The following is a 139,447-nucleotide window of genomic DNA, read 5'->3' as shown; positions in this document are numbered from 1 at the left end:
TAGCTCCCCACTCCCACCCCCACTTAACTTTTCCTCTCCCTATCTTTCTCAAAACTTGTCCTTTCTCAACCTCTTCTCGGCTCGTTTTGATTTTCCATTTCTTTTTTTTATTATTATTTTTATTTATTTATTCATGAGACACACACACACAGAGACAGAGACATAGGCAGAGGGAGAAGCAGGCTCCATGCAGGGAGCCCGACGTGGGACTCGATCCCGGGTCCCCAGGATCACTCCCTGAGCTGAAGGCAGGTGCTAGACCGCTGAGCCACCCAGGCTGCCTTTGATTTTACATCTCTTAATCTGTTTCCTAACATTCTGGGTTTTTAGCACCGACGTAGCACCTAACTGGCCGTAGAGTAAGCAAAACAAAAAGCCCGTGTTCCTTTTGGTTCCGAGATCGTTGCAGGTTACCCATGTGATTTCTAAAAATATATTTATTTATTTGAGAGATAGGGAGAGCACGAGCGGGGGTAGGGGGTGAGGGCAGAGGGAGAAGTAGACTCCCCGGCTGCTGCCACGAAGCTGAATGGGGCTTCATGCCAGGACCCTGAGATCGTGACCTGAGCCAAAAGCAGATGCTTAACCAGCTGAGCCACCCTGGAGCCCCCAGTGTGACCTTTAAAAAAAAAAAATCCACTGGGTGTTTTGCTATATGTTGGCAAATTGAACTCCAATAAAAAAATAATAGTAAAATTAAATAAATAAAAAATTTTTTAAATCACAAGCAAAAAGACTAAAAAGAATGAAGTTATAATTTGAGTGTAACAACAGGCTTTTGTTTTGTAAAATGAACCTTACTGGTTCCTTATGATGAACTGCAAACATCAATTTTAAGTCTTCCGTCTAGCGTCTAAGCTGTCAGGGAAGTGGGGACACACATATCTAGTTGAAATGCTAGAGGAATGGGAAGGAACTGTGCCTAAGTTTTCGTCCCCCTAAGGTTCCAGAGTGCTGAGTTAGATGTAGAGCATCCCCTCAGCTTACAGTCACTCTGTGATGACTGCTACATCCCACAGGCTGTGGAGCCAGTTTGCCTACTTGAAATCCTAACTTCAGCTCTGACTAGGGTGTCACCCCTAAAGCAAGCTAATTAACTGTGTAGTGAAGTGATAAAAATAGTGCCTGTTGTGCTTCTTAGGAGAGATCATCTATGTAAGAAGATTAGCGCAGTCCCTGGCATGCAGAAAGCGCTTAGTAACTCCAACCCGAATTAGAGTTAATAAAAATTAGGGGCACCTCGGTGGCTCAGTGATTGAGCATCTGCCTTCGGCTCAGGTCGTGACCGGGACGTCCTGGGATCGAGTCCCACCACCAGCTCCCTGCAGGAAGCCTGCTTCTCCCTCTGCCTGTGTCTCTGCCTCTCTCTGTGTGTCTCTCATAAATAAATAAATAAATAAATAAATAAATAAATAAATAAATAAATAAAATTGTTTTTAAAAAATTAATAAAAGTTAACAGTAGCCTCTGTGATTTTAGTGCTTGTGTTTTATTTTGAGACTACTAATACAATTTCCACAAGAATTTTGCTAAAATGAGTAACTACATGTCAAAGGTGATTTCTCCCATTTAGATCACACAGACATTACAAGAAAAATGTGAAGACTCCTCCCATGACCCAGTGACTCAAAAATATTATCTTTCAGCTTTCCCTTCCAATTTGTTTCACATTTACGCATGTGTTTATATTGTGAAATAATACCACCAGTTAAATTTTGTGTTCTGATTTCCTTCTCATGTAGCATTTTTGTATTTTTCTTATATAGTCTTCAAGTTATCTCTTATATATAAGAGATATATAACTCATATATATATAACTCATATATAAGAGTTATCATATATAACTCTTATATATGTGGTGTATGTACATATGTGCATATAAGTATAGTGTTTAATGACAGCTGTTATTTTACTTACTGTAAACCTCACTTTGGGTTTTGAATAATAAAGCTTTCTTTTTATATTAATTCTAGAATTGGACTACTGTTAGGTTTATATGCCTGTCATGATGTAAGAGTGGTTTAAAGGACTTGGTGATAAGTCATGTCATTAGAGGCAATGTATGTGTGAGGCTTTTCAAGCAGTGAAGCGACCTCTAAGCAAACAGCATGGTGGCAGTGCCATGCGTCTGTAGATAAAACCTGTAAGGAGAAAAAGAATCTAATTGGATTTAGATCACTTATCATACTTATAAGACAGTAAAAGCAAGACCAGCAGGATGTCAGTCCCCTGCATCCCTAGGCCCATAGGATAACATCCCTACTCCCAGAGATCAATAGCCATAGGTGTCATGAGTGATGGGTCACTCTGCATTGACAAACCAACTTTATACTTCAGCTGAGTAGTTTCATAGACTTACACAGAAGCCTGCAGCTGTAGCCTAAGGTGGCGAGGGATGGGGCAGGAAGGGGAGGAAAAGATGGAAATCATTAGTCCCACTAAAACTAGAGAAATGGGGGGATCCCTGGGTGGCTCAGCGGTTTGGCGCCTGCCTTTGGCCCAGGGCACAATCCTGGAGACCCGGGATCGAATCCCACGTCGGGCTCCCAGCATGGAGCCTGCTTCTCCCTCCTCCTGTGTCTCTGCCTCTCTCTCTCTCTCTCCCTCTCTCTCTCTCTCTTTCTCTCTGTCTACCATAAATAAATAAATAAATGAAATCTTAAAAAAAATAAAAATAAAACTAGAGAAATGGAAGAGAAACACCTTTGGGGGGGTGTCTTCCACAAGATAGGGACCTAGGGGCACCTAGGTGGCTCAGTTGGTTAAGTACCCAACTCTTGATTTCAGCTCAGGTCATGATCTCAGGATTGTGAGATTGAGCCTGGCTACTTAAGATTCTCAGATTCTCTCTCTCCCACCAAAAAAGAAATAGAGAGAGAGAGAGAGAGAAAAGAAAGAAAGAAAAAGAAAGAAAGAAAGAAAGAAAGAAAGAAAGAAAGAAAGAAAGAAAGAAAGAAAGAAAGAGAACAGAGAGAGGGAGGAAGGGAGGGAGGGAGGGAGGAAGGAAGGAAGGAAGGAAGGAAGGAAGGAAGGAAGGAAGGAAGGAAGGAGAAAAAAGAAAAGAAAAAATGATAGAGACCTTGCTCCAGGAAGAATCCCAGGCATTCCGCCAAGACTCAGACTGCAGTCAAGCCTTGCCTACATGGCTAGGTAGAGACAAGCAAGGCTGTCAGGGGCCTTGACAGAGAGCTGTCCTTCTATTAAAAAAGATTTGAAACTCCTGACATCAAATGCTCTCAAAGCTGTCTGAGATGTTTTCTTTTTTTTAAGTGGACTATTAGAGTTTTGTTTTATTTTTACAAGCAGAAGCCTAGTGTGATGCTAGGCTTTAGATTTTCCATAGGTCCTAAAGAGCAACAGTAATTTTGGAAATGAAGTGTCTATAGGATATAAAATCAGCTGCAGGTAACTATTCAAAACATGCCATAGATAAACATAAACCTACAATTTTAGAATTATTTCAAGTACAGAAATTTACATCAACTAAATTATCACAGAATTCTTTCTGAAGCAATATGAGAACAAGTGATTGAGAAGCACTTGTAGAAAGTGCTTCTACACTTGTAGATAGTGTAGAAATGTGTACATATGTCTAAGTATGTATTAGGTGAAAAATATAAATAGTGTTTTACTTTGTTTACCAGTTTGTTTACTTTGTTTACTAGTTCTTATTGAGCATCTTGTATGTGTCAAGCAATATGCCAGATGCTAAATACATAAGAATGTTTCCTTCCTTCCTTTTTTCAACAAATAACAGTATTTATTGAATTCTAAGTGTTAGGGATAAAGCAATGAACCGAAGTTCTAATAGAGGAGACAGACAATAAAAGAAAGTAAAATATATATTAGTTGATAAAAAGCATTGTGGAAAAAAAAAAAGATTCAGTGCAATCCCTATCAAAATCTCAATGGGTGTTTTTGTTGAATTAGAAAAACCTATCCTAAAATTCATATTGGATTTCAAGGAACCCCTGAATAGCTAAAGCAATCTGGGAAATGAACAAAATTGGAGGACTCACACATTTTTTTTTTGGACTCCTACTTTCTGATATTCAAAACATACTACAAAGCTACAGTAATCAAAACAGTGTGATATTGGCATAAAGACAGACCATGGAATAGACAGTCCAGAATTAAACTCTCAAATATATAACAGTCAATTAATTTTTGACAAGGGGGCCAAGACAATTTAATGGTGAAGGAGCTGTTTTCTCAACAAATGGTGCAGGGAAAACTGGATATCCACATGCATGTGAGTGAAGTTGGATGCTTACCTATGCCCCATACAAAAATTAACACAAAGTAGGGCACCCGGGTGGCAGTCAGTGAAGCGTCCAACTCTTAGTTTCAGCTCAAGTCATGATCTCAGGGTTGTGAGATTGAGCCCCACATTGGGCTCCATGCTCAGTGCAGAATCTGCTTGAGAGTCTCTCTCCCTCTCCCTCTGCCCCTCCCATTTATGTTCTCTCTCTCCAAAATAAATAAATCTTTACAAAATTAACTCAAAGTGGATCAAAGATCTAAACTTAAGAGGTAAAACTATGAAACTCTTAAAACAGGGGAAAATCTTCATCACATTGTATTTGGCAATGATAACCTGAATATGACAACAAAAGCATAGGTAGCAAAAGAAAAAATAGATAAATAGGATCTTCATCAAAATTAAAACTTTTAGGGGTGACTGTATGGCTCAGTTAAGCATCTGGCTCTTGATCTCAGCCCAAATCTTGATCGATTTCAGGGTGGTGAGTTCAAGCCTCATGTTGGGGCTCCATGTTGGGCATGGAGCCTACTTTAAAAAATTAATAAAATAAAATTATTTGTCCATTGAAGGACACTATCAAGAGGGTGAAAAGAAAACCCACTGAATGGGAGAAGATTGCAAATCATCTGATAAGAGATTCAGAATGTGTAAAAACTACAACTCAACAACAAAAAGCAAAAACTGAAAAATACAAAAACAAAAAAAAACAACCATGGGGCGCCTAGCTGGATCAGTCCATAGAGCATGCAACTCTTGATCTCAGGATTGTGAGTTTGTGTCCTCCAAAAAACCAATTCAAAAATGGGCAAAGGACTCAAAAAGACATTTCTCCAAGGAAGATACACAAATGTCCAATAAGCACATGAAAAGATGCTCCACATCCTTAATCATTAGGGAAACGCAAATCAAAACCATGATGAGATACCACTTCACCTCCATGAGGATTGTTGTTTTGAAAGCAACAGATGGTTCAGTTGATTGAGTGTCCGACTCTTGATTCTGGCTCATGTGGTGATCCAAGGTGGTGTGAGATTGAGCCCCAGGTCAGGCTGTGTGCTCAGCAGGGAGTTTGCTTCTCTCCCACTTCCTCTCCCACAGCCCCCATGCTCGTGGGCATGCTTGCTCTCTCTCTCTCTCAAAATTTTTAAATCTTTTAAAAAAATAAAACAATAACAAGTATCAGTGAGAGATACTGAGAAATCAGAACCCTCCTACATTGATGGTTAGAATGTGGAATGGTGCAGCTGCTGTGGAAAACAGGTTTTCAATTCTTCTAAAAGTTAAAACAGAATTATGTTTGCTATAACCCAGCAATTCCCCTCCTACCCAAAAGAATTGAATGCAAGGACTCAACAGATACTCATTCGCTAATATTCTTAGCTGCATTATCCACAACAGCCAAAAAGTAGAAACAATTTAGGTGTCCATCAATGAATAAGTAGATGTCATATTTACGTACAATGGAATATTATTCAGCCATATAAAGGAATAAAGTACTGACATCTGCTACAACATAGGTGAACTTGAAAACCATTATGCTAAGTGAAACAAGCCAATCACAAAAGTACAAATATTATGCAATTACATTTTATTAAGTACATAGACTAGGTAAATTCATAGAGGCAGAAGGTAGAAGAGAGGTTACCAAGGCTGAAGGGAGAAGAGAAGATCTTTAATGGGTACCAGGTTTCTATTTAGGAGGATAAAAAAATTTTGGAAATAGTGGTGATGGTTACACAGCATTATGAATGTACTTAATGCCACTCAAAATACTATTTTTCACTCATTTTTCATTACTATTCCTTTTTTTCTTCTCATTTTCATTTTTTTCTCATTTTCCTTTCAAAACTTCTCACTTTTTAAATTTAGTTTCTTAGTCTTTGCTTTTATAAGTATGCCGGTCTGGCCTTGTGTTTTGAAAAAAAAATTTAAAAATAAGTTCATAGGTGAACTCTGGAATTGATTTTTCTCTTGAGGTGATGTGAGCCAACCTTCTCATCAGCTTCTCCCAATTTTAAGTTGATCTTGGGTTACCTTGACTCTAAGGTCAGCAGTAAGTCCAACATACTGCTGGGCCTCTCAGCCATCTCTGCTAAGGAGATCTGTATGGGAAGCCACCAGCTCTCAAGACTGTCACCAAGGGTAAGTTGACCAAGCTTAGTAGATAGAACTCCTCCAAACTCCAGAGACTGTCCTATGAAGTAAGAATCAGGAAGGCCTCAATCATCCCAAAACAATCACTTGAAGTGATCCATACTGAGCAAACACTCTGCCTTTTCATGGAGTACTCTAGTGAAAGAGAGGTGTTTGCATTGCTAGTGGCTCATGGAGCTCTGCAAGAAAAAAAAGGCCGCAGACAAATTCTGTCACAGAAAATCTGTGGGTACAGTTCCTAGAAGTGCATTGTTCATAGAGTTAAAGGCAGGACACCTGCTCTCAGATACTGACATGATAATCAAGTTTAAGACTTTGGCTTCAGTAAAATTCACCTTTGGCAACAGCTGGGTACCTCCTTTGGCAGCTCCCCCCCTTCCCTCAACTTATGCTGCCCTGAAACTCCTCCAAGGCCAAGATGGACCCAAAGTGGAGATGTGGAATCTGAGGGTCATCCTGCAGTCACTGGTCAGTGGACCCCTGCCTTCAAGGAGCTGCAGGGGTGGGTACTCCATGAAATACACCAAGTCCTCTCTTACATGTCCAGGGAATGTGAAAAACTGCTCAAGACATTTCTCTTTCTCAGTCCCTACAAGAGAGCACTTCAGAGCTCACCCATGGGTGCATACAGGTCATGGAGAAGAACTAACGCCTTAAGTGGAACCACTCCTTGACTACAAGGAAGGCTGGCTGAGTTGACGGTGTCTGTGTGTCACACGGGGAAGAGATCCAGGACTCGCCGATGGGGCATAGGTGCAGAGTGGTAGCCACCTACCTGCTCCTGAGTTACAAGAGAGCTGGGCTGGGGGATCCCTGGGTGGCGCAGCGGTTTGGCGCCCGCCTTTGGCCCAGGGCGCGATCCTGGAGACCCGGGATCGAGTCCCACATCGGGCTCCCGGTGCATGGAGCCTGCTTCTCCCTCTGCCTGTGTCTCTGCCTCTCTCTCTCTCTCTCTCTCTGTATGACTATCGTAAATAAATAAAAAATAAAAAAAAAGGTCAGGTTGAGCTTAATAAGAAATGCAAGGTTGGCTTAACAATTGAAAATCAATAAATGTAAGCCATTTCTTTAAAAGATTACCAGAGAGGGGCCCCTGGGTGGCTCAGTTGGTTAAGTATCTGGCTTTGGCTCAAGTTATGATCCCAGCGTCCTGAGATCAAGTCCCACCTCAGGCTCCCTGCTCAGTGGGGAGTCTGCTTCTTCCACTCCTCCCTGCTTATGTTCTCTCTCACTATCTCTGTCTCTCTCTCAAATGTATAAAACCTTTTTAAAAAAATGATCAAAGGAGAAACATACAATCATCCCAATAAATATGTTTTAAAAAAAGCTTTTTTAAAAGAAGATTTTATTTGTTCTTGAGAGACAGACAGAGAGAGAGAGAATAGAGAGAGAGAGAGAGAGAGGCAGAGACACAGGCAGAGGGAGAAGCAGGCTCCATGCAGGGATCCTGGGACGCCAGGATCATGCCCTGGGCCGACAGCAGGCGCTAAAACACTGAGCCACCCAGGCATCCCTAAAAAAAAGTTTTTGGTGAAATTCCACATCCATTCATGAAAACAGATTTTGCCACGCTATAAATAGGAAGAAACCTCCTTAACATACTAAATATCATATATATCCACTGAAATAAGCCAGCTGCAGTGAACATGTCACATTTTATGGGGAAACTCTGAAAGTAAATACTTTTAAGGAATCATATGTTACTACTCCTATTCATCATTATACTCAGGTCCCTGATAGTGCAGAAAGGCAAGAAAAAGAAAGATCTGAGGGTTGGAAAGGACAAAATGAAACTATCATTATTCACAGACTATTGTTTGCTAAATAGGAAACCCAAAATAATCTGTTGAAAAATAATTAAAGCTTAAAAAGGTTTATCAAAGCTGCTGGATAAAGAGTCAATGTACAAAAATCAATTCCCTTTCTCTGTACCAGTTACAAAAGGATCAACAATGAAATTTTTAAAAACATTTCAACTATAACATAATCAAAACTTATAAATTTACTTAGAAATAAATCCACATAGGTGGTTCATAGGTGGCTCAGCCAGTTAAGCATCCAACTCTTGATTTCAGCTCAGGTCATGATCTCAAGGTCATGAGATGGAGCCCCATGTTGGCTCCATGCTCAGCGGGGTGTCTGCTCAAGATTCTCTCTCTCCTGAACCCCCACCACAGGCACACACTCTCTCAGATAAGTAAATCTTAAAAAAAAAAAAAAAAAAAAGGAAAGAAGAAATCCACATAAGATGCACAAGATCTTCAATGGAGAAAATTAGAAAACTATCTGAAAACACTAAATAAGGAAACTAATTGGAAAAGAATGAGTTATGAATAGTGACTGTGTTACAAAGATATCACCCTCAAAAAAAGAAAAAAGAAAAACAAAGATATCACCCTCTCCACCCTCACTTGACTGATAGAGCTTTTCAATGCAATTCCAAGAAAAATTCAAGAATTTTCTTTTCTGTGGAACTTGACTCATGGATGTTAAAATTTATAGGGAAGAGCATAGTGCCAAAACAACCCTTAATGAGGATGAACAAAATAGATGGGATTTAATGATTAAGACAATGTGACATAGGTGCAAGGATAAACAAAGGGAGATCCCAAAAAAACTTGTATAATTGCACCTCGTGTTTTTTGAAACCCATTCTAATCAGCACCCCCCCCCCAACACACCCATTGCACATAAACTTCTCCCAAGGTCATTGGTGATCTTGACGATGACCAAGATCCAATCAGTAATTCTTAGCCTTCATTTAACCTGACTTGTTTTCTCACTTGGTATGCTTTTTGGACCCCACATTCTCTTGGTTTTTCTCTTTCTCAATGACTTCTTTCTTCGCTGTCTTCACTCATTCTTCCTCTTCTTTCCAAGCTCTTTAACGTTGCAATTTCCCATGGCTTAGTCTTCATCCCTCTTCTCTTTCTTCTTCTTTATACATTAAGTTTCTAGGGTTCTGTGTGTCTTTCATGAATAAATAAAACCTTTAAAAAAAGATTTATTTATTTGAGAGATAGCAAGCAAACAAGTGAGCGAGCATATGGCAGAGCAAGACAAGGAGAAAGTTTTAAACAGACTCTACACTGAGCACAGGTGTGGGCTCAATCCCACGACCTGAGCTGAAGCTAAGAGTTGGACACTTAACTGAATATGCCACCCAGGGCCCCCAAGAGTGATCTTTTTAAAAAGTAAGCCCTATCAAGTCAGATCTCGCTCAAAACTCTTCAATGGTTCTTTTTCACTCCCACTTAACCCCAAATGTCTTTGTGTAAGACCCTATACAATCTGATATCCACCTTCTATTCTCTGACCTCTTCTTCCTATTCTGCTTTGGTCACGCTGGCTCCTTGATGTTCCTCACTTCTGCTGGGGAAGTTCATTCCTTAGGGCCTTTGTAGAGGATGCTGCCTGTGGAAGGGAATCTCTTAAGGGTCTTCCTCATTAGCTCTTTCACAATCCTTCAAGCTTTTACTCAAATGTCATCTTCTCAGAGACCTACCCTGATTACCACTGCAAGTCACCTCTTCCATCTCACATACCCAAGACTTCCCATCTCTTTTGCTTTGCTCCTTTCTAAAAATAGTACTTATTACCTAACACCTTTATAAAAAGATTTTATTTATTTATTCATGAGAGACACGGAGAGAGGTAAAGACATAGGCAGAGGGAGACGCAGCCTCCCTTTGGGGAGCCAGATGCGGGACTTGATCCCAGGACCCCGGGATCATGCCCAGAGCCACCCAGGTGCCCCTATGTAACACTTTTTTAAAGACTACATAATTTGCTTATTATATGTGTTATTGTCCATAATCTTCTACCAGAATGTAATGCAAGGATGGGAATCTTGTTTGTTCTGTTGAATAATGTTTTTCAAGAACCTAGAACAGTGCCTTGCTCATATTAGGCACTCAATAACTGTTTGAATGAATGAAAGAATGAATGAGGAAGATAGGATGGAATGGAATCAGGAGTGTCATAAAGGCAAAGGTAATTTTCTGTTCCTTAAACTGGTGGTAAGTTAATAAATGTGCCCTTTATTTTTAAATCTTTACATAAAAATGGATATATGTATGTTGTTTTGCAGTCAGTATTTAATAAAATAGTAAAAGGAAAACAAAGGAACTTGATTGTCCAAATTTTCTCACTCCCTAAGCACTCCAGAAAGCTGAGTTTTCACTATACCTCGTATATTATTATCACTGGACAGAAGACATCAGTATTTCCATTGTCTTTTCTTTCTTTTTGTTCCGTGGAACAAGACACCATGGCTCTAGCCTCTGTTCAGGGGAGGGCAACTCAAGAGGAGAACGTGCTTTGAAAAGAATTCTTAGAAGAACATTCTAGACTTTGAGAATACGACAGAGCACAGTGAATCTTCCTTCTCCCCATTTCCTGATTTCTTACAATGACCATAATGCCCAAATGTCCCAGCTCCAGATACACACCGATCCTGGAGCTCATCCCCAGTGTTCCCTGACTGAAGCACTGTTAGGGCTTCCTCAGCGGAGAAAGCACTCACTATTCTGAAGCTGCGATTTGCCTTGACAACCAACAATGTATTTGCTGTCGCCTGCAAACTTAAAAACTAAAAACCAAAAAAAAAAAAATTCTGGCCAATACGTTTTGCTAACGTTTACTTTTTATCTTTTACTTGGAAATTCATTGATTGCACCATGAAAATATTTGCGAGGAGAAAACTTAAAAACTTGAAAAGGTAAAGCAAAAATATTTTTAAATGTAATTTTATGCCAAAACAAGCCAAAAAAAGTTTGAGGCCTTTCTTCTCCATCAGTTGCATTGTTATAGGCTATTGAATTGTTAGACGTTTCGGAGGAGTAACTTTCTAAACCCTAATTTGTCCCTTCTTGCCAGTCACTTCACTCCACCAACGTTTCTTCTTAAGAGTCAGACATGAACTCCTCATATGACCAGGAACTGCTGTTCTAGTTCTTTGGAAACTTAATTAAATCTGAATCAGAACCCCATTGTGTGTGTCTGCAGACTTGCAGTGACATTGGGTTGGTTTCCCCTGGAGAATGGGGTCAACTGGAATAGGCGCCGGCGTCTGTGCCTTTACAATAACAACCGGTTAGGGTGGTTGCAGCACGTGTTCAGAATGTTTTTGCTTTTTAAAGAGAAGACGCCTGTCTCATTGCTAGTGAACTGTCTGTCCTAGAGATGGGAGAGGCGACGTGAGGGGTCTCGAAAAACTGCCATCCAGGCAGGTTTCTAGGAATTAGGAGAGGGCAGAGGGATGTATTTATACAAAAAGGAATCCCCATTGACGTCCGTGCCCTAAGGAGACCTCTCAGGATTTCCTGCAAACAACCTCCTGAGAAAGAATTTGGGGAGCGAGCCAAGAGCGGAGAGGAACTCATTTAAATTCTCTGCTCCTCGCCTTTCCGGTTGCAGCGGCGCGGGTTGCTAACCTGGCGCGCTGCTGGGGACGCGGGCGGGCGCGGGGGGTCAGGGCAGGTGCCACTCACCGCTGGCCACGCCCCCTAGTGCCTGCGGCCAATGGGAGCCGGCCGGGCCCACAGCGCGGCCAATGGGAGCCGGCGGGCCACAGCGCGGCCAATGGGAGCCGGCGGGCGGAGGCGCGCCGCCTTTTAAGAAGCCCCGGGGCGCGGGCGCCGGAGGAGGGCGCGTCCGGGGAGCGGCGGCCGATGCTCTCGTCGCCATGTCCCTGCAGGTGAGTCGAGGCCGCGGAGGCCGCGCGGGAGCCGGGCGTGCGGCCTGCGCGAGGCCCCCGGGGGCGGGCGACTCGGACCTAGAGCTTGGGACGGCTGCTGCCCGCAGTCCTCGCGCCCCAGGCCCCCCGCGAGTTCCCCGGGGGACCCCGCCGATGCTCCCGCCGCCCCCGGTCGCGAGCGCCCGCGCCGCCGTGGGGACCGCCGGGGGCCGCCTGCCGGCCGCGAGCCCGGGGATCGCTTGCACGCGGAGCAGGCGCCGGCCCCCGAGGGCGCACACCCGGCAGCCCCCGGAGGACCAGGCAGGTGGGAAACGACCAGAAAAGATAAGGGCGTCCTTGAATATGTAGCGGTTTTTCCCTTGGGTATGACTCCTAATTCATATCAGGCTTCCCTCAAAGTAATCACATCTTTCAATCTCAAAACTCGAGGTTTTGAGGATGCTCATCAAAATGATGCTCGAGGGCAGACTGCTTCTTCAAGAAGATGCACCTTTTTGAGTCTTGGGGATTCGTGATTTTTCCAATGGAGAAGTAACTAACCCCTTTCCCTCCATACATGTTTGTAGGAACCACGCGGTGTGAGAATTTATGATCTTCCTAATTCAGTCCCTCAGTGGGAGATGATTGCTCAAAAAGGCTTTGTTGGGGCGCCTGGGTGGCCCTGTCGGTTGAATGTCTGACTCTTGGTTTGGCTCCAGCCATGATCTCATGCTCACCACGGAATCTGCTTGAGATAGATTCCCTCTCTCCTCCACCCCACTCATGTTCTCTGTCTCAAATGAATAAATCTAAAAAAAAAAAAAAAAAAGGAAGAGACTTTGTCAACCTTGTGTCGTGGGATTACCGTGTCCTTGGGCTTCAGAAACTAAAGCTAGATTAGGTGAGAGTCACCCAAGAGGCTATTTCCAGCTGTGGTGATTGGAAGGGAAGTTTACACAGAGGCTGGGGTGGTCAGTACTGCTAGGTGGTAAGAGGGTTCCAGCCCCAGGAAAGCAGGATGCACCCCCCAACCCCCTCCATCCCCCCTTCTCAGTGAGTCTTCGTAGTGACACTGGGGTCATTGCTGCACCACCGGGGTGTGGTCAGAGGGCCGTGTGAAAACATGAACAGGAGAGGAGTCTGGGAAGAGGCCTCCAGGCAGGTTGTGTTGAAGACTCAAGCACAGTTAGAGGGGAGTGATGGACACATGCATTCAAGCAGGACACCGAGGACCCGGCGCTAGAATGATGAGCTCAACAGACGCTGAAACTCTTCACCAAAAGCAGTGAGCCCTTTGGCCCAGAATGCTTTGGAATTAAATGTAAACAACTGTACATTTAAAGCCATTTCTCATCTGTGATAGTTTTCAGACCCTCCTTCATTTATTCCCCAAGGGCTCAGAGGGGCTGGGACTGTCGACCCGTGCGCTCTGCAAGGCGCACCTCTTGCTGCCACCACGAATCCTTCTGCCTGGCCTCTGTTAGGCACATGTGGGGAACAAATCCAGTCGCAGGCGGCTTTCCTGCTGAGCCCTGATACATGCTGTCCAGGCCACCTGGAACAGCCTGTGTGCCCCTGTTCATCCAGCAGGTGCCAGCGGATCCCTCAGGCTTAGCCAAGCACCATCCCCTCCCATCTCCTCCCCAGGGCTTCCTCCACACCTGCTGACACTCCCTCCTCTGCATCCCCAGAGCACCCACAGCTCCTCCACTGGAGTGAGTGTCACATGATCATTGTTGACCTGCTCAGCTCCCACTGGAGCCTGAGCTCCCTGAGCACCAGCTGCGCTGTACCTCCCTGTTGGCCTAGCAAAGGGCTGGTGCATCGTGGGGGTTCAGTACATGTGTTCGGTAGTATGATGCAAGCGATGAGCTCTGGGTGGGCAGAGTCAACAGAATGAAGTAGAGAATATACCCATTCTTACTGGTATTTCGTCTTTTTTTTTTTTAAGATTTTATTTTTTATTTATTCATGAGAGAGACAGAGAGAGGGGCAGAGACGTAAGCAGAAGAAGAAGAAGCAGGCTCCCTGTGGGGAACCTGATGCGGGACTCGATCCTAGGACCCCGGGATCATGACCTGAGCCAAAGGCAAACACTCAACCACTGGGCCACCCAGGTGCCCTGGTGTTTAATCTTAACACCTTCCCACTGAGATTGATAGTATCTTTTTTTTTTTTTTTGGCTGAAACTGAGTCTCAGAGGAGCTTTGTTGTTTGCGTAAAATCCCATGGCATTTTTGTCTCAAGGCTAGAATTATTATTATTTTTTTAAGATTTTATTTATTTATCCATGAGAGAGAGGTAGAGACACAGGCAGAGGGAGAAGTAGGCTCCATGCAGGGAGCCCGAAGTGGGACTTGATCTCAGGTCTCCAGGATCACGCCCTGGACTGAAGGCGGCGCTAAACCGCGGAGCCCCCCGGGCTGCCCTCAAAACTAGAATTAAAATCCAAGATCCTGGGGATCCCTGGGTGGCTCCATGGTTTAGCGCTGCCTTCAGCCCAGGATGTGATCCTGGAGTCCTGGGATCGGGTCCCACATCGGGCTCCCAGCATGGAGCCTGCTTCTCCCTCTGCCTATGTCTCTGCCTCTCTCTCTCTCTCTCTCTCTCTCTCTCATGAATAAATACATAAAATCTTAAAAAAAAAATCCAAGATCCTGATGTGAGGCCTATGTTCTTTTACCTAAAGCTCATCGTGCTTGAACTGGGAGAAACCGCAAAGAGGAGGGTGTGTTGGAACCACATCGTGAAGGCCTGACCTCTTGGGGAGAGGGTACACGACTTCCCTTAGGTTGTCATTTGGTTCGATGTTCCCCTGTATATGAGGATCAATTTGCCAGAAGTTCGTTCTGGAAGGCAAGGACCTGGTATGGTTGTTGAGAAGCCTTACAATTCTCCTCAAGGCATGGCTTGCCAAGAGGATTGGAGTTGCTGTCACTGGAAAAGGCCCCAAGACCTCACAGCAAGTGGAACACCTGAGACGCTAGTAAATCTGAAGGGGGAGATCCCTACGCCTCTGAACAGCCCTGCCCTGAGCAAGCCCTGGGCACTTACCAAGCATTTTCGTTTTGTCCTTATCATTAGGAGTACTTTTTTTTTCCCAGTTTTTTCTAGAATTAGTTTTGTTTTTTTTTTCCCCAAAGAGACTTAAAATAATAATGGTAACCTTATTAAACACTGTGTCCCAGGCACTATTTTAAATATTTTACATGTGTTTACCTATTTAACCTTCCTAACAACCTTGCAGATAGGTGGTATTCTTGTCCCATATTCTGGCCCAGAAAACAGTACAAGTTAAATAACTTGCCCGAGGATACACAGTTCTTAAGTGATGCAGTCTGGCTCGAGAGCCTGTGTACTTACATACTTATTTAGAAAGAATGTGCGTAGAGATCCCTGGGTGGCGCAGCGGTTTAGCGCCTGCCTTTGGCCCAGGGCGCGATCCTGGAGACCCAGGATCGAGTCCCACATCGGGCTCCCTGCATGGAGCCTGCTTCTCCCTCTGCCTGTGTCTCTGCCTCTCTCTCTCTCTCTCACTATCATAAATTAAAAAAAAAAAAATTTAGAAAGAATGTGCGTGCAGAGGGAGGAGAGAGAGAGAATCTCAAGCTGACTTGGAGCCCCGTGCAGGCCTTGATCTCATGGCCCCGGGATCATGACCTGAGCCAAAATTAATAATGGGATGCTTAGCTGACTGAGCACCTCCCCCCCCCCCCCCAGAGTCTATGTTCTTAACCCTGACATTGTTTAAAGCAGTTGACAACTTCCTAGAAAGACACTCAGAAAGATGAGGCACACCTGGATGGCTCAGTAGTTGATACCCTCGTCTCAGGTATGATCCTGGGGTCCTAGGTCAAGGGAGCCTGCTTCTCCCTCTGCCTATGTCTCTGCCTCTCTGTGTGTGTGTCTCTTGTGAATAAATAATAAAATCTTTAAAAAAAAACTCAGAAAAAAGTCTCCTATTTAAAAAAAAAAAAAAAAGATGAGGCAAAGTGACCCTTGTCACATGTACCCGTGCTTCTAAGACCCCTGCAGGGATTGATGAGGAGGCTGGGCCATTTTCAAGATTATTTACATTGCAGAACCCAGTCTCTGATTTACAAGTGCTTTTTGTTCCTCACAAAACAACTGCTCTTGTTGTGCTGTCGTCTAGCCTTCGTCTTGCCTTCGGCGCTGGATGGAAACTTGATCCAGCGACTCTGCTGGGGTCACCGGGGTTCTGACATTACAGTGGGGCTATCCACTTTCTCTACTAGGACTTGGGATCTTTGGATCAAAGGGAGCTATGCACTGGAGAGAGAAAATGGGGCTGAGGGTGGAATGCCTCCTTGAGCCTCTCTTACTTGATACCCAGGCTGGTGACATTGCCTGCTTATCCTTGATTTAAATAACACAAGGTAAAATACAGTGGATTTTTTTTTTTAAAAAAAGAAAAATCCTATTAAGGAAAATAATCACCAAAACCCTTTTTAGATGAACAAAGAGGTTAAAAGGAGACAGAGAAAGCTGGGAGAACATAGGGGGCACCTGGCTGGCTCAGTCAGTGGAGCATACAACTCTTGATCTCAGGGTCCTGAGTTCAAACCCCACATTGGAGGGAGAGATAATGAAAGAAATAAAAAATAAAACAAAATAAAATACTAATTTGTGGAATTTATATGCTTTTAACTTATACAAAGAAATGTGTAGAGGTGCTGAGGGGGCTCAGTCATTTGAGTGTCTGACTCTTAGTTTCTGTTCAGGTCATGATCTCTGGGTATTTTCAAGACACGGGAACTTATTTACAGTAGTTCTGTGGTTCTGGGACCATATAAAGAATTCTGTCCAAAGCCTTTCTCTGTTTATTGCCTTGAATCTCTCAGATTTTGAGCTTCTAGCCTTGGAGCCAAGTGGCTTCTATTCTGGCCCATAGACTGTACTTTCTGTACTTCTTTTTCAGCTTTCTTGGAATCACTTCCTTTTTCACATTCTTCAGTTTTTTTCTGCAAATCAGTTTCAACTTTTCTGATGATGTCTTTATGTTATAGTCTGTCCAGCTGTAGTTAACTTCTCCAGAATGTAATCTGGAAGGAGTTTTCTTTTTTTGGATAAACAGTTCATCTTCTTCAGTAGCACTTTATCCCCAACCTACTGTTACCCTTTGTGCTTCTCCTTGGGTGCTGGCCAGTCAGCTGCTTCCTGCCAGACATTGCTGGGCTGCTTGACCATCGGGTGGTGTTCCAGCTTCTCCATACAAACCTCTGCCCCCACAACCCCACATGCCCCCCACCAGGCAAGGCCTCCTCCCTACCCCACCCCCCTACTCCACTCCCCTCTTCCTCCCCTGGCTTCCTCCTCCTCCTGCCACCACAGGTGGTGCACCTCCTCCCTTCCCTAGGCCAAGCTCTGCATCCTCCTCCTCCTCCTCCCCTCCACCCCCACAGGCATGCTGGCCCTCTTCCACCATCACTGATGCAGGCGTATGGGAGGTACAAGGCTGGAGCTGCACATAGCCCATGCAGCATCAGACCCATCTCCATTTGTATGTCGTTGGAAAATGACGTTCCTTTGCCCATTTTTTAATTGTTTTTTTTTTGCTATTGAGTGGTATAAGTTCTTTATATATTTTGGATATTATTCATTTTTTAAAGATACATGATTTGCAAATATTTTCTCCCATTCCATAGGTTGCCTTTTCATTTTGTTGTTGGTTTTCTTTACAGTGCAGAAGCTTTCTGGTTTCATGGAGTCTCACATTTTTATTTTTGTTTTTGTTGCCTTTATTCTTTTGCAAGATTTTATTTATTTATTTGAGAGAAAGAGAGAGAGCAAGGACGAGCAGAGGAAGAGAGAAAGGGAGAAGCAGACTCTCCGTCTGAGCAAGGAGCTTGTGGGGCTCAGTCCTCGGACCCCCGGATCATGGCCTGAGCTGAAGGCAGAGGCTTAAGGGACTGAGCCACTCAGGCGCCCCATTGTTGCCTTTGCTCTTGGTGTCAGATCCAAACAATCATTGCCAAGACCAGTGTCCAAGGAGCTTACCCCCTCTGTTTTCTATCGAGGAGCTTTGTGGTCTTAGGTCTTACATTCATGTAAGATCTAAAAAAAATATTACTTGACCTTACATTAAATCCATTTTGAGTTAATTTTTGTGCATGGTGTAAGATAGGGCCCAGTTTCAGCCTTTTGTATATGGCTCTCAGCACCATTTGTTGAAGAGACTCACCTTTCCCCATTCTACGTTCTCGGCTCCTTTGTAATAAGGAAATAAACAGCATGCATATATGTAAAATACTAATTTGTGGAATTTATATGCTTTTAACTTATACATGCAAGACCAGTGTCCAAGGAGTTTACCCCCTCTGTTTATATGCATGCTTTTATTTCTGGGCTCTCTATTCTGTTTCATTAATGCGTTTGTTTTTAGGCCAGTACCATACTGTTTTGATTACTATAGCTTTATTTGTAATACAGTTGGAAATCAGGCTGTGTGATGATTCCAACTTTGTTATTCTTTCCCAAGATCACTTTGGCTATAGGGTCTTTTGTGGTTCTACACAAACTTTAAGGTTGTTTCTTCTATTTTTGTAAAATATGCCATTGGAATGTTGTTAGGGATTGATTGCAATGAATCTGTAGATTGCTTTAGGTAGTATGAACATTTAAACAATATTACTTCTTTCAATTAGCATAGACTACCTTTCCATTTATTTGTGTCTTCAGTTTTTAAAATTTTTCAGTATTAAGAATCTTCAGTATTGGGGCACCTGGGTGGCTCAGTTGTTTAATTGCCCAACTCTTGATCTTCAACTTCAGGTCTTGATCTTAGAGTTGTAGGTTCAACCCCTATACCGGGTTCCATGCTGGGCATGGAGCCTACTTAAAAAAAAGGAATTGTCACTAATAACAATTGTATGTGGTTCTCCATATCTTGTCTGAATATCAGGTAAGTACCAGGACAAGTATCCATAAATTAAATAAATTAGGATAATTATGGTGGAACCAGACCAATAATAGTTCTGTGTGAAACATTATTATTATTATTATTATTATTATTATTATTATTATTATTATTTTTGAGTTCCCACTGTTTGGTGGTAAATACCCTCAAAATAGATGGGCCTGCTGAAAGTTAGTGAATGCACTATGTGCCTTTTTACCTTTTTGTTGTAGGCTGATTTTAACAAAATTGCAGAAGATGTGAGGAAGCTGAAAGCAAGACCAGATGATGAAGAACTGAAAGAACTCTATGGGCTCTACAAACAATCCGTGGTTGGAGACATTAATATTGGTATTTTATATAATATATGTTAATAATATTTTTAAAATCATATATTTAAAAAATAATACATTTCATCTGAACATTTATAGAAGCGTTGAGTAAAAGGTAAACTTGAAAATATATCTATCCTTCTTTTGGCAGAGTGTCCAGGAATGTTAGATTTAAAAGGCAAAGCTAAATGGGAAGCGTGGAACCTCCAAAAAGGTTGTTAATTCTTAAATAAGTGAAATAAACTTTCTTAATTTCCCAGTACATCAGTCAGTGAGATCATCTGTTTGTGTCTTTCTAGGGCTGTCGAAGGAAGATGCCATGAGTGCCTATATTTCTAAAGCAAAAGAGCTGATAGAAAAATATGGAATTTAAAATTCAGCTATGAGAAAGTTTTCCTTTTGAAGTCTTCATAATGGTATCATGACCTACCTAGGGAAGAAATGCACCGTTAACTCTTTACACATCATGAATATGTTTGCTGTTAACATGAATTGTAGTCCTTAATTAGAGGTATGCTGAAACTATAAATTTAATGGAATTTTACTTGCTAAAATCAGGTAATTTTAAAAGTTCTTTTAAAAAAAAAACATTGATAGAGCACGTGGGTGGCTCAGTCAGTTAAGTGTCTGCCTTTGGCTCAGGTCGTGAACCCAGGGTCCTGGGATTATGTCCTGCATGGGGCACCCTGCTCAGCGGGAAGTCTGCTTCTCCCTTTCCATCTGCTCCTCACCCTTGCTCATATTCTCAATCTCTCTCTCTCTCTCTCAAAAAATAAATAAAATATTTTTTAAAAATTAAAAATAAAACAATTTAAAAAGTATTCTTCTGGTAGAATGCCACAAAAACATTAACAATTTTGGGGGGCTTATCTGTTTTTCTACAGTGAGTTAGTATTATTGGTATGTAATCAAAACAGTTTATTAAAAACCAATAACAAGGCTCTTCCTTTGTTGCATGGTGTAGCTTTGGGATTCTCACTGATGTGGGGCCTTGGTAATCATCATCATACTGGTTCCAGTCCATACTCTGTAATTCTTTACTAGGTGACCTCAGACAAATTATTTAACCTTGCTAAGCCCCATCTAGAGTTGGGGGAAAAAATCAGTCTCACAGGGTTGTAAGAATTGAATGATTCTTGAGATAATTGAGAATTGATCATTGAGGTAACTCTAATTATCCTACCTTCAATTTAAAGCACACATTATATAAAACCTAACAACGAATAAGCTTCATTTAAAAAAAATAAACTTACAAGTCAGTGACTATTCAGAGAGAGAAAAAAGCCATCTATCAATTATTTTTCTTTGGATTTTTCCATTTAAGACTTCAAAATTAAATATAGTGTCCAGTGATAATAAAATGTACAACTACTGGGCCTCTTAATATTGAGTTTTATCAGAGTAAAAATGCAGAGTCTGGAATACACATTGGCCTCTTTCTTGCTACACACAGGTTCCCTGAAAGAAGATAGTACTGTTTTAGTGCTTCTAAAATCTGTCTGAGGGATCCCTGGGTGGCGCAGTTGTTTGGCGCCTGCCTTTGGCCCAGGGCACGATCCTGGAGACCCGGGATCGAGTCCCACGTCAGGCTGCCGGTGCATGGAGCCTGCTTCTCCCTCTGCCTGTGTCTCTGCCTCTCTCTCTCTCTCTCTGTGTGTGTGTGTGTGACTATCATAAATAAATAAAAATTAAAAAAAAATAAAATAAAATCTGTCTGAGATTACATAGGATAAATATCCCCCCAAAAAATACTTCTATTCCCTGGATAAAGGTTTGGGTTTGGTACACTATGACCAATGAGGGATAAGTTGATTTCATGTGACTTTATTTTTTTTAAAGATTATATTTATTTGTTACAGAGAGAGAGAGAGAGAGCACAAGGAGGGGGAGCATCGGAGGGAGTGGGAGAAGCAAGCTCCACCCTGAGCAAGGAGCTTGATGCAAGGCTCGATCCCAGGACTCTGGGATCATGACCTGAGCCAAAAGCAGATGCTTAACTGCCTAAGCCACCCAGGTGTCCCTTCATGTGACTTAAAAAAAAGTCTAGACTGACTAGATGCATTTCCAGGGAATTATGCTGAGTGAAAAAAGCCAGTCCAAAATGTTACACAGTGTGTGTTTCCATTTATGTAACTTTCTTGAAATGGCAAAATTACAGACATAGAGAACAGAATAATGATTACTATAGAGGACAGAGTAGGGAGGTAGGTGTGGCTTTAAAAAGCAGCAGGAGGGACCCCGTTGGATGGAATGTTCTGTTCCTTGACTATCACTGTGAACATCTGGCTGTAACATTATACTGGGGTTTTGCACGTTTCCATTTGGGGAAACTGGGTAGCTCTGTATTATTCTCACAATAAAATGTGCATCTACTGTTATCTCAAAATAAAAAGTTTAATGAGAAATGAATCTAGCTTGATTCCTATTCTGGAAATTTTTGGAAAGTAAAGATGGTTCGCATCTCTACTAAGTCTTCCTGAAGATTGTCAGGGGTCTACCGTCATGAAGTCAACGTCCAAATGAAAGAAGAGGAAGCCATCGGCAATGATGGGGCTACTCCTTCCAGTCAAAGCTTGGAAACTCTCATAGCTATTCCCATGTGGGCTTCACAGCTGCCAGGTGGGGCGGCAGGTGAGAAGGCCCGTCCCCAAAGCCTGGGGTTGGCTACATCATGAGATTCCCATTATGGACCATAGTAACTAAAAACTTATTGAAACAAATAATCACAAATCAAATTACTTTTGTGCCACTTCTTACATAAGGGAGCCTTGGAAAAAATGTCACACCAAAGGGTAAAGCACAACAGGTACCAAACATGTGTCATCATTTGCTTCAGCCTATTTTTAACCCAAGTTGGTTGCATGAATTCTAACTCCTCCCACAATGAATTTTTTTCATATGATCTGCCCTTTGTTAGGAATGAAAACCTCTGAAAAACATGTAGCATTTTGCTCAATCTTCTTAAAATGTATGTAATTAAAAAAAATTTTTTTAAGATTTTATTTATTTATGACAGAGACAGAGGCAGATGGAGAAACAGGCTCCCTGTGGGGAACCCCATTTGGGACTCAATCCCAGAACCCTGGGATCACGACCTGATCACCACTGAGCCACACAGGCACCCCGTGATTATGTGATCATAAACAAATGAATGCTTTAAAATTTAACATTAATATATATTGCTTTGTTAAGTACATTAAGCCTTAAGATAGAGACATCAGTGACACCAAGGAGTGGAGTTTATTGGGAAGATCCACAGGACAGGAAATCAGCGTATCCAACTGAACAGCCAGGATTCCAAGAAACAAACACACTCTAGGACTTGCCAGAGATTGCAGGGCCCGTTCAGCTCCAAGGGTACCATGCCCCTTCCTTCCTGCCAGCCGGCAATTATGAGCCCCGTTTGTAGTGCTTTGCATCATACAAACTTACCTTATTTTCCTTATTTCTGCTTTTTTTCCCCCTTAGCTCCTGTTTTCTCTAACTATTCTGCTTTCTCCTTACATCAACCTCAAACTGTCACCAAGCAAGGCTGAGGCATCCTGTCAGGCGTGGCATTTGTGCTTGGCCACTCTAACACACCAGGGGCCAGATACCAGACTGGTTGTCCATGGAGGACCCACGTCGGCCCGAGGCAGTCACTGCCAGGCGCCAGCAGGACCCACAGAGCCAGCAGCCGCTCGGAGGGGGCCTGGGCTTGCTACTCAGTAGAGACAGCAATGATGGCTCAGAAGTGTCTTATTTTAATAAAGCAATTAGGTTACATTTTCTTATTAAATGGATGACCCTACATTTCAAAAAGATTGGATCAAGCTTTAAACCAGTGTGTTGATGGAGAAATTTATTTCCTAGCACTTTCCCTATCATTTCCACTGTTAAAATAATGGAAGGGGAAGAAATGGATAATTAACTGAGCAGAAGTGTTGCTGACAAGCTTCCAACAGAGAAGACTGCAATGAGATTCTGATAGGAAGATACTCCCTGCAGAAGGAATCCGTACCCCTTTGCCTTCTGTCTCCAGATCATAAGCACTCTGTGAAGAAATACATTTATGGGTAACACATCTCCCCAGTAGTACTTGGATTGGGTAAGTTCCCAACCTCTGAATAAAACTAATGACCTACTTGAGGAAAATTAAGAAGAGTATCATATAATCACTTCAGACTCTCTTCAGACGGAAAGGAAAAATATCTAAAAATAGGCAAGTATCAATAGTTCTAGACACTTGGTTACGTAGTTCTTGATGAAAGTCTCACTGGGCCTTTCCATAAGATAAAAGTAATTTCCTGAAAGTGCGCGAATAACCAAACTTCCACCAGTTACACCTTTCCAGGCTAAAAATAAACAAAATTGTATTTAACAACGAACAATGCTTACCAATAACAGCAAGATTTACTTCCAGACACAGCTTTTCTAAAAGCTGACACCGGTGGTAGGGTTACTTGTAAGGTCTCATGTTCTGGACGCCCTGTATTTTTAATTTCTCTGAGACCCATCAGTGCATGGTGCTATTAGCTGCACTCTCACTTCACACACCACGGGCACACATCTCACACACATCTCTCTCCATTTACGCTGAAGAAAAACCCAGGCCAATTTTCCGCTTGCTGCAGTCAGTGTTAGTAAGTGCTAGTCGATGTTAGCTGAAAATCACCGGACAAATCTCTCTCTACCCCAAGCCATCCAAACAATTTCACCTTCCATATCCTCCGCTATGTTTTCGGATCCAACAAAATGTGTTAACTCGAACAGCAGTCCCAGGTGGTGTTACCAAAGCAGTAAACCTCAAAGAGCCTGGGGTGACTCCCCATGCCCCCCGTCTCCGAGCCTCTCCCTGCTAAGCACTTGGCTTACATGAAATGTGGTGCGTCCTCGCTGCCTTCCCTTTTGCTATTTCCAGCAATGCAAACATTTTGTACCTGTGGCACTTCCACCTGTCAGCACCTGAGACTCATTGGGGGCCAGGCCCTTTGCTGAGCAATGCAGGTGGCAGCACAGTGGGCTGCAGGGCAGCTCCAGGGCCAGGTCCTGCCAGTGTCAGGGGGGTCAGTAAGTCTGACAGGTGGAGGGTGGGGGGCACCAAACACCGTCTCCCTGGGGACCTGGAGCTGGAGATCTGAAGGCTGAGGCAGCAGGGGAGGAGGGAACAGAGTCAGCACAGGCGCTGCCACTCCGAGGGCAAAGGGGGAGCAGAGGGGGAGCAAAGGGGGAGTGGGGACAAACTGCAGTGGAGGGGAAGGCAGGGCCCAAGCCTCGGCATCCTAAGGGATACTGGCCCTGGCCATCCCAAGAGCAACAGGAAGCCACCAACGGGTTACATGATGACAAGCTGTGTCCTGAGCAGACTTGACCTGTGGCCCCTGGGTGGTGAGGGGATTGGGTGGAGGAGGCCAGAACGTCTCCCAGGGAATCCCTGGGTGGAGGAATGCTGCTCTGTCCCCGAACAGGGAGGGTAAAAGCCCGACAAACCCAACAGCTGGCTCCAGTGGGGAGCCTGGGGCCTGCTCTCCTAGGCACTAGAAAGACTGAGAAATTGAGAGAATTCTCTAGCAGCCTGAACTCCGTGCGAGGCGCACAGCAACACCAGGGGGCTTGGAAGCTGGTGTGGCCCCAAAGGACTCTTAGTAGCAGCCACACCCAGTCTAGAGGGACCCAGCTCCCCACAGGGCCCTCAGGAGAGATGCATGCAAATCCAGATGTAGGGATCCCTGGGTGGTGCAGCAGTTTGGCGCCTGCCTTTGGCCCAGGGCGCGATCCTGGAGACCCGGGATCGAGTCCCACTTCGGCCTCCCGGTGCATGGAGCCTGCTTCTCCCTCTGCCTGTGTCTCTGCCTCTCTCTCTCTCTCTCTCTCTCTCTCTCTCTCTGTGACTATCATAAATAAATAAAAAATTAAAAAAAAATCCAGATGTAAAACTATTTGCTTCAATCTCTGGCTTATACAGGATACCTGCCTTTCAGATTTAAAAATTACCAGACCTACAAGAAAGCAGGAAGTAACTCCATGGTCGAGAGGCAAGGCAGTAAGCAGCATCAGACTCAGATGAGAGCCAAGTGCTGGAACTATCAGAGAGCAACTTTAAAATATCTCCGATTGGGGCACCTGGGTGGCTCAGCGGGTTAAGCTCTGCCCTCAGCTCAGGTCATGATTTTAGGGTCCTGGGATCTAGCCCCGCATTGGGCTCCCTGCTCAGCAGAGTCTGCTTCTCCCTCTCCCTCTGCTACTCCCCCTGCTTGTGCACCTGTCAAATAAATAAAATCTTTACATACAATATCTCTGATTGAGGTGTCAAAGGGCTTAATGGAAACATGAGTGAATAAGCAGGGCAGATTTCTAGAGAGGGAAGACACTAAGGGCCAGATGGAAATTCTAGAAATAAGCGGCACTAACAATGAGGAATCCCCTGAAGAGCAGTAGACCCAGGACAGCTGAGGACATATTCCATGAACCTGAAGATGCTCAATAGAAATGATCCAAACTGAAACCCAAAGAAGAAAAAAAAAGAATTAAAAAAAAAAAACCAAAATATCCAAGAGCCAGGGGATACTGTCACAGGGCCTGAAGTATGTGTAGGGAGGGTCCGGGAGAGGTGGGCCGGGCACCAGGACCAGCGGGCGGGAGAGGGGGCAGCTGTGGGGGGGTGGGGGTGGGCAGGCGGTGGCCTTTCCCAGCTGTAACCCATTTCTTTTTTTTTTTGTGACCTATTTCCATTCCTAGGTGGCCGGAGGGGAGGCTGGGAGGGGCTTTATCACCCTGATTGCATGCACCCTGAGACACACAGCTGAGAGCCTGCAGGGAGCCCGGAGGGGGAAGGAGCGGGAGTGGAGTGGAGGGAAGATCAGAACCCGAGGGGTTGGTGATTCTTGGTGATTCACAGAGAGGTGAGCTAGAGTGACCTGATTCCCTGCGGAGACTGTTAAGAAGGTTGTTTATACTCTGTGGGTGGAACATCCCGAGACTGATTTATCTTTTGTTTTTGGCTTCCAGGAGGTTTCTTTTGAGAACTGTGGAGAGGTCAGCAAGCCTTGGCTTCCACCCTGTGGGGTCCGTGGCCTGCAGGCCCTGAGCACCCGCCCTGGACAAACAGGTGAAGGGAAGTCCCCCAAGACTCCCCCCAGCGGCCCTCGAGGCTCTCCGGCAGCCCAGAGCCTTCCCCTTGGGCACCCCTCATGTGACCCCCACCCCACCCCACCCCGTGAAACTTACCAAAATCCCGCATTTTTGTTTGGATTGACCAACCAGGCCTTAGCCTGGGGCCACCAAAGGCACCCCGCACCCCTGAACATGGGCAAGTGCTATGGGTCCGGCCACTCATGGGAGGGTGGCCACCTGGCCTGGCCCCCCCCGCCGCGTCCTACCCCCCACCCCGGGCATGCTGTGGGCCTCCTCCTCCAGGACCCTAATAACCCTCTCCGGTGGGTCATCTGTTGTGGAACCGAGGCTCACCGCCCCCAGCTGGGGCTCTGCTTGAGAAAGGTTCATTTAGCAAACTCACAAGAGCCTTTGGTTAGATATTTTTTTTAATTTGGTTGTGTGTGTGTTTTTTCTTAAACTTGCTTGTGGTTTTGTGCCAAACTGTCAACTAAGCGTGACCTCATTTACTCCTCCCCATGACACCTGGGGTTACTCTTCTCCCTTCCCGGGTAGGTGAGACCCAGCTCCCAGCCTCACAGCTTGGAAAGCCCTGGGCAGAGGGTCTCTATCCTGCGAGGTGGAGTCTGCAGGTGGCGCGATCCAGGCTTAAGTATCACAGTCCTGCTCTGCATACAGTATTGCATGACTGTGCACAGTAGTTTGGTTTATTTTTCCATTTTTAGTGGGCGAGGTCAGACTGGGGTTTCCTTTGTTCTGACTCTGTGCTAAGCCAGCCACGTACACCGCCTACCGTGTGAGGATCACACTTGGGAGGAGGAGGCAGTGGGGTGGAAATGGAGGGAGAAGGGTGCTCCCAGGAGCACCCAGGAAGTGGCTGGTGGGCTCTTCGGCAGATCGGAGGTGGGCAGTGAATGGAGGGACGTGAGGATGGGCGAGATTGGCTCTGTTCTCAAGGTGCGGCAAGTCTGGGCCACTTTCTGTAGCTACTTGCTTAAACCTCTAGTCCCTAGCACTGGCCACGGTGGCCCTACACCCAGTTCCAGGCTTTGTGGAGAAAATAAAAGGAGCATCTGCCAAGCATCTGCCTTCTAGAAACTTACATGGAAGGAACGAAATGCAGGCAAAATAGGAGAAAAGCATGACAGCGTCCAGTGGTGACAACAGTCCAGATGCTGGTCCCTCAGTCAGTGCCCTGGACAAGTTAGAACAGGAAAGGCATTGGTAGGGTTGGAATTGGGGGAGGCTTTGCAGAATGTTTGGACTCCGTCCTCTTGGAGGAATGAAGTGTCCCTATACTCACGTCCTGAGGCAAAGGCATAGACCCGGCTGTGGTGCTAAATGAGCTCTGGAACAAAATTCACAAGAAGCCAAACCACTTTTCTCTGTCTCCTGGTTCACCTCCACACTTAGTAAGTAGGGAGCTGCTTCTGCTGACCCCTCCAAGAAGCTGAGAATGCTTGGCATGAATTTATTGAACAGATATTTGTTGAATGATGAAAAATGTATGTTGAACCACACAGATATATATTTTCCTGGCTTACAGTGGATCCTGGGCACAGACACTATCTATAAAGCTTGAATAGAGCATATTTTTATTTAAATATTTTGTAGATACAATTTTTGTGCCCAGGCTCCAATGCAAGCCAATAAAAATATCACAGATGGCCCCAAAGGAGGTGAAATCAAACTCTTCGAATGTCGTCTTCCTGTAGCAGCAGCCTCAGAGAACTGCCAATCTACATTTTTTTCTATACATAACTATATTTTAAAAAACCCCACTTGTCTCACATGTAATTACTAACAGTGGGTATATGTGCCATCAATTTGGGACTATGTTGTTGCGAAAGTTGTCTTTGTCAGCAAAACCCTTTAGCAAAAACCTAAGGAGCCAGTCCTTTTGTTCTTGTCCAGAAATTGAAAATCTGGGGCACCCGGGTGGCTCAGTGGTTGAGCATTGGCCTTCGGCTCAGGTCGTAATCCTGGGGTCCTCGGATCAAGTCCAGCAGCATGTTCAGCAGAAGCATCAGCCTGCTTCTCCCTCTGCCTGTGTCTCTGCCTCTCTCTCTGTATCTCTCATGAATAAATAAGTAAAATCTTTAAAAAAAAAAAAAACCTGAAAACCTGTCTATGGGAGGGAAAGAAAGTCTTTAAATCAAGGTTTGGCAGTGAATTTCTTTATGTACAAGTTTCATGGAGACTACCTCATTGTAAAAGTGGGGAGGAAAAAGCTGACTAGTAACTCTAGTGTCATCAAGCCACCAAAGTGACACTCTGGGCTTGGATCTCCAGGCAGAGAGAGCCTCCGTCCTGGCCAGAAGAAAGGAAGAGCAGAGGGCCAGGAACCGAAGAGGCTGCACTTCTGAAGTGTTGATGTCATCGTCTCCTGCGGAGCCAGGATTCTTCTCTGGCCCTGATCCAGTTACTTTGCTGAAAGTTGATGGAGTTCCCAGCTGCCTCAGAATGAAAGTAAAAAGTGCTCATGGGCCATATGAGCTCGGAGGCACCGGGGACATGGCAGGCACTGGCCAAAAGATGGTTGGAGCATATTTCAGAGTAAAGGAGAGATTTGAAGGCCTTTTCATTGGCCAGTCCTCTCCCTGCTGTTGTCCTCACACTTGGCCAAAATTCACTGGGTAGGAAAGTAAGGACCTGATTCTTCCTTCCCTGGCTCGCCTCACCACTGTCCTCCCTGCAAAGGAAACAAAATTACTCCCACAAGGAGTTGTCCCTGAGTTGAAGGAACACATTGGTTCTAGCTTACATTTTTCTCTTAGGGATCGTGCCATCAAAGAAGCAAGATGGGCTCCATGCCACATTTGGGGAAGAAAAACATGATTGCAACTGTTCAACAAAACTCGTGATAATCCTTTGAAAGTGGATAGAACAAATATCACATAGCAGTGACCGTGAAATAGTCAAAAGAGGGGCGCCTGGGTAGCTCAGTTGGTTAAGCATCTGCCTTTGGCTTAGGTCATGATCTGGGGTCCTGGGATGGAGCCCCACGTTGGGCTCCCTGCTCAGCAAACAGCCTGCTTCTCTACCCCCCTCCCTTTCTGCTGCTCCCCCTGCTTGTGCTCACTCTCTGTCAAATAAATAAAATCTTAAAAAAAAATAGTCAAAAGACATTATCAGTTGAATAATAACTAATTTATTTGTAAAGGTGTCTTTTTAATGACTTATATCACCATTAAAACGTGTTTTTAAAACCTAAATAATTCTGATGAAGATTTGATACTGACTTCCATAATATCTCAAAACTAATTCTTGTTTCTCCCTTAAAGATATAACATCTTTGATAGTATACTTATTAACAGTTCCCAAAGTATGGTCTGGGGAACCCCCAGGAATTCCTGTGACCTTTTCAGGTGGTTGAAGCTATTTTCAGGAAAAGACTAAAATGTTTGCCTTTTTAACTCTCATTCACCCACATGGGCACAGTTGAGCTTGCCTTGAGGCTCTGTGGCCTGGATCATTGTGACAGTTTGAATGCAGAAGCAGGAATGAGAACCGAGCTGCCTTCTGTTAAGACAGGCATTAGGCAGATTTGTAAAACTGTAAAACAATGCCATTCTTCTCACCACTTATTTTTTGGGAGGGAAATATAGTCTTTTTTTAAAAAAAAAAGATTTTATTTATTCATCAGAGACAGAGAGAAAAAATATAGTCTTTTATATATAACAATTTACCGTGAGTTAAGTATCTTTATTTTTTTAATAGTTTTTTTTTTTTTTTTTTTTTTTTTTTTTTTTTTTTTTTTTTTTTTTTTTTTTTTATGATAGTCACAGAGAGAGAGAGAGAGAGGCAGAGACACAGGCAGAGGGTGAAGCAGGTTCCATGCACCGGGAGCCCGACATGGGATTCGATCCCGGGTCTCCAGGATCGCGCCCTGGGCCAAAGGCAGGCGCCAAACCACTGCGCCACCCAGGGATCCCTCTTTATTTTTTTAAAAAGAGTTTATTTATTTATTCATGAGAGACAGAGACAGAGAGAGAAAGAGGCAGAAACACAGGCAGGGGGAGAAGGAGGCTCCATGCAGGGAGCCCGACGTGGGCCTCGATCCCAGGTCTCCAGGACCACGCCCTGACTGTGAAGGCAGATACTCAACTGCTGAGCCACCCAGGCGTCCACAGTTAAGTATCTTTAAAATGTCTTAGTTTTAATATCTGTATTGGCAATATATCACATACGAACAGAAGCTCTTGGGCAGCCCGGGTGGCTCAGTGGTTTAGCGCCGCCTTCAGCCCAGGGCCTAACCCTGGGGACCCAGGATCGAGTCCCACGTACGGCTCCCTGCATGGAGCCTGGTTCTCTCTCTGCCTGTGTCTCTCTGCCTCTCTCTGTGTCTCATGAATAAATAAAAAGGATTTTTAAAAAAAAGCTCTTGAGGTACTCAGTGCTTTTCAAAAGTATTAAACACTTCTGTGGCCACAAAGTTTGTGACCTGCAGAAGGCATTATATAGATGTATTTTATAGGTAATAGGTTATATTTTATAAATATCTCAGGGGGAGGAAAGGGAAACTCCGTGCCATGTGCATTGCTAATGAGGTATAAATTGCAGCCAATTTGGAAATATATATCAAGAATTTTAACAATGTGTTAAACCTAAATTCTGGAAATTTATCCTGAGAACCTTGGAGAGAGTATACTAAATTTTCTACAAAATGTTCATTAAGGGGTTTTTATAGCAAAAAAATATAGGGGCAACTTTTAAGTCCACAAAAGGAAGTTGCTAAGTCGTGAAGCAACATATTCTTAGAGCCATAAAAAAAAAAAATAGTAAATGACAAAAAAAAAAAAAAAAACAGGAAAACATATAAAACAGCACCCCATTATGTAAAAAATAATGTGGAATCAAAATTTTAAGATATTGTCTAGGATAATGGACACTTTCTATTTTTAATTTTTTACTTGACCATATCTATAAATATTATATAACATAGTAGCCAAAATTTACTGAGTCCTTACTGTATATCAAGCAATTTATGAATCATTATCCATTTAATTCTCACCAGTAGAAACTATTACTAGTCTGACTTTACAGAGGAGAAAATGAACTCAGAAACCTAAGAAATTTGTCCAAGGTGAAAATGAGTAAGAGGCTGTCAAAAGTCTAGGGTTCATGACCTAACCTCAAAATTATACCACATAGCTTAAGAAACATAGACTATTGGGGCACCTGGTGGCTCAGTCTGTGAAGCATCTGCCTTCAGCTCAGGTCATGATCCCGGGGTCCTTGGATGGAGCCCTGCATCCGGCTCCCTGCTCAGTGGGGAGCCTGCTTCTCCCTCTCTCACTGCCGCTTCCTATCTTGTGCTTGCTCTCTCTCTCTCAATAAATAAATAAATAAATAAATAAATAAATAAATAAAGTTTAAAAAAAGAAAAATATACTATTTATGTAATTTTTAATTTAAAAAATAGAATACAAATTGCTGTTAAGAGTCTTGGTTTCACAAGTCTTGATTTTTTTTTTTTTTTAGCCTAAAAGGAAAAAAGTTATAATTGCTGTACAATTGAAACAGTTGAAAGAGTTGTGAGGGTCATAGTTGCCCAACACGCTGGGACTGTTTTCTAAAAGAAAATGCCCAGAGGAGGCCTGGATTGATACACTCCTTAAAGAAAGAATCCCGTTAACCCCACCACCTGGCATTTCCGTCGTTATGGTCCCTCTCTGCACCATTTCTTGAGTCTGACTTGCTTGTCTGAGGACATGGTCACTCACCCCCTCCTGCAAGCACTGAGAAGTGGTGTAAGCAATAAAAAACGGTAAGCACTCGACAGGACATGAAGAACAGCATTCTGCTTGGACTTGTGATTGAAGTCACTTCCCCAAATGTCTTTTCCAAGAGATTTTAAATACCTGTGGCCAAAAATAGAAATAGTTCATCCTGGAGCACCTGCAGCAGAGCATGAGCTATTTCTCCAACCAGGTGGTGGAAGGCAGGTGCAGGGGCTCGTGGAGTGGACCTCCTGTCTCAGCAAGCCCTTACGGAGTGCTGGGGGTGCGGAGAAACCCGGTTAAATCCTGCAGGCAGTGCGTGAGACCCGGTGATGCTGGGGAAGGGCTTATACTGACACGATGTGGATGATCTCAAAGAAATGAGTAAGAATGGTGAAATCCAGTCAGATAAGATACTTAGAATTTGCTGATTAAAAAAAGCAATGGCCTAGGGGCACCCGGGTGGCTCAGTGGGTTAAGCATCTGCTTTCAGCTCAGGTCATGATCTCAGGGTCCTGGGATCGAGTCCTGCATGGGGCTCCTTGCTTAGCAGGGAGCTTGCTTCTCCCTCTGCCTCTCTCTCCCGCCCCCACTCATGCTTTTTCTCTCTCTCTCAAATAAATAAAATCTTTTTTTAAAAAAAGCGGTAGCATAAAATATAGCAGACTGAATATCTGAGGATGATAGAGGCATTGCTTCTTGCTGCTGGTCACAAAAAGCCAATACACTTCATCATAAACAGAAATAAACATAAGAAGGGGAACACAAAGAGTATAAATCTAACTTTTTCAGCTGGCAAAAATGCTTTTTAAAAAACACCAAGCATGATTGGGTGTTGTACTTTGTCAAATGCTTTTTCTGTATCTACTGAAAGGATCATATGGTTCTTAACCTTTCTTTTATTAATGTAGTGTAGTGTCATGTTAATCGGTTTGTAAATACTGAACCACGCTTTCAGCCCAGGAATAAGTCCCACTTGATTGTGGTGAATGATTATTTTAATATACTGTTGGATTCGGTTTGCTAGTATTTTATTTTATTTTATTTTATTTTATTATTTTTTAAAAATATTTTATTTATTTATTCATGAGAGACACAGAGAAAGGCAGAGACACAGGCAGAGGGGGAAGCAGGCTCCATGCAGGGAGCCCAATGCAGGACTCCATCCTGGGACTCCAGGATCACACCCTGGGCTGAAAGCGGCGCTAAACTGCTGAGCCACCCAGGCGTCCCTATTTTATTTTATTTTATTTTATTTTATTTTATTTTATTTTATTTTATTTATATTTATTTTATTTTATTTTAAAGATTTTATTTATTTATTCATGAGAGACACACAGAGAGAGAGAGAGGCAGAGACACAGGCAGAGGGGGAAGCAGGCTCCATGCAGGGAGTCCGATGTGGGACTCTATCCTGGGTCTCCAGGATCACACCCTGAGCTGAAGGCAGGAGCTAAACTGCTGAGCCACCCAAGGATCCCCGCTAGTATTTAATGAGAATTTTTCCATTCAGTTTCATCAGAGATACTGGCCTGAAGTTCTCTTTTTCAGTGGAGACTTTGGGTTAAAGGGAACATATCTCAACATAATAAAGGCCATATATGAAAAACCCACAGCTAATATCATCCTTAATGGGGAAGAACTGAGAGCTTTTCCCCTAAGGTCAGGAACAAGACAGGAATGTCCGCTCTCACCACTTTTATTCAACACAGCACTGGCAGTCCTAGCCTCAGCAGAAGACAACAAGAAGAAAATGCATCCAAATCTGCAAGGAAGAAGTCAAACTTTCACTATTTGCAGATGACACTCTATATAGAAAACCGAAAAGACTCCACCCAAAAACTGCTAGAACTGATAAACGAATTCAGTAGGGTCACAGGGTACAAAACCAACGTACAGAAATCTTTTGCTTTTCTACACCAATAATGAAGTAGCAGAAAGAGAATTAAGAAAACATTCCTTTTTACAATTACAAAAATAAAATACCTAGGAATGAACTTAACCAAGGAGGTGAAAGTTTTGTGGTCAGAAAACTATAGAACACTTAAGAAAGAAATTCAAGATGACACTTAAGAAAGAAATTCAAGATGACACTTAAGAAATGGAAAAATATCCCATACTCAAGGAATGGAAGAACAAGTGTTATTAAAGTGTCTAAACTACCCAAGGCAATCTACACATTTAGTGTAATCCCTATCAAAATAGCACCAGCATTTTTCACAGAGCTAGAACAAAAAGTCCTAAAATTTGTATGGAATCACGAAAGACTCTCAATAGCCAAAGCAATCTCGAAAAGAGAAAAACAAAGCTGGAAACATCAGGATTCCAGACCTTAAGCTATATTACAAAGCTGTAGTCATCAAGACAGTATGGTATTGGCACCAAAACAGACATATAGATCAATAGAATAGAATAGAAAACTCAGAAATGAACCCACAGCTATATAGTCAATCTTCAACAAAGAAGCTAAGAATATCTAATGGAAAAAAGACAGTCTCTTCAATAAATGGTGTTGGGAAGACTGGACCACTTTCTTATACCATACCCCAAAATAAATTCAAAATTTATTATTAAAGACCTAAATGTGAGACCTGAAACCATTAAAATCCTAGAGGCAGTAACTTCTGACATCAGCCATAACAACTTCTCACTAGGTATGTCTCCTGAGGCAAGGGAAGGAAAAGCAAAAATAAACTTTTGGGACTTCATCAAAATAAAAAAACTTCTGCACAGCCAAGGGAACAATCAACAAAACTAAAAGGCAGCCTATGGAATGCGAAAAGATATTTGCAAATGACATATCAGATAAAGGATTAGTATCCATAATCTAGAAAGAACTTATAAAATTCAACACCCAAAAAACAATCCATTTAAAAAAAAATGGCTAGAAGGGGTGCCTGGGTGAAGGCAGACACACTTAAGTGTTTGCCTTCAGTCGAGGTCACGATCCTGGAGCCCGAGGGGTAAAAAATAAAATGTAAAACAAAATCCCACAAAGCAGAGGAAACTTAATACAACACTCAAACATGAATTAAGTTTAATCAAATCATAGAAATGCAAGAACACTGTAACTCACAAAATAAAAATTCTGAATAAAAATAGATTAAGTGGTTAGTTGAAAAAAGAAAAGCCAAGAGAATTCTGGAAAGAGATTGAATAAAAAGGGTCCCCTTTTCTCCACATCCTCACCAACACTTGTTATTTCTTGTCTTTTAGTAATAACCATTCTGACCGATGTGAGGTGATATCTTATTGTGGTTCTGATTTGCATTTCCTTGATGAGTGATGCTGAGCATCTTTTCATGTGTCTTTGGGAAAATGTCAGTTTAGGTCCTCCACCCATGTTTAAATTGGATTTGTTTGCTTTTGCTTTTGCCTATTTTTTGAGATTTTTAAAATGTTCTTTGTTTTGCTTTTTTGCTACTTAGTTGGGAGTTCCTTATACAGTTTAGATATTAACCTCCATTGGATGTGTGGTTTGCAAATATTTTATCCCATTTGATAGGTTGCCTTTTCATTTTGTTGATTGTTTCCTTTGCTGGGCAGAAGCTTTTTTCTTTGAAGTTCCATGTCTTTATTTTGCTTCTGTTGTTTGTGCTTTAGGTGTCATATAAAAAAAGTCATCACCAATAACAATGTCAAAGAGCTTTTTCTCTTTTCTTTTTTTTATTTTTCCTCTTCTAGGATATTTATGGTTGCAAGTCTTATATTTAAGTCCTTATTTTGAGTTAATTTTTGTGAGTGGTATAAAATAGGAGATCTATTTTGATTCTTTTGAATATGGATATCCAATTTTCCCAGCACCATTTTTTTAAACTGTTAAGTTTAAAAAAAAATTTAATTTATTTAAATTCAATTTGCCAACATATAGTATAACATCCAGGGCTCGTCTCATCACGTGCTCTCCTTAATGCCTCAATGCCTTATGTTCTCTTGTGTAATATGTCTATTTTTATGCCAATACCATACTGTTTTGATTACTATAAATAATGTCTAGGGATGTAAGGTACAGCAAGGTGAAAAGAGTTAAGAATACTTTATGTATATTTGAAAGTTGTTAAGAGAATAGGTCTTAAAAATTGTCACAGAAAAAATTATAACTATGTGAGGTGATGGATAACTAAACTCATGTGGTAATCATTTTGCAACATATACATAAACCATTATGTTGTTCACTTTAAACTTACAATGTTACATGTCAATTACATCTCAGTAAAACTAGAAAATAATAAAATCAGAATAACTTCATGCACAGATTGGCAAAAAACCCATAAAAATTTGATAATATTGTCAAAAATATAGAGCAGTAAGAATTTTCATATATTGCTTTGGCAGTATAAATCTTTCCATTCCTTTGGAGAACAACTGGCAATATTCTATATAGTTGAAGACATTCACACCCTACCACCCAGAAGTTTCACTCCTAGATATAGACTTTCTTGCACACATATATAAGAAGACATATATATGTCTGCTCATAGACGTATTAATTATAACAAAACAACAAAAGAGACCTAAATGCCTATAAAAAGACAAATGGACACAAAAATTGTATGATAGTCGCACAATGGAATACTCTATCATAGTTAAAAATCAATGAAGTAGAGACGTGTATATCCACATGATGAATCTCAGAAAAGTAAATTGAGAAAAACAAGTTTTAGAGAAATGTTTACAATATGATACACATTTATAAATTTAGAAATATGTGAAATGATACTGCATCTTGCTTAGGTCAGTATTTGAGGAGGTCAAAAGAGTAGATACTGTTGAAGAAGGAGTGCCTGCAGACCTCACTTATAATGTCTTATTCCTCAAGGGAAGCAGTGGGCATGGTTAAGTTTGTGGTATTATTCTTTACACATTTGTATATATTAAATATTTAAAAATGTGTTTCAAAGGAGCAGCTTTTAATTATCTATACTGGGGATCCCTGGGTGGCGCAGCGGTTTGGCGCCTGCCTTTGGCCCAGGGCGCGATCCTGGAGACCCGGGATCGAATCCCACGTCGGGCTCCCGGTGCATGGAGCCTGCTGCTCCCTCTGCCTGTGTCTCTGCCTCTCTCTCTCTCTCTCTCTGTGGCTATCATAAAAAAAAAAAAATTATCTATACTGAACCATCAGCTGTTGATGAAAAACCCCATATGAGAGTACTTCCAATAATTAAAAAATATTTACACATTAATGACAGGGCTCTCTTCCAATAAATGGATTTTGTTGTTGTTGTTCTGGTGTCAGAGTCATAGCTGGTGAATAGAAAGAAGTGGTCTCAGAAAACGTGAGGGAGCAGAGTGGTGTAGTGCTGGGAGGCAGCGTTTCCGGGGGAGGGAAAGGCCTCTTAGAAAGGGAACGTGTCTCTTGGAAGTCTGATGGCAAAAATAAAGAAGGAAGGGGCTGCAGATAAGCAACACGGTAAGAGCAAAGAGGCAGAAGAATACAGACTCCCCAACCATTCAAACAAGATGCCAGTTAATTATTAAAACTGCCCAGAAGAGGGCATTCTTGAACCAAGAAACAGAGGAAGCAACTACGCATTAGTTGTGATAGGACAATCTGTCATCGCTGGTCAGGAAAAGTCAACACACTGTCTCATAAACAGGAATAAACATAACAAACAGAACAAAGAAAGCATAAATCAAACTTTTCAGCAAATGTTATTTAAACTAGCAAAGCAGGGGCGCTCGGGCGGCTCAAATCATGATCCCAGGGTCCAGGGATGGAATCCATCATTGGGCTCAACTGGGAGTACTCCCTCTGCCATTCCTACTTGTGCTCATACTCTCTCTCTCTCTTTCTCTGTCAAAGAAATGAATAAAATCTTTTAAAGAAATAGATAAGCTCACAGAGCAGAACTCACAAAACTCACAATAGTCCAACATGAATTAAGTTTAATCCAACAGATTATAGAAATGCAAGAACACAGTACCCCACCAATGTAAAATTCTGAATAGGAATAGACAGTTGCAAAAAGAGCTGGAGGAATACTGGAAAGAAATTGGATCAAAAGGCAAAATTATTTCAAAAACGACTAAAAGAAATGTGTCTATGAGGGACCCTGGATGGCTCAGCGGTTGAGCCTCTGCCTTCAGCTTGGGGCCTGATCCGGGATCTGGGATCGATTCCTGCATCAGGCTCCCTGCAGGGAGCCTGCTTCTCCCCCTGCCTGTGTCTCTGCCTCTCTCTGTGTGTGTCTCATGAATAAATAAATAAAATCTTTAAAAAAAATAAAGTTGTCTATGAGATAATAAATGCAAAGTAGTTAATGGGTACAAAGGATAGAAATGCAAGAGCTAAGAAAAAGAAAAGATTCCTAAAGAAAAATCCCTTTCAAGAAAGCTAAACAAAATAAAACACTCCAAAAGAACTACTATTTGAAATTATTATCTTTGTAAATTTCATTGAGATAAAATAAGAAACTATTGAAAGAATCTATCATATGGCACATAATATTAGAATTTGAAGATTGAAACAATTTAAAACCCTCTGGATCTGCAGACAAATTAACAAGTCATGTATATGGGAAAGTAAATCAGGATGATATTAGACTTACTGATAGCAAAATACAAAGCAAGAAAACAGTGAAGTAAAATTTTCAAGCAACTGGAATATAGATACAATAATTTATTTCCTGTATCAAAACAGTCATACAGAAGCAAGAAGTGACAAAATACTGTGATCATGAGCCTTGCCTAAGGAATATATTAATCAGGAGCAACAAACTATAGCCCACTGGTCAAACAGCTGCCACCTGTTTTTATAAATAAAGTTTTATTGGAACACAGCCACCCTCAGCTTGCATGTATTGTCTGCCACTGCTTGTGTGCAACTGCAGCAAAGTTGACTTGTTACAGCAAGGACTGTATGGCCCACAAAGCTGCAGGTGACCCTTCCAGAAGTTTGCCAGTTCCTGTACTAGAAGCTGAATTTCGTCCAATCAAGAGACAATTGGGGAACACTTGGCAAAAAGCCTGATAGGGAGCTTAGAATGCTTGCAATTGGGGTGCCTGGGTGGCTCAGTGGTGGAGTGTCTGCTTTTGGCCCAGGGTATGATCCCAGGGTCCTGGCATGGAGTCCCACATTGGGCTCCCCACAGGGAGCCTGCTTCTCCCTCTGCCTATGTCTCTGCCTCTCTCAGTGTGTCTCTCATGAATAAATAAAATATTTTTTAAAAAAAGAATATTTGTAATTGTAGTTCTAAGACTATAAAAAGGCAGGGAGGGGATGAGGGTGGAAGATCAATATCTAAATGAATGTTCTGATAAAGTAGAAATAATACAATTTATTTTTAAATGGGAGAAGGAAGAAAAGGGAAAATAGAATAAGTTTACTGATTTTATACATATAATAGAGGTGTGCCTAAGGATATTAAACCTGACAAAGCAAAGAGTAGAAGCCTAATTAAAGAATACAAAGGCCAAGGAAATATATAAAGTATGAAGGTAACTGCAAAGTTATAAATATTATTACAAAATAAAATTACAAATATTCTTTAAAAATATAAAAAAGTTAAAGATAAAACAATTCTATCACATAGTGAAAGACACAAGATAAATATGACAGAATGATGTGAATAATATGAACAATGAGCAGAGATAAAACATATTGTCTTAACAGTAAATGTAAATGGGCTTAATTCACCCATTCAAAGAAAAAGATTTTTAGATTGCCATGCAAAGTGAAATGAAACTCCATAGGCTATATACAAGAGACAATAGCAAAAATTGGAAGGAAGAAATGGCAGTATGCATTCAGAGAATGTTTTTATCTAAACAGTTTATGAGAGGACCTGGTTGGCTCAATCAGTTGAGTGACTGACTCTTGATTTTGGCTTGGGTTATGATCTCAGGGTTGTGGGATCAAGCCCCATGTTGGGCTCTGTGCTCAGTGCAGTCTGCTTGTCCCTCTCCCTCTGCTCTTCCCCCCAACTCATGCGTGCTCTCTTTCCCTCTCTTAAACAAAAAACAAACAAACAAATAAAATCTTAAAGAAATAGTTAAAATAGTTTATGGGCAGCTTCCATCTCAGTGTCTTTATGATCACTAGAGCCACTCAGTATTCATGTCATCTGCAAGTTTTCTAGAGCACAGTTTTCACTCATTCTGACTGTTAGATAAATACAACTTTTCATCTGTACATGTTGTTGTCATTGGAAAATTTCCCCCAACATCCAAGTATCCATTGTAGGAGTGCAGACGATACTGGCTCCAACTTTGGCCCTCCATCTTGCTCATGTTTGCCCAGTGACCTCTCTTAGGGCTATGTATTTCAGGCCCCTTAGAGATGAATACATACTTTAGAAATGCTCACCAAGGCTGGGGCCGGGGGAGGCTTGTTTTGGCTTTCCATGAGTCTTTCTCCTTCCTGATGCACAGGTGATGTCCAAGATCTAATTAAAGTTTACTGGCAATTAGGGGCAGGCAAGTCCTTGGAGGTGTGTGTGAACCCTTTGATCTCATGACAGTGCTCTTCTGCATGTCTCCTTGCTCTATAAAAATCTCTGGACTAAGGTCTGGATTTTGCAAAAAATAGCTGTGCAGTTGCCATAGATTGTTACTCACTGGATTCCCTGTCAGTAAATTGCCCTGAATAAAATTCTGTGCAACCTGTATGGAGAGGGTCTACTTCATTCTTTGGTCCTAAAGTGCCTTCTCAGTTTGGGACATACTTTATGGTCCCTCCTCCACTTTATCCATTCGCCTAGTATTAGGATCCTTTCTTTTTTAAAAAACTCAACCTATATATTTAGATTTGTATTCTCCACAATTTAAACACTTCCTAGGAGGTTTTCAAATTGATCATGAAGCTGTTTATAAAGATCTACAGTCTTCGCAAATGTGAGGCCATCAACCCAAGAGTAATGACTGTTTTTGCCTCTTTTTTTGCTTTCTTCTGTATTAGTTTTGTCGATTGCTCTTTATAAACAACCCAAACTATCACTAATTGAGAGCATTTTAGGGTAATATGTGTTCTCTAGAGAAGATTTTGTTTATTGTGATAAAATAATTGAGAGGACACTAATAAGATGCAAGACTTGAAATGAATGTAAGCACAAGTTAAAATCTTTTTCAGGGAAAGATAATTTTTGAAGAAAAGCTCCTTGCCTTATATTTGGGTACTATGTCAATAATTGGTCATTTAAAGAGTAAAAACAAAACGACTAATTTTGTCTGTTGAAGAATGTTGGTACTGAGGCTTATTCCCACTAAGGAACCTCATTGTCAACAAATTCATTGACAATGGATCAGCCTTCCATGAGAGTTTCATGAGGATCAACCTTTTTCTTGGTAGAAAAACACTACTGTCATCTTTTAAGGAGTGCAAGAAACTTCAGTAGAGTGTGCCACAGCTATGTATATATGCATAATAGAACTCTGGGGGATCCCTGGGTGACGCAGCGGTTTGGCGCCTGCCTTTGGCCCAGGGCGCGATCCTGGAGACCCGGGGTCGAGTCCCACGTCGGGCTCCCGGTGCATGGAGCCTGCTTCTCCCTCTGCCTGTGTCTCTGCCTCTCTCTCTCTCTCTCTCTCTCTCACTGTATGACTATCATAAATAAATTAAAAAAAATTAAAATCTTAAAAAAAAAAGAACTCTGAAACTTTAGAGTTGAGATTGATCAGAGAAATTATTTAATGCTCTCTAACAACCTAGTGGCTAAGGCTATAGTAACAAAGAGACCTGGGGTCAACTCCTGGTGACACCCCTGTTGATGTGACATTACATAAACAAATGCTTTAAAGTCTCCATGTCTTCTTCTGTAAAATGGAGGTAATAAGGGTGTCTTCTCTATACTTGGATTAAATGTATCAAACATACTAAGAATGGTTTTAGGCACACACTAAACAAAATGAATGTTACTTATTATTATTTGACCGTTGAAGAAACTGAAACTCATAGACATTAAGTCTTGAAGAACTGAAACTCATAGACATTAAGTCACTTGCTCAAGGTCATCCTGCTGGATCCTGTTAACGACAAATCAGGAATCCTGTGAATCCTAAAGCTACTTCTCCACTTACCCCTTTTTCCATATTCTCAGCATCAACAAACAAGTGAAACATGAAGCAGCAGGAAGTGGGAAACACATCTGGGAAGACTTGGGGCAGAGAACAGAGGACAGAACCTCTTCTCCATTTGGGTGCGTAACTTGAACCTTACTCTCATCTCTTCTAATCCACATGAGTGCTTTAGCAAGTCATGGATTTACAATTTTATTTATTTAAAAAGATTTTAATTTATTAGAGCAGGAGCAGGGGGAGGGGCAGAGGGAGAGGGAGAAGCAGACTCCCCACAGCTCTGGTACCTGGGAGGATTAAACATTTGTCCAATGTTCAGATTTATTCAACAGACATTTGCTGAGGGCCAGTGATCCAGGTCGTGGGTCACTTTTCAACCTTATCCTTGTAAGAATGGTAGTGACTCTGGCCTCAAGAGAAAACCACTAGAAAACATCGCATTGATTAGAGTCCCAGGGGAGAAAAGACAGGGAAGCTGGTAGTAGAGGAAGTATTAAAGTATTCAAAAGGTAACGAGTTGGAGTTTCTCAGAACTGATGCATGACGCTGGTGCAAATTCCAAGCAGAATAAATTAAAGAGAAACCACATATAGATGCATTTTAATGAAATTGGAAAGCAGTTAAAACAAAGGACAAATATTAAGAGCAGCCAGGAAGGTGAAGAAGTGGGTGTGTACTATTGTCTTGGAAGGAACAGCACTCAGACCTAAGAAAGCTAGACCTCCTCAAGTGCCAGAAAAAAACCTGCCAGGTTAGAAACCTCAAGGCAGATTTTTTTTTTTTTAGTTTTGTGTTGTTTTTTAGATTTTTTAATATGTATTTAATTTTTTATTTTTTAAGTAAGTTCTCGATCCAGCATGGGGGCTTGAGCTCACGAACCCAAGATGACCAAGAGGGGGTCCTGCAGGACCTGCCAAGAGGGTCTTGGCTCCCTGCAGGATGGAAATCAAACATGAACCGAGAAGAGAAGTGAGAGCAGAGGTTATTGAGGATACAGACAGAGCGTCTAGGAGATGCCGAAAGGAAAGGAGAGAGAAACCGATCTTTGCGTGGGGTCTGGGGTTTTTATTGACGGTTGCTGTGTGGTGCATGTGTCCCCTCAGGCATCCAGCAACTGGTCAGAATAAAGACAGGGGCCTGGTGTCCATCATAAGTCACTTACTCCTTGGCACCTGGGGTCTTGGCATCAAGACCTCTAGCGCCAGTGTTCTGGAACATGCCTGTGATGACTTCACTTGGACATTCCTTAGCTGTTGTCTGTTGTGCTGGAAGAGTCCACAGAAATCATTAACTCCTTGTCCCTTACAAGGAGGACATGCATTGCATGCGGAAGATGGGGGCACAGGTCCCAGCAAGAATAAAAGCAGGAAAAAGAGAACAAAAAAAACCAACAGCAACAACAACAAAAAAAAACCAAGCAACTTTTTCCCCACAGGGTCCCTTCAACTCCCCTGTCTCAGCCAGGGGCAGGCCAAGCAAAGAAGATCATGAGAATGCAGTGGCCGGAGGACAGGCAGAGAGGACAGCAGGCCCAGCGGTGGTCAAGGAGAAGAGGACGGTTATAGCTAGAGGGCAGAGCATGGCCAGCAGGTGTAGAGGGAAGAAGCAAGGATGTAAGTTGGAGGCAGGTCATGAGTGGCTTGTCAGCCAGCATTTTTGGACTTGATCTTAAGAATGACGAGAGTTGGGGCACCTGGGTGACTCAGTGGTTGAACATCTGCCTTCGGCCCAGGGCATGATCCCGGGGTCCTGGGATCGAGTCCCACGTCAGGCTCCCTGCATGGAACCTGCTTCTCCCTCTGCCTGTGTCTCTGCCTCTCTCTGTGTGCCTCTCTTTTATTTATAAATAATTATATTATTATATAATATGATTTTATATATTATATATATATATAAATATAATATATGTATATATTATATATAATATTATATAATATATATAATTATTATTATTATATTATATTATTTAAATAAAATCTTAAAAAAAAAAAAGAATGACGAGAGTCCACTGAGAGATGTGATGACCAGAACTGCCTTTCGGAATGAGGGCCCAGCCTACAGGGTTGGGGCAGAGGAAGCTAGGAGGCTGATCTAGGAGATAAAGGATGGGGACCCGGCTTAATCGTCACATTAGCAAACACAGAGCCCCAGCTGCTCTGAGCAGTAATGTATCTGCTCTGAGCAGATTGCTCAGTATTGTTCTGAGCTTGTAATGTATCAAGTCTTCAAATTTTCAGTTATGTGGGCACAATTCACAAAAATGAGGAGAATATTACTATTACCTGCATTTTGGAGATGGAAAACATAAGGCACAGGGAAGTTAAATGTGTCTGCCAAGAAGACACATGTAGGTAGGGAGCAGACACACACAGTGTGGCTCCAGAAGCTGAGCTCTCAAGCCTTCTACTGGATCTAGAAAGGGGGGTCAGGGAGGAGGAAGCAGGATGACTCCCAGCTTTCTGGCTTGGGCAGCTGGGGTGGTGTCTTTACTGAAATAGAAAACACAAGAGGAGGAGTGGATTTGGTGAATGGTGATGTGTTGAGTTTTGGATTGTTAAGTTTAGGGGTACCTGCGAGGCCTCCCAGGGGAGATTTCCAGCAAGTCTTTGGCCATCAGGATCTGGGTTTCAGGCGGGTGTCTGGGAGTAGTTGCGGGTGGTCTGAGTGGTGGGGTGGATGAAGCCAAGGGTGGAGTGAGGAGGGATTGCAGAGCAGAGAGCAGTGTTCTTCCCTGGGATGGAGGCAGAGTACGGGCCCAGAGGCTCCACCAGAATCATATGTTTATTGCGGCCCTTCTTTCTAGAAGGAATGCCCAGACCTATTTGTTATATTGGCACTCAATGCTGTTTTATTTTTTTTTAATTTTTATTTATTTATTTGAGAGAGAGAGAGTGAGAGCACAAGCCAGGCAGAGGGGCAGAGGGAGGGGAAGAAGCAGACTCCCTGCTGAGCAGAGAGCCCGTGGGGCTCAATCCCAGGACCCCGAGATCATGACCAGAGCCAACGACAGATGCTTCACCAACTGAGCCACCCAGGTGCCCCCACCCCCTGTGCTGTTTTAATAGGGTTATGGACCATCTACCCTAAGCCTACCCAGGGACTCACTGAGAGTCAGTGGATCTCAGGTTCAAGGGCAGAAGGAAGTGGGCTAGGACCCAGCCCCGAGATCACTAGTATTTAAAGGGCAGGCAAGCAAAGAGCAGCTGCAGAGGGGACTTGGATGTGGAGGTCAGGAAAGTAGGAAGGCGAGCAAGTGGGCCTCGAAGGAGGCGGTCCCCTCGCAGCAGCATGCACCCCACATCAAGAATTCCTGTCCCCTCAAAGGTCCTTCCAGCCTGGCTAAGAATCAAATTGACATGAAACAGATTAACAGGAGAAGATGGAAGTTAATAGGGGTACGTATGGGGAGTCCACACAGCCACGGGAGTTCCAGGCAGTCAGGCAAAACGAGGTCTACATGTCATTCCGAATAAGAAGGGGCACGGGGTCTGGCCTTCAGACGGAGGGAATGCACTACCCAGGGAGGAAGGAGGAGCCGGTGTTTGGTAGATGTTTGCTCTACCGTGCAGATGGGGCACTCAGGCATAATTTCTGTTGCTAATCCTTATTCTGGGAAAGACTCCCAGTTTCGATTGTTCTGTGTAATTAAGGGAGGAACAAAGTTTCTTGTGGGCCCACAGGGTCTCAAGTGCCTTTGGCTCAAAGACTCCATATATCAAAGCAGCACATGCTGTCCCAAAAGCCTTCACTGGATCCCAAATGTAAGCATAAGCACGGTAGGTAGGAGGGTGTTGAATGGGTGTCTCACAAGCACCTCCAAATGCAGGGAGATTTTATAAACTCCAGCTTTTCGGAGATTCCTTAATCAAGGTGCTGACTATGTTTGCCAGAGCTGAGTGGTGATGCCACGGACGCCTGGGATGATGGGCCAATGCTCTCAGCACCCACACCGCCTCACTCCCTCTGCCCACCCTCCCCGAGACTTCTCTCACCGCCCCCTTCTCCTGGCATCTCCCTAACACTGCTCAAATTGCCATGACTCCCATGTGCCTGCCACTGGCCCTGAGGGCTGGGGCGCAGCCTCTCCTGATCATCCTGGCTGCACTCCAGGCTCCTGGCTTGTTGCTTGGGGGTACAGAAGGCAGCCCTCGGAAGTCTTGCTCTTGGCCAAAGTTGCTGCCAAGCACACAGAGCAGAGAACAGTGCTTATAACGACGAGGCCACCTACGCTGAATGCCCCTCAGAGGCAGAGCATCTGGGCCAAGGGGTAAGTAGGATGTAGGATTCCCCATATGGTCCCTTTGCCGTGCTCAGGCACACCGTGGCCTGTGGACGGCTCAGAGGGGGTGGGTTGTGTGTTGTCTAAGGGGCTCTCAGGCTATCAGTTCGGGCCCAAACGGTTACACTGACAGCTAGTAATGTGTAGCTCTCACTGTCAGATATTCCTATGGGGGCTTTGACAGAAAGTAGCAATAGCCATAATTAAGCATGAGGACAGGAACATGACTTGAGTGTACAGTTCCCAGCCTCTGGACCAAGGCCTCTTGAGAGGTTCCTCTGCCCCTGTTCCTCAGTGGGCTTGTTACAGGTAGACAGCATGGTGGTGTGCAGAAGGAGTCTGGGCTAAGCCTAGGATCTCAGCCACGGTGAAGCCTCCAGCACCCCTCACACCTTTGTGGGCCTGGATTTCTGAAAACGGTTGGGCCACAGGTCCTCTGAGGCTTGTTTTAGTTCTAACACCCTTTGATTTTGTGACTTTCCAAGTTGGAAAATGGTATACTCTGTGCCTTTCTCCCCATTCCCACCACAGGGTCAGTTCTACTCTGCACTTTCTCCTGGGGTCCCCATGCAGTATGGCAAAAAGAAAGTATGAAGTGCTTTTGATGGGAAGATGAGGTGGGACAAGGAAGGTGGTGGCGTTCTCATCATTCCCAGGATTTGGAATGTCACCATGCCAGCAGGTCATCCTCTCCCTGGTCTGTGGCTTCCTTTTCTGGTTTTGCTTCTCCGTGTTTCTGGAAGAATCCTCCCCCACTGAATTCTCTCCTAGCTCCCACTCGACTCTAGAGGTTCAGTGAATGACCCCAGACTGTCAACTCTCAGTGCTTCACTTTGGAAAACTGACCACACAAACTGAGACACCCTATGATTTCAGCAACGGCCACAGTGGTGCCCAGCATGGGTTCCCAAGATGGTAGCACATTAGTCCTTCATAGAGCACACCTGCAGGACCAAGATGGCGGGGCCACAGTCTCCTTCCTGCCCCTGCACACTCCACCATGGCTAATCTTGCTTCGCCACTATTCAACAGACTCCTCCTTCCCTCATCACTGTATTTCCTTTTGAGGTTTCTTGGTGTCCTTTCTAGCCCATCAGAGAAGTTCTAATAGTGTTGAACTTCAGAAAGGTTGGAGTCTTCCGTTTCCTCCTAGCAGGTTCCTTGGATCCTATCGAACTTTCTCTACCTCTTTCTCTACTAGTAGTTTTACATGCTAAGATTATCGGGAGAGGCAGCCTTCCTTGGATTATGAAAGGTCTATATTCTCCTTAAGGCCAAGGGTGTCTATCTGCCTCTGATCGACTTACCTGAGCAGGAGAGGCCATTATTCATGTGTTTCTTCAACAGCCATAGACTCTTATCCCCAGCAGCTTTTCCTAGAGCCCCATCACCCCTGTGCCTCTGTCTTTCCTTTCCTATCTATCCCTTACCCATCCTTTTCCCCCCATCCTTCTCTCCCCCACTTTTCTCTTTTCTTGCTCCTCCTCCTCTTCTTTCCCCTCCCTCCCTCTTTCTTTCCTTTTCTTTTAAATATTTCTTTTTTTAATATTTTATTTATTTATTCATGAGAGACACACAGAGAGGCAGAGTCACAGGCAGAGGGAGAAGCAGGCTCCATGCAGGGATCCTGATTCAGGACTCGATTCTGGGACTCTGGGATCACACCCTGAGCCAAAGGTGGACGCTCAACCGCTGAGCCACCCAGGGTCCCTTTATTCCTTTATTTTAGAGAGAGAGCACACAGGGGAGTAGGGGCAGAGGGAGAGGGAGAGAGAGAATCTCAAGCAGACTCCCTGCTGAGAATAGAGCCTGATTAGGGCTCGATCTCGACCTGAGCATGACTGAGCTGAAGTAAAGAGTCATATGCTTAGCTGACAGAAGCACCCAGACCTCCCCCTCTTTCTTACTATACACACCCTAATAATGGTAAAGAAAGGAGCAGCCATGCTAAGATGCCTAGATTTTAAATCATAAAAGGTTTTAATCTTCTCTGTCACCCATTATCTTAATGACATATGTTCAGAAATCTGAAATTGTGGACCAGAAAAGTTAGAGAACCAGTGATTTTTAGACATGATTCCTGATAAATATAAAATCCACAGTCAGTGAAATTGCTAAATGAGTTCAGTATGTTCCTGCCTTGATAAGCATCAGAATGAAGGAAGCTGTTTCTCATGAGAGAGAAGAATGTAGGGCTAGATTTGGTTCCCACTTCCCTGAATTTAAGAACATGTTGACTTTGATATCTTCTGAAAAGAATTTCAGAAATCACTTCCTGTGCCAGAAATAACAAGAGTGAGAAGTCCAATACTTTGGGCAGGTTAAAAAATTCTCTGTGGGATAGTTTTCGATTTGCATAGTTCTGGTCAAGAGGTCTCACATGAAGACACTCGCAAACTGCCCATTACCTGCAGGTCAATAAGGCCGTAGCTCAGACAAGCTAGGCAGTAGCCGGAAATGGGTAGCCAGATGGCCCTGTTGGTGTCTTTCATTAGCGTAAACAGTTTTCATCATTATTTTATAGATCACATGCAAAAGTGAGAGGCACTTAGGTCAACCACTGAAAATCATTCTGTAAAAGACCTACAATAGCAAAATAAATTGAGCATAACTAAAGTACCTTTTCTTTCAAAGCAGTGAGTCTAGGTAGCTATAGTTTAGGGTGAACAAGAAAGGTGTGAGTGAGGGCTTTGAACCAAGATGCCTGGATCCAGATCCTGGCTCTCCTGTTTAACCAGCTCTGTGACCTGGAGCCTGTTCCTGAATCTCTGTGCCATCCTGGGCTACTGTGAGGATTTGTGAGTCTGAGATATTAGCTATAGTCCTTTTGATCGAAAGAACACACCAAGATTGAAGTATATTTTGTGTGTAAACATGGATCCATAGGTGACTTTTGATTTTCCTACAGAAGGTTATTTCCTCAATGTTCTTTAATGAACATGCATTGCTTCCAAATGCAAAAAAGAAATGTGTCCAGTGTTTCCCAGTTCATTCTGGTAACAAACGACTCCTTCCTTTATATCACAGGGCTCTCCTGAAGATTTAATAGTTGAATTCTATTTTGTTAGTCGTTAGTAGAACGTATTATTCATTCATTTGTCCCTCCACCCATCCCTTCTAGAACTACAGTGCTAAGAAATGCTGAGAGAGAGAGAGAGAGAGAGAGACATTGTAGGTTTCTTCCTCTGTGAGTTCACAGTCTTGCCCCAGAAGGGGTTGGGCAGGCAGGATCAGAAAACAGATTCTATAACAGAGTGAGGGAAGTGCCTACACCAGAGTGCAGTGAGAACATGCCAGGGAAGGACACCTAACCCGGATTTGAGGGAGTTCCAGAAGTGAGGAAGAGCTTCTTCTGAAGAGAGGCCATGGGCAGCAGAGCAAGGAGAGAGCGAGCGAGCTAACCAGGACCAGCTTTGGGGTGGTTTGTGGGGGAAGTGGCAGCCAGCCGAGGAGAAAGCTGGGTGGCGAGAGGAAGGCTGGCTGCTGTAAGAATCCGAAAGAAAAGGTTAGTCGGGTGCAGAGGTTGGCGCTTCTCAGAGAAGAGGCCCAAGGAATAAACAGTGACAAGGTCATGAAGGGCCCTGCGGGACATCGGGTGGCATTGAAACTTCATCTTTAGAATGATAGGGAACGTCAGAAGAGTTTTGTAAGCGAGTCAGAGTCCAGTCTGGCACTTTAGGAGGCTCTCTGGGGCTGCTGAGGAGTGGGGGCTGCAGTGGTGTGAGGACCGTAGTGTCTGGAAGGGAGGAGAAGCAGCCTGGCCCGGGGTAGCAGCAGGGGGTGGAGACTGTGGAAGGTGGGGAAGATGGCTGAGTCCAGATGGACCCTCAGACCCTCAGCTGAACGCTCCCCACAGGAAAGAGGAAACACACTCGAGGTAACACTCAAGTGATGTATCCACTGGTCTCTGAGGAGCCACTCAGCCTAGAGCCAAAGAACGCAGCCTTGCTTTTGGTTCCTTGGCAAGTAAGGCAACACGAGGAGGCTTTTCTGCGACTAAACTATAGGAAGACTCTCTGGGCTGCCCAAAGATCCTTCCAGTTTGTTTTTAAGATTGTTCTTGTGCCCTTGAGAGAGCTATGAGGTGATTTCATACCAGTGGCCCTGAGGGCTCCTTAGCAGGACATGGAAAGAGGCCGTAGGAGGAAGGGAGTGTGGTCTCCACACTGTGTTCAGCAGTGGCCTTGGGCGGGGCTGAGCTGCGTGGAAGTGCAAGACTCGGGGATGACACATGTACAGGTGGCCCAGGTGAGATGGTTGCCAGCACCATCTAAAAGCTATGGACAGGGATCCCCGGGTGGCTCAGCAGTTCAGCGCCTGCCTTTGGCCCAGGGCGTGATCCCGGAGTCCCGGGATCGAGTTCCGCCTCGGGCTCCCGGCATGGAGCCTGCTTCTCCCTCCTCCTGTGTCTCTGCCTCTCTCTCTCTCTCTCTCTCTCTCTATGTCTATCATGAATAAATAAATAAATCTTTTTAAAAAATTAAAAAAAATAAAAGCTATGGACAGAGCTCCCGAACACTCAGGCTGGGGACAGAAGGAGGCAATAACACTTTCAGAAATTCGGTGGTGATCCTCTGCTCTCAAGTGTTGCTACCGCAGCTGGGAGCCCACTGGAGCTGCCTTTGACCCAGAGAGCTGTCTCTCCATCAGTCTTAGATAATATCTCTGACACCAAGATGGCAGGGAAAGTACCATCTTTGAATTACCTACACAGTCCTTTGTCACTCTAAATTTATCCGTGGCATTTCTCAATATGGCAACTGTGTCAATATCTTCATCCCTTAATTCATTCAACACACATTTCTTTTTTTTTAAGATTTTAAAAATTTATTTATTTATGAGAAACAGAGAGAGAGAGAGAGAGAGAGAGAGAGAAAGAGAGGGGCAGAGACACAGGCAGGCTCCATGCAGGGAGCCCCACATGGGACTCAATCCCGGATCTCCAGGATCACACCCCAGGCTGAAGATGGCACTAAACTGCTTAGCCACCGGGGCTGCCCTCAACATACATTTTCTGAGCCATGTCAGGCACTGTCCTAGGCACTGGACGCAAACATGAATTAGATGTTATTGTTGCTCTGCAAGGGGCCACCCAACCCAATTTGAGATTTACTTGGTGAGACCCAGGAAATTCAATGCCTGTGACTAGTTTCTGTTCTGCTCAGATTTGTCATTTACCCAAACTTTCCAAAAGCCATTTGAAATGGTAGATTGAGTAAAACAGATTGCTCTCCCTAATGTGGGTGGTCCTAATTTCTCCAGTCTATAGAATTCATGTTTCTTCGATCCATGTTTTGACATCAAAGAACGGGCTGCTGGGCTATTATTACTCACTTCCTTGTGAGTTTGTCACCTTCTTAACTGCATTGTGGGTTCTGGGTGGGAAGGTTGTATTAGGCAGCATTCCCAGAGAAACAATCAGTGGGAGATAGGAGGAATTTGCCGTAAGGCATTGGCTCAGGTGTTTACGGAGGTTGACAGATCCCAAGATCTGCGGTCGGCAAGCTATGTACCCAAGAGAACCGACCATGTAGTTCCAGCTCAAAGATAAGAAGAGGCCCAGGTGCCCGATGGAGCAGTCAAGCAGGAGGACTTTCCCCTTACTCACAGGGCAAAGGGAGGCAGTGTCTTTTTGTCCTTTTCAGACCTTCAACTGATTGGATGAGGACACCCACATTAGGGAGAGCAATCTGCTTTACTCAATCTACCATTTCAAATGTTTGGGTTTTTAAAAATTTTTTAAACATCTATTTTTGTTAAGAAATGAGTTCAAGCCCAACATGGGGCTTGAACTCATGACCCCAGGATAAAGAGTTGTGTGCTCTCCTGACTGAGCCAGCCAGGCACCATACCATTTCATCCAAAAACATCGTCACAGACACACCCAAAACAATGTTTGACCAACTAACAAAATGTTGACTTGGGCACCTCATGGCCCAGGCAAGTTGACACATGAAATTAGCCATCACAAGGGTCTACCAGTGTTTCCTGTTGCTTTGCAGCATCACCACCTCACATGCCAGTATCCAGTGTTGCTCTCATAAGCAGGCCTGTGCTCTGTCGTGGTGTCCTGGCAGCTGGAAATGTTCAGGAATTGGGCCAACCCCAGTCCTCAGAATGCAGTGCACGGAGCTGTGGGGCAATTAGAGAAGCAGTATCTTGGGAGGAAAGGATGCTTCAAATTAAAGAACCAGACACACAGTCCAAAAAAGTCATCAGTGCAGAGAAGAAGAATCTGTGTTCAATCCAGTACCACAAAACCCAGACAAGAGGGAGGCAATTCAAAGCAAATAGTGGGAGCTGGGGGATCCCTGGGTTGGGCAGTGGTTTAGTGCCGCCTTCAGCCCAGGGTGTGATCCTGGAGACCTGGAATTGAGTCCCACATTAGCCTCTCAGTGTGGAGCCTGCTTCTCCCTCTGCCTGTGTCTCTGCCTGTCTCTCTCTCTCTCTCTCTCTCTCGTTCTCTCTCTCTCTGTCTCTCATAAATAAATAAGTAAAATCTTAAAAAAAAAAAAAAAAGGGGGGAGCTGGAATCAGGAGAAGCTCTTTGACCTGGGGAGTGTAGGAGACGTTTCACCACCTGGCCTGAGTCAGGGTGGGAGGCCCTGAGAATGAGAAGCCTGAACCCAAGGCCTTCCTCCTCCCCTGGCTTCAAAATCTTCCCTGTGACAAAGGGGCCTGAGGATCCCCAGGGCCTGTGGGGAGGTGGCACCAATAGTGTCTGACACACTTTGGGAGGAAGGAGGAAGCTTCTCACAACTGCTCTTCTTGCTGAGAGTGTTTTGTGGGGACCGGGTCATGAAGAGGCCACAGCCCCCTTTCTGCCCTGTAGTCAGGCACTCCAGTGCAGGCTGATGGGGCTGTCTGGGGGTGCCAGACAGGGCAGTGGGGGGCCTGAAGCAGTGAGGAGGACGTGTGTGGAGTGGGCCGTCAGTCCCCTCACTCGAGAAAAGTCTGTCGGGAGCCTGACCATGTTCATCTACCTAATTTTTTGATTCCAGCAGTGTGCAAAACAAAGGCCTTCACTCAGAGGCCTTACATTCCGGTGGGCGGTGGGATGAGATGGTAAGCCAAAAGTTAGGGTGAGGGAGCGAGAAGACGCGGCTCGTACCGTGGTCAGAGAAGGTGTCTCAGGAAAGCTGGCATTCACACAGCCGAGGCATGTGAGCATCTGGAGGGGATGCTGTAAGCCAGGAGGGAAGGCCTGGCAGGTCAGGAGGAGACCAGCCGGAGGAGGCCCGTGTGTCTGGAGCAGAGGGAGCTGGGAAGGACAGGGCCGCCATGTGGTTCTCTTTCTGGAGAGCCCATTGCTTCGTCCTTGAATCTTTTCTCCTCTCTACTGGCCTGCGAGCTCTCTGCAGCCAGCTGCTCAGGGCACTGGGGACTTGTCAGGGATGGGGAGGGAGGGGAGGAGAAGGGCAGGGGGGAGAGGGTCTGGAGGTGGTTGGTGGTGTTGACGGGGCCCAGCATTCCCTCCGATTGGCCTGGGGTGGGATGTATGAGACTCTGGGCAGAAAGAGGCAGCAACACCCTGCTCCCAGGCCCCAAATGAAAGCAGAGTGCAGACGGATGCCCTCAAGCAATGGCTTTCAACATTTTTTTACTTAACACGTAGGTCAGGAAAACATTTCACATCATGACTCGGTCCATGCACGCATTCTTTAATACCTAAATAGTTTTTTTTTTTCCTAAATAGTTTTTTAAAGCTTTTTATTTATTTAAGAGAGAGAGCACAGAGGGAGAGGGAAAAGCAGACTCTCCACTGAGCAGAGAACCTGACATGAGACTCGATCCCAGGACCGTGGAATCATGACCTGAGCCAAAGGCAGATGCTTAACCAGTTGACCATTCAGGAACCCATCTACCTAATTTTTTGAAAAAATGACAGTTGTGACTCAGCACATGAGCCACCGCCTATGAGCCACCGGCCGATGAACCATATGCCCTGGACGCTGGTAAGAAGCACCTGCCGTGCCCTGCAGAATGTGGTGCCAGCATCACACCTGTAGGGGTTCTCAGCTGGAAAGTCTGGAGCAAGGCCTAGCATCCACATTTTAAAAAGCTGCCAGATGATTCTCACGTGAAGCCAGGGATGAGACCCCTGGTGCTGATGGATGGTGACCCATGCTGTGAAAAACACTGCTGTGATGTGTCGAGATAATCTGCAACCATGAGGTGGGGAGGTTTTCCTATTCTCTGGCCCAGCATCCTACCCAGTGTGCAAGACATGGGGTGGGAAGAAAAGTCAGGCAGTTGTCCCAGCATCTGCTGGGGTCATTGGACAGAGAAATGCTGCCAAGTCTTGTATAAACAGTTTCGGTGAGGTAAACCACTCTTATCAGGAGTGGTGGGCACTCCAACTGCCCTTTTGCAGGCAGGCTTTTCTAAGAATTGTAGGCCCAGCCCCATGACACTAAGTCTTCTCTGCATACTCTTCCTTATCTTTGTCCTGTCACCTTTGACCACCTACATCTGCTTCTGCCCCTTAGAGAGAAATACAACTTGGAGCCATATGACATCAAAATATATTCAAGATTCCTTAGAACAGGCTTCCTGGGTAAACTCCCCAGAGAAGATGGTAGGGGGCCTCGTTCATAAAGCCTTGTACCCCCGCCCCTGTATGTCCAGGTATTGCTGGAAGTAGTAGAGGTTTCCAATAATAAATTTGTTGATCCTTTGGTGATCTTCATAAAAGAAGAGCTTGCCATTTTGCTTTGCAGAGACTGGCCAGAGAGCCGAATGAGTCCTGTCTGCCTTAGCCAGAGGCACTAGAAGCACACAACTGGGGCAGTGTGATATTCTTCAAGATGAATTACACAACCACACAGGTGAGCAAAGCTTCTCCACAGCCATGCCTGAAAATATCTCTGTGTATGATAACAAGTATTGACTGGGATCCAGGCTCTATGATGGCAGTCAGGAGATGCTTGGACTTAGGGTCTGAATCTTAAAGCAAGAGCCAAGGGCAATGGTTTTTAACCTTGACTGCACAATAAAATCACTAGTGCAGTTTTTGATTTTGCTTTTTTAAAAAGAACAAAACAAAACAAAACAACAACAACAAAAAAACAATGCCTGTGTCCTATCCCTAGAGACACAGTTTAACTAGAAGAGGGTGGGGCTCAGGCATCAGTATTATTTAAAAAGTGCCTCATGATATTATAAAATGCAAGCTGGTTGGATAGTCACTGTCCAGGACAAGTACACAGCTTGTGAAAATTTGCCACCTTCTTGACAAGTGTCACCATGTGCAGGCAATTCAATGGGAGCAATCTTATGGGTTTCAGAAACCCAGGAATAGGGGTCCTTCTGCAGTGTGCACTGATAGTAGGATGTTGTGACAAAGCTTGACAGCCTGGCCATATTGCTGCTTTGGTCTGTAGTCTGACTGGCCACTGTGTGCTCCTGTTAGAACACCTTTTCCTGAAGCTGAGCATCAGCGTTAAGCATGGAAGAGGATGGGCAGTTCTCTTGAAGGGGAGGCTGTTGCTATCATGGACAGAGGTCTGTTAGCCAAATCTCACCAGAAAAGCATACACCATACAAAGAGCAGCTGTAAATGGCTGCAGACGCCTCTTAGTGGTGTCACAGTGGTCAGCAGACACAAGCATCTTACACAAGTGGCAAAAAGAGGAGCCATCAAGAAAGTGGCTGATCCATTTTCTAAGAAAGATTGGCACAGTGGGAAAGCACAAGCTATTCTCACTGTAAGAGCCATTGTGGAAACCCTAGTCACATGGACTCAAGGAACCAAATTTGCATCTGATTGTTGGTTCCAAGGGCCATATGTCTGAAGAGAGTCTTGCTGCAGAAAGATGAAGCGACATTTAGAACATTTGAACTAATTAATGAGAACGTTCCAAGCAAAGTGTGCCTGGCCAACTTCCTTGGAATGGATATTATCTGTAACAAAATGTGTTCTCCGGTAAAAAATGGCAGACCATGATTGAAGTTCAGGTTGGCTCCAAGGCTATGGATGGGTATTTGCTTCATCTCTTCTATGTAGGGCTGTGTTTCCTCTTGCTGATGTAAAAATTATCACAAACCAAGGGGTATAAAACAATACTAGTTTATTTTCTTATAGTTCTGGAGGCCAGAAGTCTGCAATAGGTCCTATTTGGTAAAACCAAGACATTGGTTGTATTCCTTCTGGAGACTCTAGAGAAGAAAATCAATTTCCTGTTTTTTTCCAGCTGCTAGAGACTTTATGCATTCATTGGCTTTTGACTCCTTTCTTGCATCCCTTAGACCTTCCATCACACCTCTTTAACTCTGACCAGGCTGCTGCCTTCTCTAAGGACCCTAGAGATTACATTGGGCCCACCCAGATATTCCAGGATAATTCCTGTCTCAAGATCTTTAATCACATCTGCAAAGTATCTTTTGCCATGTAAGGTACGGTATGTACAGTTTTTAGGGATAGGGGTGTATTTAGAGGCAATGTGGATGTCAGTGGATGTCTTTTATCAGAGTAGGTAAAAAAAAAAAGATTTTGAAAACCTCGTATGCTCAGCACTGAGGGATTGGCCAAATCTGGAAGAAAATTATAAAAAGCATGAGCAGAGAGGTACAGATAAATGGCTTCAAGGCAGTAAGATGACCCCAAGCAATGTCAGGAAAGACATAAAAGAGGTTTGCCAACCTACTTATCCTTCCCATGATGTGTTTGCTCAAAAAGAAAAAGAGCCGAAGAAGCACAACATTGATTTGGGGAAACTAATGGGGCTTCACAGTGCAGATAGTTCTGGAAAACGGGAGCTAGCTGAAGTTCAATGAATTGATGGCTATGAGCCTCACATCCAAAAATCTATTAAAGGTCAGGGCTTACAAATGGTGACAAATAAAATAACCTTAGTGAAACCACAGTTAAAATAGAAAGGGTGTCTTTCATTTATTTAATCTCAAAGCAACCAACTCAGGAATTTGAGAGGTTTTCTACATCTCACAGGTTATTATTTTTTAAGATTTTATTTATTCATGAGAGACAGAAAGAGAGAGAGGCCAAGTCATAGACAGAGGGAGAAGCAGGCTCCATGCAGGAAGCCCTATGTGGGACTCGATCCCAGGACTCCAGGATCACGCACTGAGCCAACGGCAGATGCTCAACCACTGAGCCACCCAGGCGCCCTGTCTTACAGGTTAATTATTGCCTTGCTCTTTAGCACTCGGGCTGTTTCTGCAGTGATTTCAGTCAGCACTGGATCAGGAGTTGTGTAGATTGGGAACCCAGAAACCAACCCTGGGACAAGGCTCCATGTACAAAGAGCTGAGTCAGGAGGAAAGGAACCCCTGGAGAGAGTGAGGGGAGTGGCCAGGAAGGGAGACAGCCAACAGACTATGGGATCCAGTCAGACATGGCTGCAGGTGACCGAAGCTTCATCCTGCTGGGAAACTGGGCGCCAGTGTAAAGCACACACCTCAGATGGATCTCTCAGAACCAGGCAGCTGGGTCTTTTATACACCCCCCTCCCCATCAGTCACTGGGTCAGGGCTGCTCCCAGGGGCCAGCATTCCTTGGCATTTCCAGTCCACTCAGTAAAAGACAAGGGACTCCAGGGGCAAGAGGCAGCCCTCAGGCCATAAGAGACAGATCCAACAGTTCAAAACAATGGTCCTGGAAAGTGGTAAAGGCTGGGGGCTGGGGTGGGGGCTGTGGGTGCTAACCTAACATACCTAGCCTAACCACCGGTGTGTTTCAAATGGGGCTGTCTCATTCTGTGCATAATGGTCACTCTACCCCAATTAAAATAGTCAGAAGAACAGGACCAAGATGGGTACGATTTTAATGCTTCTGCAATTATTTTTTTCGAACAGAACAGGATGATTGATACCAGGTTTCAAGGCTTTCATGTTTCATAACACTCAACTGAGGTCTGCATTTTGAATTAGTTTGTAAAATGACATTTACATGATGTAGAATGAAGCAATTGAATTCTTAAAAAGTAATGATAAGTAACACAAAGAACAAAGGCTAGTAAGCATAAATTTTTACTTTGTGGACTTCCTTGTCGTCACACTCTCTCTGTTTGTTGTAGTAATAGAAAGTATTGTCCCTTCTCTGGAGTTTCTTCACGTATCCTGTCTCTGGCCAACAATCTACCTGCATATCAGAAATCAGAATACAAAATTCAATCTAGCAATGCTTGAGCTCTCAAGAGATTATTATACACCCCTCGAATGCATCCTAAGTTGTATCCTTATACTGCAAAACAGCTCATTTGGTGCTTCTCTCTAGATCCCAATTTCTAGATTTAAATTTTTACTCAGTTGCCAAGATAGAGGACACATTCAAAACACTCTAAACTTTATTTTTTCTCGCATTTACAAACTATTTCAAACATTACTACTTCCTAACTTCTGAAAGTAATGCCTTAGATGGAAGTTAGGCTCAGGCCTCACTCTGAAAGCACTTGGGTGGTAGTAACAAATGGAAGCACCTAGATTCAAGATACCTAAAGGTGCATATGCATTCCTCAAGTCCATATCATAAGTTCATTTTGAAACAAAATTTTACAAAAGATTTTTATTTTTTAATAAATTGCTACACCCAACATGGGGGTCAAACTTATCAAGATCAAGAGTTGCATGATCCACCAATTGAACCAGCCAGGCACCCCTTGAAATTGATTTTTTAATAGAAATTAGAGGTCGTGAATTTTTTTTTAAAGATTTTATTTATTCATTCATTCATGACAGAGAGAGGGAGAGAGGCAGAGACACAGGCAGAGGGAGAAGCAGGCTCCATGCAGGGAGCCCGACATGGGACTAGATCCCGGGTCCCCAGGATCACGCCCTGGACCGAAGGCAGCGCTAAACCGCTGAGCCACCTGGCTGCCCTGCTATTCTTTCTCATACGTTGTATTGCTTACTTTAAATTTGGCTTGACCTAGTTTGAACATTTTTCTTTCCTTCCTCTCCAAATTCATGTTCTATTTTCTTGATCAGGTCAATATGTTTCTTCTGGATTCTGTGAGATCTACTCTATCATTGTCAAAACCTGATTATTCAGGTTTCATGGTCTAGATAATTGAATGCTCTTCACCACTATCTCTATGGGCAGCTTGTCATTTCTCATATGCACCACCCATAAATCACAACTTTCTACTGGAATAGGAATACATCATGAATACAAAGCAATGCATGTTTTTTTTTTTCTTACAGCACATTTTCATTTTCTTATGTTCTCTTGTTTATTTAAGAATTAGTGAATGGGCAGCCCAGGTGGCTCAGTGGTTTAGCGCCGCCTTCAACCCAGGGTGTGATCCTGGAGACCTCGGATAGAGTCCCACGTTGGGCTCCCTGCATGGAGCCTGCTTCTCCCTCTGCCAGTGTCTCTGCCTCTCTCTCTCTCTCTCTCTCTGTGTGTGTGTGTCTCATGAATAAATAAAATCTTAAAAAATAAAGAATTAGTGAAAATAGGTAGCAGCATATCTGATAAACCTTGGAGGGCTGACATACACAGTATAGAAAACAATCAATGCTTCCTATCATATAGGTCAAGCTTGCCTTTCATAGCTTCCATTGCCCGCAGTAGAGAAAGAAGGGTAAGATACCATTATAACTCTCTTCCTCTTGGGGCCAGGAGCAGGCTCTCATTTAGTAGAGTCCTAAAAAAGCATCTCATTCAGTGAAGCAATAGATACTGTATATGGGATGAATCTCCAAGCATCTGTATTGGTTCTGTGCTCATCAACCCCTATTCATTTTATTTTATTTTTTAAAGATTTTATTTATGTATTCATGAGAGACACACACAGAGAGAGGCAGAGACATAGGCAGAGGGAGAAGCAGGCTCCATGAAGGGAACCCAATGTGGAACTCGATCTCAGGACTCCAGGATCATGCCCTGAGCCAAAAGCAGACGCTCAACCACTGAGCCACCCAGGCATCCCAACCCCTACACACTTTAAATAACCTTTGTATTTTATACTTTTTCTTCTTGTCCTCTCACTTGATGACTCCCATTCAAATGAGGAAAGCTCCATTCCTTTAAGTAGAACAGAGTGGAGTGGTAAAGTCCTCAAGACCAGTTAGGGAGGTCAGCAAGCTTACATGTCCCAAAAGGAAAGAGAACTTAGCTCAAACCCTTCATATCTCTGTACACTGGTAGACACACTGATCAAGGTAAGCCTTCAGTTACTATCCTGGCCAATCTTTAAGGACCTCTGCAAATGTCTCTGGGGGCATGAAGCCACTCTGGAGGATTGTCCCTCAAAGAAAGCAATTTTGTCTTCTTCTAAATTCCTGGGCTTCCTTTTTAAAGGCACACATATTTTGAGCTTGTATAAGGTTTTACTGTTTGTGTCATTATTAATCTTCTACTTCAAGATATTAAGAATAATAAAAGCTATCATTCATTAAACACATCCTTCATTCACTCAATAAATTATTAAGCACTGCAATGTCAGGCACTTGAAATACATGATTTCGTTTAATTCCTGTAACTGTTTTCTAAAACAGATATTGCCATCACCATTCTACTGTTGAGCTCAGCCACGTTAAGAACCTTATCGAAGATTGCTCAACTAATGCAGATCCTGGCTAGATTCCAAATCTGGTTCTCTTCTTGCTGGCCCACTCAATTTCTTGAGGCCAGGTCCTCACTTATATTTTTATCTCCTAATGCACTTGGCACAGAAATTTGCATATGGTAGTGATGGAGTTGAGGGCACGCTGCCCCAGAATATGCCACTTTGGCATACTGATGGTTTAAAGTTACTTGAGAAACCAGTGCATGAAGGACTCTGATCCTTCCTCTGAAAGCAGAAAATAAATCTCCCATGTGAAAGGCACCTCTTCACATCTGTAGGTAGACAGACATCCGTATCACCAGGAACAGAGAATTCAGGACCAAGAGGGGTGTGTAAATAAATTCTACTTATCTCCCTACTAATTAATACTCAAGCCTAAATTACTTTGTTAGTTCTTCACACATTTATCATTTCTTTTCTAAAAGGTATATAAATGGCTTTGGTCACTTCTTGGGTCTTATATCTTTGGGGGCCCCATATTCATGAAATTAGGTGAAAATTGTTATCTGTCTTGGGTCAATTTAATTATTAGACTGGCCAAAAGAACAGAGAGAATCCAGGGGGAAATTTTCTCCTTCCTGACAGTTTATACCCAATTAGTATAAACTGAAGTGAAATGCAAGACCTTTTCAAAATTGCCAAGTCATACAGTGAATAGGCTTGCTCTTCCCTACATCACACACTCCTCTCACTTTGTGAGGCTTCCCCTTCAAGGACGTTCTTTGTGTTCTCTTAAATCTAATTTTATCTCAATCACATTATTGGGCCTGGGGTGTAATGCATAACCAAAGTCAGGAGTTGCTAATAGTTTTCTGTCACTTACAATCTCCATAATAAACATAATATAACCCCTTTATAATTTGTGACTTTTTAAAAAAGAAGAAACTGGAAAGACATAATAGTTATACAACAAACTGAATATCTGTTAATAGAATTACCTAAGGGGAAAAGACTCTGCTTTTGTGGTTATCATCAAAGATTTATCTGGCAGAGCATGGTTGTTCAATAAAATCTAGAAAGTTCTTAATGTTTCCATGCTGAAGGACCCCCTCTCCCTCCATTCTACCTGAAAACCATTCTGTGGGCCTGTCTTCTCATCAATAAAGAGAGAGAATTGGAGTAGAGCTTCCTTTTAGTTATTTTCTGGCTCTTTGTTTGAGTTTGGTACTTTTGACTGAATATTTTGAGTTCAGGTTTTTAGAGACATCTTACCATAGAAACTTGTTTCACTTGTTTATATTCAATTTCATCCCGATATCCTGCTTGCTGAAATCTGTACAGATTTTCTATCTCTTCTGACCATTTTTTGGCACGACTTATTGATTTTGGTTTCACGTCAGAATTAGCCATGGCTACAGAAGTCTTATTGCCAATTATTTCTGAAAGATGTTAAAACAACATTAAAAATAGCATAGTAGTGACAATTTTGAAAGTCCCTTTAAAAATGAACACAAGTGGATTTTTTTTAAAATGAGAGTTGAGAATCCCATTAGGTATATTAAAATTTATACATTCAATTCCAAGATTGAGAAGGATTCAAGCTCTATGTTGAAAATAAAATAAACCCTGAAAGATGAATAGGGAACTGTTTATTTCTTAATCAATAAAATTGCATTCAGAGCGTGATCTCCTAATTTTGGTGTTCTAGGTTTACACATTTCTGAAGTCACACTCTTATTTTTAACTACTCAGTAGATTGTCAAAATATCTCACCACCATTCCATTTGATTATATTCAAAACTGCATCCCCCACTTATTTTTTTTTTCCTAAAAAGGGAATGTAAGATCAGTCTTCTCATTGTCTTCTTATTCTTCTCGCTGAGGAGCAATGGTTTCCTCTTTTTCCATATCTGAACTACTTGGAGGTATCCAATCACTGTGGTCCATTCACTCAGGTGGTCACTGTGACCCTGCTCCTGTGACAGCCCAATGTGAAAAGATAGATGAACACAAAGTCCATGAAAGCCGTATGACTGTCTGATACTGGGATCATTTTATTTATTTATTTATTTATTTATTTATTTATTTATTTATTTATTTTTAAGATTTTATTTATTTATTAATGATAGGCAGAGAGAGAGAGAGAGAGAGAGAGAGAGGCAGAGACACAGGTAGAGGGAGAAGCAGGCTCCATGCAGGGAGCCTGATGTGGGACTTGATCCCAGGACCCCGGGATCACAACCTGAGCCAAAGGCAGGCACTAAACTGCTGAGCCACCCAGGGATCCCCAGGATCACTGATTTTAAAACAATGTAAGCAGTCACCAGTAGCTTTTGAAGTTCAAAGATTCAACTCTTTGTACATGTACATGTAATTGTCTATTCACCAAACTTCTAGAGTCAGTTTTTCAAAGACCTATCTTGCAGTTGTTTTCTCAGTCATCTTATCTTGTTACTGAAATAGTTAACTGAAATAAAGGGCCCAGAATTTTCACCATGATTCCTTGAATCTATTCTTCTCTTAAAATATGTTTCTATTGGCTGAAATACATTAGACTTCATAAAGTAGGTCCTATAAATGAATTCTTATTTATTGAATTTTTTTTATCACAACCACAAATTCTCATTATAGTAGTCTCTCCTTACTTGTGGTCTCACTTTCTGTGGTCAACCACAGTCTGGAAGCAGATGGATCCTCATTCTGACCTAGTGTCAGAAAGTCAGTGGTGGCCTAACGCTACATCCTAATGCCTATGTCATTCACCTCACTTCATCTCATCAGACAAGCATTTTATCTTACATTATCACAGAAAGGTGAGTACAGGAATACATATTTTGACAGGCCACATTCACATAACTTTTTCAAACATGTTGTTATAATTGTTCTATTTTATTATTGTTTACCTCTTACTGTGCCTAATTTATAAGTTAAACTTTATCATAGACATGTATGTATAGGAAAAAAACATAGGATATATAGGGTTTGTTACTATCCGCAGTTTCAGGCATCCACTGGGGAGTCTTGGAATGTATCTTCCATGGATAAGGGGAGGACTAGTATGTGTTGAAAAGACCAGGAAATACATTAAAGTACAAAAAAAGGAAAAGTCAAAATAATCCTCACATCAATTAGAAGTATCTGTCCTTACATTGGGTGAACATCATCTTGAACATAAGATGAGTTAGAAGGACAGACTTTAAAAGTTTTATAAAATGGAGTCTTATAATAAATGCTTTCACAAGTATAACAAATTTAGCTCAGCCTGGATTTAATAGGGTAGGGAGTGGAGGGGGAGAGTAGGAAATGGAAATAAAATCGATGGAATTGCTGAATTCCAGATAAATATTTCTTCAATGTGAAAGATGTGGCCTAAAATTTCCCTCATAGTTAATAAAAATAGATTGATGGAGACTGTTAGGAGGTTAAGAGCCATTTGTTTGAACTTTATGTATCTATCAATCACACACAAGTACCAACTGGCTCTTCTATGAAAAATAAGGGAACTGGTCCTGTGCTTCCTCCTACCTCCTGTAGATTTTTGTCACATTCTGACTTAACACTCAATATTGCATTTACATTCCCTTCTAAAACCAAAATTCTCACAGTTGTTTGGGCTTAGCTCCAGATTTAAATGAAATAAAATGAAGTCATTTGAGTTACACAGTTCACTCTGATAAAAGTAGCAACTATCCAAATGGATGTATCATTAGTATTGTTTGCATTTTTTCCATCGTGCATGCCAATATATATATTGACTATACCAAAGAAAATTAAGTTATTGTTAATAGTTGACTTTTAAAAACTTTTGGTCCTTATTAATTTAGGTTTAGGCTCATGTTGTATTTTACTTTGTTACTTTTTAAGATTTTATTTATTTGAGAGAGACACACAGAGATAGTGAGAGAGCATGAGCAGGGAGGAGAAAGAGAAGCAGGCGCCCCGCGGAACAGGGAGCCCAACTCAGGGATGGATTCTAGAACCCTGGGATCACAACCTGAGCTGAAGGCATATGCTCAACTGACAGAGCCACCCAGGCAGGCACTCCCCTCATGTTGTAGTTTAAGGCAATATGTTGTCATGTTATTGTGTGCATGTGTGTAAATTTTGGAATACCCGGCAAAACAATGAGTGAGTCATAATTCACCAAAACCTTTACCCTTCATTTCCATTCATTTTAATGCTTTGTTGCTGCACACTAAATAGAACCACCAGGGAGTTGGACACACCTAGTACAGCCTGACAGGCCATTAACATCCAAAACTATATATAAAACCTATTTTTTTTTGTAGAAAAATGACACCAAGAAACATGAAAGGAAAAAAAGGTGGGAATTCACTGTATAAAGGTACTTTCAGAATTCTTTTTCATGAAAGGAAAAAAGGTAGGAATTCACTGTATAAAGGTACTTTCAGAATCATAGCCATGTTTGCTATGAGAATTTAGTGGCTGTATTATATTGCTTTTACCGATGCCTGCCTTTGGCCCAGGGCGCGATCCTGGAGTCCCAGGATCGAGTCCCATGTCGGGCTCCCAGCATGGAGCCTGCTTCTCCCTCCTCTTGTGTCTCTGCCTTTCTCTCTCTGTCTATCATAAATAAATAAATAAATCTTTAAAAAATTTTTTTTCTAAATGCTTTCAACAGAAAAGTTCTACAGAAGATTAGAACTACTGGAGGAAAAAAAAACATTTTTTTCTTAGTAGAAATACACATTTTCTATACATATTAGTCATTTCAAAACTTTGTTGTTCCACAATAGCTTAAGGGAACATAAATGCATTTTCACCATAATAGGAGCCCCTGTGGTTACTGTAACTATTCTATGTAGTGGTGATGCAAATCCCACCACCCTTTATGTCTCTCTTACTGATTTACTTTCTACTTCTTGAAAATAAAATGAAACTAAAATTGAGAAAGATCAACTTAATTTCTTGATTAAATATTTCAGTAATTCTGGGAAATTCAGGGCCAATATTAATTGCGCTGGTAACATTCAGCACTTTGAAATTTAGTGCTTTACTTAGAGTAGCGGCAAAAGATAATTACTCTAAAAATATGTCTTTGTGATCCATGGTTGAGGTGTGCAAATCCGCATCTGTGCAGTGTAAAGCCACTCCATGCTCTCTCCAGTCCCTCAAACCTTTCTTCGCCAGAAATCCCCGATTTTGCACGTGAGGTAAAAGCTGCCATAGAAGGCTGAGAGAAGCAAAATGCTGGAGGAAGCATTTTGAAAACTGGGGGTCATAGGACTGGTCTCCAGGAGAACTCTGAAAGGAGACCCTCGGAATACCTCAGGCCGCAGGGCGCACGGCTCGGCCTGGGAGCTACCAGAAAATCGGAGTCTGAAACTCAAGGAGTAGCAAACACAGGCCACGGCTAAGCCACACACACACAAAAAAACATACGCAAGTAACACCAATCTCAGAAATCATAAAGGCTCACCGGAGCGGAAGGGGCGGAGCCGAGGCTTCCGGGGCGGGGCCCGGGCGGGCGCAGGGGAGGGGGGCAGGCCGCTCGCGCCCCTCGGGGCATGTCCACCCCCCCTCCCCCGCTCTCCCTGGGTCCTGCTCTCCGTTGTTACCCTCGTTGGTCGACCTGGGGAGGCCGAGGCACCCCGCCCGGGAGCTCGCAGAAGAGCGCGGCGGTGCTCGGGCAGCGAGAGGCCAACTGCCGCGCCGCGGCGACCCTCGCGTCTCCTAGCAACGCGTGACGCCCGGCCCCGGCCCCGCCCCCTGCGAGCGGGCCCTTGTGCGCAGGTGCGAGGGTGGGCGGGGCGGCGAGCCCAGAGAGGAGCGTCGGAGTCGACGCGGCGGTGGAGCCTCGCGGGGCGCTGAGCTCTAGGCAGGGGTAGCGAGCAGCATGTGTGATTTGCTTCCCCGGGACCAAGCGGAATTCCGTTGGTGACTTTGGTTCCTGATAGATACCTCCTGTCTGACCCACCTCACTTCTCATTTTGTTGAAATGAAGTGGACCAAACCATGGGGTGGAGTTTAGAGCCTGACAATTAGTAAACCTACAGTAAACAACATCCCTAGCTTACAGGAGTTTTCTCTATCATTACGTTTACGCCTGTATTTAAAATACTTACATTTAGGGGATCCCTGGGTGGCTCAGCGGCTTAGCGTTGCCTTCAGCCCAGGGCGTGATCCTGGAGACCCCGGGTCGAGTCCCACATCGGGCTCCCTGCATGGGGCCTGCTTCTCCCTCTGCCTGTGTCTCTGCCTCTCTCTCATGAATAAATAAATAAAGTCTTTATATAATTCAGATTGTGTCACTTCTCTGCTCACAGTCTTGCAAGGGCTCCCAGTCTTACAGAATAAAAACTAACAAAACCTTCCCTTGCTCTGGAGCCCTGGATCACGCCACTCCTGGCTATTCCTGGCCCAGCTTCCACATTGAGGCCTGGGTTAGAGATTCTTCCCTCTGCCTGCCACGGTCTTGCTCCCTCCATTCCCATGACCCCCGGGGCTGACTTCCTCATCTTGGTCTTTGTTAATGTCTCAATTGTCCCGCTCCATCCCACTAGCTCACTCCTCCCACCATGATCTCTATCCCCCTTCCTACCTTCTAGTGTTTCTTTTGTCCCACAGCACTTATCACCACCTATTATACTGTTTAAATCGCTTATTTCTTGATTTTATTATTTATCTTCTGCGAGAATGTAATTTCCGTAAAGACAGTGATCTTGTTAACCAGATTTCTAGAATAGTACCTTGCGCACAGTAGGCATGAAAGCAATATGTTTCGATGACTACCTTTCGCCACCAAGGCCACTACGATGCTGGGGCCATCATGTCTAAAGCATGACCTTGGATTTGGATCTGTTTTCTATCTAGTTGTCACATGACTTTGTACAAGCCACTGAACCTCAGTTTCCTTAACTGTAAAGTGAAGACAAAAAGTGTACCTATCTGATGGGGGTAGTTGTGAGGATGAAATAACAAATATAAAGCATTTAGGGCAGTACCTGGCACTATATTAATGAGACATGATTTCCACTAGAATGTACACTCCATTGCCACATAGGTTTTTCTCTGCTTACTTGTTGCTGTATCATTAATGTCTAGAATTGTGTGCGGCACATAGTAGATGGTCAGGGACTGTTTGTTGAGTGAATAAATGAACACGCATTATCACATTTTGGGGAATATTGGGGCAGCTTCCTATCTAGATGTCCTGCCCCAGGCTACCTGAGTGCTCTTTCAAACTTAAATCCAGTGGCTTGCAAACTTAAGCATCAATCAGAGTGCCCTGGAGAGTGTGTTAAAACAGGGGACTGCTGGACATTTCTGATTCAGTAGGTCTGGGCTGCGGTAGGGATTTTGCATTTCTGACAGGGTCCCAAATACTGTTGGTGATGCTTTTCCAGGGCCCACACTTTGAGAAACACTGTTCTGATCTCACCTGTCACTGTCTTATTTCAAACCACCCAGCTTCTTGCTGTCACTCTGGTTAAAGTGTAAGCTATTTGGGTTGGTGAATAAGCCATCATGGTCTGGTCCCTTAGCTGGGTTAGCCTTGACTTCCCCTATTAAGTCCCTATTATTTCATCCCTTTTGACTTTGGCTAAAAGGAGCTCTTTGCCAGGTGCAGACAGAAAAAAGAGCTCATTCCAGGGACTTCAGCCGTTCCTGGGCCTGGAAGTTGAACTCAAATTCACCTTCTCTGCTATGTTTTGCCAATGGCCCCTTTCTCCTTGCAGAAGTGAGCTCTTCTGTTCGGTCTCTGCAATGCATTCTGAGCCCTGTGAAACTTCCTGCATTTATTTATTTCCCTGAGCTCCTACTTCTGCCAGATTGTAAGGTCTTGTGCCAGGGCTGATTCCTTTATGTACCTCATGGTTCTAGCACGATGCCTGGCACTTAGTGGATGCCCAGGAAATAATAATAAAAGCTAATATTTATTGAACACTTGCCATTTTCCAGGACTTTGGGTTGACTTTAGTTTTCTTAGTTGTATAATACCATTTTTTCATCAGTCAGAGGGTTAAGGGTAGGAGGTATGAAGAAGAGATATTGGTTTTGGAGAGGTGTATGAAACTAATGGCAAAATAAACACTATGATTTTTCAAAGCCACCTTCTGTTATGGGAGTTAGCCATACAGTGTCTTCTTCACTCTTCCAGAGAAGGGATATCCTTGCCAATCTTGTTCACTTTGTCCACACTCTCCCATACACTCTCCAAACATTTTGAAAACAAACCCATTGAGCTATAATTGAAATGTAATAACTAGCACATATTTAACAGCCTATAATTTGATAAGTTTTGACATGTGCATACACCTGTGAAATCATCACCACAATCAAGATAATGAACTTGTTTCCTGGGTCCCCAACCAACTACTGATTTGCTTTTGTCACCTTAGACCAGTTCACACTTTCCATAATTTTATATAAGTGGAATCATACAATATGATCTCAGACTTCCAGCTTCCAGAACTATGAGACAACTAAATTTCTGTTGTATAAGTCACCCAATCTTGTTACAGCAGCCCTAGCACACAGATACATACTTCAGAAAACATATATTCTCTCATCATATACTTTCTGGTAGACACTTTATGTCCTTTATTCTAAAGGAATATAATACAGTAAATTTGTAACAAATGTTTACTTAGATTGACAACAGTTTATAAGTGAAGAAAAAAATATATAATTATTTCCCAACAGACTTATACCTACCTCAATAACGAATTTTTTTTGGTATTTAGCATACACTTGGTAGTGGTTTTCAGTCCTGTGAGACAGAATATATCAGGGACTTAGAAGTCTGAAGAGCTTGGGGTTGCGGAAAGATTCCCAAATGCAGGATGAGGAAGCAGCATAGTTGCTGTTGTTGGCTATATTTCAGTTTTCTTTACTAGCAGCCACAGGAGGAATTCTCTTGGGATTCAGTATCCAGAAAATTTGACTTCTGAAAAACCTGTTTTATTTGTGTCTTGAGGATGCATAAGGCTAGTAAGTCAATGTGGCTTCCTCTAGAAGAGCCAAATGATTGGCTCATGTGTTCCAACAGTGCATGTCTATCTGTGGGCTATGCCTACCCAGCTTCACTATTTCCTGACCTATCTTTCCCCCTTTATCTTATTTCCCTTTACTCTTTCATACTGTATCCATTGTGGAAGGAAGAGAGGATAAATAAGTGGGTAGATAAGCCTATGAATATTATCTTTACCTGCCTTGCCAGGAGTTCAAAATCCTGTCAGAGGTTGACACACCAGATTCTCCAGATCCCAGGAGATATGCAGAATTTGTTGTTGATATAGACAGCTTAGCCCTCCTTTATTCTAAGACAAACCATCTTATACCAAATCAAAGGTGTTGGCAATCTGTTGTCTTCAAACGGATTGAAAATATACCTGAAGGTACATGTTGGTCATGTATGTAACCACTGCAGGGTTTATTACAGTGTTATGCACAATGCAAGACCTCAAGAGTGTTTGAGTTATTTCTGATTATTAATATTGTGGTGTTTAAGGAGACTTATTGGGAAGAGGTCCAATAAATACCACTTGGTGAATCTTAATACTTTAACAAACCTTTTCATAAAGTTACTTTGGTGGTTAAAAAAACCCAGCCCTTGGGCCAGGTGGCTGTCAGTGGAGCATGTGATTCTTGATCTCTGGGTTGTGAGTTCAATACCAATGCTGGGCGTGGAGTCTGCTTAAGAAAAAAAAAAATCCTCCACCTTTCCCCTAAAACGCTTTTTGCTTTTCACCTACCACTTTCTTTTTCTTTTATACATCCTTCCAAACTTCCACAAATATAGTTCAAAAGGGCGGTGCTGGGGGATGGGGGCAAGGTGAGCAGCTAAGCCGTCCTTGGGATCTTTACTTATCGACCCTAAGTTCATGCATCTGAATTGGGATCATTAGGGATCGTTTATTTACTCAGCTTGTAGATCATAAATGGAAGCGGGGCCTGGCAGTTCCTTAACCTACCATGAGTCACGTACATTTTTTTCCCCTCATACAATCCTCTTGGTTACCCCCTAAGGTAGAAACCGGGAAGAGGAGGGGAGAAGGGAAACTGAGCTCGGCTTTCAGGCTCTCAGTTGACAAGCAGGAGGTGCAAGCGAAGGTTTGCATCGCCCTTCCTGGCGTCCTGGGGTGGAGCACCTGCTGCAGGTGTTCCGTGTCCCTTCGCCACGCGGCTCCTGCACAGAAGCGGGCACTGCGCACCGGACGCCCCCCCGCGGTTTCCAGGCGAGGCGTCGGGCAGGAGTCACGCCCGCCGCGCCCAAGGCCCCGCAGCCCCGCAGCCCGCCGCTCGCACCGCCGAGCCACACGGGTCTCCAGCCGCGGAGCAGCCCGCCCGCTCCTCGGCCCCGCCCCTCGGCCCCGCCCCTCCGCTGCACGGCTCTTCTGATTGGACGTGGCTGCGCCCGGCCGGCCAATGGCGCGGCGGCGGCAGGTTCCCGGAAGTGGCGGCGCGGCGCGGCGCGGGGCCGACCCGAGCTTCCGCAGGCGGCGTGCGGAGCGAGCCGCGGCGGTCGGCCGGCGCTATGAGTTCCTTCAAGGGGCAGATGGCCGAGTACCCGACCATCTCCATAGACCGCTTCGACAGGGAGAACCTGAAGGCCCGCGCCTACTTCCTGTCCCACTGCCACAAGGGTGAGTGGCCGCGGGGAAGCTGCGGGGGGCGGGGGGGCCGGGGCCCACACTAGCAGGTGCGCGTGTCCCGGCCTGGCTCTGCGGCCTCCTCGCCTGCGCGACGGCGCAGAACTGAACACTTAGGTTCTTGTGGTCGCTCTCCTAGCAGCGCAGGGTCGGGGGGCAGCGGGGAGCGCTCCCTTCCGCCTCCACGTCTTCGCCTCCCTGTTTCGGGGGCACCTGGGTGGCCCAGTGGTTGGCTCAGGCCGTGATCCCGGGGTCCTGGGGGCCTGCTTCTCCCTCTACCTACGTCTCTGCCCCTCTCTCAGTGCCTCTCATGAATAATAAAATGCCTTTAAAAAAGGAGAAGAGGGCAGCCCAGGTGGCTCAGTGGTTTAACGCCGCCGTCGGCCGAGGGCGTGACCCCAGGGTCCCGGGATCGAGTCCCGCGTCCGCCTCCCTGCGTGGAGCCTGCTTCTCCCTCTGCCTGTGTCTCTGCCTCTGTCTCCGTCTCTGTCTCTCTCTCTCTCTCTCTGTGTCTCATGAATAAATAAATAAAATTTTTAAAAAAGAAGAAAAAGACAAGTTTCAGATGCAGTTACGCCCTTACCTACCCCCCCCCCCAATATTTATTATCAAGCAAGTGCATGGACACCCATTCAAGCATCCTCTCTGAAAGTTCTATGAAGTGCAAGCTCCCCCTCCTTGTTGATGTTCTGCCCACATCCAGTGTAAAAGTTTTGTTTAAGGCGAGGCAACCAGAAGACTAAGATTTAGCAGCTGCACACAGTTAGGGCTTAAGTCTGAGTGCCCCCCCCCGCCCCCCCCCCCATGATAAGGGCTGGAGGGTCTCTAAGACGTTATAGTCTGGGCAGCCCGGGTGGCTCAGCGGTTTAGCGCCACCTTCAGCCCAGGGAGTGATCCTGGGGACCCAGGCCTGCTTCTCCCTCTGCCTGCGTCTCTGCCTCTCTCTCTCTCTCTGTGTCTCTCATGAATAAAATCTTTAAAACAAAAAAACATTGGGGATCCCTGGTGGCTCAGCGGTTTAGCACCTGCCTTTGGCCCAGTGTGTGATCCTGGAGACCCGGGATCTAGTCCCGCACCAGGCTCCCTGCGTGGAGCCTGCTTCTCCCTCTGCCTGTGTCCCTGCCTCTCTCTGTCTCTCTCATGAATAAATAAATAAATAAAATCTTTAAAAAAAAATTCTAGCCCATCTCCAGAGCCAGAGGAGCCTCATGTTGCAACCGTTGTCCGTGTTTAACCTCTAGGATGCTGAAATTACTGCTTTTAGGAAGTGCCTCTGCCTTCTTGCTCTGAGCTACAAATTCTCTCTCATTAATGAGCAAAGTCTGTACTTCCTCTGGATTTGCTAACTAGCACCGTGAGCCTCTTTGAGAGTCCGTTTTATTCTTCAGAATATGGTTTTTGTTTTTGTTTTGTTTTTCATTGTGAGTCTCCTGCTGGGCAAGGATACCTGTTTGACTTTTTGTCTTGAGCTTCAACTCGAAATGTGCTAGCCATGACTGAAGTGTGGCTTAGGGGCTTGCCCTTCGTGTTTAGGAGTAGCGAGTTTGGAGAAAGAATCCGCCTGCAGGAATCTGAAATCATGATCATGAATTTATGCTTAAGCAAGAAACTGACTCCCTATCATTGAGCAATTTGTAACTGTTCATCTTCTTTCATTACATGTGTGTTCACTCAAGGAAGATGTAAACTTATCAAGGCAAGAACTCAATTGCTTTCAGAAATTTCCCACATTGCTTACTGGGAGTGTTTGACCCTTTTGAGAAACAGATTTCTTTGGATGTGCTGTGGGCTGAATTGTGACCCCCCCCACCCCCAATCACACTGAAGCTCTAAACTCCCTATGTGACTCTATTTGGTGATGGGGCTCTTAGGAAGTAATTACACAAGCTTATAAGGGCAAGGTCCTAATTTGTTAGGATTGGTGGCCTTGTAAAAAGAGGAATAGAGATTCCTCTCTCTCCACACACACAACCTGAAGAAGGACTGTGTGAGCATGCAGCAGGTGGCTGTCTGCAGGCCAGGAGGAGTCCCACCAAAAGCCAACCCTGGCACTTTGATCTTGGAAGTTAGCCTCCAGAACTGTGAGAAATTTCTGTGGTTTAAGCCGCTCTGTCTATGATATTTTGTTATGTCAGGCTGAACAGACTAATACAGAATATCTGACAAAATCTGTGGACTCTTGGTAGAAAAAAAAATTACATAAATGAGATAGAACATCTCATCCCATGGCCCACTCAGTCCTGTTTAGGAACCATCTGGAACCCAGTGCTATGCTCAGGGCAGGCTTTGCTAAGCATCACAGCAAGGCCTGGAAGACAAGAGGGGACCTATGGCTTGAGGTATCAGCCCAGGGGTGGAGAAGACCCCCTTAGAGGACAATTTACAGTGACTTAATCTGGTCTAGGAAAAGGAAAAAGCCCCTATAAAGGAGATGCTGGGTACAGTCCTCGCAGCACCAGGTAAATTGGCCCAAGTTCTCTTGGCTGGCAGTCAGGGGAGGGGGCTGGGGTGGTCCTGGGCCATCTTGATTACAGCAGCTACAGAGTGCTATCTGCTGATTTAGTTTGGGACTTGAAGCCAAGTCCTGATTGAGCCTCTTTTTGCCATGGCACAAATTCTTTGGAAAGTCCTGCCCTGGGATGTCTCCCATGGGCCCTGAAAGCCTGGACCAGGGGTGATCTGAGGAGATTGACCCTCTGAGGGGACAGGTGCAGGTCTGGTCAAGGTCTGTGGTGGGGGGTGTGCCTTGTTTTTTCTGGAGTTAAGGATCACCAGAGGGAAGTTGAGGCTGTGTGTGTCCATGTGTGTCTGTGTGTGTGCGCGTGCACATGTGTGGTGGTGGTACTAATTAGAATAATTAGGATTGGTTTAATTCAACTCAACTGAGGAGGTGTGGCCATTGCTGTCTAGTCCTTCCCATGCTGGAGATTCAGAATGTATTAGAATTTACTGTGTTTTTAAAGGCCATCTCTGTACCTGTTCATTTGGAGGGCTGTGAAGTGGGCCTGTGTGGATGGAAATATCATACCTTCTCATGCTGGCCTAGGCCTGAACAAATTCTTAGATTCTGTGGAAGCTAGCTCAAGTCTCCAGATGGACTGACTGAAGTGACTGGAACTGAATGGGTCACATGGAGCGGGGCATGACAGAGGGTTGGATAGAAATGAAAGAAGAACATAAAGGAAAGTGCTGGAAGTAGTTCTGAAATGAGGGTCTAGTCACTCATTCTTCTGTGGCTCCTCAGAGTGATTTAGACTCTCCTAAGGTGGAGGGGATCATTGTCCTTCTATTTTATTTTATTTTATTTTATTTTATTTTATTTTATTTTATTTTATTTTATTTTATTTTATTTTATTTTATTTTATTTTATTTTATTTATTTTATTTTTTATTTTATTTATTTTATTGATTTAATTTAATTTAATTTAATTTTTTTATTATTTTTTTGATCATTGTCCTTTTAAGTGATGGCGAGAGATGGCCAGCTTTCAGTGGTTCCTGACCTGTTTTCAGATGCATTGTCACCTGCAGAAGAAAGAGCCAATAGTCCATAAGAATCTGTTCTCTTGGGGATCCCTGGGTGGCTCAGCGGTTTAGCGCCTGCCTTTGGCCCAGGGCGCGATCCTGGAGACCCGGGATCGAATCCCACGTCGGGCTCCCGGTGTGTGGAGCCTGCTTCTCCCTCTGCCTGTGTCTCTGCCTCTCTCTGTGTGACTATCATAAATAAATAAAAATTAAAAAAAAAAAAGAGAACCTCTTGGGGCACCTGGGGGGGCTCAGTTGGTTCAGTGTCCAACTCTTGGTTTCAGCTCAGATTTTGATTTCAGGGTCATGGGATCGAGCCCCGTGTTGGGCTCCCTGCTCAGTGGGGAGTCTGCTTCTCTCCTCCTCACCATCCTTGCACATGTGTGCACACACTCTCCTTCTCTCTAAAATAAATGAATTTTTTAAAAAGATTTTATTTATTTATTCATGAGAGACACACAGAGAGGCAGAGACACAGGCAGAGGGAGAAGCAGGCTCCATGCAGGGAGCTGGATGTGGGACTTGATCCTGGGACTTTAGGACCACGCCATGGGCCGAAGTCAGGCTCCCAACCACTGAGCCACCCAGGTGTCCCTAAAATAAATAAATCTTTAAAAAAATGAACCTCTCATCTGTTTTCTCGTAAAAGAACAGACAATTGTTTGCTTGGCCTAAGGAATCCTCTCAAAAAAAAAAGTGCTTATGCATTTTTATTCTTTTGTTTTTAGATCACATGAAAGGATTAAGAGCTCCTGCCTTGAAAAGAAGGCTGGAATGCAGGTAATTTATTTTGCTACTTATTTGTGTGTGTGTTGTTTTTTTTTTTGTTTTTTTTTTTAATTTTTAATTTTTATTTATTTATGATAGTCACAGAGAGAGAGAGAGAGAGGCAGAGACACAGGCAGAGGGAGAAGCAGGCTCCATGCACCAGGAGCCTGATGTGGGATTCGATCCTGGGTCTCCAGGATCGGGCCCTGGGCCAAAGGCAGGCGCCAAACTGCTGCACCACCCAGGGATCCCCTGTGTGTGTGTTTTTAAGTAAACATTTCTATTGGGGTATAACTTCTACGCAGGAAAGTACATACAATGAATAAGGGTACAGTTGGATGAACTTTTACAGGTGAGCACATCTATAGAGCTTCCACGCAGATCAAGAAATAGAATAGGACCAATGTCCCAGAGCAGAGCCCCGTCCCTCCCCCCAGTCAGTCCTCTCCCAGAGGCAACCTGTACTTTAACTTGTTGTTGTTGTGGTTTAGCTTTGGCTGTTTGTGAACTTTGTGTACGTAGAATCATACAGTCTATTCAGTATGATTCTACTTCTCTTTCACTTAACATTATAATTGTGGGATTCCTCATGCTGTTGGGTGTAGCAATAGTGTGTTCATTTTCACGTGTATGTGTGGTTCTGTTGTGAAGAAAATCATGTTTTTGGATCTTAAAGCTAAACTACAGTATTCTTTTCCTACAGCTGTCCTTTGCCTCAGTGTCAATTCCAAATTCTCAAGATATATGTTGGATAGGGCCCTGTTGACTTCCTTTCCTTTCCTTTTCTTTTTTCTCTTTTAAGATTTTATTTATTTGAGAGAGAAAAAGAGAATGAGCAGGGGGAGGGGCAGAGGGAGAGGGAGAAGCAGGCTCCCCACTGAGCAGGGAGCCTGATATGCGGCTCGATCCCAGGACCCTGTGATCATGACTTGAGCTGAAGACAGATGCTTAACCGACTGTGCCACCTAGGCGCCCCAACTTTTTTTTCTTTTTAAAGATTTTATTTATTTGAGAGAGAGAGAGTTCACAGGTGGGGGTTGACTTTTTAACTTCTGAACCAATGGATGTCAGTCTTCTCTGCAAAGTGGTATCAGTAGTCCGTGTATCCTGGTAATGCTAGCTGCGGTTAATCGATTACTTATAAATATGCCAGGCACTATGTATTTATCAGTTCTGCAGTTTTTCTGAGTGCCTGTGATGAGTCAGGCACTGTCTTGGATGTTGAGGATATAATAGTAACAACAAAGATGAAAATCCCTGTCTTCTTGGAGCCAACATCCTCATCAGAGCCTCTTGATAATTTTTTGAAAAGATACCATTATTATTTCTATTTTGCAGATGAGGAAACTGAGGAACCAGAGAGATTAAATTAGTTGCCCAAGGTCATGCAGCCAGTAAGTGGCAGGACCAGGATTTCAACCAGGTCTGTCTGATTTTCGAGCTGGGTATTAGTTATCTGTTGCGTAACAAATTACGCCAAAACTTAGTGACTTAAATCAACTAATCTTATGTTCTCTTTCTCAGTTTCTGTGGGTCAGGAACTCTGACAGGGCGCAGTGGGAGTGGCTGGTTTCTGCCCGGCCCCATGGCATTCTGGGGCTGCCATTATCTGGAGGTTCATTCACTCAGTGTTTGACACTGAGGCTGAGAAGAATCAGGCAGTTGGGGCTTTCGAGCATCTCTGTTGCTGGAAAACTCTTCAGCATGGTGATTTCAAGGTAGCTGAACTTTTTAAATGGAGACTCAGGGTTTAAAAAGTGTACGTCCCAAGGGAGAGCTAGCAGATAGCCATGTTGCCAGGAGACCTGGCCTCCAAAGTCCTGTGACCTTCCTTCATCACATTCTGTTGGTGGAGGCAGTTACAAAGACAGGCTGAAGGGGAGGTTAAAACAAACCCTGAGGGATTTCCATATCCATTTTGTAAACAGAGCATGTATGGTCAGGATATATATGAGTGTGGCCACCTTTGGAAGATATGGTCTACCACAGACTATATTCTTAACCTCTAAGCTTTGCTTTTGAATTTTTAAAGTTTATCATGAAATAAATTTTTGCTCACTAAAAAATAGAATAGGTGTAGATGAAGTAAAACACAGAAGTCTTCTGTTCCCCGCCCCTTTCTGTTCTGGAGAGGCAGCTTCGTACCTAATCATGTGCAAACATTTATGTATAAAAACTAAGAGTGATGGTGGACACTCTTTTGAGGAGGTCAGAGGGCCCAGTAGTTTCTCTCATCTGTTTCTTCCCCATTGTCCCTTTGCAGTCTTTTTTTTTTTTTTTTTTTTAAGATTTTAAAGTAATGTCCTAACTGAATGTGGGGCTCGAACTTACAACCCCGAGATCTAGAGTAGCACACTCCACTGACTGAGCTGGCCAGGTGCCCCCCCTCTTTGCGGTCTTGATGAGACCTAGATAGTCACAGGTGGCGGCATGTTGGGAACTGCTCTAACACTTTTTGGGCCAGCTGAGTGTCTGGATGACTTGAGATAACTGATATATGATGAAACGTATTTTCTGGTCACCCAGATGGCTCCCTGTGGATTGTACTGACATAACTTTTCTAAATTTCTTCCTTTCAGCTTGAAGGTTTGCTTATACTGTTCACCTGTTACTAAAGAGTTGTTGTTAACCAGCCCGAGGTACAGATTTTGGGAGAAACGAATCGTAAGTTTTATTTTTTGAATGACACTAACTCTTCTTCTCAAGGGGAAATATTTTTTGAGGTCGATTAAACAAAGCTTTCGAATTATTCAAAGCCCAGTTCCTCCTACACTACATTTATCCACATTAATTACAATATTGATGTTTAGTCTTTGTAATTCATCAGTTTAGAGGAGGCAGACATTTTATTGTTGCCGATTTGTTTTTCTTGTTCCTTAACAGTTTGATCTCAGGTCTTAGTTTTGCTGGTTTAATCTCATTCACTCTTGCTAAGTTGCATTTTAATGCTTTATAGTGTAAAATATTTAACACCGTTGATAAATCATTTTATTTAGGTCACAATGTAGCCTGGGAAGAATGAACACATCTTATGGGTTATGATAAAGGGATAACAACCGGAATAAAAATAGAGTAGACAACTTTGAATCTGACAGATTCAAAATTGTTCAATGGAAAGTAGATAGTAAAGGGGAGAAACAAAAGAATGGTATATGGAAAATGTAAAGATGCCAGGAAAGGTTCTGTTATAGCAGTAATTACTATAAATATGGCTTTAATTTAACTTTTGCTCAAACTGTAATTTTTTCAGTTTAGGTTAAAAAAAAAAAAGAAGAAAAGAAAGCTCCATCAGTCTTAGTCTACAAGAGACTTAGATAAAACAGAAGGAGAAATGCAGGTTGAAATGGAAAGAATAATCCAAAAAGGGAAAAGATGTACTCAACAGTTAGAAGCCAGAAATGCCAGAGTGGCAATTTTTGTATCATACAAAATAGAATCGAAGGCAAAAAGAGATCTTTGTTTCAAAGAGGATGTTATTTACTGTCAGAAGGAACAGAGGATGGGAAAGATAAGAATTTTAACGTCCAATTGACATACTGGCCTCAAACTGGATAAAACAGTAACTGATACCTGGTGCTTGATCAGAGAGAGAGGACGGCTGTGGGGGAAATACAGTTAGGGTTCACTATACAGATTAAACTTTAAGTAATTGTGGGAGCTGCCAGAGAAGTCTGAACAAGTGTCAGAGTCTGATGTTTGTCTACTGACAGCTTTCAACTCTCACATCCTCTTTCCACTAGTACCCCACATTTGGGCGGGCTAATAAAAAAAAGCCTACCCCTCCCTTGGCATTGACATGAAGTTCAAACCACAAGCCCAGACATACCCCCTAACCACAATAAAAACCCAGGGCCACTTGCTCCTACGGTCTTCAGGCCATGAGAGCCACTTCCTCCCAGCTGGAGCACTGCTCTCCTGTCTCCGTAAAGTCCCACAGCATGAGAAATACGGGGTTTTCATAGCCTCTCAGTGTACGTGTGGCACGTTCAGCCTCGACCTCTGACAGTAACTTGGTGGGATCCATCCCCACTCCGCACAGTGACCCTACACGCCAAGGCTGGAACCTCGGCCCAGTGTTAGGCCTGACATTGGCTGTGGATCAGCCCAGCCTGCAGTCAGGAAGTGGAGCTGAGAAATGAAGAGCAGAGAAGAGCTGGGCTGGAGTCTACAAGGACAGACTGGAGCCCCTGTCTGTCTCTCACTCCTTCCAGCCTTGGTAGGTTCTGTGCTCCTTGCCCAGGCCTTCAAGAAGCCGAAGGAGGATATGCAGCCACAGGTGGGATTGCTGCAGTCCTGCCCTGTGTCTGTGAGCTGAGCCAGCAGATACACATCCATGAACTGGTGGAGTTTCTGGAGCTCTTCAGAGCATTAAGAAATGGCTGCTGGTTCACTTTGGCCGTCCGCATCTCACACAGATGTTTCTAGCGGCTAGCTCCAACCTGGAGGTGTATGCCGAAGGGACCTGTAGGACAGTTCCAGCTCGAGGAGTGGTGCAGTCCAAGGCCCCCTCACAGTCTCAGGGAGACTAGGCTGCTTGACAGGAGTAGCTGGAGGACTTCCCACACTGCTCAGAAGCTGAAAGAGGAAGGAGGCAGGAAGTAAGCGCAGAGACTTGAAGAGCATGACTAATAAAGGCGAACTCATGGCAGTCCGAGGCACCCAAAGGGAAAACCAGATCTTTGGTATACACAGAACATTTACAACAATTGACCACATACTGTGTCGCAGAAGAAGCAGGAAATCCTAGTGATCTGTCCTCTGCAGTGCAGTGATGCTGGAAGTCACAAATAAAAGGAGAGCTCAGATCATCCCACACCTATTGGAACTGAGTGCATCTAATAAGCGACCATTAGGTCAAAGAGGAAATTATAAAGAAAACCATGTAATACTTAGGACTGACGGACAGTGAAGAAGACACACCATGTCAAAATGTGTGTAACATGGCTAAATTAGCACTTGAAGGGAAGTTGCCAGCATTAAGTACATCTCTTAGGAAACAAAGACTAGAATTACATGGAATGAGTCTTTGACTCCATAAGAAGGAGAAGGAACAACAAATGTGAAAGAAGGAGATAATAAAGGTAAAAGGACAAGTTAGCGATGCAGAGACCAATAGCTACCGCAGAAAATAAAAGGGAAGGTTGACAAAAGTCAAAGCTCATCTTTAGAGGAGTAGAACTAGATTTCTGTCAATGTTTAAAAAAGAAGATGCATATAAAAATACAGAATTATAAAAAGGAAAAGAACTATTAATAGCAGCAGTACATTTTTTTTGAAAATGAATGATAGTATATTTGATAATTTGGGCAAAGTGGATAAATCTCTGGATAAGTAGGAAAATAACCAGACTGAGGCAAGAAAAGTGGAAACCTTGAATAAGTAAACATTGAGGAAATGAAAACAATTTGCAAAGATCTCTTCTTCAGTAAAGTCCCAGGTCCAGATGGTTTTATAGGTGCATTTTGCCAGATGTTCCAAGGACAAATACTCCCCACACTAGGTGTGCTTTTGTGGGATATAGTAAAGAGGTAAGTTGCTCATTCTTCTGGCAGATTTGATATTGACGGTTTCACATATGGCTGTGTGAACATCCTGATTAAGGTAGTAGCTGACTGAATCTCGTTACAGAGACTCAGGTTCAGAGGGAGAGGGCAGTGGAAAGATGGGGATGGGGAGGTTAAGGGAAAAAGTTGAAACAGAATGGCCGTGTCAAAGGATATGTAGGTTTAGAAGGCATTTAACCCATGTTGCCATGGCCCCTCGAGAAAGGCACTACTTTAGCTCTGTCATGTTTTCAGACTGTGGAAACGTTTGGTACCGTGAATCAGAAATTGTTACGCAGAGAGTTTTATAACTACATCTTAGTCCTTTTTTTGTGTTTGAGATGGCAAAGACATATAAATCCATGAAAAACTGTAGAAACACTCAGTATGGTGTACATACGATCTCTTATTTTAATAGATATCCATTGAAATTGAAACTCCTACCCAGATACCTTTAGTTGATGAAGCATCAGGGGAGGTAAGTAAATGTTAAATTTAATTTTAAGAAAGTATTATTTAGTAAGATGATTGACTTTCTCTGTGATATTGAATGTGCATTTTACCATAAAAAAATTATAGTAATTGGGTTAGTTTGTAGGGGGAAAAATATTTGTGTTCCGTTTCTTTTCTACATGCAAAGGTTTGGACGTGACTCCTGTCTTGAATTGATCCTTTTTGTATTACCTTCTAATGTTGAGAACTCCAGTTGTTATTACTCTGATGTCATTGTCAAATTTATTAAGTTTATTTTAATATTCAGGATATAATACGGTGTTTAGTGCTTTTGTAGCAAATTTATGTATTTGTGATTTTCTTTTTTTCCTGAATCATTTCTTAAGAAAATCCACTTAAGTGTCCAAGTGGATCCAATATATTTTTTGTCCTTAAATTTAGAAGCAGATACTTTGGTGTTGTGAATATATTTTTTTAATAATATGCAGGATTACGGACCTGCCTTTTATTTATTGTTTTAACTCAAATTCTTCCTAGGGCCAGGAAGTATTTTCCTATTTTATGGTAAATCTAGGTAATATTAATTCCATGGCCTGGTTATAACCTGCTCTGTTGACACGTTGAACTCTGATGGGTGTCCACTCTCTGTGACCAGGCGGGGGCTGAATTTTCACATTTCTTCTCTGGGGACGATCAGGCGTGTGAAGCAGTCCTCTTCTATTTGTTATCCAAGTGAGGACTGCAGGGCCAGTTGAGGGTGGGTTAAAAAGGAGGTAAAAGGGGTGGCCTGAAGGTTGCTCAATGCTGTCCTGGACTCAGTTAGCTAACACTAGACTCCTCTGATCACCTCACTGCCTTGCCGCTTATGTTGGTGACAGGCTTTGTCAAATCTGGGCACCAGACAGCAGGCAGCTCCTACTGACCAGAGTCTTGCTGTTCCACTCTGGTCCTTTGTTCTCATGCGCTGTGGCTTCGTGTGTTGTGCCTCCAGCACTTATCCTGGGACCTTGCTCTAAAGGGGCTGTTGGAATGAATGATGTTAGACTTCCAGAAGTAATTGCCACTATCAGGGAGCGAGCCAGGGTGTCCAGAGCTCTGCCTATTAGCTCTGCCCAGGACAGAATGGTGACTTGGGGCCAGGCTATGTCAGGCTTTTTATTTTTATTTTATTTTTTAGTTTAATAATAGCTTTATTGACTTATAATTCATATATCATATGGCTCACCCCATTTGAAATGTACAGTTCAGTGGCTTTTAGTATATTCACAGAGTTGTGTATTCATCACTACAGTCGTTTTTCAAGTATGTTCATCACCCAAAAAAGAAACCCTGTACCCATTAGCAGTAATTCCCTGTCTCTCCCTCCCTCAGCCCATGGCAACCACTACTCTAAGTCTATAGGATTCACCTATTCTGGACATTTCATATAAATGGAATCAAACAGTTATGTGGTCTTTTGTGACTTACTACCTTTATTTTGCATCATGGTTTCAAGATTTATCCATTTTGTGATATGATGTCAGTATTTTGTCTCTTTTTTGTGGCCCAAATAATATTCCATTGTATGGATGTACCACATTTTGTGAATTCGCTCATCAGCTGATTGACATTCAGGGTCTTTCTACTCATTAGCTAGTATGAATACTGCTGCTGTGAACATTCGTGCACCGGTTTTCCTGCATGAATGGATGTAAGTTTTCATTTCATGTGTACCTCAGAGCGGAATTGCTGGGTTATACTAGTCACTATGCTTAACCATCATTTTGTGGGCAAGGATTCTACTTGTTTCCAGGATTTGTTGCATGAAGAAATGAGAAAAGGCGTACCGTATTCTTGAGAAGTACTTGAATCTATTCTACCAAGGAGCGCTTTTTTAGGCAAGGTCCTAACGATAATTTATATCATTGTTATTTTTTCTTTATTTTCTTTTTAGAAGGAAGATATTGTTGTGACTCTCTTACCAGCTGGTCACTGTCCAGGATCAGTTATGTAAGGGAGCCCATCTATTTTGCTATTTTATTATACATGTATTGTATTTGTAGAAATCTTCAGGGTCTAGAAAATAATAACATGTATGGAGATTACTTCTCTAATATGTAGGTGGCAATTTCTTTCATCTTTGTTTTAAAATTGAACTTGGGGGATTGAGGTGAAATCAAGTTTGACCTGTGTGGCTGTCTTTTAACAGAAGTGTTCCATGGCCATTTCTCTGTTGGCTTTGCATTTTCCCATCCCATGGATTTTTCTCTCCATGAGTAGGAGTGATCACACATAGTTGGGAGAGCCAACACATTTCAGGGGATGTCTGTTGCAAATGCGGAAGTATATTCTATTGTGTTATTCCCCCCAGGAAAGGTGGCAGCTGAGTGGCTGGTATAGTTTAGAGCTTATATTAAAATCCCATTAATACTATATCGTAGGTGGCTCTGTTCGTCAGGAAACATTTGCTGTGGATTTAGTGTATATTTGCTTTGTTAGGATGTTGTATGAGACTTAAAAGTCACCAAGACAAATTTCCTTCTCAGGTTTTTATTTCAGGGCAATAATGGAACAGTCTTGTACACAGGAGACTTCAGAATGGCAAAGGGAGAAGCTGCTAGAATGGAGCTTCTGCACTCCGGAGGCAGGTATTAGACTTTGTCTGGTTTTGTTTTGTTTTGTTTTGTTTTTTTGAGAGCTTGCAGAAGCAGGGGGAGGGTTAGGGACAGAGGGAGAGAGAATCCCAAGCCGACTCCACAGGCAGCACGGAGCCTAACGTGGGGCTCCATCTCTAGACCCTGAGATCATGACCTGAGCTGAAGTCAAGTCAGCTGCTTAACTGACTGAGCCACCCAGGTACCCCCAGACTTCATGTAATTCTTGACTGGAGGGCTGAATCATCTAAGAAGTTTTACTGCTCCCTTCCCCCCAAGTACAAGCCTATGTTTCAGTTAGAAATTGAAGTTTAGGGGATCCCTGGGTGGCGCAGCGGTTTGGCGCCTGCCTTTGGCCCAGGGCGCGATCCTGGAGACCCGGGATGGAGTCCCGCGTCGGGCTCCCGGTGCATGGAGCCTGCTTCTCCCTCTGCCTGTGTCTCTGCACCTCTCTCTCTCTCTCTCTGTGTGTGACTATCATAAGTGAATAAAAAATTAAAAAAAAAAAGAAATTGAAGTTTATTATACTATTTGTGACAGTAAAACAAATTTTTCTCCTTGCAATGGGGTGATGGTAACATTCTTTCTGTAAATTGATTGGGGCAGTAGTTACGTGAATTGTCAAAATTCACCGAGCTACATTTACAAAATCTTTGTATTTTATTGTGTGGAAATCATTTCCTAACAAAGTTGATTTCACAAAAAAATTCCAAATGGAATGGAGCACCCTCTAAAATCACTGAGAATTTGGGGATCCCTGGGTGGCTCAGCAGTTTAGAGCCTGCCTTCGGCCCGGGGCATGATCCTGGAGTCTCGAGATTGAGTCCCAAGTCGGGCTCCCTGCATGGAGCCTGCTTCTCCCTCTGCCTGTGTCTCTGCTTTTCTCTCTCTCTGTCTCTTGTGAATAAATAAATAAAATCATAAAAAAAAAAAATCTTAAGGGGATCCCTAGTTGGCTTAGCAGTTTAGCACCTGCCTTTGGCCCAGGGTGTGATCCCGGGGTCCTGGGATCGAGTCCCACATCGGGCTCCCTGCATGGAGCCTGCTTCTCTCTCTGCCTGTGTCTGTACCTCTCTCTGTGTGTCTCTCATGAATAAGTAAATAAAATCTTTTAAAAAAATAAAATCACTGAGAATTTAAATTTCACATATATTTTATTTCACGGTAGGTGGTTGACACTAATTGTTTTTTTTTAAACCCTAATTGTTGTTGTTCTTGTGTTGTTTTTTTTTCCAGAGTGAAAGACATCCAAAGTGTGTACTTAGATACTACTTTCTGTGATCCGAAATTTTATCAAATTCCTAGTCGAGTAAGTCTCCCCAGAGAGGCAGGGTAGTGACTGGGGTGTGGCTGTATTTCTAGTGGGGGGTTTCTAGAATAACAGGTCAGATCATAATCGTCCCATAATTAATTGGCATTAATGCCTGTGACTGTTGGGAGTAGAAGGGGTGAGTGATGTTCTTAAAAGCATTAAATGCCTTTTAAACCTCTTGCCCAGGAGGAGTGTCTGAGGGCAATATCGGAGCTGGTTCGAAGCTGGATCACTCGCAGTCCCTACCATGTTGTGTGGCTGAACTGCAAAGCAGCTTACGGGTATGAGTATCTATTCACCAACCTTAGTGAAGAGTTTGGAGTCCAGGTACGGTGATGGCTCTTTCTTTTCTGTTGCTCCTTCCATCCTTCCAGGTTCTCCTTTCCTCCCCCTCCCAACCCCTCAATAACCAGCCGCAGTAGCAGAGGGAAAGACAGCGTGTTGGGGGCCCAGGTGGCTCAGTCAAACAAACCTCTGCCTTCTGCTCAGGTCATGATCTCCCGGTCCTGGGATCGAGCCCCAGGTCAGGCTCCCTGCTCAGTGGGGAGCCTGCTTCTCCCTTTGCTTCTCCCTCTGCTGCTCCCCCTGCTGCTCCCCCTGCTTGTGTGTGTGCGTGCAGGTGCTCTCTCTCTCTTTTTCTGTCAAATAAAATCTTAAACCAAAACAAAGGCATGTGTGGCGCAGGTTGGCAGCCCCTGTGGAGTGAGAGGTCATCTCTGTTTATTCGCGTCCTCATAGGAGGAGCCCACTGCAGCCCTGGTGGCTGGGAAGAGCCCTTTGGCGAAATATTCTGTAGAGCAAGTATTTTTTTCAAAACTGTGGGTGGTGAAATAAATGTAGCGATCTGAGTGTATTGCTTACAGTCAGAGTAATTGTCATTTTGTGACAGTTTACTTAGGGAATCAGACACATGCATGTACGCGTGTGTGCAGTGGTGCCCTGGGAAACCCATTTCTTACCGTGGGTCCTGGTCAAGGTGTGTGAAAACCACTGTCCTCGAGCACCGAACCCTTTGGATGGATCCATCTGCCCCCGATCAGGCTGGGAGGGTGTTCTGTTTCATCTTCCCTTCCACGTGCTTTGGTGCTGGGCTCTCAGGCTGACAGCGGAGCCTGGGGTGTGAGTGTGGCTGCGAGCATGTGGCTTCTGCTTGTCCCTGAGAAAAATGACCCTGAATAAAACAAAGTGCTGGAGCTAGTTGGACATTCCAGTTCCATTCCATTTTGTGCCTTGTAACATGGATCTCTGGCCCCCCCCCGCCCCTCCCCGCCCTCCAGCCAACAGACTTGTGCCAAAAATTCAGTCATACACAATGTCGTTCAGTAAAATAAAAAAGATCTAGTTTTTCTGCATTGGACATTTTATAAATTCCTCCCTCCCTTCCTTCGTAAGTCGCGACTCCTTTGGTCCTTCTTTCCTTCTGTCAAAATATATTGGTATAAAGTTGTAAATTCTCCGTTTTGAGGGTTTGCTTTCATTCTGAGATTGTCGTTCCTGTAATTTGGGTGTTAAAATGGCCTTTTAAATTAAAATCAGGGGATCCCTGGGTGGCTCAGTGGTTTAGCGCCTGCCTTTGGCCCAGGGCGCGATCCTGGAGTCCCAGGATCGAGTCCCGTGTCAGGCCCCCGGCATGGGGCCTGCTTCTCCCTCTGCCTGTGTCTCTGCCTCTCTCTCTCTCCCCCTATGTCTATCATGAATAAATAAATAAATAAGTAAGTAAGTAAGTAAGTAAGTAAATCTTTAAAAAAATTAATTAAAATCACAGTGAGGATAGGTTGTGAGCACACGCACGTGCACACACATACATACACACACGCTGATCTCTGTTCTCCATTGTTTTTTCCCTCCTGGCCTCTCTTAGTGAAATAGGAAGGTAACAGCCACTTAGCAGGTGCCAAATTTGGGTTGTAAATTTTTGCGTGTGTGAAGTCCGGGAAGGGTTGAAGCTCTTGCTCTTGCAGGCTCTGCTGGAAGAAACCATGGGCTGTGGATAGGGGAGAGCAGCCTTGGGGGTGGCCCGGTGACCTCTGGAGGGAGCCCTCTCTTCTGCCCATTAATCCCTCTGCAGGGGTTAGAATCAGTTTCAGATCAGGAATTTCAAAAGGGACCACAGGGAGGTGTTTGACTAAGGGACCACAGGGAGGTGTTTGACTAAGGGACCTCAGAGATGGTCTGTGGCAACTTTTTCAGGCTTCTTTATTTTTGTTGAGGACAAAAGTTTCTGTATCTCTGTACACCTCAGAACTCACCCCTTTTCATCTCTGTACAGAGTCCAGAAAAGCAAATTTGTTGCTGCTTCTTGTTAGTCGTTAGTAAACAGGGAGTGAGTGGAATAGGCCTCAGGGTAAGTAAGCAATGACACTTGGATCCTTTTCACGCATGTCTGGTATTAATTACCACAGTGTTTGACTGTATTCCAATCTGTTGTCAGTCAGATTTCAAAATGAGACTAGTTCTTATTGTGCCACTTCATAGTCCTACCACCTGCTTAGGTACACGTCTCTAAAAGAAGAGAATCCTTTAAAACTGACACATTGTGACACTGGGGTGGCTCAGCAGTTTAGCGCCTGCCTTCCGCCCAGGGCGTGATCCTGGAGTCCTGGGATCGAGTCCCACGTCGGGCTCCCTGCATGGAGCCTGCTTCTCCCTCTGTCTGTGTCTCTGCCTCTCTCTCTGTGTCTCTCTCATGAATAAATAAATAAAATATTTTTTAAAAAACTGACACATTGGCTTAACAATTTAAAATGTATTCACCTTAAAATTCCACAGGTGGCTAAGGTTGTTTGGATTTTTTTCCCCTTCCATCTGCCTTCCTCCTCCTTTTACTCCTGCAAAGGGATGTGTGTTAAGGGGGGATCTGGGCCTCTTGCTTCCTGCTCCAGTGGTGTTCCCTCTAAAACTGCCCTTACTTATGCAGCACGTTGGAGATGTGTCTTCCCAAGTCAGTGATTGTTGGGTGTTTGTGTGTCTGTGTGTTCACAGTATTTAGTGAACAGTATTTAGAATAAGACTTGGCAGGTAGTAGGTGCACAGTAAATAGGCATTGAATGACTCTTGATGAAGGACAGCAGAATTGACCCTCCAACAGTGTGGGTTTGAATTGCATAGGTCCACGTATACGTGGATCTTCTTTGACAGATGTGCTATCATATCCTATGTGGTAACGTATGGTGGCTACACTGGTGGTGAGCACGGCATGACAGAGAGTTCTAGTGTCCTTCTCCTCCTCCAATCGCTGTGCCTCCCCCTGAAACTGATGTAACACTGCGTAAGCTGTACTTCAACCCATAAAAGTACAGTGCAGTACTCAGTGCATTTTCTCTTCCTTATGATTTTCTGAATAACATTTTGTTAGCTTGCTTTATTGTAATACAGTATGTGATCCATCTATGAAATCTGTGTTAATTGGCTGTTTATGTTATGGGCAAAGCTTCTGGTCAACAATAGGCTACTAGAGTAATTAAGTTTTGGGGGAGTAGAAAGTGATGGGGATTTTTTTTTTTTTGACTATGGGGGGTTGGGGCACCACAGTCGTTCGAGGCCAGCGGTATTAGCATGATTCAGTGAAAGCCCCCAGCCGAATCCCCAGCATGTTTTATTACCACCGATAGGCACTAATGCTGACCGGTGGGGATATGATCTTTGTCCTTCGCTGTTGACAGCCAGCAGATTACTGGTGTGGACGGAAATAGCCAAAAACTAGGGCTGTATTTTGTTTTAAAGGTTTTATTTATTTGGAGAGGGACAAGCAGACTCGCTGCTGAGCAGGGAGCCCAACATGGGGCTTCATCCCAAGTGCTGCTGCCAAAAACTTAAGTTTTAAGAAAGAAGAAAGAGTTCACTAACTGGATGATTTGCCCTGCATAATTACCCTTGAACAATTTCTTTATAGGAAATACAATTCAAATAATACGCTTATATGTGCTATTTTACTCAGATTCACGTGGACAAACTAGACATGTTTAGAAACATGCCAGACATTCTCCATCATCTCACAACAGACCGTAACACTCAGATCCATGCCTGTCGTCATCCGAAGGTACGGAGTCCATTGTTTTTCTCACTGTTGGCGTGATGAATGGGAAAACAAAATTGTTGGTCCAGAAAGAAGCTGTGAAATCCTATTTTCTAGGCCCTTCAGTTTACAAATGTGAAGACAGGCTGAGATACCCCAGGCCACGCAGCTAGACGTTACTATGTTCCATAAACTGCATGGTAGTCAACAGACACAGACCCTCTTGGTTGTTTAATGAAATAAATCCATACACATTTGATACATGTTTATTTGTTTTTTTTTTTTAATTTTTTTTATTTATTTATGATAGAGAGAGAGAGAGAGGGGCAGAGACATAGGCAGAGGGAGAAGCAGGCTCCATGCACCGGGAGCCCGACGTGGGATTCGATCCCGGGTCTCCAGGATCGCGCCCTGGGCCAAAGGCAGGCGCCAAACCGCTGCGCCACCCAGGGATCCCTGATACATGTTTATTTGTAATGAATTATGTAATGAGTAATGTATTTATAATGGAAATAGTAATATGTTAGAGCTTCTAACTTAAAACATTTATAAACTATTTTTCTTCTACTTATTTGGGATAAATACTTAGGTATAACTTTGCTTCAGACTTAGAAATGGTGTTATGGATTGCTGGGCCAGTTTCAAATGACCATTTTTAGTGTCTTTGCCCCTCATTTGTAATTTATTTTCGAATGCCACCCTAGAACTCTCATCACTTATTAAATGTCCTGTTATTAAATGTCAGGTATTAAATTTTGCATTTGCCCTTAACATTTTTTTCCCTTTCAATTTATTTAGCCATAATCATGATCTTCAGAAGTGGGATTGCATGATCATCATATCCCTCTAAATTTTAAAATATCTGAGCATTCAAATGCTGAGTAATTTTCATTTTAGTAAACACTGCATTTATATATTTAGATACTCACTGTGGTAATAATATTGGCTCCATTGCCAAAAACCTAAAGTAAACTTGCTCAGCCCTAAAGTAAAGCATAGTTTAAAAAAAAAAAAAAAAGAATTCTTATCTACAGCCTGGCCTATTCTACTTGAGACCACTATAGGGTAACTACAAGGTGAGAAATTATTTTGATGATTGGTAAGCTGCATATTATAACTCAAATACGAATTTATTTCATCTTTTTGTTTTCGTGCACAGAGACATGCACATACTCACTGAATTCACAGATGGAGCAAAGTCCGATAGATACAGAATAGCAACTGTTTTGTCCCTTTTCTTTCTATTTTTTTTAAAAAAAATGTCTTTGAGAGAGAGTGAGAGAGCACAAGCAGGAGGAGCAGCAGGCAGAGGGAGAAGCAGACTCCCTGCTGACCAGGGCACCTGATTCAGGGACTTGATCCTAGGACCCCAGGATCACTCCTGGAGCCAAAGGCAAAACACTTAACCGGCTGAGCACCCAGTGCCTGACTTGTAGCCTTTGTCCTCACAAGCCCAGTAAATCTCTTAATTGGCAGATTTGTCTCTGCTCTGAGTTTTCTTACATCCCACAAGTAGCTGAATTTGTAACTGTCACTTCCGTCACTTCCCACAAGGCTGCCTGCCTCGAAACCCTCCTCTAACTGCTTGGTCTTGGTCCCCCGGCCTCAGGGGTACAGCTCACAGAGCCCTGGCGTACCCCTCCGCCTCGTCAGGCTCCAGAGGCCTCCCGAGACATCGGATTTGGATGGAGCGCTAATGGTTTTGCAGGACCCCTCTCCAAACGTGATGTCCTTGGGAAAACAGTTTCATTGCTTTGCAGCCCTTTAAAAGCATTTTTGTTACTTTTCCCTCGAACTGTATTTTGAAAAAGTTGGATGTGTAGCCCGTATCCATGCTTCCCTGTTGTGGAGCAGTGTCCTTTTTAGCATGTGGCGCGGGGGAGCAGGGCGTCCCGAGCTACGATCAGGTGTGTGTTGCGGTCCCTGTGCCCTCTTTTATCTCTCGATGGAGATCAGGTCTCCAGCCTTTGGCTTTTCTTTCAGAACACTGATATTTTCAGAGAGTCCAGGCCAGTCGTTTTGCAGAATGTTCCTAAATTTGGGATTATCTGATTGTCTCCTTACATCTACTTTTTTGTCATGTCTGTAAACTTAGAAACATTTGTTTTTGAGACCCTGCCTACAGACAGATTTGTTGAAAATGTTGAACTGCTTTTCCTTCTTTGCAATCTTTTTTAGGCAGAGGAATATTTTCACTGGAATAAATTACCTTGTGGAGCTATTTCCAAAAACAGAATCCCGCTCCACACAATCAGCATTAAGCCATCCACTATGTGGTTTGGAGAAAGAACCAGAAAAACAAATGTAATTGTGAGGTAAGAAAGCAACCTCTCTTTTGAGAGAAACCTTGCTTTTGAGGTAACTTCTCTGATTTAGTTTAAACGCAATTGAGCCTAACCCAGGGAAGAGGATGCACTATAATTACGGAGAATAACTTCTGAAATTTAAACGCTATTTAAAAAGGTTCTGCTTCCCAACCTGTCTGATGGCCAGTGTCTTTAGCCAGTATTTGCTGAGGTCTACTCCGGTTGGGTGGCTGGAGACTGAGGGCATCCTGCTTGTCAGGGAGTGGGGGGCTGACGCTGCAGGGGATAGAAGCCCTCGGTGGAGCAGAGGAGAACCATAGCGATCATCCCATTTTGGCAACACTTCTTTAATATTGGGTATTCAGAATGTCTACAAATACTTATATTTCTGTAAAGAGTTCCCTCTTGTCCAAGGAGAAACCTTTGATTGTAGGGTGATTGCATATTGGAGTAGACTAAATGAGAAGGCACGAAATGTAGAACTTAGCTTGGTTTTGTCAAAAGACCTTTTAATTTTTGTGTTTTCATTTCCCTTTAGGACTGGAGAGAGTTCATACAGAGCTTGTTTTTCTTTTCATTCTTCCTACAGTGAGGTAAGAGGATCCCACGGACTCAGACCCCTGTTGCCACCTGCTTCGGCAGCCATCGTGGTTGACAGTAGTGCCCCTGACTACCAGAGGCATCTCTCTTCTTACTGCTTAAGATTTGTTTTGGCTTTTCCTAAAGAAGTTTAGGGAAAATATATCAGTAGATGAGCCATGTTTGCTGAGTACAGAGGAAATTGGCTATTATCACCTACTTTCAGCCTAAACATTGAAAAATGTGGATGATTAAGGTTTTCTTCCCATCTTACTTCCTGCATATATTTTCACTTCCCCACTTTGGTTGTTCTGTCCAGCTGTCATTAGATGCTTGTAACTTACGTGAAGGAGTACTACAGATAAATCTCCTATGGGCGGCCCGAAGGTGCCGTCCAGATTTTTGCCCCCTTTCAAAATTTGATTGTGCTGAAAAACTATTTAAAAAATAGTCCTGAATATTCAGCAGTGGGGAAGAACGAAGGCTACTGAGGTAAAGACCTTGTTTCTTTTCTTTTTTATTTTTTTAAAATATTTTTATTTATTCATTCATGACAGAGAGAGGGAGAGAGGCAGAGACACAGGCAGAGGGAGAAGCAGGCTCCATTCAGGGAGCCCGACGTGGGTCTTGATCCCGGGTCTCCAGGATCACGCCCTGGGCTGAAGGTGGCGCCAAACCGCTGAGCCACCGGGGCTGCCCAAGACCTTTTTCCTTAAGAAGGATGTAGCATATTGGGATTACTCAGTTTAAGGCTTATTAGTTTTGTTAGGATTCTTCTTACTTTTCTTTTTTTTTTAATTAGCCAACATATAGATAGAACATTATTAGCTTCGTTATTAGCTTCAGATGTAGATAGAGCTCAGTAGTTATCAGTTTTGCATTGTCAGGATCCTTTTCGTGTAGGAAATTGACCTGCTAGAGTGGGAACTTGGTATGTGTACTTTATTTGCAAACTCCTCATGCATTTCCAGAGTAAATGCCAGCATCTCATAAGTGCTGAGTTTTAGTAATCTCATGTACATATCAGGAGAAAAAGGTGCATAAAATCAGACTTTGTATGACACTTTAAGTCCCATATAATTTTAGTTTGACCATTTCGGCACTTAAACATTGATTTCCCGGGTAACTATCATTTTTGTATTTGGGATACACGGATGCGGCACTGCAGCAGTGAGCCGTGAGCCGTGGACGTGTTAATGATTTGAACAATTGGATTCTTCAGAGCGCAAGTCAGCCGTAGTGTTGTAAATGACTCTTCATCATATTATCGAAATACCACAGTGGTCTATTAAATAACTGACCTTAACTTTCAGGTACAAATCGGTTATCTGAGAGCAGCTTGGAAGGGATTCATTGTGATGGCATAATTGAGCTAATGTGTTTTCCTCATTTTATCCTGAAATCTCAGATTGTTGTCGAAGCCCCCTCCTGGGGATTTGTCTTTGGTTTGGTATCTGGCTCAGGATCAGGGCCCCTTCCTTTGATCGCTTAGGGCTGGGGATTCTTTCTGTCTCAGCCCCCAGGAAGGCATCTAATGAGGGAACGGGTTTGGCCTTACTTTTTCACTTAGGACTACATCTGGCCTGTTTCCCTCCTTCAGTGTAGTTAGCAGCCGGGTTGGAAAGCATAAGCCCTCCTGGGATATTATGCAGTTACCCCTCAGGAGGTCTTTCTGGTGCTTGAGCAGAGAGATGAAACAGATGACCCCCCTGCCCTGCCATCATCCCCCACATTCCCTCTGGATTAGCACTACTGATTGCACACATGGAGAGTCACCATAAGCTCCACTTGGTCATCTCTCAGGGTGGTGAGGAGACAGGCTTTCCTGAAAACTCCTAATAGGCCTATCCTAAGTATAGATCACGTTGAAATATATTTAAAAACATAAGTAGTAGATTTTTCAAAAATTATTTTAGAGCATATACTCAAATGGGAGGGAGAGGCAGAGAGAATCTCGAGTGTAGAGCTCAACCTCATGACCCTGAGACCAGGACCTGAGCTGAAACCAAGTGAGCCTCTCAACCAACTGAGCCACCCAGGTGCCTCCCATAAATAGGAGGCTTAAGTATCATTTCCTGTCAGTTTTTCTGACTACAGCTGATCCTCCTTACTCATGGATTCCTTATTTACAAAAGTCTGCTTGCTCATCAAAATTTATGACCCCAAATTAATAGTTGCAGCGCTGCAAGGTTGTTTGCAGTCAGGCCCAGGGAGTCACCAGACACGCATATTCCCGGCTGAGGCTGAACAGGGTGGTGCTCTGCCCTCGCCACTGAGCTCCAGGGTAAACAGGTGTCCTTTTGCAGGCAGGTCAGTGCTGCATTTACACATTTCTGTGCTTTTTGTTGGGGGTTTCACTGTTCAAAACGGCCCCCAGGTGCAGTGCTGGGGAGCTGTGCATGTTCCTAAGCACAGAGGCTGGGCTGTGCCCTCAAGGAAGAAATACATGTGTTTGATAAGCTTTGTTCAGGCAGGAGTTATGGTGCTGTTGGCCGCGAGTTCAGTGGTAATGAGTCAACAGTGCATGTGAAATAGGTGTCACAAGCACATAGAAAACAAGGTGATGCGTTGGTAGGCTGACAGAAACAGTGGCCAGAGGTTCACAGGAGCCTGGTCTTCCTGGTAGGAGCCCTGGTCCAGTGTTTGCCAACTCACCGTGCCTGGTGACTTCACCGAACATAACGAGGATAAGAATAGACGGTCTTCGTGAATGGTCTTAAGGCAGACATCTGATGCAAGGACATCAGCTTGTACAAGGGACAGAGGGTGCCTCTCTAGTGGGTGTCTCTTGCCTCCTGTGGCCACTTCATTTCTAAGTAAAAGTGAATGATTTCTGGTATAGGTAGACCTTACTTTCTTTATACCTCTTCCCTTGAAAAGCCTCAGAACAAATTATGCAAATCATATAGGTTGTGGCCAGGTAAGTAATAGTTTCTGCTCTGAAAGTAAAAAAAAAGAGTTTATGGAAAATACCTGAAGAATGAATGGGTCGTCTTGCTTTTTCTCCCGTTTTAAGTAAGGTAGCCACTTTATTTTAGTATGGAGTTATTGATAATTCCTGGGTTCCTACTTCTTTTGATTTGATAAAGTTGGGTTCTAATAATTACTCAGATCTCAGTTTCCCCACTTGCAGAAGGGAATAAAAACCTTTGTGTGTTGTCATTATCATGTGTGTGATGGATAATTTCACTGAATGTTAAACATACGCCAGGCCAAACTCTTCACATGCATTATCTCATTAAGACCTTTAGCTGAAGAATCGAATGCAGACTCCAGGTAACCTGACCAAGATCACATGTTCACCAAGATCTAACAAGTGACAAAACTGAAACTTGTCTGGGTTGTAGAGATGTTTTGAGGAATATTGACAGAGTTCCTCTTTTATAGCATTCTGAACTTTGCAGAGAATCAAGGTATTCATGAAATTTTTGCCTTCAGTTTTCCTCTAGGTTAGAATAAGCTGTTAGAACAAATCAGGCATCCTGGAAGAAGTCCATGAATCTGTGATTCCTAGTCCTTACTGTGTTTAGAGAGTGAAGCACCTGAAGAACACTTAAATATTCAGATTTCCAGGCCCCACTGTAACTCAGTAACAAAAGGATTTTGGGGGTGGGCCTGAATGTTGATTCATTTTTCCTGGGAGGCCCCCATGTGCAGCTGGCATTGAGAACCACACAAGAAATTCCTGCTGCTCTTTCTCCTGGCCAGATTTTTCAGCATAGAGATAATTGACCTATTTTATTTTCCTTCTAGATTAAAGATTTCTTGAACTACATCTGTCCTGTGAATGTGTATCCAAATGTCATTCCAATAGGCACAACTTTGGATAAGGTTGTAGAAATGTGAGTAGTTGCTACTTGTGAAACTTCTATTGTTGAACAGATGGATGCAGAGACTAGTTTTGGGCCTGAGAATTGGGGGCAAGGGTGTAAGATGGACATGGCTATAAATACGTTTCTCGCTGGGAACACGATGGCTTTATACATAACACGATATGTTATGTATAATCCTAAAGGCTGCTGGGAATCTGGCCCAAGGAACCATTTGGCAGTGAGGCCCTCCTCAAGTCTTTTTCTGTGCTCTTTTGTAGTTTATCATCACCGTGCCTTAGCTTTCAGCCTGTAGAATGAGATAAGATTTGTGAGATTCTTCGAAGAGATCAGTAAGCCTCATTAAACAGGGACCAGTAAGCAGCCAGCTAGATGTATTCTCTGAAAGCCAGAAGGTGTCACTGTCTTGTAGAATAGGACCTGCTTTTCTGCAGTGCAAGAGCAAATACAGGAGTTTTGCCTTCCTCCATCCTACTACTAGATAGCTGTATAACAGGTTGTATTCTGTTTACCACTTTATTACAGTGAAGTGGTTTTTTAATTATTAGACTGGCTTTTCAGTTTTTAAAAGTAGTTATTTATGATTTTTCCCATGGCTAAGTTTTTATAATCTCTGTAGATGATGATTATATTCCAGTAGCTTTCCCCACAGGAAAAATATAATTATCATATTCGTTTCAGCTTAAAGCCTTTATGCCGATCTTCCCAAAGTACTGAGCCAAAGTATAAACCACTTGGAAAATTGAAGAGAGCTAGAAAAACTCACCTAGACTCAGGTAAGAAAATGACCCTGGGCTCAGGGTTTCCACATGCAAGGCTGTTTTCCAGGCTACTCTGGTCCGGTGAAAGCTGCATTGGGCAGAGGTGGGCCTGGAACGGACTGTCACTCAGACCTGTCACCATGCTCTCGAAGTGCTTTGCCTTCCTTTCTTCAGCCTGTAGAATCAGGAGTCCGATCTCCTTCACAAGCTTAGAACAAGCGACTGGGAGAACTGTGCCTCTATTGAATGGTAGGGCCTGTAAGGAGAGGCTGTGCTGTTAGTCTTGGCCATTTCCTTCAAGATACTAGTAAATGCTGATAATGGGAACTTTTGTCACTTTTTCATTACTCTTTTAGTTTTTCAGCAAAGAGCAGCAGTGACCTCTGAGGAGGAAATCAGAGCTTCAGACTCCAAACAAAGCTCTGCTCCTTTATAGCAGCCACATTTTGTGGTTAGGATTCTGTGCTTTATAGTGGGGAGCCAGTTACTGTACCAGGTAGCTAATACATGACCAAAAGAGAGTAAATAATGATAGTATTTCTTGAACACTTGCTGTATATGGCAGGTATTGTGCTAGGTCCTTTACGTACGTTACAGTTAAACCTCAAACCTCCAAGAGGTAGCATCCCAATTTCACTAACAAGAAAAATGAAGTTTAGAGAATGAAGTAAATCCCCCCAGGTCCAGCCAGAAGTGAGCGATGGGGTTGGGATTCTAATCCAGGCCTGTCCTTCTCCTCTCCATTTCTGCATTTCCTCTCATTTAAAATCAAATAGAAAACCATTAAGATGCAAATTCCAGGACTGATTCTAGAAAAACAGTTGTATTTTCAGATGTTACCGCTATCATGTACTACATCTTCTAATCCTTTATATATACAAACTTAGTTGTAAGTTTTTAAAAAAAAAAACTTTATTTTTTTAAAAGATTTTATTTATTTATTCATGAAAGACACAGAGAAAGAGAGAGAAGCAGAGACACAGGGAGAGGGAGCAGCAGTCTCCCTGCTGCAGGGAGCCCGATGTGGGACTTGGTCCCGGATCCTGGGATCACGACCTAAGCCGAAGGCAGCTGCCTGCTGAGCCAGCTAGGTGTCCCTAGTGTCCAGTTGATGCATGTTTACATATTCACGTACTGGAGAAGCTATCACCCTAATTAAGATAATGAAAATATCCATTACCTCCAAGTCCCCCTGTGCCACTTTGTAATTCCTCCCAACTACCCTTCTTGCTCCCTGCTGTCCTCATCCATGCCAAGGCAGACACTGATCTGCTATCACTGTAGATTAGTTACCATTTTCTAAAGTAATCTCATACAAGTATATGTCTGGCTTGTTTCACTCAGCATATTTTGAAACTTACTGTTGCATGTATCAAAGTTCATTCCTTTTTATTGATGAATAGTATTTATTGCATGGATGTACCACAATTTACTGATCCATTCACCTGTTGTACATTTGGGTTCCCAGTTTTTGGTTAGTACAAATAGAGCTGTAAACATTCATATACACATCTTTGTATGAATGTATGCTTTCATACTAGGAGTGGGTCATATGGTATCTGTGTCCTTAAAAAACTGCCATATTGTTTTAGAGTGCTTGGACAACTTTGTATTCTCGCCAGTTCTCTTGCTCTACTTTGTTGTCATTATTTGGTCTGGGTAGACTTTGTACTTTTAGGTATCCTAATGTGTATGAAATGGTATCTCATGGTTTTATTTTGCATTTTTCTAAGGTCTAGTGAGGTTGAGCATCTTTGGTTATAGGCTATCCATGTATTTTCATTGGGGAAGTGTCTGTTAAATCTTTACCCATTTTATTTTTTTATAATTAATTTTTTTCTTTTAAAGATTTTATCCATTTATTCATGAGAGACACACACACACACAGAGAGAGGCAGAGACACAGGCAGAGGGAGAAGCAGGCTCCATGCAGGGAGCCCAACGTGGGACTCGATCCCGGGTCTCCAGGATCAGGCCCTGGACTGAGCAGGCGCTAAACCAACCGCTGAGCCACCTGGGCTGCCCCTCTTTACCCATTTTAAAAATTACTTTTTCACTTTATTATTGTTTTGAGTGTTTCTGGATATAAATTTATCAGTTACATGCTTTGCAAAACCTTCCTCCTGGTTTGTGGCTCATCTTTGCAGTCTCTTGAAGAGCAGAAATTTTAAATTTTGATGCTCAATTTATTAGTGTTTATTTGTAGCATAGCTAAGAATTCTGCCTGACTGAAGGTCACAAATTTCCTCTTGTTTTCTGATAGTTTTAGGTTTTACATTTAGGTCTATGATCCATTTTTCTAGTTTTTTCTAGTTTGTATGGTACAAACTAGAGGTCCAAGGTCTTTGTGTGTTTTTTTTTTTTTTCTCCTGCATATGAACATCTAGACACTGGAACCATTTGCTGAAAAGTTATCTTTTTCCTACTGAATCGTCTTTGCATTTTTGTTGAAAATCAATTGACAATATATGTGGGAGTCTGCTTCTGGACTTTTTATGTTCCATGATCTCTGTCTTAACATCAGTACTGCCCTGTCTTGATTATTGTACCTTTATGAATTTTGAAATGATACAAGTTCTTGAACTTTTTTGTTACTTTTCAAAGTTGTTTTGGCTATTCCAGGTCTTTTGCATTTCCATCTGAATTTTAGAATCATCTTGCCATTTGTACAAATGTCCATGGGAGGGAGTCTGATTGGGATTTGTTAGTAAATTTGTTGATCAATCTGGGAAGAATTGAGAGATTACATTTAATCTCTATTTGGTTTATTGGCTGTAACTTTTTATTATTTTTTAAAGATTTTATTCATTTATTTATGGGAGACAGAGAGAGAAGCAGTCTCCATGCAGGGAACCTGACGTGGGACTCGATCCAGGGTCTCCAGGAACAGGCCCTGGGCTGAAGGGGCGACCACCTGGGCTGCCCTGTAACTTTTTATTTTAGTGGCTTAAGTATACATCTTTAACCTAGCAGAGTGAAAAGATACGTATTATTGTAGTAATAGCATAGTATGGTATAAGAAACTTAATGGCAGTTATTTCCCCCCTCACAGTCTGCAATTTTACTCATATGTTTTACTTGTTATAAACCCCACAATATTTGCTTTATGCTGTCAGGTTCTTAAAGCTTTATTGCAGTGTAATTTAGATACCATAAATTTCACCCTTTTTAGGCACACACTACCAGACATGCAGACATTTGCCACTAATTTTAGAACATTTCTGTTCCTCCAAACTATGCCCATTTCAAGTCCCTCCCCACTAGCACCTCCAGTTTTAGGTAACCACTAAATCTACAGGTTTGTCTCTTCTGGACATTTCATGTAAGTGGAACTGTACAACATTTGGTCTTGTGTGCCTGGCTTCCTAAGCATACTTACTCTTTTTTAGTGCCACATTTTATTTATCCATTCACTAGTTGAGGGACATTTGAGTTGTTTCTTTTATTATTTTTTTTCTACCTTTTATTATTTTTTTGTTTCTACCTTTTAGTTATTGGTTATGCTGCTTTGCATATTTGCATACAGGTCTTTGTGTGGACACAGGATTTATTTATTTGGGATAAGTAACATAGGAGTAGCATTTCTAGATGATGGTGGGGGTGGTGATGCGATCTTAGCCTGAGCTGCCATAACAAAATACCAGACTGGGTGGCTTAATAACAGGTCTCATAACTCAGGAGGCTGGAAGTCCACAAGGTGCTGGCCGTTTCATTCTGAGGCTTCTTCTCTTGGCTTGTAGGCAGCTCTCATATTGTGGTGCTGAAAGGCCCCTTCCCGGGGCATGTGCTGGGGCTCTCTGATGTCTAAGGACACCAATCCTATTTCATCAGGGTGCCGTCCTAACTTAAATTATTTCCTTTGAGGCTCCGTTTCCAAATACAGCCACACTGGGGGTTAGATGGCTTCAACATGTCAATTTAGGGGGAGGTACATTTATTGCATAATATACACACAGTAAACCTATGTTTTAACATTTTAACAAACTGAGAAGCTATCTTTCAAACTGAACACAATTTTATTCCCACTAGCTAAGGATTCCAATTTCCCCACATTGCAGCTCACACTTTATCTTTTTGATTATAGCTCTTCTAGTGGGTATAAAGAGGTGTCTCATTATAGTTTTGATTTGCATTTCACTATTTGAGCTTAAGTATTTATGTTCTTTGCTGAAATGTCTACTTCAATCTCTTGCCCATTTTATTTTTTAAATATTTTATTTATTCATGAGAGAGAGAGAGAGAGAGAGGCAGAGACACAGGCAGAGGGAGAAGCAGGCTCCATGCAGGGAGCCCGACGTGGGACTCAATCCCGGGACTCCAGGACCACGCCCTGGGCCGAAGGCAGGCGCTAAACCGCTGAGCCACCCAGGGATCCTCTCTTGCCCATTTTAAAATTGGATTATGGGATCCCTGGGTGGCACAGCGGTTTGGCACCTGCCTTTGGCCCAGGGCGCGATCCTGGAGACCCGGGATCGAATCCCACATCGGGCTTCCGGTGCATGGAGCCTGCTTCTCCCTCTGCCTGTGTCTCTGTCTCTATCATAAATAAATAAAAATTAAAAAAAATAAAATTGGATTATATTCTTGCATTATAAGAGGGGTTTAAAATATATATATATATATATATATAAAATTTTATCTATTTGAGAGTGTGCAGATGAGCAGGGAGGAAGGGCAGAGGGAGGAGCAAACTCACCACTGAACAGGGAGCCCCAGTCGGGACTCCATCCCAGAAACCTGGGATCATGACCTGAGCCAAAAGCAGCAGCTTCACCAACTGAGCCACCCAGGAGCCCCTGTAAGAATTTTTAAAGGACTTCTACCCAGTGTCCATAATTAGGATTTGCAAATATTTTCTTCCAGTCTATACAGCTTGTCTTTTTACCTTACTGATGGTGTCTTTTGAAGTTTAAAATTTAAATTAAGTCAAATTTATCTGATTATTGTTTTACTGCTTGTGCTTTTGGGGTCCTAATCAATTATGGCTTAATCCAAGATCATGAAGATGTTCTCCCATGTTTTTTTTTTTTTTTTTTATCATTTCAGTTTACCTGAAGTTTACTGTGTTAGGTTCTGCAATAATTTTGGATTTCTAAGAGTATTCATGCATTTTGTTCAGGCATATGGTTAAATGGCTCGGATAGTGTGATTCTTTTGTGTCTAGAACTCACTCTCTCCACTACTAACACAAGGCCCCTTTTAGTACCCCTACAGATGCCCTGTGAATTATAAGGGGTTCCACACTGGCTGTTGGGAACAGGCACTGTTCCTAGCACTGTGTGCATTCTGGTCACTTTTAGTTTTTTGGAGTGTTCCCTGGCCTCAGGTAGTTACCTCACACACGAGTGTGCACTGGTCAGAAATCTTTTAACATTTTGTCCTTTTATATATATATCTATTTTTTATATCTATATATATTTTATATCTACATATTTTGTATCTATATTTTATATATATCTGTATCTACCCAGAGGACTCTGGTTTTTTTGGTTTGTGGGCCACTAGTTCTAAGTTTTCAAATTGGTGTTTCTTTTTCCCTCATTTTTGCTTTTTCTTTTTGGTTAGCTTTGATTTTGTTCCTTGTTGACTCCCTAGTGTTTTTATTATTATAGTGATTTTTATAGCTTTTATTTGTATAGGTATAGATCTTTAGCAATCTCTGGTGTCAGTCTGATGTTTTTAGATGTATTTTGTAAGCCATAGGGATGTTTGCTTTAATTCATATCATTGACCTTATAGTTCTGTCGTGTGTGTGTGTGTGCTGCAAGGTCTATGGTAATTTTGGGGTAGTTTTTAGTTTCTTTAGTCTGTTAAATGTTCTGTTGATGCAAGTCAATGTTTAACAAATGTTAACCATGCAGTGTTTAACAAATCTTAGAGCAACTGATTTTTTTGTGTGTCAGCATTTGAAGGGCAAGTTGAGCATTCTTCTCTCAGTCAGTAAAGCTCTTTGTACTCTGATTTTTTGTTATTATTATAGCTTATTGAGAACATAGAATTCCACCACTCTATTTTGAATAGCATTTTAATGTATTTCCTTCTCCCCATTTATGTAAATATCTAGAACTCACAGGACATTAAAAATGTTTACTGTCTAGGCACCAGTAAGAACAGAACAGGGTCCTAAGGTTCTGTAGTTGTGTGAGGCTTGTTGGGACTGTGGAGAGGTGGACAGCAGGACATAAGCAGGGACCAGGGCAGTGAAAAGGAAGGAAAAACACTTGGGGACTTTAGCTGTAGAGGCTGAAAAGCAGTTAACCTTTCTGTGGGGAAATTAAACTTCACTTTTACAAATAATTTTGTGATGAACAACACTGTACCTAAGTCTGTTTCACACTTCTCATTATTGGGTTAAATTGTAGAAATTATTTTGTCCAGTATGGTTATACCAAGTTACAAAGTATCTATGAATTATAATGTTTGTCCTTTTTAAAGTTGGGTTTAGATGTGCTTATCAGCCTGGATAAATGCTATTAAGGATTTTAAAACTTATTTTCTTAGTGTTATATGCCTTTCCATTTTCATGGAGAAATTAAAAATTCTTATATTGTCATAACAGGATTTAGAATAATCTTGGTTTAGTAAAGAAACTTTCTTAGCTACAGATGAATTAATATGAAAAATGTTTTGATAGGTTTTACAGTTGAAACATACTCTGATACTAGTATAGTCACTAATCTAGAAGAATATGAAACTGCTTAACCTTAAATACAAACAACAGAAATATTTCGTAAAATGTAACTGTGGCAAAAACAAATTTATACTCCGTGTTTTGAAAAAAAAGCCATATCTTGGAGATGAGGAGGATTCCAAATATAGTCGCTAGACATCTTAGTCACCTTAAGTCCTTAAGAATTAGGCAGAGCGAGGAATCAAACTGATCTGGTTTTGACCTAGAGTCTCGTCACACCACTTCTCTGGACTGGTCTCCTCATTGGTAAAATGCGAGGATGATGACCTCTGGCCCTTTTTTTTTTTAAAGCAGCTTTTATATATGTAAGTGTTTAGCTACATCCATGTTACCTTTTTAAGTTGCCATGACAGCAGTCTCACGAGCATTTAATTTTCCTCTTATGTAATGTTTCATTAGAGGGCAGGAAAGAATGTTTTCCCTCCAATTACATGCCTACTCAATTTAATGATAATTTCATTCTCCAAGTAGGGTTTCCTCCTTTTAAGAATTTAAGGGGACTGGCTCATTATATTGCTAGTGCAACATGCTTTAAAAAGATCACACACACAAAAATACCAAAAACAACAAAAAAAGAAAAATCATACACACAAAAGAAAAAAGAAAATCAGTAAATTCGTGGTTTTCATTTTGGGCCACTAAATGTGGCTTATTCAAAGTAAGCCCCATCTGGCACATTTGTTCCCCCCCCAGTATCTATCACAGCCTTGTGCACTTAGCAGGCTCAGGTTGCAATCACAAATACTAGAGACTGGGTGACTCAGCAATAGACATTTATTTCTCACAGTTCTGGAGGCTGGGCTGTCCAAGGTCCAGGTACCAACAGATTTGGTTCATGAAGAGGGTCCATTTCCTGGTTGTAGACAACCTCCTCCTCGGCACGTGCTCACCTGCCTTTCTACACTGTCCGTGCATAAAGAAGGAAAGTGAGTCTTCCTACAAAGACGCTAATCCCATCCTAGGGGTCCCACATCCAAATACCATGACACTAGGGCTTCAAATTTAGGAACTTTTGAGGACACAGACATTTTGGCCCATAACATCTGCAAAGTAGGTATCAAAATGTTCAAAGAAATGATAGAAAAGTGTTTTATTTAGCCAATTCACTGAGTATCCACTATTTGCCAGGCACGTACAGTTTGCAAACCTGGCTGTTGAACAAGTCACTACTAAACTATAAATCAAATTATTGGGTCCTACCTTCAGCAATTCAGTAGTCTGGAATGAGATACAGAAAGCTGTTTTTTAAAAAGGGTTTCCAGGGGTGCCTGGCTGGCTCAGTCAGAAGAATATGCAACTCTTGATCTCAGGGTCACGAGTCTGAGCCCCATGTTGGGTGTAGAGATTACTTAAATGAGTGAATAAATGGGGGGGGGGGGGGAGTAAAAAGCTTTCCAGAAAAGGCTAATGAACAGCCAGGTTTAAGAACCACTCACTGACTGTGGCCTATTTGGAGAACACAGATCTGTATTCTCAACTCAAAGTCCAGCATTAGTTGATGGGTTAAATTGTTCAAAATATCTAAGGGGCCTTTTTTTTAAAAAATAAATTTATTTTTTTATTGGTGTTCAATTTGCCAACATACAGAATAACACCCGTCAAGTGCCCCCCTCAGTGCCCGTCACCCATTCACCCCCACCCCCCGCCCTCCTCCCCTTCCACCACCCCTAGTTTGTTTCCCAGAGTTAGGAGTCTTTTTGTTCTGTCTCCCTTTCTGATATTTCCTACCCATTTCTTTTCCCTTCCCTTCTATTCCCTTTCACTATTAAGGGGCCTTTTTCTTAGAAGAAAAGTGAACTATTACTTGCAGTTCCACCAACTGAAATCATAGTTAAATGCTACAAATTGGATTTTAAGTTAAAAGCACCAATTAGCCTCTTTGCGTTCTGTGCTTCCCATATATCTCTTGTGTTTTCCCACAGAGGAGGAAGATGACCTCTTTGATGATCCTGTGCCATTACCGTTAAGGCACAAGGCTCCATACCAGCTAACTCTCCACCCTGAGGTATTTGTAATGACTGCAACATCACAAAACCAGCCTGAACAATGGAGACAAAGCACTGGGTACCTCAAAGCAGAGAGCATGCAAACCATTCCTTGGGCAAACTTTGTAGATTGTGAAGAATCTAATAGTGAAAGTGAAGAAGAATTACAAACCCCAGCTTCATCTCAAGAAGACTTGGGTGCTGTCACACAGCAGCAGCAAAAGGCTGATGTAGAAGTACCACAGTGGGAAATATTCTTTAAAAGAAATGATGAAATCACAGATGACAGTTTGGAAAACCTCCCTTCTTCTACAGAGGCAGGGGGTTCTCAGTCACCGAAGCTTTTAAGTGACTCTGATGGGGAATCAACTCATATTTCTTCCCAGAATTCTTCTCAGTCAACACACATATCTGAACAGGGGAGTCAAGGCTGGGACAGCCAATCTGATACTGTTTTGTTATCATCCCAAGAGAGAAACAGTGGGGATATTACCTCCTTAAACAAAAGTAGCTACAGACCAAAAATCAAGGAGAATATCCCTGCTTCTCAGATGGAACAAAATGTACTTTGTCCAAGGAATACTTCCTCTGACTTGAAACACAGAGATCAAAATGTAAAGGTAGTTCCCAGTGTTGGAGAACCGACTGCCCTAAGCAGTGGGAAACACATACCTCAGGAGAAAAGGATGCTAAATCTTAGCACCAATGCAGATTCCCCGAGCTCCTCAGATTTCGAAATTCCCTCAACACCAGAGGCTGAGCTACCTAAAGGAGAGCATTTGCAATATTTGTATGAGAAGCTGGCAACAGGTGAGAATATAGTCCTTGAAAAGAGAAAAAGCTCATTCTTAGATACTTAAAAATTTTAAAGCTTGCATTCTCGAGCAACCACTAAAAAAACCTACACTAAAGAGGTAATAGTTCAAATCATACCAGACATATCAGAGTGGAGTAAAAACGCTCCTGTAACCTAAAACAGGGCAGTAAAGGGGAAGCAGAGAACAAAAACTGGGACAGATACGGTAGAACTAAATCCAGACCTCAATAATTACATTAAGTGAAAATGGCCAAAACGCACCATGAAAACATAGGGGAAAAACAGTCCTCCTATATATAGTGAATGATGCAGGTAGGTTAACAGTAAAGAATGGAAAAAGATCCCTAAATACTACTTAAAGCCGGAATGACCATATTAGCATCAGGCAAATTTCTAATGATAAAAGATCTAGACACAACGCTGTATGTGTATGTACCTAAAAACAGCTTCCAAATACAAAGAGCTAAAACCAAGGAGAAAGACAAACTAATGCACAATTCTAGCTAGGGACTTGCCCATTCCTCTGTCAGTAACAGAATCAGCATACAGGAAGTGAGCAAAGATACAGAATGAATAGCACCACTGACCAACTGGATCTAACTGACGTAGAACACTCCACCCAACAACATAAGTGCCCATGGCACACTGACCACGATAGACAACCGTATCCTGCAGGTCATAAAATGCTTCAAAAATCAGCCCCTTATTTATCTCAAAAGCTGTATCACTTACAAATGCTGGTATGAATACAATGACAAAATTTAAAGCAGAAAAATTAGAACCTAAAAGAAAATAATTAAATGGCAAAAGCATTAATGTGTTCTGAGTTGTTTTCCTTCAAGTCCATCAGTGGGGTATGTCATCAACACTTTGGGGTATGCTGGCATTTTATACATTACGGAAGCAAAAAGATTACACTTACAATGAGTTTAAGTAGAGAATCTAAAACAATCTGCAGATTAAATGGAATGATATGCATTATCATGCGTATCACTGACCCCTTTTTCCTACCTCAGCAGCTACTCCCCAGTTTTTGATGAAATATATTCCACAGACTCCATATGACTCGGGTAGAAATACATTCACCCCATTTTACCCCTCTCTCCCATGAGTACTATTACTAAATGCAAAGTGAATATAAAATTATTAAGGAAACCAGCAGAGATTGCAGATCATTGGTTGAGTATCAAGTCATAACTACAACAGGCCTAATAAAACCTAGAGACTTTACTTTTTATTTTCAGCTCTAAAAATTAGTTACACTTAATTATTACAAATCATGTAATCAGGGCAGCCCCGGTGGCGCAGCGGTTTGGCGCCGCCTGCAGCCCAGGGCGTGATCCTGGAGATCCTGGATCGAGTCCCACGTCAGGCTCTCTGCATGGAGCCTGCTTCTCCCTCTGCCTGTGTCTCTGCTACTCTCTCTCTGCATCTCTATGAATGAATAAATAAATAAAATCTTAAAAAAAAATCAGGTAATCAAATGTAACTATATATTCACTGACACTGAAGACCTCACCTTTAACAGCCTAGCTTATAACCCAAAACATGCCTGTAAACATTCTGAATTTTTTAGCACTTTATAATCACACTATCCATTTAATATTACATACTGCCGTGTTCTCATTGTTCTATAGGTGAATCTGGCATAATAAATGCCAGCTGAATGAATATAAGGGCTAGGAGCACTAGAACAAACTTAGGGAAAAAAAAAACTTGTAGCCATCACTGAAGATTACAGTACAGAAGAACTGTAGTAAATACTTACATATGGTGCTTACTCTATGATGATGATTCATTCTTTTACACACTGGATATCAACTCCATTAATTCTCACCACCACCCTTTGAGGTAGAGAAATTATTCTCCCCATTCACAAATGAGGCTAAGGCACAGAGAGGTTAGTTCACACAGCCGGCAGGGGATGAAGCCAGGAATGAAAATGCTGGCAACTCAAGCTCCAGAGTCCATGCTCTTAGCCAGCATGTAATAATGCCTCTCAAAAAGAGCACAGGAGGAAGCAGGATTAATTATAGTGACTACTTGATTTTTACTTTAAGAACTGTAAAGTATAAAAGAAAAAGTGAAAAAAAGTTTCAAAATGCCAAGATACAGCACAGACACAGCCCAGATGCTAGCCACATTTGCCTTAGGAATCCAAGAGTTACATGTTTGTTGAAACTAAAAGTATAAAATTGAGTGCATTATAGTCAGGTGTTACTGGCCCCAAGCTGGGTGATCTATGGGTGTGTTAATCTTATCTACCCAGTCTAGACCCTTTCCTTTGCTGTGCTATAGGGCCAAGAGCACCAGACTCACAGGCTTAGGAGAAGCACAAGAGCACATATAAAGAGCACATATAAAGCTTTATTTAACATAAAGCTTCCATTCTTTGAGCAAGTCTTAGGATATAAAGAGCCTAAGACTTGCTCAAAGAATGGAAGCTTTATGTTAAATTTCCTGGTGACTAATAATGCTCAAAAAATTTTACAAGTATCTATCCATATCCATTTTATGCTATGTAAAATTCTACTCTAATATTTAAATGGATCAACCATGACTGATAAACTTCTTAAAAGGCAAATAACATTTAAGGGAATAGTATAAAAACCTCTGGTTAATTTCAAAAGAAGTAGGCAGGAATACACTGGTGTTTTTGGCCCTTTTGTAGCCTTACTGGAAAAGACAGTAAAATATTCAGAAACAAAAGCTAACCTACAATAAATAGAAAATCAAATGCCAAACTAAATTTATTTGGCTAAAGAAAAGTGAACTGTAAGAAAAATAAGTGCAGTCTAGATTTTGCACATAGAGGGAAAAGACCCTGAGGTTGCCAATTGTGTATCGCGATCCTTATATAGATACTGAAAACAACGGTATTAGTAAAACTCAGACTGGATTAATTTACAGTTTAAACTTGATCTAAATATTACCCTTGAATTTTGGCTATACTTATACTGAAGGAACAAATTCTGACAACTTAAGAAACGAAAGAAGCTAAATGTTGACAAAATAGTTAAAAGCTTCCAACAGTTTCATGTAGAGGGTTTCTAGTTTACTAAGTCCAACTTTTTAATAAAGTAAGGGTAACAGGTCATTAAAATCTCAAAGATCCATTAAATTTCTAGTAATAAAGACAAAATGAAACAAATTTACTGAAAATAGCCATTTTCCCTTTGCCCTCCTGTTTTACATTTTTTTTAACCACAAAAAGTAGACAAGATTAACTGGATAGTACAACTGACTTTTTAAGAAGAATATTAAAATTATATCTTTAAACCTGTTGAAGAATTATGATTCAAAGTAAGCGTGGCCATTGGAGCATTATAAATCTGTGATGTTCTCACCACCGACACCATGTGACTAATTTCTCATAAAAAAGAAAAAAAAACTAAGAAATGGCACTAAAAAAATGTATTTTTCCTTGACACCTTCTGCAGATTTTGGTTAATACACTGAGGCTCCAAACATGTTAAAAATTTACCGTATATTATAAAAGAGCAAAATCATGTGGTAGCTATAAAAATATAATGCATAAACAAACACAGCTTCTCCCAAAAAAGAGGTTAAGAATTTAGAAGATATTGGAAGTGCTGCATTTGAGGTCCATTGAATTTTACCCACTTATTTTAGGGTCATTAAAGCAACAGGGCAATGAGCTTAGGTATAGTTTAATTAGAAATACTGAAAGCCAGATTTACTTGCTGCGTTTACCTTCATGCTGGACACCATGATTACAAATCCCACAATCACAGAAATGAAAACACATTTTTTCCTGATTGATGTTTTACTATGCAGGAAAACAAAACAAAAACCAAACAAGGAATATATTCCATTTCAGTCTTCATGGTTCAAGTAAAAAAAGTTCTCATAACTCAGGTACACACTTTGGCCAACCCAAGTTTTAGCTTTATCATATTTTAAAAATTCATGTATAAAAAATAAGTATCAGTTCAAAATATAGATTTTAAGAGACTGCAGAGAATATAAAAATAATTAAGTTTGGTGGAAATGTTAAAACTGCCTGAAATTCAGAAGATGTATCATATGAAACATTATTGTTAGGTACAACTGCAGTCAGGGCTATCTTGTTTTATTATTTATGTTTAGACCAGAAGTACTCAACGTGGATCTCTTAATTTACGTTACTAAGAGGGGCCCTTAAAGTGCTCCATTTCCTCTGCCTGGCACTCCCCAAAACTCTCCTGGTCCCACTGCCCCCATCCTTCAAAGCAGCATAATGGGCAGCCATTCTAGAATTTTAGAGCTTTTTTTTGGAAATTATCCCTTTAAGAGATTAAAAATCTTTAAGAATTACTGGTTCAGATATACATGCCTCATAACAGTCTGGATTTTTTCAAAATATGAAATCAAACTGTATTTAAACTTTTATATTTAATTTAGACCTTAAATTTATCATTAAAATCCAGTATTTTGATGAAAGTAGGAAAATAGAATAATTCAGTATCACCTGTTTGTCTCAAATACAAGTACAGTGAGTAATAATGGGAATGACAACATAACAGAAATAGCACTTGTATATATTTGCCCAAATTGAATTAACTCTCTAAATTCAAGGTGTATGGCAGGTTGAATATTTGATCTTAGTGACTTACGCTACTAGTTTGCTTAAACACTGAAGGAGGCATTTTTCTCTACTCACAGTCTTTTTATGTATGCATATGCTCATCTATAAATAGTTTTCCCTTCATGTTTAGTATCTCATCACTAAATATGTATATCTCAAATTGGTCTATGTGACCCTGTGTTCTTCTCTTCAGAAGCATCAGTAATACATTTGGCCAATAATTTGAAACATGAACTGTAATTAACATAGCATATAATCTTGACAATCTGAAAAGAGTCCCAAATACTTTTTTGAAATGTTAACATTAGAAAAAAACAAAAAAAACTACAATTGTCAGCTCTATTTCCTGAAAATTCAGTTGAGGTAACCTCTGCAAGTCACAGCTCCACACTTGCACACAGTTCTGACCCTCTTTTTGGCTGGGCTGTGGTCAACAGAATCTGAAGATATATCTCCAGAACCTGATCACATAGAAAAAGAAATACAGAAGAAAGAGTTAAGACAATTCAGAAGGAAGTTCAAATTTTCTATCAGTTTTAAGTAAATGTGAATATTCAGAGACAAATCATTATGAATTATCTTTTGAAAGAATGGTGTGAGCTAGTAAGAGATAAACACATATGCTATTAGCCCATATTAATAAGACTAGCTTGGAAATGATGGAACTTACTAGGAAAAATCCAATACATAATCACTCAATTTCACACTCTATTAAAGGCCATAAAGGTAGGCTAAATAGTAACAAGCTGTACTTAACACTTAGAAAAAACAGAAAAAAAGTCACAATGAAGCAAATAAAAGTACCATTAAAAAAAAAAAAAAGCCAAATCCGAGTAGGATTGGACTAAGTTAATGTATGATTTAAATCAGATTTTCAGCCTTTTGAATATACATCTCTTGGTAAATATTCAGGAATGTATGCCTTACAATTTTAAAATACAAGTAATACTGAGAAAAGATATATAATAAGCTTTCATAATGGGAATTATGAAAAAAGCAGGTGGCAATGTGGTATAGAGAAAAGAACATTACTCAGCTCAAGGTCATGCAGACCTGGATTCTAGTTTTACCTCTGTCAGATTAGCTTATGACCTTGAGTAAAATGACAAATTTAGCCTCATTTTTTTCTCCTTTTTAATATCTGCTTGGTTCAGATCTTTTGGTTCAGGTTTTTTCTTTGATTAGATTCTTTGTACCGAAACAACTGAACACCAATCAAACTACTTGAAAACCATACCTTTCATTTGATAATCAAAAGTGAGCTCTTCTCCAGCATTTATAGTTCTTGTGGAAAATAATGCTATTCGGGGAAGACGGGTATCAAGGTTGTCAATGAAAACATTGAACACCTGAAGATTTGGGTCACACTAAAAAGGAACATTAGAACCCATTTAAGTAAAAAAGACATGAACCTTCTCTTCTACATGCCATATAAAATACTTAATTTCCCAGACTTGTATTTTTTAAAGTTCTATTAAGAATTACATTGTTTATTGTTTAGAGGTCTTTGAGGCATGCAAATTAAAAAATACTGTTTTTACTTACAGAAAATCTTAAACACAACACTAGCAAAAATGATAAATCCACATATATTCACCCTGCAGCTACAATTACTAACATTTTTACCAATCCTGTTTCATTTAGTCTCAACCTTTTAACTTTTCTGTCATGATAACATTATCATTTAACCTGTATGTAGTTCAGTAAGGCATAAAGAAATAGAATAAGTCAGCACTATACAACTCAGATTCCATACTGTATGGGGTTTCATTGCTTTAACTTCTGTTTGGAACTAATATTTTAAGAATTCTACATTAAGTTCTGGACAATGCAGGAAGAAACATCTAGTGAATCAAGTGAATCATACTAAGAAATCAAAAGAAGTGTTTACTTGTCCTTGAATAGACTATTTCCAGAGTATCTCAAATTTACCATTAAGAAAAAAAATTAAAGCAAAATAAGTAAATAAAACTAACAATGAAGGAATCAGAAGGTCTGACATTTCACTACTAAACAAACTAGTTTCTTGGTATAAAAATCCATCAAAAGTTTAGCATGGTCTACCTTCCTTATATGGCAGCTACATAACTTACATTTATCTGCTGGCACTTAGTAGGCACCCTCTTATTTTTAGAAATAGTTTATAGAATTTAAAATTCTACAGTTAAGGTTCTAGCTGTAGTCTAAGATCTTTTCAAACATGAATTAAAAATACTAACTTGTAATTTAGAAAAATGGCCCTAAAAACTTATTCTACAAATTCTTAAATTTTATAAACAGCTTAACATGTTTACATTTTAAGAAAATACAGCTATCTTTAGTTGCAATCCTAAAATTCAGCTGTTAATTTCTGTAAGAAACTTCTACAGTTGTATGTGATTCTTCACCTTTCCACCTCTTAATTCCTCCACTCACTTCTTTCTCTATATGAAGATAAAACCTTACAAAGTTTTGAAAAGATTAGATGAAATACATAAAATCTCTTGCAAAATGCCTGGTATTTGGTATCACCTCAATGAATTTTCCAAATACAGCAATAATACCACAACCTAACTGAAGAGTTCTTTGTATTAAAATGCTTTGGAGGGATGCCTGGGTGCTCAGCGGTTGAGCATCTTGCCTTCCGCTCAAGGCATGATCCCAGAGTTCCAGGATCGAATCCCACATCGGGCTCCCTGCATGGAGCCTGCTTTTCCCTCTGTCTGTGTCACTGCCCCCGCCCCCCATCTCTCATGAATAAACAAAATCTTTAAAAAAATGCTTTGGAGGGGATCCCTGGGTGGCGCAGCGGTTTAGCGCATGCCTTTGGCCCAGGGCGCGATCCTGGAGATCCAGGATCGAATCCCACATCGGGCTCCCGGTGCATGGAGCCTGCTTCTCCCTCTGCCTGTGTCTCTGCCTCTCTCTCTCTCTCTGTGACTATCATAAATAAATAAATAAATAATTAAAAAAATGCTTTGGAAATATTAAAAGGGTAAGTAACTTAAATACTCCTCAACTATGGACAAATCGTTAAAAACAGTACTAAGTTGATTAGTCCTGTCTATTCTTTAAGTATTACTTACACTGTGATTAACAAAATGAGAGACATTTCCATATCGGGCTGCATCCACTGTGAATTCATCAGATTCATAATCCAGATCAAAGAGATATGTGATTCCCTTGTTGTCATATAACTGTCCCCGTCTTTCAGCTTCTTCACTTGTGATTACCTAAAAAGAAGAAACTATAGTATATTATATAGCTATTGTTGAATTGAACACTCACCCATAAATCTATTAATAATTTATAAATGCCTTAACAACAAAGGTTTAGAAAGTAAGAAATTGAGGTGTCTTTAAAACAAATATTCAGGGGTGCCTGGGTGGTTCAGATGGTTGGGCATCCGCGTTTGGCTCAAGTCATGATCTCTAGATCCTGGGACAGAGCCCCATGTTGGGCTCCCAGCTCAGTTGGGAGTCTGCTTCTCCCTCTGCCTCTCCTCCTGCTTGTGCGCTCTCTCTCTTGCTCTCAAATGAATAAATAAAAAAATGTTAAAAAAATAAAACAAATATTTACACAAACTACAAGAGCTGAATGGAAAGATGTGGGAAACTAAGGGCAGAAATGACTGCAAAAGAATCAAGGCTGTTTAGACAGGCATTGGGACAACCCACAATTAACAAATTAAGACAGTATTACTTTCATTCTTATTTATTCAGATGTTCAAAAAGCTACCCAAGTATAGCTTTCTGTAGGATATAATGGAATATAAAGGGATAAATTTACAAGTAAAGATAGTCTTAAAAACCTTATTTTTCTTGTAATTAATCTGTGCAGTTATAAATGGAAATTTGTCACAAATACAGAATTTGCAGCCAACTGTATGGGAAGTTTAGTTTTGTAAAGTAGGCTCTTTTCATGTAATTCTGTAGCTCAAAACTCTCGTGTACAGTTCTGTTCTAAGAACATAGCTTTTTGGGATCCCTGGGTGGCGCAGCGGTTTGGCGCCTGCCTTTGGCCCAGGGCGCGATCCTGGAGACCCCGGATCGAATCCCACGTCGGGCTCCCGGTGCATGGGGCCTGCTTCTCCCTCTGCCTATGTCTCTGCCTCTCTCTCTCTGTGTGACTATCATAAAATAAAAAAATAAAAAATAAAAAAAAAAAAAGAACATAGCTTTTCCAGATGCCTGAGTTAAACCAAAAACATCTAAAGTGATTGTCGGTGTCAACCAGATTTACAAATCTGATTATAGAAGATCTAGTATCCCTAATAGAGATTTACAATAATCTGCCCTTGTCTAAATACTGAAGGCTTGAAATACTTCCAATCTCAGAATTCTAGATGAATACAAATAATTATATGTGACCTAATTCTACATAACTTTAAAATGTCAGATGTGACAACCTGAGATACATAGTCACACTTTTATTTTCCAGTCAGTGTAATCCTTCACTCAGTTTGAGGAAGTGTAGCATAGGGGAAAAGTGCACTCATTTTGGAGCCTTGGTTTTGAATCCTGGCTCCTCTTCACTTCAATGTGACCTTGTGCAAGTTGAATTCTGTGTGCCTGTTTCCTCATCTATAGTAATGGAGATAATACTACTACCCCAGAGTTATAGAGACGATTAAAGAGTTAAAACAAAAGGTACTTAGAATAGTATGTGGTACATGCTAAATACTACTTTTTCATATATTCAAATTATATGTATAAAAATAAATTAGCTCAGTCTTTGGTAATGTAGAGAATAGTCTCTGAGTTACAAAGAATTTGGATTTTCTTGTGGATGCAATAAATGCTCTTAGGTATATTTTACATTTGTTCGGAAAACATTTGTCTACAGTATCTCATGTTGATACAATACTGGATTTGGCCAACTACACTTAACCATATTTAGTCAAATGGATGGATTATAATCTAAACGTTTTTAAAGTTAGCATGTGTGTAGATCTGATTTTTTTTCTTAGGAATTTTGTGTAAAATAGTTGCCATATTTTACAATTTCAATGACTGTGTGTGGGTTTTTTGTTTTTTTTTTTTTTTTTGGAATGGGTGCTTTTGAAAGAGGACTGTTTGTCATCATATCTATTTTTGTTCATATACAAGTCTGTATTTCTAATTATGCCAGTGAACCCTTCTCTCAAACCCGAAATTTTTACACACTTGCAAATAGTAATATAAAATTGTACCAATATTTGTTACTAAGGTAAAAAAAAAAAAGCATAAACCTCCCACACCCATTATTTAAGTTTAACATACCTCTCCAACATATTCCATGACAAAACTCATTCTTTTAATCTTCACAAGGGTTTTTACACCCCAGCCACAGCCATTACTAGTTCGAAAGATGCAAAGTGAATACTGGGTGCCTTTTTGTACAATCCTATTGGGACAATCAGGTCCACATTGACACCTCGAGTTGCATTCATAAATGGGGGTACCAGGTGGGATTTTAATTTGCTGGTTTTTATTATAAGCCAAAAGAACTCCAGCTTCAGCAGGACAACATTTCTCAAAGAAGCAATCTGTACATGAACAACCAAAGGTAGCTTCATTGACTAAGCTGATTCCAGGAGCTGGTTTGTATTCATTAATATAGTAGAAGTCTGAAGGTGGGCCCTCTAAGTCAACAGTATTTTCAACAAAAATCATTCCTTTATGATTCTTTCTTCTGTTGAGTTCATCTTGCCATCTCTGCAGAGCTATCCTCTGTTTAGCCTTCTTTACAATGTATTCAGCAATGGCAGGTTTCAGAGCTTTGTTATGGTCTTTTAGAGATATTGCTTTGCCTTTCTTTACCTGAGATAAATAATTATGCTTGTCATTAGAGAACTGCTGAAGTAGTAATGGGCACTTGAGATTTTGCAAAGGTTCCCAAGTATTTGTAGAATCTGGCCATCCTTTCCATTTTACAAGATAATATTCCATATCCTTAAAATATAAAAGAAAATTGCAATCAGATTATGACAGTCCTAATTACTTAAAATAATATCTTGAAGGGTAAGGTAGCCATTATCATTCTCCTTAATAAAGTTCAGAATACACTGAGTCAGAGGTTTTCTTTATACTACATAAAATATATACAGAATTTAGTTTAGTATGTTTGAACACAGGTAAAGAATTGCACCTCGGAGATAAGAGTACTGAAATTCAATGGTATTTATCTTGATCATGGAAACAGGTAGTCTCAAAACTAACAATTTATGACCTACGTTAGTACTTGACCAGCACAGATGTAGGCATCCTCTAAGTAGGGAATTTTAATATTTTACATTGGATATAAGGCAAGTTCTACTTCTCAATATCATGGGGCACACAGCCCTTAGATGTTCTAGAAACACAATGTTCAATACAAACATTCCTAGCTGCCATGTAGCTACTGAGCACCTGAAATCTGGCTAGTCCAAATTGAGATGTGCTTTAAGTACAATATACATTGAGTTCAAACAATAAACAAAAAAATAATATATTTAACATTTGAAAAATACTGATTACTGACATATTTTGCTTTTATTGGATGAAATATCTTTTTTAATTTAAAATCATCTCTATGAGCAATGTGGGGCTCAAACTCACAATCCCAAGATTAAGAGTCACACACTCTACCAACTGAGTCACCCAGGTGCCCCTGATTAAAAATATTACTGAAAGCAATCTCACTGGTTTCATTTCACTTGTTTAATGTGATTACTAGAAAATTTAAAATTACATATATGTAGCTTATATTGTTTCTATTGGACATAACTATTTCAGAGAATTCTTACTTTAGACTCACGCATGAATGGATTAGGTAGCAGCTACCAAAGAGCAAACATTTTGATTTATCCCTTTGACTGCTGTTGTGGCCACCATGGTAACTAGAAATTTGCCTTCCTACCCCAGTGAGTCAATGAGGTTCTCCTCCCTTAAAATCAGGGAATTCCATGTTAAGTAAGTTTCTCTTTAAAAACGTAGTCAAGTGTGTAATAAAAAAAAAATTCTAAAGCCCTTCAATTTTTTCTTTGTCCTCTGGAATAACATATATCCACATTCTAAAATATAAAAGTGATTAAACTGTATTCTACAGTTTTTAGTTATTTTAAATCAGATATAGATTAAAACCTTAACTGGGATACATTTGCTTTTACCTAAAATTTTTAACAAAGTTTTTATTATAAAGTAAGGATGAGCATCACACTTGTTTTACTATTCATAATTTATTAATGCCAAATAACGTGGAAGACTTAGGAAATGTTGCTGAGGCGCAAATTAGGGGGAGGTACCCTGAGGCAGCTTTGCTGAAGTCACTTAGCCAGTAAGTTTTATTTTCTCTCCACCGATGAATCTCAATGTTTCAGTATAGTCTACTCAAAGCAATACTGCTTGTGAATTAAAAGAACTATTCTTTATCAAAAACAGTCAAAATATGCATTACCTATTCAAAAATATGGTTAAATTAAGGTGTGAAGATATGCACAAAAATTGTACTTTTGTGGAAATACATATTGTGATTTCAGTGGAAAAAAAGGAAAAGCTTAGTCATATATTTAAGTGTTAAACTGGCTGACTAAAGTAACACAGATTTCTTCTTCCTGTCAGGTTACTACAATTTAGGATTTACATTAGTAGATATCTGGCTCAACAATAATGTGATCCATGTGGCAGTATCTAACATATCTATTCTACTTAACTAAGGAAGTTTTTAATTTTTCTGACTTGGGAATAAAGCAATTCAACTCTAGTCCTCTTTTTTTCTACAACAGTTTTTCCTATCATAACCCTGGATTATGCCAAAAGTTGTCAGCAAATAATGAAAGAAACAATAACACTGGCTTCAAATCAAATGATTAAGCTAAATTATCATTCAGCAGAACTAGTAACACCATGCCTCTGAAGTCAGCTTCCAAAGTAATATGTATTGTTTAGTTATGAGCCAGCTGCATTATTAGTGACTATATTTTGTATGTTAATCCCATTGGTATCTACTTAATTTATGGCTAGTAAAGATGTTTATAAAACATGAGTGCCTTTGGCAAAATAGTATAGAAATACTAGTAATATCTCTACTTGATAGACTTATTTTAGTAAATGTATTTTACTTTTAAGTCCAAAACTATTCCCATTTTGAAAAGTTGATAATTTTACACAGAAAAATTAGTTTGGCTTAACAGACGTAGTTAATTCAATATGCTAAAAATCTCAAATAAAAGCCCAAAAGTTCCTAAGCCTCATAGATGTATCTTCTGATATGCAATCAACTCTTGATTACCCATAGAAATGGAGTATGATTGTAAAAATAATCCATCAATCACTCCTGTATAATTTAGAATGCATCATAAGATTTTTTTCTTAAAGACATTTTCCCCCACTATGCATGGCTTAGGTTAAAATTCATTCAAATCTTTAGTATTTAAAATAAGTACATGAAAGTTCAGCCACTAGGGGGTGTGAAGAGATATAAGGTAGGGCTAACCTTTAGGAGTTAAAAAAAAAAATCTCACTGGGAAAAGAGGCAATAATATGTACAGTAAGCAGCAATGCAAGGCGGTACAATTTTAAATGGCAAAACAAGACGATAAATACCTAGAATATAAAGAGGGAAATTAATATAGTCAGAAAGGAGTACAGAGAAAGCAGAACAAACTAAACTGTGAGAAGCCGATAGGGTTTGTTGGGTAGGGAACAGGGCAGGCAGGATGAAAAACACCAGCAAAAGCTTGGAGCTAAGATTTGTATGAAGTATCCAGAAAATAGTGAAGAGATGGATCTGGCTATCTGGCTAGCTTTAAAGTTCAGAATATTGAAGCAAGAAATTCAACTGTAATGGCAAGGCAAGAGCAAATTTCAGCTTTGAACACTCAACAGAGGCATTTGAACTTTTTTGTAGGCCAATGGTTTTTACAATTCTTAGAAACCATGGTGTTTCTGCGGGAAGCTTCATTACATACACATACATTTAATTCCACCTTGTTCATTAGGAACAATTTACCAGTCCTCTAATTGCCAAGCCAACGACTCTTCTTCAGTCCTCCTGCTACTTCACTTAGGCTTTGATACCACCTTTTTCTCTTCACTATTGTTCCTTTTCTGCCTTCTTTGGTGAGACTACTTACTATATCGCTGCCCATCACTTAATGCAGATACCCGGGGCTCTGTTTATCCCTTTTGAGAATCTAAAGAAAACTATGGACCTTCCCCTAACAAAAGTCACATATGTCGTATTTTGGATAATGAAGACTTTGGATTCCAGAAGTTAATTCTTGCTCTCTGGGCAATCTTATCACTCTAGTGGTGTTAACATATGCTAATAACTTCCAAAACTTCATCCCTATATAACTTCAATTCCCCACCCCATATATCCAATAGCTTACTGGATGTCCAATAGGTTCTTAAATCCACCTATCTCCATGGAACTTCCTAAATGGATTTTTGTTTCCCATGGTAATCTTACCACCTACCCAGTCACAGAGTCACAAACTAGGAGCTCAATCTAGATTCTTCTCAACCCATCAGGTTTCTTCAGATACTTGTTCCTGTCCGTCTCTATTACCATAGCTCTAGTTACTTCAGGCCTTCAGTTCTTCCTGGGATTATTACATTAACCTCCTAACTGGTTTCCCTGCCTCTAGTCTGACAATACCCCACTTTACTAAAGTTTTCTTATAAAACTAAGAAATCCACAATACCAATCATTCTATTACTTTCTTGCTTAAAAATTTTAATGGCTCCCCCATAACCTAAAGAATGAAGTTCAAATTTCCTATTTTTTATAATAGGAAGATCATTCTTGGGATGCCTGGGTGGCTCAGTGGTTGAGCGTCTGCCTTTGGCTCAGGGCCTAATCCCGTATTCCCAGGATGGACTCATCCCACATCGGACTCCTTGCATGGAGCCTGCTTCTCCTCCCTCTGCCTGTGTCTTGCCTCTCTTTCTGTGTCTCTCATGAATAAATACACAAAAGCTTTTAAAAATAATAAAAAGATCATTCTTGATTGGGTCCATGATGCCTCTCTGGCACAGTCTTCCATTATGGCCCCATTCATACACCACCCTCTAGCAATACTGAACTGTGGCTGCTAGTACTTGAACATGCCAGGCCTTTTCACTCCTTTCTGCTTTGTTCACAAAGTTCTAATTACAATGACCTCTTCCATTTCCATAATGAACTTTTTTTGGTCTCACCTTTTATTTGTGAAAAAAAAGCTACTTCTTTATAAGTCAGCTCAAATGTCACCTACCCTGTGAAGTCTTTCTTGCCTCTCTTATCCAAAGAGAGCTGATCACTGCCAACCCCTTGTGTTCCCACTTCCAAACTTAACCAGAGACCGAGGGGGATGAAATCTTACTCTTCATAGCCCCCAAACCAAGCACAATGGCCTACTTTATCTTTGACTACATGTTTCTGAATGCCAAAACAAAAAATAGGACTATCAACATGCATGCAGTATAAAATAAAAAAAAAATCACAAATAATAGTAACTTAATGGATCTTTAAAAGAAACACAAGCTGTTAAATCTAATCTGGATAGTAACTCATGTTTTTTTCAATATTTGTTCTGTCATCTGCTGTCTACAGCCACTAAGTGGTAGCAAGCACAAAAACTTAAAGAAATATATATAGTTAATTTTTCCTCCAAGTTTTAAAAACATATTTTTAGTACTGGTGGTAAAACAGCCTGCATTTAATTATGAAAACACTAGTGTCTGTGGAAGGTCACTGGATTTTCAGGCCAGTAACTGACCAAGTAGCAATTCTCAGACGTGGGCTAGTGGTTCAAGATAGACACAACTGAGCAACATGACCCTGGAAAAGCCCTTTCTTGGAGTTCTGTTTTCTTCATCTCTAAAATACAGATTTTAGTCAAGTGATTTCCATGTTACCCCAGTCTTAACAAATCATTCTAAGTACAATCAGTCTTTTAAGAATAGTAATCTACTGTTTGATGTGGATGATTCTATCAGACGTGCCATGCACTGCAGTGGCAGTTCTAGAGACACAGAACTACCTGGAAACTTTATGAAGCCAAACTGTGGTAAGATTTATTTCTTAATATTTGCTTACTAAGGGAGAAGCCTTACCATGTGCATGGGGGGTTCTGGTTCTTTTCAGTTTTGTCACAAGTTTTCCTGTATGAAAGTTCAACATGACAAGAACATGATGCAGAAGAATCCTACAGCACTGACACTATTACAGTTTGTTCAAGTGGACCCGAACGTGAACTCAGGACAGTAAAAGCCTTGTTGTTCTTCCAGTGAGCATTTGTTCTACTTCCCACGCTGGCTGTTTCAGAACTCTCCCACTTTGTTCAAGGGCACTATCCCGCTACCTCCCCCATTGTTTTCAGTAGCACTAGACCTCTGTTGCTAATACAGAGAGAAAACAGAAGCTCCCTTAATTTTCACCCTTCCGTGAACATATAACTAGAGAAAAAGTGGAGCAGATACAAGAGATGTACTTCCTCCATCAATTGTCCCACCTCTCCTATCTCTCAGGTTCTCCCTATTTGTTCTCACTGGCATTTAAACCTCCTTCATTTTTTAAACGCAAAATCAGACCAAACCTTCTTCGAGATATAAATGCTGGATTATGTAAGGAATTTCAAAAAGATATGATAAATTACTAAAAGTTGAGAGATGGGAGACTAAGGTCACGGCGGGGGTGGGGTAAGATTTCTTTTCAGTAGAAGAACATTCAAATTTTCTAACCTTCAATTTTTAAAATAACAGGCATATACTACCTATTCAGATTTGTTAATAAAGTATAAAATTATAAACGCCTTTTAAACCTACATAGCCATTTCTCCCTTTCTTCAAACATAAAATTCTTCAAAGCATTGTCCACACTACTTGACTCTACCTTCTCACTTCTAATTTGTTCTTCAATTTATTCTACTTTGGCTTCTTCTACCCATGCACAGACACTGCTCTAAGAGCATCAGTGACCCTTCCATTGTTCAATCCAATGGGTCCTTTCTGATTCTTCTCTGATCTATTGGCCTCTTCTTTATTTTGCTGACATTATTTCTCCCTCCGGCTTCATGACTCATTTCTCCAGGGTTTCATCCCACCTTTGGCCAGTTTGTTTCTTTGATAGTTCTTCGCGTGAGAACTCCCTACCCCATTTCCCATACCACTCATCAGTCCTTGTTCTCTTCTTACATTTCTTTTGCTTGAATTACTGCAATACCCTTTACCACTTTTGAACCATTCATGGCACAATAGCCAGAATACCATCTTCAAGACATTCACCTCATTATGTCACTCCTCTGTTCAAAACTACTAGGTGTTTCCCTACTGCCCTTAAGATAAAGTCCAAATTCTTTTCCTGTACTGTAGGGAACTGTACTTTCTGGTCCTCTACATCCTTCTAGCCTCCTTTCAATCCCTCTTGCTATGTTCCACTCACATTTTCTATTCCTTGAAGAAGTCAGGCTCTCTTCTGCCTCAGGAAGGACCCTTCCCTACTTCTCTTCCCATCCTTTAGGACTGAGTTTAAACACCATTTCTCACAAACGGCTGCCTAGTTTCTCCAGAAGTTACATCATTCTGTTACATTAGTCCTTAAACTGTAAGGTTTTCTACCCTCACTGAAGGATCCACTCTCTGTATCAGTGGATAGAATGACCTCTGTGTCATTCAATGCTGAGATCCCCAGTGTTTAGGATATAATCCTAGAGATGGGAGATGGCAATAAAAAGCTGCTGAGTTCATTAAGGGGTGACCGTATTCACTCCCAGAACTTTAATTGCTATATTTTCTGTTTCCAGTTCTCACTCTTGACTTAGAGCCACATTCTCAACTATCTCCTGGTCATCTTACAGTTAAATGTTCTCAACCTTCTGCAAACCCAACCCGGTCCTCCTATCCTAATCCTCCTATACTGCTGGATCTTGGGGAGCAGTATTATCTTTACTGCTGCAAGTCAGAAACCCATGTTTTCAAAGATGTGGATCCCTCACTGCTGGATCCCTCCCCAATCCCAATCACTAAACCATACACTTGTACATTTAATAACCATGATAATTAAAAAAAAAATCACCTATTTCTTTTCACCTTCTTTGCTACTTTAGTTTAAGCACTATCATTTCTTGCCCATATTACTGCAACAGTCTTTCAGAATGTTTAAATTGTGTATCACTCCCCTCCCCGTCAATCCACCTTCCTCACTGCAGAAAGAAAATTCTGAACTAAATATCTGATTGTATCATTTTCTGAAACCTTTTAAATGATCCACTTTTGCTGTAGAATGATGTGGAAGTTTCTTCATTCCTCTCTCATTCTTTCCCACTCCCATATTCTAGCACTCCATTCTCTTAAAACCATGAGTTACAGTGTACCTGTCTTTTTCAGGCCTCAGTGGGACCTCCCCTCTTCTGAGCAGCTTTCTGTGACTTGGCCCAGTGCACCTCCCACAGATATATAATCAAGTCTGCCAGTGCACTTATTATACTATACTACAATGAATGGTTTATCTGTCAATCTTTCCAGCAGGCTGATTAATCTTTATTTTTTTTTATTTTTTTTTTAATTTTTATTTATTTATGATAGTCACAGAGAGAGAGAGAGAGGCGCAGAGACACAGGCAGAGGGAGAAGCAGGCTCCATGCACCGGGAGCCCGATGTGGGACTTGATCCTGGGTCTCCAGGATCGCGCCCTGGGCCAAAGGCAGGCGCCAAACCGCTGCGCCACCCAGGGATCCCTTAATCTTTATTTTTCCCAGAGCCTAACACAGTACCTGACACACAGAAGAAACTCATATGTTCACTGAGTGAGACTAGAGAAACATGACACGGGAGCTATTAGTCAACAGATTGCTGCTGTAATCTAAGTATGAAGCTAAAAAGGTCTAGTCTACTGGTGACTGTGTGAGGATTAGAAAAAAATCACTGATGCAAAAGCCAATTAAATTAATTAACCACTAACTAAATACCCATTATGTACTAGATAGAGACTACAGTAATACATAGTCCTGGCCCTAAATGGTTGACAATTTAGCAGAGGAGGTATGAAACCAAGCTATAAAAGATGTCAAAGTTCTAGAATAATAACAAAAACAGTGCTTTTTAAGTCCTGACTATAAATTAATTTTAGGGACATGGGGGAGGGAAGAAGGCTCAAAAATAGTGGTAGCCTTTCAGCTAGCTTTCCAGACCAAAGAGAATTCTGTCAAGGAGAGAAGGGAAACAACAGTATTCCAAAGAGGGAACTGGATGAGAACAGCAAAAGGGCACAGAGGTGCATAATATGTTTAAGGAATTAGAATATAAGCTTTATCTGTATTTAAACTATGTTCTCAATGCTTAGAAGACTGCCCAGCTCATAGCAGGTGCTCATTAAATCTTAGCTAAATGAAAGAATTTACAAGTATTTCCGTGTGCATAAAAAATAGGATATGTGACCAGTGATAAAGCTGGGAAGGTAGTTGGTTCCCAGATAATAAAGAACCTCAGCACAAAGGATCTCAGCTTAGATTGGTAGACAAGCCATTGAGAGGGCTACAGCAAGGCCCTAATGCAACCAGAAGTGTGTTTTAGAAACTTCTATCATGGCTTTGAAGAATATGGTATTGAAACAGTCTCTTATGAGCTAAGTGGAGGGGTACACATGAGAAAAGAACACAGATCTTTATCTGATCTTTATCCTGCCCTGAACATGAGAGGGCAGAGAGAGAAAAGATAGAGATACGTTGGAATAATACTGGGCTATAGATTAAATAACCTGCGCTGGAAATGAGAAGAAAGGAGGGATACAAGTGGTATATTGAGGATCTAAGTGTGTAAGTAGGGGTACTCATTCCAAAACAAGAAACCAAAAGGATTGATGAGAAGGACCAAGGGGAAACCAAGGAGCAAAAGCTATCTAAAATCTAACTACAATACTCAGAATCCTGCTTAAGAATAATGGTAGCTCCTTCAATGTAAGCACAGATCCCGAGGTAACTAACTCTGTGAGAGTACAGCAAAATGAACAGGAAAACACAAACAGAGACAGAGATAATATAATCTGACAACCTATTAGAGGATAGGTAGGAAGGAAGAATTAAAAATGTATGAACTTGGGATGCCTGGGTGGCTCAGTGGTTGAGCGTCTACCTTTGGCTCAGGGTGTGATCCCCGTCTAGGGATCGAGTCCTACATCATGCTCCCTGTGAGGAACCTGCTTCTCCCTCTACCTGTGTCTCTGCCTCTCTCTCTTCTCTCTCTCTGTGTCTCTCATGAGTAAATAAAATTAAAAAAAAAAAAAAAAGTATGAACTTATAAGGTTAGGTATTATGGTTAGCTTAGATAGGGAACACCAGACCAGGAAGCAGATTTGAGGGAGGAAAGCAGGTACAGTTTTGAATATGGTGAATTTGGGAACCTGTAGTGTTCAGTTCAAAATGAATCCATAAAGAGATCAATGCCTCACAAAGACTTTGCAGTCATGAGTCAAACAGAAGTAGAAACCACTGGGAAAGAGGTCATCTACAGAGCCACTTTAAATGAGTAGAGGGTCAAGGATAGAGTTGTGAAGGTTACCTACATTTCAGAGGAAGGACAGATAAGAGACAACAAAGGCGATTCAGAAAGAGTAGTAGGAAAAGTGGAAAAAGGAAGGGATATAGAGATGAATAACAATGTCAGAAAACACTTCTACAATATCACAGATCAGTTTCTGTTGTAAGCATTTATCTTTATCACTGCATTTAATGTTAATCATAACCCTATGAGAAGGGTACTATGACTATCCTCATTCTATATTTGAATAAATGGGAAGACTGAGAGGCTAAGTAAATTTGCTAAAAGTCAACTAATAAAGAGTAGAGACGGAGTATGAACATAGGCACTCTTCATAGACAAGAATATTTCAAAGAAGAGAGAGAGGCCAACAGTGTCAGATATTGCTAAGAAGGGAATGGAAGGGCAGCCTGGGTGGCTCAGCAGTTTAGCACCTGCCTTCAGCCCCGGGCGTGATCCTGGAATCCTGGGATCGAGTCCCACATTGGGCTCCCTGCATGGAGCCTGCTGCTCCTCCCTCTGCCTCTGCCTCTCTCTCTCTCTCTCTAAAGAATAAATAAATAAAATCTTAAAAAAAAAAAAAAAAGAAGGGGATAGAAGTAGGTCACTGATAGGGGCATGGATCAGAATAAAGTGGGTTAAAAAGTTAACGAGAAATGAAGAGACAACCCCCAGGAGAAAATTTTTACAAATGTAAAATAATACAAATGTATCTCATGAGACACTATCTAGCATATATAAAGAACTATTACAATTCAATAATTAAAAAACAATTTAAAAAATGGGCAAAGCCTCAGAATGAACAGTTCTCCAAAGATATACAAAAAGCACATGAAAAGATGCTCAGCATCATTAGCCATCAGAGAAATGCAAATCAAAACCTTAAGGAGGTACTACTCCATAGCCACTAGGACAGTGGTAATCAGAGTCAGGTAGCAACATGTGTTGGTAAGGAGGTAAAAAAACAGAAACACTAGTAACACTGCTAGTGGGAATGTCCCTTTGGAAAAATCTGGCAGTTCCTCCAATGGTTAAACAAAGCGAAATTGTATGACCCAGCAATTCAACTCCTAGGTATACATCCAAACATGTCCACACAAAAACCTCTGATGAATGTTCATAACATTTATAATATCCTCCAAACAGAAAAACCCAAATGTCCAAGTGACAAATAAATTAAGTAAATGTGCTATATCCCTGTAATGGAATAGTTGTCAATAAAAAGGAATGATGCAACACTGACAAACCTTGGAAACACCATGCTAAGTGAAAGAAACCAATCACAAAGAACCACATACATATTATATGGTTCTATTTATGAATCCAAATAGGCAATCTACAGAGACAAAGAGTAGATTAGTGGTTAGCTAGCGCTAGTGGGGGAAGGAGATTGGGGAGGTTTAGGGAGTGATGGCTGGGTGGTGAGGACTTTCTTCCTGGCATAATGAAAACATGCAATCATCACCACAGTCAACTTTAGAATAATTCTGAGAGCATGCTAAGAGCTCTGAATTGTACACTTTAAATTAGTGAACTGTATGGTATGTGAATTACATCTTGACAAAGCTGTTGTGAAAACTTAATGGGAATGAAGTAGAAGACCGGAAATGCTTGAGTGGGGAGGCAAGGTCAAAGAAAGACTGGGGAAGCTGGGAGTAGGTTTTACTGCCGAGACAAGTCAGTGGAAAAAGAAAGCAAATAAATAAATACATACATAAATAAATAAATAAATAAATAAATACATACATACATACATACATACATAAATAAAGTACCACAGATTAAACAAAGTCCTACCAGGGATGGACAGGAAGAAAAAGGAAAAACAGTAACAGCAAAGATACAGATAACTGGTGTAAAGGTAAGTTGAAAGTTCATACTTGAAGGATCCTATCTGCCACTGCCTATCTGCCTATATAAATAATGAAGAGATCTGTGGCTGAATATGAAGGTGAAGGATAGCGTGAGAAGTCCAGAAAAGTAGTAAGTCGGAAAAACTGCTGACAAGAAAGGGAAAAGTAACAGATAAAAACCTCATGTAGAATTGAACGGAACGAGACTAGAAATAAGCTTTAATGGCGTCAATACGTGTGATTATAGGATATTATTGGCTAGTTTGGTGAGGCCACAGTTAATACACTGAGATGGCAGATGACTGGGCTGTTTTGTGGTTGAAGGCTGTTGAAGAGTGCAGGTGAAATGCCTGATCATAAAATCCCATTGAGTGAGGAAGGCAGTTATATGAAAAGATGATGGATGTTTCAAAGGAAGAATTGGATTTAATGACTGAATCGATATGGAAGATGAAGGAGGAGGATTCCTAATTCATTTGTCTGGAAGAACTGACAAATAAATGACCAAAAAAGAATTCTTGGAGAGGTTTGGAGAGGCAGCAGGCTACAGAAAGATGAATTACTCAAAAATATATCATAAGGTTTAGAAGAAGGTTCTTAGGAAAACAACCCTGTCATTTTAAAGAGAAATAGGAATCAAGTGAGGCTCAGAGAAGTTACAGGACTTTGAGGAAAGCTACAAAGTATCAATCGAAGATTAGAAATGACTCTGAACTCCAGGCCATTCTATTATACCACTGAACCTCACTAATAATGGAGTTTGACATGATGCAGGACATACAAATGGTGATGCTTCCTGAGGAGATCCAATATCACTAAAACTGGGTTTGAATTTCTAGGTTTATTTCAGGTGATAGTGGGGAAATATGATACAGGAACAAAACGAATGACAGGAGAAGCCAATATGAGATAAAACATTTGCTCTGGTAATCCACATGGAGATAATCAAGAGTTGGATGTAGAATGATATAAGCACCTTAAAATAATATAAGAACATTTAATGCTTCAAAATCCTCTCAATGTTACTTGGCAATATAGATGATAGGACATATAAATGTATTATGGCTTAGAATTTTTAACATTAAGAAGAACTTTGCTTACTTTTAAGGTTCTTTTTATGTTACAGAAATATGAAATACTGAGTTGAAGTCTGATTAGGTCTCTTTTAAGGAGCTAGATATTTGCCTTACCTTTACTACCTTGTAGTCACACAAGTATTCCACCTCATAATTGTTTAGATTCCTTTTGGTGATTCCAATCGATTTACATGTGAGTTTTTCTTTTCTACATAATTCCTGAAGAGTATCAAGTGAAACTAGGCAAGGCACACACCAAGCTACAATAAGAAAATAGAATTCTTTACTAATGAAGTAGCTACTCAATTAAAACAAAAAGGAAAAACTTAAGACCTCTATATCCCCACCCTTCAACTGGCAAATTTACAGGACTGAAAATTCATATGACAAGAAACCATTTATGTGTCTTCAAGAAAAAATTAAGCATTAAAGAACTATTTTGGTAAATTGGTTTTCTTGGATTTTCTCATGGGTCTCTATCCTACTACGCTTAACTAGTATCAATTAATTTCTACTGAGCCACCTGAATGAAAAGTTTCATGTTTGTAAGCTTTCTTAAAATTACATATAGATGCAAAGGTCAACAAAGATAATGTTTTTACCTTTTCCATTATATTCTACATTGAATATAACTACTGTTTTAATAAAACGTAGAGCTCTAAGACAAACTTATACATCAATTACACACCCTACTTTTCCCATTCTGGAATCCTGCATGAAATTTTAACTCCATTTATTATGTTGCCTATGCTGTACTGTATTGTTAAAGATAAATAAGCCCAGGAGTTATAATAAATAATGGAGAATTTATTTTCATAACTCATTTCCTATATTGTTTTTAAAGCCAAGATTTACAAAACAGAGTACTTAATTTGCATAATCCACATACCACACTTAAAACCAGACACACTAATTAACCTTACAGGAGCCACTAACTAAATGTGCTGCCAAAGATTTTATTCTCAAAATTCTGGAAACAGTATGCTACCATATGGCATGTAAAATATGTTAACACAAACTGGTGTTTAGCGATATGTAATAAACTTGGTTTTATGGCTAGTGCTATGGTAATAAGCACTCCAGAGAACCAAGGGTCCTCTGCCTCAGCCTTTGCTAGGGTACCCAGCGACATGACTTTAGGGAGATTTCAATCTTTACGGATTTCAGGTTCAGTGTGTGTGTGTGTGGGGGGGGAAGGTGAGGGTGGATGCAGAGTGCAATTAACCAAACAAAATCTATCGGTAAACTCCAGCTTTGCTTGGCAGCTCTCCCAGGTAATTGTGGTAACCTTTTGTTTTGCGGTGATTTCCAAGGAAGAGAGAACACAGCTGTTCTTACCACATCCTTCCCTCACTCTCCCCAACTCTCACAGGGGCTTCATTGTCAGAAACCTTGAGGCACGATTTCCATCACCCCCGCTTCCCACAAAAGATTCATAACGCCAGACCAAGAAAATGAAAGGTATTTTCTCCCACCCCCCAAAAAATCTTGAGAGACTGCTTACTCTGAAGTGGTGGTTTGGGGATAGGAAAGCGCTAGAACAGAGATGACCACTTCAGTGTCTTCCACTTAAAAACAAACACAAAAACTTCAGGAAGTTTTGTGTAGAGTGACCCTCCTCATGGCGATCGCGTGCAAGGGAGCTTCCTCTTGGGTATCGACCCAAGGTGTGCATGTCTGTCGTCCCTACCGTTCTGACCTAGTTTATGTAACTTGACGTTCAAGACAACCCTCGACGGAAATGCCTTTTTTTTTTTTGAGAAGAAAAGGGGGGAAAAAAAAAGGAATGCAAAAATACAAAAATACGCAAACCCTTTGGTAACCATTCCAGTGATCTACAGGAATGTAGAAAAATACTTCATTTGCAAGATTAAACATTTCATTACCAATGCAAAAAAAAAAAAAAAACAAAAACACCACCTTACGCTAGGTTCACACAAAGCCCTCGTGGAAGGTAAGTTTGGGGATAATTGAGTTCATAATCTAGGGAGTGGTGCCAGCAAACGCCTTTGAATTCTAGAACGCCTTGAAAATTCCCGTTTTCCCGAGAGTGCGCGCGACGGACACACACACACACACACAAACCGCCTAATTCTCCGGCGTCCACAGAGACATCACGCGGGGTCCCGGGGGTATGGAAATCACCGAAGCCAGAGGCTACGTCTTCCAACACCCGCGAACTGGGCTCTATTCTGCGACGGGGAAGCGACCGTCGCTCGCAGTGCGTCCGAGCCGGGGAGTGGGCCCGCTTACTTGTTTAGCGTTCGTGCTTCAGCCTCCATCCCGGTCTCCCCTCAGGCCCCGAGGTCACACTCACACGCCACCGGGTACTTCCTGCTTCCCAGTCCAAAAGGCGGCCCCGACACGGCACGTCCCGCCCAAACCACCACAAAGGAGCAAACCGCGCGCGCGCCCACAGCCCTCCCCCCACTTCCGGGGATTACCGGGAGCCGCGGCGGCCGCCCGAATACCTCCACACGGCGGCGACCAGGCGCGGAGCGGCCCCGGGCCCAACGGGCAGCGGGGGCTGGGCCACGGAGTCCACGGAGCCCGCGGGATCTCCGCCGAGCGGGAGGCAGCCGACCTCGGAGCAGGGCGCGAGGGCCGTGCCCCGCGGAAGCCGGGCGCAGGAGGAAACTGCGGGGAGCGGGCGGGCCGGGCCTCGAGAAGGGTCAGGGGCCGGGGGACGGGGGACGCCCGCGGGGCGCCTCTGGGGCCCGAGGTGTCAGCGGGGCAGGAGGCGGCGTCTCGCCGTGTCGCGCTCTGGCGGGCCTGCGGGTCCCGGCCCCGCTTCCCGGGCCTCGGGAGTTTGCCTGGAGAACGGGGGACAGTGAGGGGAGCCGCTCTCCAGCCCTCACCTCGTCGCGCCTCGGCCCCGGCCGCCGCCATCTTAAGGAGCTTGCATTCAAACTGGCGCGGTCACACGGGATAGCTCAGCTGGCCCGACGCCCCGCCCCCGCCCCCGCCCCCGCCCCCGCCCGGCCGGCCGGCGCCGGAGTCTGGGGGCCCGGGCTGGGGGGCTGGAACCCGCGACGCGCTCTGACGTCACTGGAGGCCGCCCCGGCCGCGGCGGCGAGCGCGCAGGCTCCGCACGTCCCATCCCGACGCGCGGGAGGGCGCGGGAGCCGCGGGAGCCGCGCGAGGCGTGGAGGCGGGAGGGGCCCCGGGGCGCTCCTCTGGGTTAGCGGCCGGCCTCCCTGATTCGCGCGCGCACCAGGCCTTCCCACGCTTTTTCGTTGCTCCACGTCAGCGCTGCTTGTACGTTGTGCAAAATCCGCGACGCAGAGCGGAGCCATATGGTGCGGAGTAGTTTTACCTCCCTGTTCCTGGGCCTGGGCCTCAGCTACCTGAGCCTAGCTAACCATTGTTCTTCTCCTTCCACGCCACACCCTTAGATCAAAGGTTCTCAAAATGGGCTGCAAGCTGGGATCACGTGGAAAGCTTTTGCGTTGTGGTCCCGCTCCCTGAGATGCATTTCGTTGGTAAGGGGCGTGACCTGAGCGTTGGAATTTTTAAGAGCTCGCCCAGGTGATTGCAGTGTGCCCCGGCTTGAAACCACCAGTCTCCATCGGTGCTGCTCGCGCTTGAATGGCTGTGGGAGTCATCTGGGGGATCTCGTTACAGTAAATGCAGATTCAACTTAGGTAGGTCTGGGCTGGGACCTGAGGTTCTGCCTGTTTTTTTGTTTTTGTTTTTGTTTGTTTTTTTGTTTAAGATTTATTTATTCATGAGAGAGGGAGAGGGAGAAGCAGGCTCCTTGCGGGGAGACTGACGCGGGACTGGATCACCAGGACCTGGGATGACGCCCTGAGCCGGAGGCAGACGCTCAACCACTGAGCCACCCAGGTGCCCAGGTTCTCCACCTGATGCTTCTGGGCGGCGTCGAGGGGAAGGGTGCGCACAGAACACTAAAGAAATCAGTGTGTTAGGTCTCATTATTAAATACTGTCTAGCCACTTAGGAAGTCGTTTATGAGGCCTTTATTATCATAGAGGAAGTGTTTAATAGAAACAGAACAACAAAAACCTAAAAGGCTTTTTTTTTTCAAGATTTATTTATTTATTTGAGACACAGAGAGAGAGATAGAGAGAGGCAGAGACACAGGCAGAGGGAGAAGCAGGCTCCATGCAGGGAGCCCGACGTGGGACTCGATCCACGGACTCCAGGATCACACCCCGGACTGCAGGCAGCGCTAAACCGCTGCGCTACCGGGACTGCCCTAAAAGGTTTCAACTACATAAAAATGTAGAGGAAAATAAATGTAAAATCTCCGGGGAGTGGTTTCCTTTTTGACTTCTCCTTTTTACATATTTAACCATGTTCTATAATGAACATCTTTTTTTTTTTTTAATGAACATCTTATTACCTTGATAGTAAGGAATTAAAGTTCCTATCCAACCCTGTTGTATGGAAGCCCCTTTGTGACCTGGTGTTTCCTGTCCACTTGTTAAGCCTTACTGCTCATCCATCATTCTTTGTTTTTGAAAAATAAAGGATTCATCCATAATTCTCTCCTATTCTAGTTTGTGACTTCCTTGAATAGTCCTGCTCCCTGTCCCCAGGGACTTCTTCAGTTCTGCCCTTGCTGATAGAAAATGCCTACTTTCCCCCATCTTTGCTAGGATTACTAGAGATCCTTTTTTTTTTTTTTTTAAGATTTTATATTTATTCATGAGAGACAGATACTCAGACACAGACAGAAAGAGAAGCAGGCTCCATGCAGGGAGCCGGACCAAGTCTCCAGGATCCTGCCCTGGGCTAAAGGCGGCGCTAAACCGCTGAGCCACCTGGGCTGCCCTAGAGATCCTTTAAGACTTAGATACAGCCTCGGCCGCATTCCCTCCCCAAGTGTATTTTTTGCCTGTCCTCTGTGTTCTTAGAACATCCCAGGAGCATCTGTCTTAATTCAATGTCTTTCTTGGTTTTTCTTCTACCTCACTTACCTCTACCTTACTGACCTCTCTTAACTCCCCTTTTGGGCTCCCTTTATTGAGCCTAAATGCTGGGGTTCCTCAGGGCTTGTCCCCAAGACATCTCTCTTAGGCTCCCTCCCTAAGTGACTGCCTCCATTCCCATGGGTTTATAGACTGTCTTTACACTTAAGGTTTTCAACTTTTTGTCTCCAGCCTTAATCTTTCTCCTGAATTCCAGATTTGAATATTCATAGCACCTAGCTGACATATCCTCTTAGGTGTGCACAAACATCTCAAATCAAACACACTCCTAAGAGTGCCCTTGATTTTTGCCTCCAAGCCTGGTCCTCTCCACTGCCGTACCCCCAGACTTTCTCATCTTAATACATTGGCACCACCATCTACTCGGGGGCCCAAGAAGGAAATCTAGGTGTCATCTTGATTTACTCTCCTCATTCTGTAATTTCATTAGCAAGTTGTGTCAATGCTATGTCTAAAATACACCTTGATTCCCTTTTCTCCATTGCTGCTGCTATGACCTTAGTACAGGCCATTTCTCACCCTCAGTCCTGTAAAAGCCTACCTGGTTTCACTTCCACTATTGCTTCCCCTCCAATCCCTTTTCCATACAACTGAAAAAATGATCTTTTTTTTTAAAATTTATTTATTTATGATAGTCACACACAGAGAGAGAGAGGCAGGCTCCATGCACCGGGAGCTCGATATGGGATTCGATCCCGGGCCTCCAGGATCGCGCCCTGAGCCAAAGGCAGGTGCCAAACCGCTGCGCCACCCAGGGATCCCCTGAAAAAATGATCTTAAACATAAAGTGGGACATGTCCTTCTCCTACTTTAAATACTTCCTGGAGTGCCTACAATAAAATTCAAATCTTTTTTAAAAGGTATGTGTTTGAGAGAGAGCAAGAGCAATGAGAGATAAGAGAAAAAGAGAAGCAGACTCCCCGCTGATCAGGGAGCCTGATGGGGGCTCCATCCCAGGACCCTGGATCATGACCTGAGCTGGGGGATGCTTAACCGACTCAGCCATGCAGGGGCCCCAAATCTAAACCTTTGGATAGTTGCTAGGCCTTAAGTGATTGGAACCCTGTCACCCTGACCTTACTTTGCCACTCTCCCCTTTGCCCACTGTTCTCTAGGATGTTTTCCATCCATTCAGAAATCTTTTATGGTACATCTCCTATGTGTCAGGCACTGTATGAGGTGCTAAAACAATAAAGAAAAAGACTGTGTCTGCCTAGACCTTATATCCTAGTGGGAGGAGCAGATAATAAACAAATAAATACCTTAAGGCAACTCTATAATTACTTCCTAATTGTAGGAAGAATTGTCTTCCTAGAAGACAAGCTCCTCTCCACCTGGCTACCTTCTTATTGTTTGGGTCTCAGCTGCTTCCATTTCTTCAGAGGCGTCTCCTGGTCACTCTAACTAAAAGTAGGTACCTACCCTCTTCCATTCTCTCTTCTTTGCACCAAATGCACTTCCCAACATTTGTAGTCATCTTGTCTGTTTCTTTAGGTCTTGTTCAGTATCAGTAAAAATTTACAGAATGGATTAGACTCTTGTAAATTAGTTGTTTTTCATGTCCAACCCCACTAATTCCAGGAGACGGATGAGACCTGGGCTCTTCAACAGGCACCACTGTGTCTACTATCTAAAACTGCAACTCCCAAACTATGGGACAGGGACCCTGAGGCCCTTCAGGGGGCTCATAAGTTCAAAACTTTTCATAATAATACCAAGATGTAATCTGCCTTTTTTCCTCTCACAAGTATAGAGTGAGGTTTTTCAGAGAATATACAACTTGGATATTGCAACAGAGTTAATGAAGAAACAGAACAGAGCTATCTTCTCAAGGCAGACATTAAAGAGATTTGAAAAAGCATAAATGATACACTTACGCACTAAATCTTTTTTGAAAAGTTACTTTTCATAAAAATGTTACTTCACATCTAATTTTTAAATTTAAAAGTGAAGGATTTAAAAAAAAATCTCTTGGTTTTAACACCTATGGTAAATAACTATTACCATAAAGTCAATATAAATAAAAGCTCTTTAGGTTCTCAATAACTTTTTTATTTTTTAAAGATTTTATTTACTTGAGAGAACATAAGCAGGGGGAGGCTCAGAGGGAGCAGACTCCCTATTGAGCAGGGAGCCCAGTGCAGGGCTCAATCCCAGGACCCGGAGACCATGATTTGAGCTGAAGGCAGACGCTTAACCAATGGAGCCACCCAGGCACCCTTGTTCTCGATAATTGTTAAGAGTGTAAATGAGTCCTAAGACTAAAACTTTTGAGGATCTTGGTAAATCCTGGCTATAAATAGAAAGGGAAATCAAACTTGAGAGGAATATATCAATGTCCTCAAGGGAAACAAAGAATTATGCCTCTACTCCCCAGTTTTTTTCATAAAAACCATTGCAAACATGATTTCTGGAGACCCATGGAATGTCTCCTCTTTTATGTGAATGTTCTTGAAAGGCAGGGAACAGTAGAATGGACAGTGTAAATTTAAATGAAATGCACATAAAGCGCTTAGAATAGTAAGCAAGAAAAACTGTTCACAAAAAAAGCATGAGTATTAGCTCAAATTTTCACATTTACTGTCAGTTCTTGAATAAATTGTTTAATTCCTCTGAATCTATTTCTATTTCTACATGTAGAACACAAAAGAGGCTAGATTACACTCTATTGCAACTAGTCAGGCAGAGTGAGGTCATAATTAAAAAATGAGATAAAGAATTAAAGCAAACAAACTGGTATTGTTATAAATGTTACATGGTCACTCAGTTATTTTAGAAATCTCGACATTTTCCCACAGAATTTGTTTTGTGCTGATACATTTCTTTTAATCTTTAAAAGTTCTTATACATATAAAAGCTTTGTTTGTGATGCCAGATATGTTGTCCTCCCAGGATTTTCACACTATTATATGTAGGCATTTATTTCTAGCTGCATATTTGGCTCTGTCCTTTAGACAGTATCAGATATGTAGATAGGCAAAATTATAGTTTGACGTAACATCTTGCTTTACTAGCAAAAGTGCTCATGTTTTTAAATCTATGTGATGCTGTAAAGATAATTGGTAAGTGCATGAAAAGATTATCAAGATGTTCATCAAAAACATCTTAACACTTGTTACTCAACATGGTAGGAATATGTTTTAGATTTTCTTCCTTTGCAATTTTACTTCTTTAACATTTAAAAAAAGATTTATTTACTACAGAGAGAATTTGCATGTGCATGCGTGAACAGAAGAGGAGCAGAGGAAGAGGAAGAAAGAGAATCTCAAGCAGACTCCTGCTGAGCTTGGAGCCTGACACTGGACCTCACAACTCTTGAGGTTATGACCTGCGCTGAAATCAAGAGTCAGGAGCTTAACCCACTGAGCCACCCAGGTGCCCCTTTCTTGTGAAATTTTAATTTTATGATGAACATGTATCATTTTATAATTAGAAGAATGTTAAAGCTATTTTTATCTTGAAAAAGTAAAACACAAGAAAGGTTAGTTTAAGGCAAAACTTCCCCAAGAAAAATAACTTGTCATATGAGGATGCAAAAAAAAATTGGATTACATTTTACTAGGCAACAGAGCACCTTTGGTGACAATTTCAAATTTGGTATGTCTGAGGAAAAAATCATGCAAAGCTGACTAATGAAGCCAGAAGTAGTGGTATTCCTTTCCTTCTTTATTGTTTCTAAAGAAATCATAAGATATGCAAAAGATGTACTTACTGGTGACCATTGTCCTGTAGAATAAAAAGATGACTTATTTTTTTCTTCCATGTAATGCACTTACTTGATAGACACTGACTGAACACCTATGTTCAGGTATTATTCTAGGGCCTGGGACATTATGGTGACTAAGAGTGTGTCTGTTCTCACAATACTTACTGCTCTAGTGGAGAAAGCAGTCAAATAAATAATTAATGGACATGGAAGGAAAGAAAACTTTTGGATAAATCCTTATGATATTTTATTCTATAAGTTTCATTAATCTACTTTAGGGGTTGACAAACATTTTCTATAAAGAGCCAGACAGTAAGTATTTTAAAGTTTGTGGGCCACAGTCTCTGTTGCAACTACTCACTGCCATTACAGTGTGAAAACAGCCACAAACAATACATATACCATTGAGCCTGGCTATGTTCTAGTAAGATTTTATTTACAGAAATAGGAATGGTGAAGAACTGACACACTGGCTATAGTTGGCCAGGGCCTGATCTAGTTTAAAGAGCTATCAATAACTACAAAATAAAATTCTAAAGCAGTTTCCAAAGCATAACGGGAAGGAGTTCAACTAGTTTGGATGCTATTTTCCTATTTTTTGAAAACATTTAATTTGCTTTTATTTACTTGATTCCAAAGTTATTATAACTTTGGAAAAGATCCTAAAAAACAGCTAAGTATTTAACCTTAATCAAAAAGATATATCTTTGAGTCTGCTTCTTTGTGGAGTCAAAATCTTATCTGAATTCTTTTTGAGGAGGGGAGGGGCAGGATGGCGGAAGAGCAGGGTCCCCAAATCACCTGTCCCCACCAAATTACCTAGATAACCTTCAAACCATCCTGAAAATCACGAATTCGGCCTGAGATGTAAAGAGAGACCAGCTGGAACGCTACAGTGAGGAGAGTTCGCGCTTCTATCACGGTAGGAAGACGGGGAAAAAGAAATAAAGAAACAAAAGGCCTCCGAGGGGGAGGGGCCCCGCGAGGAGCCGGGCTGAGGCCGGGGCGAGTGTCCCCAGGACAGGAGAGCCCCGTCCCGGAGGAGCAGGAGCTGCACCA

The 139,447-nt window shown here is 42.1% G+C and overlaps 4 protein-coding genes and 1 long non-coding RNA gene across 18 annotated transcripts; 3 read left to right on the top strand and 2 right to left on the bottom strand.

Annotated features, from left to right (window-relative positions):
* Positions 1 to 12,077: 12,077 nt before the first annotated feature.
* On the top strand, positions 12,078 to 21,742 carry ACBD7 (acyl-CoA binding domain containing 7). Its single transcript, XM_055332050.1, has 4 exons — positions 12,078 to 12,116; positions 19,245 to 19,362; positions 19,495 to 19,557; positions 19,643 to 21,742. Exons 1-4 carry the CDS (start codon positions 12,105 to 12,107, stop codon positions 19,714 to 19,716), a joined length of 267 nt encoding a protein of 88 aa, XP_055188025.1. The 5' UTR covers positions 12,078 to 12,104; the 3' UTR covers positions 19,717 to 21,742.
* A 36,464-nt stretch (positions 21,743 to 58,206) lies between these two features.
* Positions 58,207 to 66,584, bottom strand: MEIG1 (meiosis/spermiogenesis associated 1). 2 transcript variants are annotated; one of them, XM_055332607.1, is made up of 3 exons: positions 66,360 to 66,584; positions 62,192 to 62,358; positions 58,207 to 58,548 (listed from the first exon to the last, which is right to left on the bottom strand). In XM_055332607.1, the coding sequence occupies exons 2-3, from the start codon at positions 62,327 to 62,329 to the stop codon at positions 58,420 to 58,422; spliced, it is 267 nt and encodes an 88-aa protein (XP_055188582.1). In that variant the 5' UTR covers positions 62,330 to 62,358; positions 66,360 to 66,584; the 3' UTR covers positions 58,207 to 58,419. The 2 variants fall into 2 exon arrangements, with proteins under 2 accessions (XP_055188582.1, XP_055188583.1); XM_055332608.1 differs by lacking the exon at positions 66,360 to 66,584 and adding an exon at positions 62,693 to 62,929.
* A 4,778-nt stretch (positions 66,585 to 71,362) lies between these two features.
* On the top strand, positions 71,363 to 110,311 carry DCLRE1C (DNA cross-link repair 1C). Of its 7 annotated transcripts, XM_055332566.1 has the most exons (16): positions 71,446 to 71,529; positions 75,788 to 75,839; positions 77,166 to 77,250; positions 77,352 to 77,545; positions 78,407 to 78,491; positions 81,789 to 81,848; positions 83,757 to 83,812; positions 84,349 to 84,450; positions 85,693 to 85,765; positions 85,955 to 86,095; positions 89,706 to 89,807; positions 91,962 to 92,098; positions 92,628 to 92,682; positions 96,422 to 96,510; positions 97,180 to 97,274; positions 105,873 to 110,311. In XM_055332566.1, the coding sequence occupies exons 4-16, from the start codon at positions 77,532 to 77,534 to the stop codon at positions 106,793 to 106,795; spliced, it is 1,932 nt and encodes a 643-aa protein (XP_055188541.1). In that variant the 5' UTR covers positions 71,446 to 71,529; positions 75,788 to 75,839; positions 77,166 to 77,250; positions 77,352 to 77,531; the 3' UTR covers positions 106,796 to 110,311. The 7 variants fall into 7 exon arrangements, with proteins under 7 accessions (XP_055188536.1, XP_055188537.1, XP_055188542.1 ...); XM_055332564.1 differs by lacking the exon at positions 77,352 to 77,545; XM_055332561.1 differs by lacking the exons at positions 77,166 to 77,250; positions 77,352 to 77,545 and having other exon boundaries at positions 71,363 to 71,529.
* A 96-nt stretch (positions 110,312 to 110,407) lies between these two features.
* SUV39H2 (SUV39H2 histone lysine methyltransferase) lies at positions 110,408 to 132,687 on the bottom strand. 6 transcript variants are annotated; one of them, XM_055332569.1, is made up of 6 exons: positions 132,172 to 132,687; positions 129,842 to 129,987; positions 116,581 to 117,252; positions 114,406 to 114,552; positions 112,578 to 112,707; positions 110,408 to 111,801 (listed from the first exon to the last, which is right to left on the bottom strand). In XM_055332569.1, the coding sequence occupies exons 1-6, from the start codon at positions 132,614 to 132,616 to the stop codon at positions 111,695 to 111,697; spliced, it is 1,647 nt and encodes a 548-aa protein (XP_055188544.1). In that variant the 5' UTR covers positions 132,617 to 132,687; the 3' UTR covers positions 110,408 to 111,694. The 6 variants fall into 6 exon arrangements, with proteins under 6 accessions (XP_055188544.1, XP_055188545.1, XP_055188546.1 ...); XM_055332570.1 differs by having other exon boundaries at positions 132,586 to 132,675; XM_055332571.1 differs by lacking the exon at positions 132,172 to 132,687 and adding an exon at positions 131,981 to 132,090.
* Positions 132,688 to 132,697: 10 nt separating this feature from the next.
* LOC129514036 (uncharacterized) lies at positions 132,698 to 139,233 on the top strand. 2 transcript variants are annotated; one of them, XR_008665343.1, is made up of 3 exons: positions 132,698 to 133,371; positions 137,886 to 138,057; positions 139,212 to 139,233. It is a non-coding gene; the product is annotated as an uncharacterized LOC129514036 (long non-coding RNA). The 2 variants fall into 2 exon arrangements; XR_008665342.1 differs by lacking the exon at positions 139,212 to 139,233 and having other exon boundaries at positions 137,886 to 138,438.
* The last annotated feature ends 214 nt before the right edge of the window (positions 139,234 to 139,447 follow it).

Source organism: Nyctereutes procyonoides, unplaced genomic scaffold (assembly GCF_905146905.1).
Source record: "Nyctereutes procyonoides isolate TBG_1078 unplaced genomic scaffold, NYPRO_anot_genome, whole genome shotgun sequence".
NCBI classification, from domain to species: domain Eukaryota; kingdom Metazoa; phylum Chordata; class Mammalia; order Carnivora; family Canidae; genus Nyctereutes; species Nyctereutes procyonoides.
Note: the sequence above shows the minus strand (reverse complement) of the source record. Positions and strands in the feature narration are given on the sequence as shown.

What these genes read in the sequence shown, in the direction of transcription:
- ACBD7 (XM_055332050.1), top strand. An exon ending in GGTTGGAGACATTAATATTG is followed by an intron (nt 19,363 to 19,494) that starts GTATTTTATATA and finishes TTCTTTTGGCAG; the next exon opens with AGTGTCCAGGAATGTTAGAT. An exon ending in AGCGTGGAACCTCCAAAAAG is followed by an intron (nt 19,558 to 19,642) that starts GTTGTTAATTCT and finishes GTGTCTTTCTAG; the next exon opens with GGCTGTCGAAGGAAGATGCC.
- MEIG1 (XM_055332607.1), bottom strand. Translation starts at nt 62,329, where the DNA reads ATGGCTAATTCTGACGTGAAACCAAAATCAATAAGTCGTGCCAAAAAA. An exon ending in AAGTGAAACAAGTTTCTATG is followed by an intron (nt 58,549 to 62,191) that starts GTAAGATGTCTC and finishes TCTGATATGCAG; the next exon opens with GTAGATTGTTGGCCAGAGAC.
- DCLRE1C (XM_055332561.1), top strand. Translation starts at nt 71,421, where the DNA reads ATGAGTTCCTTCAAGGGGCAGATGGCCGAGTACCCGACCATCTCCATA. An exon ending in ATGCCTGTCGTCATCCGAAG is followed by an intron (nt 89,808 to 91,961) that starts GTACGGAGTCCA and finishes AATCTTTTTTAG; the next exon opens with GCAGAGGAATATTTTCACTG. An exon ending in TTGGATAAGGTTGTAGAAAT is followed by an intron (nt 96,511 to 97,179) that starts GTGAGTAGTTGC and finishes TATTCGTTTCAG; the next exon opens with CTTAAAGCCTTTATGCCGAT.
- SUV39H2 (XM_055332569.1), bottom strand. Translation starts at nt 132,616, where the DNA reads ATGGCGGCGGCCGGGGCCGAGGCGCGACGAGGTGAGGGCTGGAGAGCG. An exon ending in GGCGGCCGCCGCGGCTCCCG is followed by an intron (nt 129,988 to 132,171) that starts GTAATCCCCGGA and finishes TTCTTATTGTAG; the next exon opens with CTTGGTGTGTGCCTTGCCTA. An exon ending in GTGACTACAAGGTAGTAAAG is followed by an intron (nt 117,253 to 129,841) that starts GTAAGGCAAATA and finishes TTATATTTTAAG; the next exon opens with GATATGGAATATTATCTTGT.